Here is a 118,108-nt window from a genome sequence, read left to right as displayed (position 1 = left end):
TTTTCACAGCCGCACAGAAGGTCATGTTGGCAGTCATATCGGCCGCCTCAGCGTCGTTGCGAGAACCGGAAGTCTGCCGCCTCTTCGTACCGTGATCATTGTTGGAGCTGTCGCAAACGGGGCTTAGACTCTCACGAGATCGCTTCTTGGTGCGCTCGGGCCCGGTGCCAGCCCCTTCCAGGATCGGCGGCAACGGCTGTGGAGGATAGCCTTGGCCAACATGGTGCTGCTTTTGCTGCTGCTCTTGCTCTTGTGGTGAAGAAGCTTCCATTATCGTGATGATGATACTGGAAGATGATGGAGATATTAACGAAGTTCTGAGGTTTCGAGTGATTAAATGGGCGTCTTCGAACAAAGAGAAGACGCAAGAATGATGTCTGAAGAAGAAGGGAATGGCAATCGATGGCAGAGGTCGGCTTAAATGGACGAGTCTGATGTAAGTCGTGCCCGTGAGCAAGCAAAAAGAAAGGAGAAACAGAGTCTCAGACGCGGCTCACGAAATAAAGCAGGAGCCCTGCCTGTCCTGCTCCAAAATATGTATCGTCTGTCGTTTTCTCTTGCTCTTGCCTTCCTCTCCATGTCTCTCCTTCTCGAGCCTCGCTCCCTTAACGAAGACGCCCAATTGTAATCGGGCTCCGCTCCCCGCCCCCATGGTGCCTTCCGACTTTCGCTGCCAAGTTTTTGTGTCACCTTACCTCGGCCATAAGATACCTTAGCCAAGCTGTACGAGTACTTACCTCACGCTCTGCGACACCTCACCACTGTGTTGGTTAGCCTCGGAATACCAAGTACCTGGTACCAGGTAACAGAGACAAGCAGCGAAAGGACAGCAGCCAGGCATGTGCGGCTGGCCAGCAAGAATGCTCCAAGGCAAGGAGGAGAGTGCTTTGGGGGCAGGAGCGACAGTAGTCCGGCACTCATTGGTCTTGGGTGGGGCCGGAACCTTGGGCCTCTGCCGCGCCGGGAGATCCACTCCGTCGCCCTTTCCCTCCGATTCTTGGTACATACCAGGTACGGAGTACGCCAGGCACGTTCAGGTACTGTAAAACATCAGCTTCCGGTTCCAAACTGAACTTGTGAAGATGAGTGGAGAGCACGGCTTGAATTGCGGCACCATCACGCCAGGCTGTGCCAGCACGCAGGTTTTGCTTGTACGCCTCCTGAAAAGCCACTAAAATCAAAAGCGACGAGATCTGTTGCTTCTGTTTTCGCTCATTGTCCCTTGCGTACAACACGCAGCTGCGGCAAGCAAGTGTGGCCCGCGACTTCTGAACAAGGGGGGGGCGTGTTATTGCGGCAAGACCTGTCAAGAGGCAACAACCACGATCCACCTCTGGTACCCTCCCCTTGCCTTGACCCCAACAAGACTCCAAAGCTCTTGCCTCTTTCACACCGATCACACGGGCAGGCACGAGGTGCGGCGACCTGCATTAGCTCGCCCCATCCTTCCTCGCAGCGCCAAAGCGGAGTACTTGTTCCTGTACTGGTAGCACCTCCAAGGCGCGGAGATGCCTTGGTTCGAATACCCTCAACTCACACACGGCACGCCAGTACCAGTCAATCACGGATAGCGGCTCTGGATGTATTTTCTGTTGTCTCCTTGCTCAGATGGAGCAGTCAGTACCTTCGGTTAAGGATGGCTTACGTTGACCTCTCTTGTGTCTCGATTTCCTTAGACCGGCGGGTTGTGTAAGTCCATCAAGACTGTCTACCAACATTTTGACTTATGCAAAGCTCGCACATTTTTCATAAACAAAGGATTGGGCGCGTCTATCTGAGTAATAAACAACCTATCTGGGACAAGAGCTATTCCAAACTTATTGCCAGGCGTAGTCCTACCTAGTAGTCCTATTGTACCCAGGAAGCATACCAGCTTCCGCCAAGTCCTTTTCTAATGGGGTCCGTATCATGTAGTATCTGTTCGCCTAGCCGCTACTTCTCTAAAAGACTTTACGCTCTGGTTATGAAAACAAAAGGAAAAGAATGAAGTCCTTCCGTAGGAGCGTCTGCCTAGGCCGCCTGGCCAACATCAGACATATGCTCAATGTCTCCTTCTGGACGGGGAAAGTCAAGTTAGCTTTGATGACGAGATACCGTAAATTCCTGGAGTGGTCAAGTCACTTACCAGAGTTCACGACCCACGCCTTGATCCTATCCATTGACAGCTCCGATAAACGCACCGACCCCTTTGGCTTGTGCTTCTTTTCCGAACCCATAGCGAGGTGTGCATCCATCTCGACCCATGCATGAGAGTAGATGTGTTTGCCCGAGGGATCCATCTCTGTGGCAGCCCATCGGAACATGTCGCCAACGGCTCTCTTGGATGCTCTGTAATCCATCTTGTGATCAGGCTCTCCCACGCCGCGAGGTGGTGTGTAAATGTGCGAATCGGCCTCGAACTGCTTCCAAGAGGTCGTCAACACACGAGGCTCATGGGTCAGCTCGATTCGGCTACGCGTCGTCCATGTGAATCCTGAGTACACCCACTCATGTCTCTGGCACTGAAGATGGCCTCGCAACATTAGCTCGACTTCCTCGACATCAACAGCGCCAAATGGGCGGAAGGGAGTGCTTGGTAGATTGCGGAAGTGTATACCGCCCTTCCAAGCGTTCCAGTACTCATGGCGAAGCCGCCACAAGTCTGCTCGCGAGACCTGGTTTCCCTGCACATACGGGCCAGATCCAGGGAGATCCATGAAGGACTGAGGGGAGTCGGTCCAAACAGCAACTTCCGGCATAAACTTCGTCGGCACATGAGTATACAGTTTCTCAAGGAAGGGGATAATAGCCAAGACGGTGTCTGTGGTACCACAGGCAAGCAGGCCATACCACAGGGGGGCAACGCTGGGTCTTCGCAGAGCAAGCACATGGCTGAGCGTCTCAAGGTCCCCAGTCTCAATCAGAGGTTGAATCTCTTCAATGATGGGGGTACACCAAGAGCTGGCTAGGTTGCAATCAATTGCGGGCTCCCAAAAAACAGACCAAAGAGCGGAGCCAATGAAGGTAGGGTTGGAGCTGAGAACCATGTAGTATGATAAGAGGCGGAACTCTTTGTCGATGAGCGAAGAGGGTGGAGGAGCGTCTTCCAGCTTGACAAGATGCGGCTTCGGCAGTTGAATCGTCGACATCATTCTGTCATGAAGTGGAATGGTCAACGCCATTGCGAGTGCCAGCCTTGCCTGGCCCTCCAGATTGTACAGGGCGGCAAATCGAGCAAGGAAGGCAGCTGCCTGCCTGCTGGAAGGGGGCTTGATATCAGGCGATAGTGGCTCGGTGCGTGGGCTCTTGATGGAAAATTTGACGTTGCCCGTGTACTTGATAGCCCACACCGGCTGCTTGGCGCGGGAAGCCTTCCAACCTTGACCCGGGGAAAGGAGGGCTGACCACCAGCGATATTCTTCATCGCTGGCCTCGCCGAGGTCAACCGTGAACTCGTTGTCTGCGGATGACGCAGTGGAAGGAGGAGCAGTTGCTTTTTTGTAGACGAAGGAAGTCCTCTGCTGTTCAAGCAAGAAGACACTCAGAATATAGGACCAAGCGAAAAACATGATAGCAAGGCCATTGGACTGGCTGTCCGAGAATGTAAAGCTGCTGCGATCCGACACCTCACATTCTGTGAGATCATGCTTCATAAGATCCCATCGTCGTTTCATGCCAAGGCGGAGGGGATGAAGCACATTGCTAGGAGCCGTCTTTGGGGCCTCTGCGAGATGCCATCTGGCATATCCCGCGAGCTCAGAGGTGCCCTCCATGTCATCGGGCATCTTGGGGCCGTGCTTGGCTAGGCTGGCCAGATCAAGTGTATCACGGCTGAGTGACATGGAGTGAGCGGTTGCGACGAGCCCCTGCCAATGACTTTTACTGAAGCCAAAGGCAGAGGCACTCTTCTCTGCAGTGGGGACCACCTTGTCGAAGTGAGCGTTGGCCGAGTCGACGCTGGTGATGGGGGTCAGTGGGACGCTGCCAGATGAAGACATCTTGGCAGCAGGTGGTTCTCTGTAGTTCTTGATGATTCTGAGTTTTGACGACGGAGGTCGTAAAGCAGGACTTGATCGTGGTGTAAGTGACACGTAAAAGTACCCAGCGTCTTGTGAAGCGTGAAGCGTTGCGATGGTGTAAGGACGTAAACTTGCAAAACCCAGAGTTTGAGGCTGGATATCAACCCTCAGGCCCGAATCCCAGCTTCTTAAATACCTAAACTCACGTACCGGTTCATAAGGTTGTGCCATTCTACCGCCGTACCAAGTACATAGATCAAGTACTCCGTACTCCGTACGCATGTGCCGGCCTCTGTCTCGCCCATGCATTTAATTAATGTACGCCACGAGTCCCATTGTCACAGGCCGATTGACGTGGCACAAGTCACAGGGCCGCTGCCTTGGCAATCCAGCTGAAACGATCAGCATGCAGAGAGTGGTCTAGGTCCTGTCCTCGACTTCCTTGCTGTGAACCTGTCTCTGTCTAGAGCTCGCTTCTGCAGTCCTGGTCGAGGCGCTTCCCCGATGTTCATACCGTCTTTATCTTTGGTCGTCTTCTTACTAAGATAAATTGGAATCGGGGGGCGTGTGCGTGTCCGATATCCCGTTGGGTGACAGAGGTGGGGAGTGACTGGTGGTGATGCTCATGGTTGTAAAGAAAGCAAAAGTCCTGGTACCAGCACTTGATACCCTGGTCCACCAGCCTGTTCCATCCTCGGGATGCAAAGGTCTCGAGCTGAATGCCTCTCCCTTCTTCTTTTCCCTCCCATTTTGCTGACACGCGCACCGAACCGTGCCGTATTTGCAATCGCGGTAGTGCTTCGTAGCAGGGGGGCCTAGAACTTGGATTCCTGCGTGAGGTGCAGCTTACATGGATTGGGAGAACACCACAACGACGGCCAGGGAAAGCATACCCTGCATGGGTGTGTACTTGTGGGTAATGGCACACTTGAGATGCGTCTGTAAGTGCTCCGTACCAGCAAACTCGTACACGAGGTGTGCTCCGCGCCCCGTGTCCGCACTCGTACGGCATGACATCTTGTAATACCACTTCGAAGCCTGTGTCGTTCTTTCACCAAGCTAGACACCGAGCCGCACTAATTTGGTTCGTACACAAAGACCGAGATTAGCGATCGCAAAGCTCCTCAGCCGCAAAGAACATCGGACATATCATTGGACATACCTTGTCGTATTTCTCCGGACCCCATACTCCGTACAGAGTACGCTGGACCAAGAGAGATGCCATCTCTTAGGAAATTTATGCAGCCTTGGCGGAGCACTCACGTTTGCTGGTCCATGTACCCCCCTTGCTTCGTAGATGCACGCCACTCTCCCCAGAATCATCCACACATCCTAGTGCCACCCACCAAGCAGTGCAGCAGATGATAGCATGGCATAGTCGATGCCATGCACTTCGGTTGCATGCAATTCCTGCCTTCCATCATGGCAAGCACCCGTCAGCTTGCTTGGGCTCGTTCCTTAGCCGGTGGAGGTCAGAGGGAGACAGATTCCTCCCCGTTTCTAGTGCCGCGGGAGCTGCCGTACACAGCATCTCCTGACGTGAATATTAGCTTCGTGCTGAATTGTTAGATCCCCCTAGCCAGAGCACATCGTGGTGTATCCACTGATCTGCCCAGGAGACGATCGGCTTTAAAAAGCCTAAGAGGAGATTACAGGCATTGAAGCGCCTCCACCACAAGGCTCACCCAGAAGAGCACACCTAGTACCAAATGGGAACAACAGGCATGAGACCACCTATTCAAAGGCCTTTCCCAGGCGGCTAACGGAAAGCACAAGGTGTGCTTCTCTCGTACATAGGTCGGAGGGCAAACCGACTAATGCCGGGGACGTCGGATTGGAGCGATTAAGGAGCATGTGGACGCGGGGGGGAGGGTCGCCGGTGAGGCAACCGCATTTCTCTCCGGTCTCAATCCTGGTCGGTCCTTTGGTCGGTCGATTGGCAGCAGTAGCTGCGTCCTCTCTGTTTGCTTTTTCTGTCTCGCCCGCTCAGAATGGTACGATGTGTGGCTGGGAAGAGTTGGAGCTGCATAAGGCACTTGTTGAGGGGTATTGGCATATCAGCACGCGGGTACAGAGCGGCTCTGACTGGTTCCGGGCCAATTCGTGATGTCTCCGGACACGTGTAATGCTGCCCGTCGTTCTGGAGCAGGCAAGATGCATCCCACGAGCAGCTCGGTTGCGTTCAGAAGGCAGAAGCCAGCATCGAGCAGAGTCTTGGGAAGAGGTGCCCCTGGGATCCTAGACTCACCGCCATGCCGTGCGGCTGTGAAGTTTCCATCCGTGGCTGTTTGCCCGAGCTCATCTCCACCGTGATCATGCAGTTTCATGCAGAGCGTTTGTGATAAGAGTTCGAATAGGCCAGGTAAGCGGCTCGGTCAAGACGGACACTATATCCACTGCTGCAGGGAGAGCGGAATCCTCCAGAGGCCGGTCGCATACGGCGAGGGCTGGGGGAAAGAGCTCGTGTACTTTTGCACTGCCCTTGCTCGAATCGCCGATGATATGGCGTAGATGAATAGCAGCACGCCTGCTTTTCCTGTCTTGACGACAGGACTGTCGCTGATCCTAGGTAGACCCTCATAACCCCTGTCGTCTGCCGCCTTGTTTGCTTTTTTGCGGAGAGCTAGTGCCTTTGGCCACCACTCCAACCAGGCCTTCTCCCCTAGCCTGTCTCAGTTGAGTATTTCCCACCAGGCGTCCTCTGCTCTGGAGGGACTTACTTCCTCTCTGCTGCCAATATCATGTGGAGTGGACTCCTCGTGTGTGTTAGAGCCGTTGCAGACCGTGCGTGAGAGCCATCTGGACCACTGTGGTGAAATCAAACTGACTTTTCCCGGAGCATGATTGGAACGTCTGCGTCGCCGAAATCGCCCATATTCCTTCGGTTGCGACCACGCCTCTGCCTGTATATGTGTGAGTTGGGACGAGCTGACATGAGTCTTGGTGGTAGACGGAGCTGGTCCGAGGAGTTGTACTTCGTACTTCGTCCGAGTATGCGCCTTGTAATGGCAGTATGATAGATCATCTGCTCGGCTCGAAGCACCGGCAATGACAGCCCGTCACCACGCATCGAAGTGGGATTGGATACTTGGTGGCAGTTGTGTACCAACACGCTCTGACTCGCATAAGCCTCCTGGGCGAGTGTCCAATCGATGTCTGGTCTTCAAGGTCGAATGCTTCATCTCATGTATGTTATCCGTCTGTCCCCCTCTTTTCCTGATGAACCGATTTCACCATGACTCCGTCAATCAACGGCATCGTTCCCACGGTCACTCTGCACTTGCAGCCCAACTAATAATAGCCTTTGAGCGTTGGTAATCCCGCATCTTTGCCGTTGTTTGAGCTTGTAGAGTAGGATAGTTCACACTTGTGTAAGATGAGAAGAGAGCCGAATATCATTCCTTGGTGAAGTCAAGATCAATATCGGAGGCAAGTAATCATGATAGCGGTAGAACTGGGCAAGAACTTCCTTCCAGTTGTTGGGCACTTGCAGCTGCCTCTACCTTACCTTTCTTGAGGCTCGAACTCGGATATCGGGTACGTACCCCGGTACCTTGATAGCTCGAGCAGCGACGAATAGCCGAAGTTCCCACGAGGTTTTCGCGGCGCCCGGCAATACGTCACCGCACAGCCACAGCCTCGTGCCTCTCATCAAGGACATCTGCTTGCTATTACCTGTACTTCTTGGATAGCTGTTTTCAGAAGCATTGCGCAAGCTTCCACCTCACCGACCCGGACCTGGTGATCCATCTCCCTTGACACGCGAATAAACTGACGTCTCCTACTATTCTCGAACCTACTATTCTCGAACCTTTTTCGCTCCACCTCAGTTTCCAGCTAGAGCTGTCACCTAGAGCGCGTGTGCGACGATCCCTCTTCCGCGAGACTCGAAATCCACGCATCTGCGACAACCTCCGTCTTCACCAATACCGATCCCAAGGTCGCTTTATGATTTTACCCACTCAATTCGAAGCTATGGAACTCTCCGATATCTTGTATGCTGCTGGCTCATGGGCGTCATTTGCGCGAATCAGATGAGCTATCTTTGCTAACAGTTGCGCCTCGGTGCGCTGTAGCCGCATTGTTAACCTGGCCGTGGCCGGTATCACAGTTTTGGGAGGCGTTTTCCACATCTTCCCCGTTGGTTTGTAGGTTTCCCTCTCTCTCGGAAGAGATGTGTGATCTCGCAGCTGGCTCGCTGGGTGCGACTAAAGGCGATGCTGAAGCTTGTCTTGCGGGGTTACCTTAGATCACGACCGATGGAGCTGACTGCTATTTCGCTATAGCCAGAACCTTATCCTCGGCATCTACATGATTGTCTTTGGTCTTGCTATTGCCCTGCTAGGTATGAGCCTTCTTTGGCTAGGTCCTCGTTGAATCTATGTTTTACTAACAATTCGCAGAGTTCCAAATCCCCCCTCAGGTTTCGAGATACGCCAACTTCCTCTTCTCCTTCATCGGCCGTGGTATCTGTACGTTTCGAACTCCCTCTTATCGGCTTGATCTGAACGGACATCCTGACAACATTGCACAGTCTATATCCTTATTGGAGGCCTTCTCCTCGGCGGCCGTCTTATTAGCAACATTGCCGGTGGCGCTGTTGGCATCATCGGTCTCAGCTACGTCGCCCTTGAGTTCATCCCCTCGATCGAACCTCCGAGCAACATGCGAGAGGCTGAAGTCGGCTGGGGCGCTGAGCAGGTCTAAGCAGACATTTACCGGCTTAAACGGGGTCACAGACGGCATACAGTTTTACTGGGATAGCGTTCATCTTTCCTCGTGGTGTAAAGACCCGGGGTCGAGCTGAGATTGAAAGGGTGGCATTATGGGAGGAATTTTCGCAATGGTGGCATGGAAAGGCACAGGAGACTTGTGTGTGTTACGGTGCGATGTAGTCGGGGATATTTTTCCTGTCAGCTGGTAACAAGTGATTGTGTGCGATAGGTTTTACAGGTTTTACAGGCTTTGATGCCAACATCACAAGCAGAGACAATACATGATATGACAATGAAATAGTTTGATCAAATTCGTGACAAGACTCATTATAATAATACAGTTGGGCTTGCAAGCCTTTGTCTCCCCCTTTCCTTACTGCTTCTTCCACTGCCCGGCATCCTCCACCCCCTTAGAGACACTGTTCAGTCCGCCCTCGAGCCCCGTCCCAATCGAGCCCACGGCATCTCCCACAGGCCGGCCAGCATCGCCGGTGACGCTCGACACTGTGTCTCCGACGCCCCGGGTTGCCGCGCCGGCGACTCCTCCAACAGTGCGGCCCAGGCCGCCGACTGTGTTGCCCAGGACGCTTGTGGCGAATTGCGCGGTGCCGGTCACCTGGTCGGTGACATTGCCAGAGTTGGCCTTTTGGGTGTTGTCGTTTGAAGACATGTTGTGTTGTTGAGTTGTTGTGTAGGTAGTTGTTGTTGATGTGTGATTGATAGTGTGACTGAAGATTTGTGAGATGATGCTTTTATCTTCTTTGAGTTGAAATGTAACAGTTCGAAAGCAAAAGCTTCGAGAATGAAAGGGGTCGCCAGATATAAATACATCTTCATCCCCTTGAGCTTACACAATGCTGGTGATCGGCATCGTGGCGGATGACGTCAAGGCAACGTGCAAGAAACGATCCTTCTTGCCTTCCATGGGCTTTTACGTACGATCTGCTTCTTTCATGACGTTTTAGTGTGCCTGCCATCAAGATTTAGGGGTCATGTCGATGGTTGCTTATTGGATGCGTGAGATTGGGGGTCCGTTTGTTGGGGTGCCTGGAAATCGTGCCTAGGTTAAGAACGAAGGCTGTATTAATGGAACGGTTGTTTATTTGGCGATGCCTAAGTTGATAGAATTCGTAGAATATCAGGGGTCTTTTGAGATATATGCTGTGCTTGCAGTTGTTTGCAGCTCAGGTGGACTTGTACAAGAAGCTGTAATTGTTCTCCCTTTTCTTCAAGCCATATTTGTTATTTGCTTCTCAAGAAAGAGACGATCTGATAACAACAGCCATTAAGAAGAGTCAATTCAATTGCTCTGAATGGCATGTGAAGGATGATTCGCATCTGCATGTGAATGTGGCGACGTTTCTGCATACAGTATCGTCAACTGAGCTACCACACTATCAGATACCTAGTTAAACGTCGCCCCAACGATCTATCCCAGCTAAGATCATATCATCTGACATTCTTACACTTCATGGTTTGTTTATTTGGCATGTGATGGATCCTGATTTACAATCACAATCGGACTGAATCCACATTGTCCTGCATGTGTGTTTCGCAGATTCCCATCTACGGCACGATCATCAGGGCAGTCACTTGAGAAGGACTTCATTGGCAAGCCGCATAGGGCCCAATTCAACCTAAGCTATCGAGTGGCAATATCACAAGCATCGCTTTCTTCATCTGCGCATTCACATGTCCATTCACATCGTAGACTGGGGTCTCGTGGTCGTTGGTCCAAACGCTCAGTTCGTCTTTTCATTCATGTATCCTCATCAACCACCAGTAAACAGATCGTCTAAGTCTCGATTTAGCTTCTAAGGCTTGCAACGGTGCATGTAACGGGGATACAGGCAGCAATCTCTAACGGTGTGCTGCTTGCAAAGCCAGGCAAGGAATCGCTCCAGGCCCAGGCCGTAGCCTCCGTGAGGAGAGCTTCCATACCTAAAGGGGGGGAATACGTTAGCCAATCAACTTTGCAAAACTCTGAACGGAACTGCAGCGTGTAGTAACTTACTTTCGCTGGTCAGTGTACCAGTAGTAGGCCTCAGGGTCAATGCCCTCGCGCTTGTACGCGGCCATCAACTCGTCGTAGTCGTCCATTCTCATCGATCCACCGACAATTTCGCCGACACCAGGCATCAGGCAGTCAACACTCTCGGTAACGCGAGGATCAGTCTTGTCTTTCGACATGTAGAATGACTTGATCTCAGCCGGGAAATGGGTCAAGAAGATGGGCTTGTTGATAATGTCCGTCATACGACGCTCCGCAGCCTCGGCGATGTCGTCTCCGAAGGCATGGGGCTTGCCCTCCTCGTTGGGAATGTCATGCTCGACAAGCCAGTCAATGGCCTCCGAGTACTTCATTCGCATAAACGGCCGCTCCGGGAGCTTGAACTCAGGGTTCATGGCCTTGATCTTCTCGGCAATGACAGGGTCCGCCATGACCAGTTCGAGCACGCGGCACATGATGTGCTCAATGTGGGACAACAGGTCGTCAAAGGTGATGAAGTCAAGCTCAGCCTCGACATGGGTGAACTCGGACAAGTGTCGTCGGGTCAGGGACTTTTCGGCTCGGAAAGACTTCTCGATACAGTAAACGTGGCCCATTGAGGGCAAGCACGTCTCCAGGTACAGTTGAGAAGACTGTGTGAGGTAGGCATCCTCGCCATAGTAGTCGAACTTGAACAGAGTCGCACCGCCTTCGACCTGAGTCTGGACGAGGGCAGGAGGGCTGACTTTGCGGAATCTCAGCTCCTTGTAGGCCTGGTTGAAGGCGTACTCGACGGCGTCGCGGACAATCATGACGCCTGAGGCGACTTCGCCACGAAGTGTAAGGTGTCGCTGGTCGAGAAGCATGGCCTGCTCGGCATCCGCCTGGACTCGGTTGGTAATAGCATCGTCGCCGCCGGGTGCCTTCCAGTGCTTGGGGATCTTGAAGAAGTCGGCGTGCAACTCGCGGTTGAGGGGAGCTCGGGCACCGGCGGGGACTTCGCGCATCTCTCCCAGGATCTCCATCGACGTCTCACGGGTGAGAGTCACGGCATCGTAGGTCTTTGCCAGCTGGCCGGAAATGACCACCTGCATGAAGCCATAGCCGTCTCTCAGGGTGACGAACATGACATCCTTCTGCTTGCGCTCACGGTGCACGCGACCAAAGACGCGCACGCGAGTGCCCTTGCTCTCAGGGTCGTCCACCTTGCGCAGCTTGATGTGATCGCCAACCTCGTCCAGTCCAATTCGGACAGCAGCAGGCAGGCTGGGGTCCTCAGTGATGACAATCGCCTTGGCAGCCTCGAGAGCCTTGGCCCGCTCCTCTTCCTCCTTCTTGCGCCTGACCACCAGCTCCTGCTCCTTGGCCGCCTTCTTCTTCTGCACCTCGAAGAAGTTGACCGCCTTCTTCAGGGCAGCCTTGGCAACGGGCTTCCACTCCTTGGCGGCCTCATCCTCGGTGTTCTGCGACTTGCGGGTCAGGTACTGGCCCTCGGCGGGACGCTGGAGATAGGCGAATTGCAGCGTCTTGTAGGGCGACTCTTCGGTGCCGGTCTGGGTGACCTCGTCCTTGCCAATGTCCTCGTCGATGTAGATTGTCGCCATCTTGGGCAGACCACTCGCGATCGTCCGTGATCCTAACGCCTTTGGAGGTTTTGCTTGCAAGAATCAGGTTCCAAAAGATGCGGGGCGGCCGATGCGATATTGCGGTTGAGTCACAAAGAAATTGGCAGCAAACTCCAGTTGGACCCTTATCTTTTCTTATCACCCCGCCGGAAGTCGCTCGGGCGGCTGTTGGGTTACCGCCCGACGTTGACCCGGAGACCCTTATCTGAAAGAAGCAGGTTGGTCGAGCACGATGTTTCAATCTCGAGTCTTTATCAAGGAGGTGAGATGACTCTTGATATGAGAATCCCCTTTGTCAATAACTATACCAATTGTTTACGAGATCCATATCTGGATCAAACGCAAGGACGCTGTCTGAGGGCATGTTCATCTCCCATAGTGTCTCGTACCCATCCTACAGGTACCTTATACTAGCCCGTCTGCTCATGCCTTGTACAAAGTCTCTTGTGTAGTGAGTCAAACTTCCCCTGATGTTGGATCGCGAACACGGACATTATGTGGTAGTATTGACGATTCGTACCGAGGCTACTCTATTTGAAGCAACAAGATCCAGAATATCGCTACCCAATGTTGAACTCGCTAGCACCACTCATGAGCATCCTACTCTTACGCATGAGCATGGCCCTCGCCGGCTTCGTGGGCTCCTGCCTATCACTGTCCTCGTCACTATCTTCATCCTTCTTGGCGCCCTTGGCCCCCTTGGCCGTCCTCTTCCCTGAATCTTTGTTCCCCTTCTGCGCCTTGCGATCTATACCAGCTCCAATACCTCCGGGCGGGTCACGTAATCCATAGGCTTTCGCAACGTGTCCCAGATGCAACTCAGTGATGTCGAAGTGAACGCGCTCTTCTCGAGTATGTGTCGCATATGCTCTGATGTGAGACTTGAATCCGTTCCTCGCCATTTCAAGTCGCTTAGGATCGATAAGAAGTCGTTGTTCCAAGTGAAGCTGTAGAGTTTCTGCCTTTTCGTGATAGTTCTTCCCATCTTCGGGCTTAGCCGTTGTTTCTACGGGAAACTCCAATTTCGTCATAAAGCCCTTCTGCAGTACAGACTCGTATGACAGTGGCGTCGGTGATCCAGAGGCCTTGAGGAGCTCAATGTAGCCCTCCTCTGTGCCTGGAAGGAGGAAGATGACTGCATCACCAGACCTTCCAGCTCGCGCTGTTCGTCCAATTCGATGGATGTGATCGGCAAAGCTGAAGGCAGGGTCATATTCAATGACCAGATCAACCGAAGGAATGTCCAGACCACGAGACGAGACATCTGTGGTGATCAGGAGAGAGGGGGACTTGCAAGCCGAGAATGATCGCAAGGTCGCCGTGCGAACTGGCTGCGAAAGAGAACCATGCATCCTGTGCAGCACCACCTCGGGGCTTGCAGGAGACGTGATATATGCCGCCTTTGCAACGGTCTTGGACGTGTTCTCTGCGTCCTTGGAAGCTGGCGGAGGTACATCCCCGCTGTCGGGGATCTTTAGAAGTTCGTAATGGAAGTCGACGGTGTCGGCACAGGACATGAAGATGATGGCCTTCATTGTGTGACCACGGCGAGAAAACACAGACTTGAGGTAGGCTATGAGCGTGACCAGCCTCAGCTTCGCAGGCACAATGATATGCGACTGGTGCAACTGCGCTGGAGCTTTGTGAACAGCTTGGTCATCCTTCTTTTCAGAGACGGTCTCATCGCCCTTTTCGGCAGCCAAAAATGTAGCGTCAGCAAGACTCATCTCGCCAAGCTTCTGTACGTTCATCTTCATAGTAGCAGAGCACAGGACGGTGACTCTTCGATCCGGGAGGGGCTCGAGAGACACTCCAGAAGAAAGCGTTTTTGACAGTTGCACTTGTTTGAGAGCATTGATGGCTTTCTTCAGATCCTCTTCGAATCCCAGATCCATCAGTCGGTCTCCTTCGTCAAGAATAAGCCATCTTACAGTGCCCAGGTTGAGAGCCTTGGTATTATCGATGTGATCGGCCAATCGTCCGGGGGTTGCGACCAAGAAGTTGACGCCCTTCCGCAGACGGGCTTTCTCTGCCTTCTTGGACTCTCCACCAGTGATGGCGGTGGAAACCAACCATGGGAACGGCCTGATTAGCTGCTCTAGCACTGTATGTGTCTGCTTGGCAAGTTCACGTGTCGGCGCAACTATGATAGCGAAGATACCCGAGTCTCGGTGAATCTGCTTCTCGCCGCTTCCGCTGAGGAGGAGAACTCGGTGCAATATGGGAAGAAGGTAGGCAAATGTTTTTCCAGAGCCCGTCTCGGCCTGGACAAAGGCATCTGAGCTGCTCGACAGCATGTGTGGGATGACTTTCTGTTGAATTGCGGTCGGGCGTTCAAGGTTCATCTTGGCGAGCGCCTCGACGAGTCGGGAGGATATTGTCAATGATCCAAAATTAGCGACTGTCAGCAGTGGCGCGTTTGTCGGCTCTGGTTCCTTCCACTCGGTCTCGTCTTCAAACGTCGTCTTCTGCTCCGGGTTGAAGGAGAATAGGCGAGAAACGACTTGGCGACCCGGTCCGGGGCCCTTCTTCTGCCCGGGGGCGTGGCCATGGTCTGCCGTTTTCTTTCGTGGGTAATCTCCGCCGTGTTCTGAATCGTCTTCGGTGCGTCTTCCAGGTCCATGGCCATCCAATTTCTGTCTCTTTGCGGATCGCTGGTCGTCACCATGACTTCCTTTCTCGGCTGTTGGACGTGAGCCGAGTTTTGCGCTCTTCTGCGCCCGCTTCCGATCTCTCCAGTTTCCACCTGTGAACTTGACTTGCGGCTTGAGCGGTCCACCTCCCAGCTCAAAGTTCATAAGCATTCCATCGTCAGCCATGTTGGGAGCGGCCTTGTCGCGTTGACGATTAATTACCTTGGGACGGGAAGTCGAGCTTTGAATGGCCCGTTTCCCATCGAAGTGCAATTGGTTTTTTCGCTTCCTAGAGAAAAAGCTTATCGATAGAGAAAATCGATAGAGCGGTTAGATATCGGTGATAAGCTGCGGGTCGATGCGGGAAAAGCTCCACTAATTTTAGTTGCTGTCTAAGCAGCCTGTGTGCTTCTCTCATTGGCTGAAATGGCTCGTTACGTCTCTGACGTTTCCTGGAGCCACGTGACCAAAGCAAGCGCAAAAACAGTTCATTAATATCTAGCGCTTGCTGACTTTCCCCTTCTCACCTTCTCCTCTTCCATCCCCATTTCGCGCTACCCACTCATATCCGTTTGGCGTTTCAACGCCACACTTCCCTCCCATCACCAAGTTGCGCCATGCACTAACGCGTGTGCTTCGATCTCCTTTTTTGGTTCTATTGTTGCTTCAATCTTTCAGCCCATGTTCCCCCGCTGGGTTTATTTGACGACACGATGACACGCCTTCCATACACCGATCCCGACGATGAACCAACTCAGCCTTTTTCTTCGCCCGGGTCAGTCTCTATAGACTGGCTGTCGTCAAGCAAGGCGACACTCTCTATGGGATGGCGGCCATGTGTTTGAGCGGATGAATACCTTCGCTTCTCAACCCAGATCGCCCCTTCGCCATTGCCTCACACAGGACAACAGTTCTTGTCATACCCAGCCGGGTATGCGGTACCGCTCGACTCAGTGGAGTTCCATAGACTGATTGTCTCTGTCAAGCAAGACCGGAAAAATCTCCTTCACATACTCAACACGCTTGTGTATCCTAGCCTGGGTACATAAAGTCTGTTGAAATGGAAGGGGTCTTGTATGGGTTGGAGCCGAGCGCTAGCAATAACGCTCCTCAACTTCAGTTTGACAGTGGCGCTGATGTCTATGGGATGGCGGCCATGTTGTTGAGCGGATGGAACTGTTTACTGTTTCCCCTCCCAGTGCAGCAATTCTTGTCATACCCAACCGGGTATGCGGTACCACTTTACTCCATGGAGTCCTATAGACTGGCTGTCTTTGTCAAGCAAGGCCTGAAAATTCTCCCTCACATAGTCAACAGGCTTATGTGCTGTGGGAGTGGTCTTGTGGGAGTAGATCCTATCTATCTCCGTTGACACTGGCGGTTAGTCTATGGGATGGCGGCCATGTGGTGAAGTGGATGGAATTGTTCACTGGTATCATTTCCCCTACAACTGCCATGCTCCCACTTCACCTCGTCCACTGCTTTGTATGAGAACTAACCTTTGACAGCCCGAGCAACGATCATCACCGTTCGTCTCATGACGCTCAACCTTCCCATGACTCATTCAATGCCGTCGATGTTGGCGATGACAATGCCATAATCTCCGCCAGTCCAGGAAGACAGATGGAAGCTTCCGAGGTCGATATCTCCTGCTTGAAAAATATAGTGACGTGGAGGGATGTGAACGACCGAGCGCAACACAGCGACAACGTCAATCTTGATGTCTACGCGGATGTTTCGACCAACACGGCGATTTTCAAGCTGTACTGCGACGTCCGTTTCAAGGGCAAGAAAGGCAACAAAGGCAACAACATTCAAACTATCTACTTGTTTATATATCCTGAGAAAATTCGGACTGTGACGTTGAACTCAAACGTTGACTCGCTTGCCCCTTTCTCCTCTCTTCGATTTTCTTTGACACAGCCACCCTCTCTGATCGTACCAGGAGAGCATATTATGCAGTGTAAGCCGCAGACCAAAGGCCTGTTTGGTTTAATGCACTCTTTGGCCGAAGTCACCGATTTCACCATTCAGTTGAATAACTCCATCGTGACTACACCGTTAATATCCTCTTTGGAGCGGATTGTCCATCTTTTCTCTGTTGCTACGGATCGACCGCGCACGAATGCGAGATGTGCCAACATTGCCTCCTTATACAGTGGCAGGGGAGGCAAGATCGTCAATGTCGATGCGGCTGTCGCCAAGGCAGGAGAGCCAGAAGAAGCAAGCGAAGAATTTCTGCCTGAATATACTGCATCGACAAGTGGTCAAGCGTCTCGTAAGTAGAATTACAGTTTGGTTCAATGTCTCCAGACGTTTGTGCATTTTTCAACGCCTAACCAAGGGGACTCTAGATAAGCGCCAGCGCAAAGATTCCAGTCCTAGCGAGCCGCGCTCTCCTGCACCTCATGAACGCATGCTTTTGCTTCTCGAGTCCATGTGCACCAGCATCGGCCGAATGGAAACTCGGTTAGACAGCATGGAAGGCCGCTTAAACAGCATGGAAGGCCGATTAGACGGCATGGAAGGTCGCTTTGGTCAATTAAACAGCCGATTAGACGGTATGGAAAACCGCTTTGAGCAACTGGAAAGCAACGTGTTGGATGCGATACAGTGCAACTACAGCCCTTGTCGCTTCGGCACAGAAGAGAGAACGGAGATGCTGGATGAGATACACGAGCAGATTGAAGATCGCACACTGGACATGAAAATTGAGTGCGAAGAAATGCTGAAAGAAGTTGAGAAAGATGCCGAAAAAGCAATAGAAGAATTGCAAGAGGAGGTAAAGGAGACGTTGGAGCAACTGGAAGAGAGTGTAGAGGAAAACACCGAGCGGCTGGTCAAGCAGGGTCTGCGAACCAAACTTGAGAACGCCAGTTTACGATTCGATGGCACCGTATTTCTCGACACTTAGAAAGAAGAGAGAGCGGGCCTGGTGCTGATGAATTATGGCACGAAACTACGAAGCACATATACTCGCATCAAACGTTTGTGACAATCTTGACATCTCGTCGACAAAGGTGAAACTTCAATATGACTGACTTATCTTGAAAACTGTCCTCTGTGCTCTTAGAGCTCACGGATATAACACAGCTTATCGACGGAGCGGTTAGCCGGGACGCAGATAATATGCCGAGCAGCTCGGAGATCCACGTTCTTTGTCCGTGGCATCCGAGCCGTGTGCAATTCAGCCGCGAATCTGTACTGTACGGGTGCTGACCGGGACATTTTCGTCGAGGCCCCGGCCATGTGACGGAGCTCAATTTTTGGCGCACAGAAGGATCGCAAAGGACCTTGAACGGGACCCAAGCTTTGGGACGGGATTCAGTTTAGGGTTTGTGGCCGTGAGGGAAACTAAAAGTTGCCATGGCGAAAAGCCTCCTTCTAGAAACGTGTTGGACTGTGGGGATGGGGATCTGAGCCGGTGGCTGTATGACAGAATAGAAATGAAATGAGGCGTTGCCTATAAGTATCGCCACTGATGGAAGAAGGGGGTCGGAGTGGCACAAATCGGGGGCGAAGACGCAGCTTGTTACTTGATTGTGTGAGAATCATGTTGCGCATCGCGTCTAACAGACATACGAAGCAGTTCCTACCTTACCGTAGATAATTTCCTTGTAGCGGTAATACTATGATGATAGATGATGCCCCGACTCTCGTAACGGGGGAATGAACCGCCATCGTGCTAACACAGCACACCCACAAACCGCTGGTGTCGGGCCCTTGGAGTTGTCCGACACTGCGTCTCTGCATTCTCGGGACAGCTATCCGTGCCTCGACATCCGGAGACTAATACTGATTGATATAGGGAGCGTCGCAGCCCGTGTGCGCAACTGTCGCGGGTTGCCTATCACGGCTACTACATGCCTTGCGTGTCTTATTGCGACGCGCATGAAGAGGACTATCTTGCACATTCTGGAGGTCGCAACCCACGTAATACCGCTGCGTTTCCGTTAGGATTGCGGCTGAGGGATTAAAGCATCCGTGTTGCTTGAATCTTGGGTGTCAGAAGCCTGCATATCGAGGCCAGTGATGATATCAGAGACCTTCTGTTCTGTATTATGTGCAGACAGGGCGAACGCTGAGCTAATCCTTTGCAGATATCCGTGCTGGCAATGCGACTCCATGATGAAAGCCTGAGCCACAAGCTGCCTCGGACGGAGACACAGGTAAGCCGTCCGGGCTGAAGGGGCTTCAGCCTCTCGGCCTACTGGAGCAATTCGAGGGCCCATCTCGCGCCTTCAGCAACGGACCCTAGAGGCCTAGGAGCATCTCCAGGGACCGCCGATGGTTCCGGCTTCTCCCTTGGATCCCCACGGCTCGGACAGGGAGTTCCAGCGAATGGGAGCCGGTTTGTTCTCGCCGCGGCCAATCAAGGCGCAGCGTCAGCTTTCATCTTCACTTTTTCTCACCCTCGACTTGTCTGCTGGTGGGACGCGCATGCCTTTGCCGCCTTGCACAGGAACAAGAAATTGCAGGTTCTCGGTTCTTTTTTCTTCAAAGTGGGCGGGATGAGGCAGCTTTGGGTAAGGCTCGGCTCGGCTTTCGAGGTGTCGTGTGTGAGGTTGCGAACCCCAGACTTTTTTGGATGCGAGAAGAATGCGTGCACTGTATGTAAAGTACATGTATGTTAGTAGGCGGTTTTTGCCTATGACGCACGCGATGGCGACGATGACACGAAGGAATACGGCTAGGAAATGAAGGCTTCCGCTGCGTTCTAGCTGGTGCTATTTGCCGTCGTCGTCTCCAATTTAGTTATACTTTATGACTGAAGTAGATGAGTTAAGATGAAAGGAGATTGGGGGTTACAGGCAAGACGAGAGGGAATACGTGTCTAATAATATCAACTGTGAATTTCTTCATCTGCCAAGGTGGGTAGGCAGGAGAACTCGTAAAGAAGTTGCAGCAGTAGCGGCATCTGCAGGCCAAGTACAAGCACAGAAAGTACTGCAATGCGCCATCACCTCGCATTCGCTTCAAGAGAGACTGCATTACCAAGCATGCAGCAAAAGATGGAAGAAAAACCACTCACAGTTCAAACAAAACAAAGTAAAAAAACCTGCTGCTATCCGGACCGCTTGTCATTCAGCCTGAGTCATCCTCGTGCCTCTCTGCAGCCTCTCCGATTCCACCCATGGGTTGGATCCCGAAGTCGTCAACAGAGTGTCCAGTTCGAGCGCGCTAGTCCGCCTTAGCCCAGCACAGCGCCTGCAGCAGCACCTTCCAGGCGGCTTTCAACGCCTCCACCCGCTGTTTAGTTGTACGTACCTAGCTGTCGCCGTACCCTCTTAGCGGCCTCCTCCTGCTCCAGGCCACCGGACGGCACTTTCAGCGTCTGGGCCGAGACAATAAGGCCGGCACGGGCCCCCGCCAATTTTTCTTCCGGCTCTATTTCTTCTCTCTCTTTTTTTCCTCTATCTCCAGCCAGCGCACACAAACGACACGAAGAAAATAAAGAAGATAGTCGAGGCCGGTCCCTTTCTTTTCGTTCCGGTTCTCGATTCTTTAGGGTCTTTTTCTTTTCTCTTCTTCCCATTCTTCCTTTTCTTTTTTCACCCTTTTCTATTCCAACAGCGCGTTTGTTTGACGGCTTCCTCGGCTGTCAAATGAACCTGCAATCGCCCACTATATTTTTCCTCCCCGTAAGTCCGGCCCCGATTTCGCCCTCCGTCCAGGCTTGCCTTCTCGTGCGCGCAACGGCGATATATCCAAAGCTGCATGGCTTGCTGCTCTGTACGGGAGCTTGTCGTCGGGACATGTCATCTTGCAGTGCCAGAGACAGTTCGACAACATGAATCATCGTCGTCTTGGGCAATTCGTTATGCGACTCGACCACTAACACGTCCATCTCATATAGTCACACCCTCCCGCCTTCTAAATGCCCATCTACTCCTCGCTGTACTCGAATTTTATCCGTCAAGGATCTACATTCGCCAAATCGGTTACCGCACACGGCTACGCGCAGTCCGTCGTAGCTGCTACTCATCCTCACGTTCTCAACTCGCAGAACCGCCCCGTCTTTCGCCGACTTTCGAACCGGTCCGCACGAGCCTCGGCTTTCCCTCTCTATTCCGCCTTCAAGGACGAAAAGGCATCATCGTCCGGGCTCCCGGTCGACCACCGCCATGTCTCGAACCATGGAGGTTTAGATGCCTACTTCGAGGCTCTGCAGAAGCAGCAGGCCGCTGGGGGAGAAGAGGAGAAGGAGTGGACACAGTTCGACTTTCCCAAGCGCATTGAGTGGAAGCCCAATGCTTCGTCAGTTCTCGCTGGCGAAAATGGAGTCGAGGCCAGCGCAGAGGCCGCCGAGCAGAGCGCTGCTGCGATCGAGACCATTCATGAGGTTGAGGAATCTCAACATCTGATGACTCCGGAGGAGGAGGCAGCGCTTGCACACATCGACGCGGCACTCGAAAAAGAGATCCAGGCGCGGAGCCTCCAAGCGGCTGTTGAAGAAGCTGCCGCTAGAGGGCTGTCTGTCTCTGCCCCCCAGTCTCGTGCGCGCACACCTGTACCTGCGATCGAAACATCGCAAGCCACAGCTGAAGACGGACGCACCGGTTCGCCGTCTATCGAGGCCCAGTCTCAGTCGTATGCCGACCAATTGGTGAAGCTATCCGATGCTTCTCGGTATGCGGAGATTCCGGCCGTGTTTGAGGCCATGCTGGCCACGGGCGTCCAGCCCATTGCCAGTGCTTACAATGCTCTGCTGCTGGCCGCAATTCATCTTCCTACCCAGAGGACCGAGGTCGTTTCCAAGGCTCTGGATGTCTACGCCGACATGATGCGCCGCAGAGTGTCACCCGATGGTCAGACTTACAACATCCTCGTTAACCTGCTCTCCACGCGCTCTCTGGAAGTCTCAGAAATGAAGTCGCTTCTAGAGGACAAGCGCCTGCGGTTTGGCGGAATGGATGAGCCCGGCAAATTCATGTTTGCCTCGCACGAGCTGGAGCACGCCATTCTGTGCGAGGATGAGCGTCTCGATTTGGCGGTCAAGCTGTTTGACATGTCCTATGACGCAGGCATGATCTCCTATTCAGCCGAGACGTATCGACAGCTGATTTCGGCCTGTGCTCAGGTAGGCCGAGTCTCGGACATGCTACGATTTTATGAGCATATGGAGCTCAGTGAGATTGTACCATCTGCCGAGGTCTTCCCTACCATGATCACTGCGTATGCCAAGTCTGGAAACCTCATCAGCGCTGTGGAATGCTACAACGAGTACCGCAGCCTTGCCATCTCTCACGATGCGGGAAGCTCGACTCTTGAGGATCGACTCGACGCCCAGGTGTATGCTTCGGTCATCAATGCCTATGTCATCTCCGACAAGATCGAAGGCGCAATGAAGTTCTTCAAGAAGATCGTGGACGAATATGGCGTCTCTGTCACCGACATGAAGGATGCCCTGGTTAACCTTGGATTCGTCAAGGGATTTATCGCGCGAGGCGTCTTCCAGGAGGCGCTTCAGTGGGCTCAATCCCTCAACACCAACACCCGAGATGAGGCCATGATAAAAATTGCCACGGTGGCTGCCGATAACAACGACGCTGCCACGGCGCTCGAGGCCTATGCCAACATTCAGGCGGCGGAGCTCCAGGACCTTGCTAACCCTTCGATTGCTCTTCTGGCCATGAGCGTGAGGCTCGGTGACGTTGCTTCGGCTTCCAAGTACTGGCACGTACTCTCAAGCCCCGAGATACGCGCCACGGCTGCCTTCATCGAGCCCACTGCCATGTATGCTGTTTCCCTTATTGGTTCCGGTCAGGTTGTCGAGGGCTTGGCTCAGTCGGAGATGATGTTCCAGAGGATCAGAGCCTCCGAGTCTAAAGCGCGCTCCCAGCTCGCTGAGGAGATTGACGAAGGTTCCGATTTCATTGCTCGCTATATGGAGTCCCGTGGCATCGTCGATCCGCGCGAAATGGCCTCGCAGATGTCAACGATCCCCTCACAGGCTCGTAGCATCTCTCCCTATGTGTCTACCCCCACGGTTTCCAGCTATGAAGACAACTACGACCCGTACGCCCACAACACCGACTTCAAGGGTTCCTCTTTGATCGCCGATGACCTGGAGGGCAGCCACGGTCGCAAGGGTCCTCGCCTCAATGAAGCTCTCAACCGATTTCGAAACATGCGGCGTGCTGGCCGACACCCCCGATACATTACGTATGCGAAGCTGATTTCCGCCGCTGCTCGCGAGAGCAAGATGGACCTCTGCCAAGATATTCTCGCTATGGCTCGCACTGATGTTCCTCCGATTGCTCACAATGCGGTTGTGCGTTATGGCTGGTCTTCAATCCTGGACGCAATGGTCGGTGCTTGCCTGACGCTGGGTAACCGTGGACGAGCCGAGCAGTACCATCAAGAGCTGCTGGAAATGGGCGCCGCACCTTCTGCCAACACCTTTGGACTGTACATCACCACGTTGAAGGATTCGACCAAGACGTTTGACGAAGCCTCGGAAGCCGTTCGCATTTTCCTCCGCGCCAAGGCTGAGGGTGTCGAGCCCAGCTCTTTCTTGTACAATGCGCTGATTGGTAAGCTGGGCAAGGCTCGCCGCATCGACGACTGTCTCTTCTACTTTGCCGAGATGAGAGCGCTGGGCATCAAGCCGACTTCAGTGACATACGGCACCATTGTCAACGCGCTGTGCCGTGTCAGTGACGAGAAGTTTGCGGAAGAGCTCTTTGACGAGATGGAGTCCATGCCCAACTACAAGGCCAGGCCGGCGCCGTACAACAGCATGATGCAGTTCTTCCTGACGACAAAGCGAGACAAGTCCAAGGTTCTTGCCTATTACGACCGCATGATGTCCAAGGGCATCGCCCCGACCTCTCACACTTACAAGCTCCTGATCGACACTCACGCTACTTTGGAGGTGGTCGATCTTGAAGCTGCCGAGAAGGTCCTGGAGGAGATGCGCGCGGCTGGTCAGCGACCCGAGTCGGTTCACTACGCTTCGCTCATCCACGCTCGAGGCTGCGTTCTGCACGATATGGAGGGCGCGCGAAAGGTCTTTGACTCCGTTGTGGAAGAGTCTCTGGTTCCTGTCAACGCTAGCATCTACCAGGCCCTGTTTGAGGCCATGGTGGCCAACCACCGAGTTGCCGAGACACAGCCAATCCTGGCGGAAATGCGAAGCAGGCATGTGGAACTTACGCCTTACATTGCCAACACGCTGATCCATGGCTGGGCTGCGGAGAAGAAGATTGAGAACGCTCGGGCGATTTACGATGCCGTGGCTCGTGAGAAGCGCGAGCCCAGCACGTACGAGGCCATGACACGGGCGTTCCTCGCCGTTGAGATGAGGGGCGAAGCAAAGGCAGTGGTGGGAGAGATGCTCACTCGCGGCTATCCCAGTGCCGTGGTTAACAAGGTTCTCGAGCTTCTCGGCGGAGGTCAAGAGGCCAGCCTGGAGTGATTGGTTGGTTCCAACCTCTACGCCCGCCCTGCTTTTTTCTTTTCTTTCCCGGCATCTTGCGAAGCGATATCTTCTCGATTTGTTCTTGCTCTATTCTCATTTGTTCATTTTTCTTTTCTTGTCCATATTCGTTGTGTTTTTCAAGCCTCGACGTGTTTTGATACCCCTTTGGCATGCAGGTTGGACGGTGTTTCTATCGGGGTGTCGTCCTAATATTCGAGGCTCTGCGTGGTGTTTCTTCGTCTCTTTACAATCTGTTATATCCTGTTCGGCACACGGCTTTTGTCTGCGGCTACAGGATGGCATGGCGTTCACGGGGGCGGCAATGGATCTATGAATGCATTTCGCACATACAAAAGAAGAAGTCATTTTGGTTACTGGATTAGGGGGAGGTGGAAGAAAGGACGGATGGGTTGCGGACTCTTGAGAGCCGCTGATAGACAAATCTCCACTCGGCATAGGCCAACAGCCACGGCCAAAACGGTAGCAGCAGAATTTTGGGTGTTCATTTGGGATTGTTTTGACGGTCAGGTACATAGAGGATAGGAGGGAATTGTGCCTTCATCACATCTGGACTGGTCTGGATTTTCTGCTACCGTGTATTATATCAGGAAGCTGGGACGGGCATAAAGGAGGAAGCATTAAGGCAGCAAATCTATGAAAGTATATGCCTACTGAAGACAGAGCGATTGTGCCATGGTGATCTTGATGATGTTGTAGCAATGAAGCATATCACGACTACTGCTCCGATATAAAGACAGTGTGTGCACTGTACATTCGTAGCACGCTATACTGTGAAGCCTTCCCGCATACCGAGCTCCCCCCGCTCCACTTTCCGACGTCCAAGATGCAAGTTGGTCACTCAACTGGCCTCAACACTCGACTTTTGCGAAGACGAACAAGAGACGAGGCTGGACAGTGGCTCTCAAGCTACCTTCTTCCACTGTTATTTCATATCTGAACTCTTACGTCCACTTGGTTATAAAATTCTTACCCTCTGGTGCTGTTCAATTGAGCGCTCTCCTTTTGCCTGTTGTCAGCTTGTCAGCCTTGCTTCAACCTCTCTCTTCAGTCGTTGGAGCCTCCTCATCTTATATCTTATACCAACATACCATACCATAAGGTACATCAATTCTTCGCCAATTGCACTCCCACTATCACATACGCATCTCTATTTTACTCTCAAGTCAACATCGGTATCCTTCACACAGAAAAATGCCCACCGCAAACGCCTCCGTCGCCGTCTCCGCCCCCGGCAAGGTCCTCCTGGCCGGCGGCTACCTCGTCCTGGACCGCGCCTACACGGGCCTCGTGCTGGGCCTGAGCGCGCGCATCAACGTGGTCGCGGGCGAGATCCAGTCCGCCGCCGAGGGCGTCGAGCTCAGGGAGATTGTCGTCGACAGCCCGCAGTTCCTGGACGCGCAGTGGCGGTACGGGTACCATCTTGCGCCGGAGAAGGGGGGGATCAAGGTCACTCAGCTGCAGGTGTAAGTTGAAGCTTTCTTCGTTGTACTTTTTGTCTTCCAAAGAGTTGTCGGCGTTTGTTATTGTTGATTTTGTTGTTTTGGAACTTTTTTTTGCTATTTATATCGCTGGTCTGGCTTCACCGCGTTTGAGAGGGTGGGAGACGGGGCGCAGATGGAAGCACCGAAGACCCTGTTTGTTTCTGCTCTGAAAGAATGAAACCCTTTGTCCCTGCAAGCCGAATACTACTTGTCTAGGGAGGACAAGAGACAAGCTGAGAGGGAAAAAAGAGAGAGACCCTTGAAATTCCACTGCGTTGATTTTCCCTTCCCCCGCAATGAGACAAGGTCTCTCAATTCAATCTACGCGAGTTTTCTTGCCTCTTCCCTCAAGGCACGCATTCTTCGAAATGCTTTCCTTGTTTCCCTCCTCTTTGAGACAAAACAGCGTGCTTTTGCTGACACTTGCCGTGTCTTGGTTCCTCATCTCAGCGGTCCCACCATCTCGGCCAACCCTTTCGTCGAGACCACGCTGAGCTACGCCCTGACCTACATCGACGCCCTCGTGTCCTCCACGCGCTCCCACAGCGTCATCAAGTCTTCACGCCTCATCATCCTTGCCGACAATGACTACTATTCCCACTCTCACGCGTCCTCGTCTGGCCGCTTCGCCAAGTTCCCCGTCACCCTTCAGGGCGCCAACAAGACGGGCCTCGGCTCCTCGGCCGCTCTCGTCACCTCCCTAACCGCCTCCTTGCTCACCCACTACCTGCCCTCCACCGTCTTTGACCTCTCCTCTAAGCAGGGCAAGAAGACGCTTCACAACCTCGCCCAGGCGGCGCACTGCGCCGCCCAGGGCAAGGTCGGCTCGGGCTTCGATGTCGCGGCCGCCGTGTACGGGTCCTGCACCTACCGCAGGTTTTCCCCCAGCATCCTGAACGTGCTGCCCGAGCCCGGCGCCCCCGGCTTCAGCGACAAGCTCCTCGCAGTCGTCGACGGCGAGCAGTGGGATGTGGAAGTGCAAGACGACGGCGTCAGCCTTCCCCCGGGCGTCGTCCTGCGCATGTGCGACGTCGACTGCGGCAGCCAGACCGTCGGCATGGTGAAGGTCCTCTCCTGGCGCGCCCAGGACGAGCAGCACTCGACAGCCCTCTGGAACGACCTCCAGGCGCGCAACGAGGCCCTGGCCGCCGCCCTCAAGGCCGGCGCCGCCGACCAGCTCCCCGACAAGCTCCGCCAGGTCCGCGAGCGCCAGATGGGCCGCGAGAGCGACGTGCCCATCGAGCCCGACTCGCAGATGGAGCTCCTCGACGCCATCAGCGCCCTCGACGGCGTCTACGGCGGCGTGGTGCCCGGCGCCGGCGGCTACGACGCGCTGGCCCTGCTCATGCGCGACGACGACGAGACGCTGGCCCGCGTGCAGGACTTCCTCGCCGCCTGGAGCCGCGAGAAGGACGCAAAGGTGAAGCTCTTGGGGGTCAGGGGGGAGATGGAAGGGGTTCGCCAGGAAAGCTTGGACGTGTACGATGGGTGGCTGTAGCTTCTTCTCTTGCCTTCTATTTTCCTCTTCCGCGGCCTTCTGTTCATTTCATCCGCGGGTTATTCCCCTTGGCGAGGACTGCACGCCGATTCGTCCGTGACCAAGTTATTGAAGAAAGAGAAGAAAATTATTCTTACACAAAATAATACAGCAATTAATATATAGAAACACTGGTATATCATATCGAATCATACAATTTCAGTTGGATTTAAGTCACTACCCAGTATTTCACATTAAGCGACTGAATTCGGCTTGCGTCACATTGAACACAAGCGAAGCATCTCATTACGCCAAACTACAGACAAAAGCAAAGAAAGTCGTCATGCCACTACAAGACACCAAAAACCACAGCGAAATGAAACGCTCGCACAAACGGGAGCTAAGTAGTGACATTCTCGGTTACACAACGTATTACAAAAACCACAAAGTAAACAATAATGCATAAAAACAACACTCAAATTGACTCAAAAACTGGACATCCCATTATTTTAGTAGGTAGAGAATGCTTCGAAGTGCGATTCTTCTCCTGTATCAATTTGCATTAGATCTAGCTACCTAGTGGTGCTGTGTGGTAAAAGCAAATGCCGCCTTGACTCCCGCTGTATCCCCCCTTCGCGCCGCCCGAACCCCCCCTTTGCGTGCGTCATTACCGAATTAAGTCTGTTTGTTTCCCTTTTGTTTTTCCTCGTCGCGAGTATTCGGGATCGCCATTGTAATAGTAAATGTCTATGTTGCCCCGTTAATTGCTCGCCGGCCGGTCCTGTCCAATCTATCCTGTGATAATCCATATTAAGCGTTCCGATCCGAGTCCCAAACCTGTCCATACCATCTAGCCAGTCTGTTTTGTCCCCCTATTCACCGCGCCGAAAAAGCAAGCCGAGAAAACGAAAGAGAATAGTAAAAGTGATAAGCAATGAAAGGAAAGGCGTCAGTATTCAACGCAGTAAAGATAAAAGATAACGATAGTAGTATCCGTTCAGTCCTCAGTCATGGATATGGTGATATTGTGGTTTCGTTCATGAGGTATGCATTCGGTCATTCGATCAGTTGGCCTGCTGCTCTTTGGCAGAGGCAATAGAGAAAGGCGAGGGGCTTCGGTAAGGGGAGCGAGAACGGATTGACCGAGGCAGGCTGGAGGTTGGGTCGGGGTACATGGAGTCCTCGGCGACACCGATTTGACTAGCGGCGGCCTTCTCTCGCAGTATGCTCAGTCTGGTTGGATAGTAGGTTAGCACGCAGTGCAAAACTAGTGAGAGATCTCCCGGGTTGCCTCACTCTTCTTGAGAGATGCCAGGAAGAAGAACAGGTTCTTTCTTGAGACCAAACGGAGAAGACTAAGAGACGACTGTTAGTCAGAAGCTCATTCGCAGAAATACACGCAGAGCATAGGTATGTGACGTACAATTTCCAATCCGCGCCTCTGCTTCCGCCTGCCATGACGCAAAGCCTGCTGCATGCGCTCATAAAGATTCCTGACGTTGTTCTTGAGACGCATCTCGGAGGTTGCGTATGTCGTGTTGGAACAGCCACCAATGCTATCGGTTTCCAAGTTGACCAGCGAAATACTTCTCGGCAACTGCGCCATTGGTTGAGGGTAGAGCAAAGTTGTTGATTGACTGAAATCGAGATGACGGAGAGGAGAAAAAATGAAACCCAAAGAAGAACGCTAGAATGATTGAAGAGTGCTTTTCGTAAACGACGATGAAGGACAAGAGAAAGAATTGCAGAGAATAAAAAGACAATAGACGTCCACGAGAGTGGCTGTTTGTGTGATTGAACCGGCACAAGTTTGCTTCACAACTAGTCGCCGTAATTACAATGATAAAAATAGTAAAAGGAAAGAGAGGGAAAAGATAGCGTCTGCGGTGGCTCTTAATTCCTCTCACTTGCTCTACCGGATGTTGTTGGCCGAGAGCTGTTGTTGGTGCAAGATGGAACCAATTCGATGAAGATCCGAGCGATTGGGTTGAGACGATGTGGGCTTTTTCAATTAAACCAGAAAAGAGAGAGAAGCCAGAAAGAAAGAATGAGAATACGAGCAAGACACACAAAAACGGACAAACGATTAAATGCGGCTGCTGCTGCACACTGCCGAAGGAAAGACAAGGGGAGGGAAAAGAAGAGAGAAAGGAATGACAGGGGTGGGAAAGAGTGTGTGGGCTGGTGCTGATGAGGCTCCGAGCTTCCTGGGTGCAGAATGAATGGAGGTGACGGGCTTGAGATTCACAACACAAACCCAGCACGTTGCCGACGGATGCGGCGCTGGCCAAATATATATCCATCACCTCGCATCGGCATCTATGCGTGTCTGAGCACCATGATTCGACAGCCCTTCGGTCGGTGCCGCTCCTGGGCCTCTGTCGAAACGGGGTCTCATTAGACACACTCACACACACTCACACGCGGCCGCGAAGAGTGCAACAACACTAGGGGAGCAGGAGAGCAACAGATGCCTGCCTGCAGATTTGCTGTCTCACATGCCGTCTGGAGGCAAGCCCTGTGCATTCGCTCACGGCTTCAGGTGGAATGCGTGAGGCCTGAATTGGCATTCCAGATGCCGGCACCCTGCCGCAGTATCCCGTATGCCGTAGCATTCTCCAGGATATTGAGCTGTCGGTAGGCGAGCGCGGCGACAACGACATGAGGCCGTCCTGTCACGGGCGGAGCAACGGGCGGAGCTGCGAGTGGACGTGCACGGCCTTTGTTTGCTTCCTTTTCCTGCACAGAACGAATGGGGTCAACCGGCGGCTTGGCCGATTCGCTATCATCACAGCCTCCTTGCTTGGCGACGATTTTCGTTTCATGTCAACACGGCTTCCCGTTCGTCTCTGGTCAGGATTTAGGCTTCGCGTTTTGCAGGCCGCGGTGGGGAAAACGCCCGCTTCTGCATGCAGACAACGTGAGATGCTGCCGTGTTCCCTCGCCAGGAATCGAAGTCGAACCTTGAAACCATGAAACATGGGAAACCCTTGTCAGATACAGTAGAGTTTAATATCCTCGCGTTATTCGTCGCGCGGGCGAGCCAATCACAGGGTTGACGCTTCGACGCTCAATGCAGCCCAAAGGGAGATCTCTCGCTAATCTTTGGGGCTGGTGCGGAGGCACGGCTGGCACTAGATTCAATTCGGGTGATGGCAACGGTCTTTGCTTTCAAGGTTCTTTCTTTATGTACCTGAGTGAAATTAAAATCAGAGCCACAGGGCGCTCGTCCGCCGCTTATTTGGGATGGTCCTTGATGTGAAAGCTCTTAGACTTGACGAAAGCGTCGAAGCCAAATCTGCCAAGAGTCTGACCTCTGCCCGAGTTCTTCCATCCCGTCCAGGCGAGGTCCTATTTGTTGGTAATACAGTCAGCAACGGGTCGTTCACGATCAATTCATTGACTATTGATTTGCCTGACGGGGTGATTGCCTGCTAGAGTTGCTGCCCGGGCGGGTGCAAATATGACCACGGGCCAACTAAGGGAGGGGACGAGGGGAGGGATGCAATGCGATTATGAGGGCGCGTCGGAGACTTACCGGACTGGGGTAATCGCAGCGGTTGACAAAGACAGTGCCGGCGTCAACCTGCTCACAGAGCTCGTAGCCTCGATCAGTATCCTTGGTCCAGATGCTAGCCGTGAGTCCAAACTCGCTATCGTTCATCAGCTTCACGGCCTCGTCGTCGCCCTTGACCTTCATCACCGGAATCACAGGCCCAAATGTCTCTTCCGTCATGACCGTCATTGTGTGATCCACACCAGTCAATAGGGTGGGTTTCACAAAGTTGCCCTTGGGCGGAGGGTTTTGGAAGCTTTCGTTTTCCGGCGTAACATCCTTGGCTCCCTTCTTCAAGGCGTCCTGGATGTGCGACTCTATTGTTTCCTTGGAGCGCTTGGAGACGACTGGTCCAATATGGGTCGATTTGTCAAAGGGGTCTCCGAGCTTGTATCCCTTGAGCACCTTCTGAACGGCCGCCACAAAGTCATCGTGCACCTTTTCATGCACATAGACCCGTTCAATGGAGCAGCAGCTTTGGCCAGAGTTGAAGATGGCGCCATCGACAATCTCTTCGGCGGCCCAATCGATGTCTACATCGTCTCTGATGTATGCAGGATCCTTGCCGCCCAGCTCGAGGGTCACATTGACGATTCTGTCCGCGGCAGCTTGTTGCACGGCAAGGCCGCCAGCAACGGATCCCGTGAAACAGATCAGCGAAATCCTTGGGTCTCGAACAATAGGTTCCATGAGACTAGGAGATCCGCAGTGGAAATATTGCAGAACGCCGTTGGGTAGGCCGGCCTCTGAGAAGAGCTTCGCCACTTGTTCTACAATAGTCGGCGTCTGCGGCGACGGCTTCAAAATCACGCTGTTTCCGGCCAAGATTGCTGGAATCAGTGCATTGACGAGGATCAAATAAGGATACTTTGAGACAATGATGAGTTAATAAGAGAATTGAGAGAGTGAGAAACAGCGCGTGTAGCAGTGGCTGGCACAGGAGATTGATTCTGCTTACATTCCAGGCAAAGATGATGAGAACAGGGCCGACGGGTGCTCTCCGGATGAAACGCTTGAACCCTTTCTCGGGCTCACCCTCGACGTCCTGTAAGACCTCGTTGCTGAGCTTAAGGAGGTACTCCGCCCTTTTGATAGCCGTTGTGACTTCTTTCGCCGTATAAGCGATGGGCCGGCCCATCTGAGTGGTCAGTTCCAGGGCAAGGTCGTCCTTGTTCTTGTCCAATGCGTCGAGAAACTTGCGGACAATGTCTTGCCTGTCCTTGAGCGTCGTTTTACGGAATTCCAGAAAGGCTTCGGTGGCGACCTTGGGTAGCAGCTCCAGATCGGCAGCCGAGGCGCCATTGCGAGTGATGACCACCTCGTTGGTGTTTGGGGAGATGGTCTTGATCACCTCGACAGACATGTTTGCGTGTGATTCCTGATGTGACCGGGGATTTGACGGAACAGTATCTCGAGGGTTCGAATAACGAAGAGTGAATAATGGACGATGTGAAACCTGAAAGGAGAGGAGAGGGAGAGGGGAAGTGTGATACCGGTCTCAAGGCCGCTCTTGCCCGTTCATCATTTGCCCCACGTCACCGATATCGTTGCCCCGCCATATCCATCTCAGTCCACCTGAGAAGTATTACTGGATAACCGCCTACGAACAAGCCGTCCCTGAAACTACCCGGTAATTGTACGTAAGAGAGTCCGCGTTACTAGAGAATCGACTCGGTATGTCAGATGAGGCAAATGTTGAGTAAAGCCCGATTATACATGAATTCATTCGATTATATGTATGCGCGTCCTTTGGAAGAGACTCAGCTCTATTAGCGCTTCCTTCCCACCGGGACGGTTCAGCCATATCCTCGTGGCATGGCTTGTGGTTCATGCCCAACTTGGTTGACTGGATCCACCACAGGCTTGAATAGTCCGCTTAAAGCGATGCGCCCCGATAAATGCAATACGTCGATGCTCTATCGATAAGGAACTTTTTTCTTCCTCGCTGCAGCCATTTGCTGAGCTCTGAGCCGAGTTGCGCCTACGGCACCAAGTTTGGAGCAATTCCCTACACAAACCACACACCATGGCTGCCACAAAGGCCACCGATTTCTTGGACGTGTCCGACAGTGAAGATGAGCGCGTGAACGCTTACGACTCGGATGACGAAGTGAAAAAGGGCGGACGCGGCCCCAAGCGACGGAAGATTAGCAGCGACGACGAGGATGACGACGATGCTGAATTGAGCGACAAGGAACAAGACGGCAGTGATGGAGAAAAGAAGAGTTCAGAAGAGACGAAAGAAGATGGAGAGGCCGAAAAAGGCGACAAGGACAGCGGCAAGAAGAAAGCAAAGAAGCTGAGGGCCAAAGACTTGCCTGGCGTTGCCCGGCCGTTGACGAAGAAGAACCTTGTCGCGACAGACGAAGCAATCAGAAAATCCGGCGTCGTATACATCTCGCGCGTGCCGCCATTCATGAAGCCGAACAAGCTACGGTCTCTCCTCTCTCCATATGGAACCATCAACAGAATATTCCTCGCCCCCGAAGACCCAATCGCACGAGCGCGGCGTATCAAAGGAGGCGGCAACAAGAAGAAGACGTTTACCGAGGGCTGGGTGGAGTTTGTCAAGAAGAAGGACGCAAAGGCTGTGTGTGAGCTTCTGAATGCGCGACCAATCGGTGGCAAGAAGGGGAGCTACTACCACGACGATATATGGAATCTGCTCTATCTCAAGGGCTTCAAATGGCACAACCTGACGGAGCAGATTGCCGCCGAGGATGCCGAGAGATCAAGTCGCATGAGGGCTGAAATCAGCAAGTCAACACGCGAGAACAAGCTGTTCGTCCGCAACGTCGAGAAAGCCAAGATGCTGGACGGCATAGAGGCAAAGGCAAAGGCGAAGAAGAGGAAGGCGAGCGATGCGGCGGAGGCCGAGGAGCCAAAGGGAGCCGTGCGGACCTTCAAACAGATTCCCAAGATCAGCAAGGACAAAGATACCACCGAGGAACCGGAGCGGGTGAGCAGAGTGCTGAGCAAGATCTTTTAGCTGTTGGAGCTGTTCGTGTTCACCATTTCTGCTGTTGCTCGTTGCATCTGTTGTATGTATATATAGAAAGGTTTTGTTTGTATCAGGCCGAGCGTAATAATTCTCAATACCAGCCGAATTAAACCATTTGCCATACAAAAGCAATGCTGATGTCCGCTTCTTGCCATTGCTCCTCCATCAAACCGTAGAAATGCCTACCTATGGAACCCGACATGACTCACTGCTGCGAACGCACTATGACAGATCCGGCAACAAGCGTTACAGGCAGAATTGCCCGCGATAAGCCCATGCCAGGTCGCTTATCAAGCAGCGGGGCAAAATAATTTTTGAACTTTCTTCGTCCATATGGTATCAGAGGCGACTCCGTCTGATAATTCCCATCTCCATACCAGACCACCCACCACATCAACCATCGGCCTCATCAAACAAGATGTCTATGGACCTGGATGATGCCATTTCTATTGCGCCCGTGGGGCAGCAGGTGCACACGGCAGCAACGTAAGTAAATCTTAACGCTTTCCCACGGCTTGTCTGCGGACGAACATCTTCGCTTCGTCGTCTTTTGCGACAGCCCCTCCATGATATCCGGTGAAGATAAATGCTGAGACTCGTCATCCACAGTATTCTCTGCCACAACTGCGGTGCTCCCATCGACGGAACAACAGCCACGGGCGCCGCCTGCTACGACTGCATCAAGTTGACCAACGACATCTCCCAGGGCATCCAGCGAGAGGCCACCATCCAGCAATGCAGAGACTGCGAAAGATGGCTGTTGCCACCCTCAAGTTGGATCTCCGCCATGCCCGAATCCCGCGAACTGCTAGCGCTCTGCCTCAAGAAGTTGAGGGGCCTGAACAAAGTGCGAATCGTCGATGCGAGCTTCATCTGGACTGAGCCTCACTCGCGGAGAGTAAAGGTCAAGTTGACCGTCCAAGACGCCGTCCAGCAGGGTGTCCTGCTGCAGCAGACCTTTGAGGTCGTATATGTCGTGGCGCATCAGCAGTGCCCCGAGTGCGCCAAGAGTTTCACCCCTAACCACTGGAGGGCCTGCGTCCAAGTCCGACAGAAGGTCTTGCACAAGAGGACGTTCCACTTCCTGGAGCAGCTCGTCCTGAAACATGGCGCGCACAGGGAGACGCTCAACATTAAGGAAGCCAAGGACGGCATCGACTTCTTCTTCTCCGTGCGAAATCAGGCCGAGAAGTTTGTCGACTTCCTCAACTCAGTCGTTCCCGTCAAAGTCAAGTCCTCACAAGAACTGATCTCTATGGATACCCACACCTCGAAGAAATCATACAAATTCACCTTCTCCGCCGAGCTCGTCCCCGTATGCAGAGATGACCTGGTTGCGCTGCCGATAAAGCTTGCGAAACAGAGCGGCAACATCTCGCCCCTCGTCCTCTGCCACAAGATTGGCACAGCAGTCTACCTCATGGACCCGCAGACTCTCCAAACGGCGGAAGTCAGCTCGTCCATCTACTGGCGTGCCCCCTTCACAGCCCTCGCCGACGCGATGGAGTTGGTCGAGTTCATCGTCATGGACATTGAGCCCACTCCTGTTCGAAAGGGCAAGTGGGTGCTCGCCGAGGCGACCGTTGCTCGTGCTTCTGATCTTGGTGTCAACGACAAGACATACTTTACCAGAACACATCTAGGAAACCTGCTGCAGCCGGGTGACTCAGCCATGGGTTACATGCTGAGCGGCACCAACTTCAACAACCCCGAATTTGATGCCATAGAGGAATCCAACACATATTCATCAACTGTTCCGGATGTGGTGCTGGTGAAGAAACACTACCCCAACCGCAGGAGGAACCGTCGCCGCAACTGGAAGCTCAAGCGTATGAACAAGGACGAGGGCGACCTTCTGCCAAAGAAGGCAGACCAAGAGCGTTTGGATAAGGAGTACGAGATGTTCTTGCGTGACGTCGAGGAGGATGAGGAACTTCGTGCGGCTTTGGCGCTGTACAAGAACCCCAAGAAGGCAAATGATGAGGAGATGAGCATAGCCGAGACCGAGGAGGATGGAGACGAGGGCATTCCTGGAGTGAATATGGATGAGCTGCTAGATGACTTTGATGAGCTCACTATGGAGGATTAGTAGTACAGGGATTCATAATACTCACATCAATGTGAATAACGACGTCATGTTTGGCTTCCACCAGAGCTCTATATTTGCCTTGAAGCATCAAAATAATTATCGTGATAAGCCATGGTTCCTTTATCTTCCTGTGAGGGGTCGTACTCCGGACAGATGTCTATAAGAATGAAGGGATAGAGGTAAGGTCGATTGTGTTCGAGTCATCTTTAATGGCACTCTTGGCGCCCGACCGTTTAAATTGCTCTCGGGATTTCTTCCTGCTCATCATACGCTCGTGCAAGCCGAAGAGATCATCGTCGTCGTCGTCCAAAACGTGGACGTTAGGTCGTTGCTCGGGGGCCTTACGCTCTTCTCGAGGCGTTTCCTTCAGATTCCTTGTGGCGGGTGAAGACGTGGCTTGGACATCTGAGTGTGAACCGCGAGAAGGCTGTGACGTGCTTCCGCTTGGCGCAGAAGTTGTTCGTGAATTGGCGAGTGGTTCGTGTTTGATCCTCTTTACTGATGACGGTAATGGTGGCAGTGAGGGCGACGGCTCTCGGCTTCGAGAATCCTGCTGTGGCAACGACTTGCTTGAATATCCCGCCGCCGCTCTCGTCCTAGACGAAGCAGACGAAGCGCTCACAGCAGGCATGATGGTCCTACCCTCACGCCTCGGCGCCTCCATCAAGCCTCGTAAACCCGTTGCCGCCAACGGCGACTTTGCCCCATCGCCTTTGGCTTTGCGGTCCTCGTCGCCACGGCCATCCGCGGCCAGCGCCTTACGCTGCTTCAGAACCCGCTGGCGCGACGCCCTTCTCTGTCGCGTACTGGCAGTCGGCAGCAGATCTGGCACGATTGGACGCTCAATCTCGCGGATGGTGTCTGCGTTTTGCGCCTTGGCGAGGGCTTTGAGGCGATCGTATTCTGCGCGGTGGAGATGCGCTGTGAAGCGCTGGGCGACGTGCAGAAACTCGTCTTCGACCATTCTGTATTTGTCATCGTTCAGCACCCCTGGGATCATGAACCTAAGAAACAAGACAGTTAGTTGTGAGCTGGTGAGAGGCAGCTGCATGTTGAATTGAGCATTGTCATCAACGTCAGGATATCAGATGGTGCGTATGTACTCTTCCTGAGGCCTCTCCGGTGGAGGCGAAGTAGACGGACTTCTGATAGGATCTATCAGATTTTGTCAGTCATTTGTGACAAAGTTTCAATTCTCATTGCTTTGCGGTGTCCTGAAAGGCAGATTCGCGGTCATTCATACCGGAGTCCAGAACGCGCTGAACGTGTCTGCGCGATACAGGCGTTCGCACGACATGCCGACGCTCGTGTTGCGCCGCTGGTCTCGAAGCAGATGATGCAGGACTTTGAGCTGCTGCGTTTCTTATGCTGCTGCTTGGCGAGGGCTCCGAGTCCCCGGTCTGTCTTTTCCAGGGCAATTTTCTTGCCATGGCTGCTTGAGCTCTGGATTGTGGACGGTTGTAATTCTGAGGTTGAGTTTGGCCTTAGAGACTCAACCGTAACGTCAGAATCTGGAAGTGTTTAGTGCAATGTGCACAGTATACGTACCTTCTACCACCCTACAAGCGCCAGGTCCACAGTCAACATCCCCCATGAGTCCTTGGGTCTATATGATGCCTGGAGTAGTATCTTTTCTCGCTAATTGGTAATTGGATTGCATAGGTTGACGCTTTGGCCTTTTCAGAGGTAGGGACATTTCTCTCCGAAGGAGGCATGCTTGCCTGATAGTTACCCTGATATTTTCGATTTGACCACTGATCTCATATAAGGTTAAGAGATGACCATCAGCTCAATCTCTTTCAGACTACAATGAGCAATTGTGTAAAATCTGCGATATAGACTGGCATATCATAGCCTATGGAGTTTTTTTACGACATCCTCATTCAAATTTAACTTTATAATTCCATTGCAGCCGCAAGGTTGAGCGGGATAATCCTCCTTAACCTACAGCTGCCCACCTGTCAAGGAGGGACTCATTTTTAGCTGGTCATTCCATCGAATACATACTTATATATGGACACCTTTAGTCTTTTTTCTTTTTTCTCTACGACTGATGAAGCTGTTACCATTCACTGTAAGGCAGTCAATTGTCAAGTGTCCTTTCACATGCCGAAGCTCCGTTGTAGCATAATATTGGATATAGACATATTCCGGGATAAGTTCATGCCTGTAGAGCTGCAGGCCCCGCTAAGATGGAAAGAACTGTTCGATACCTCAGGTATCACTGATAGCATTCCAAGCCGAGCCTCAAGCTTTCCCAAACTCAAAATTACTGTTCAAAACATCTTGCATTTTGCTCCAATCCCTTCACGATTGAGAGTCAAGGGCACGGTCTTGATGATTTCGTGGTGCAGCCGCCATTAGTGCCATCTCTCGCAGGGCGTCGTCTCCAGATCGAGTCGCCATGATTGCTGTGGCTCTTCTTCGCCGAGCCTCAGCGAGGAGACAATGCAGCTTCCTCAGACGGTCGGTCAACAGGGCCGTGACAGATCTGTTCCCCCCCAAGAGGCCTCTGTACGGCAATGCAAATGGTACGAGATATGTGAGCTCATTGCTTGAGAACACTCGCAACATCGGTATCATTGCTCACGTCGACGCTGTAAGGTTTGCACCTACATGTACCTCAGCCATCCTGACCTTGATGCTTACCCGTTGTGTAGGGCAAAACAACAACAACTGAACGCATGCTCTACTACAGTGGCGTGACGCAACGAGTAGGAGGTTTGCAGTAACAACACTCGCGTCCGAGACCCAGCTGACAGTCATAGATGTGGATTCTGGCAACACCGTTACCGACTTCTTGGAGCTTGAGCGGGAGCGTGGAATCACCATTCAGTCGGCGGCCATCACATTCCACTGGCCACTGCAACAGGACTGCCCGCCTGGAACATCGCCAAAGACCATCAATCTCATAGATACTCCCGGGCACCAGGACTTCAGGTTTGAGGTCGATAGATGCCTACCAATCCTCGATGGAGCTGTCTGCATCATCGACTCTGTCAAGGGCGTGGAAGCGCACACAGAACGAGTCTGGGCCTCTGCCCAGGACTTCAAGATCCCGCGGATTGTCTACTGCAACAAGCTGGACCGTGAGGGCGCATCTTTCAGGAAATCCGTCTTGGAGATTGGCTCTCGACTCAAGGGATGGCCGTTAGTCTGTCAGATCCCATGGTGGGAGAAAGAGGACTTTGTTGGTGTAATCGACGTTGTTGATGGAGTAGGGTACCGATGGAAGAGCGAAAGGCAAAAGGCTCGGTACGAGCCGGCTGAGCTCAAAGAATTACTGTCAACCTCAAACCAGTCGTTACTGACGGAGATGCAAGTGGCGCGGCAACGCTTGGTTGAGGGCCTGGCGGATTTTGACGAGGCCGTGATGGACGAATACTTGGCTGAAAACGAAAATATTCCTGCCTCTCTACTCAAACAGGCCATCAGGAGAAGCATACAAAGTGGCGATGGCCGCGTCATACCTGTATTCGCGGGCTCAAGCTTTCGTCACATTGGGGTTGAGCCGCTCATGGATGCCATCGCCGACTATCTTCCCAATCCGGCCGAGCGGCCTGACCCGGAGGTCAGGGTCGGGAGCACCAAGACCGAGCTTCGTGAGGCTCTCAAAGGAAAAGGCAAAAAGGCTGTTGACCCCAACGTCACTTCGGTGGCATCTGTCTTCAAAGTATTTGACCATCCAAAAGAGGGCGTCATCAGCTTTGTGAGAGTCTACCATGGCACCTTGACCCGCAATGCGCCGAGCTTCAACACCCATATGCTCATCCAGGAACGACCGATGGGCATTTTGCAGATATCAGCATCCAAGACTGAAGACATTCAGGAGCTTTCGGTTGGCCAAATTGGAGCTTTGAGAGGACTCAAGAAAGCACGCACCGGAGATACCCTGATCACCATGGCGAGCGGCAAAGCGGTCCCCGAGCATTTACGGCATATACAGATCAGACCTCCGGAAATCCCACCACCGGTTGCCTTCCTGCAGGTTGATCCGTATGGCAACGTAGCAGCCCAGCAGTTAGCGGCCGCTTTAGAGAGCGCCTCGCGAGAAGATCCAAGTCTTCGATGGAGTAGAAACCCAAAGACCGACCAGTTCACAATCCAGGGCATGGGAAAGCTTCACCTGGATGTATCGCTTTACAACATGAGGCAGAAGCACAAGATAGATGCCGAATTCGGTCCCATCGAAGTTGACTACAAGGAGTGTGTTACTGCTGAGACTTCTCCTCAACATACGGTTTTTGACCGCCCAGTGGCTGGCAAATCTGGCAAAGTTACCTGCACAGTCAACCTCAAGCCGATAGAGGAAGGGGAACATGGCAGCTTGATAGAGACCGGCCTCGAGAAGGATGGCAACATTGTTCAGATCGACATTCCCATGCACGGCGAAGCCAGCGCCGTGCTGGTCGATGCGGATGAGGCGCGTCAACAGCTCTTCAATGGAGCTATAGCTGGGTTAGCGAGAGGGCCTCGTCGTGCGTCGCCAGTTCACGGTTGCCATGTCCACATTACACTTGATACATCTCGCGATGCGCTAGAAACACCAACGGGAGGCCATTTCAGTGGTGCGGCCAAGACCGCCGTCCAAGCGGCTCTTCGGGAGGCATTCGACAAGAGCCAGATTGGTATTCTAGAGCCCATCATGTTGACACACATCGTCTGCCCCGAGGCAGCCGCCGGAACAGTTCAGCACGACATAACAGCCGGTGCAGGCGGCCACGTGCTCGAGGTCAACGACCGTTCTGCAGAGTCTGCAAGCGAGGAGCTGATTGATGTCTCCAAGATTTATGCCCCACCTGATCCTTATGACTCCATCACCTCCCTGAGAGGTAAAAGGTCCACTGCTCGGATGGTTGAGATCATTGCAAAGGTTCCTTATAAAGAGATGCTGAACTATGATGAGCATCTACGAAGCAAAACTGCAGGCCGCCATTCCATGACAATGTCATTCGACTCGTTCGCAAGAGTGGTCGGCCATCGGGAAAAGGATATCTGAATGCACTTGAAGCAAGCAAGCCATTGCGGCAAGCGTGAAGGCAGCTCCCGCCTTATGATATGCAATCTAATACTACACCATATTGGTTGTACTAATCGTTGATCGAAGACTCCGGACTCGCGCATGCAGTATGTCGTGGAAGATCACTGAGGCACGGCTCACAGAGAAGATGTTGCCCGTCAGTGGCATAAAAAGCCAGGCAAAATGCTCCAGGATGCAAGACGGATCGAGATCTTTCCTTGAATTGACGGATCACCTCATTCGCCAAGACGGCAAGCAAGTTGATTAGCCACGGGGCAAGATCAGATGAAGTATCGCATGATGCCACCTTATCAGTCGAGATGAGGATACGCAATTATGGAAGACAAAAGAAGAAATCACATCTCCATCACTGTTCCCTGTCTGAACATGGCCTTCAGCGGCAGCGCTGGCGGAGCTCGTGATATCGCGATGATGGGCGAGATTTGAAGATTTAACGGAGCACAGGGCATTGAGATGGAAAAGGTGGAGGTAAGACGGCATTCTCTTCCAGAATTCGCAAGGTTCTTGCTGGGAGCATTACAAGCAAATACCACCTTGCTCAACAAACACTCCTTGTTGTGTGTAAAAGCACAGACGTCTTCTCCAGGGTCGGCGCCAGGCAACACACTGCTGTTCAAGGTTGGATTGGGCTTAGCCTTCTCATGCCTGGCCTTCTCCGTACGCAATGCAGGAACAGAGACCTTTTTCAGCCGGTGAATGGCAAGCTCGTGGGCGTTCATGCTCGTGTTGAGTGGAGCATGTCGGTTACACAAAATTTCTCTCCCTGCACCCCCGTGCGGACAAAAAGGGGTCCCCCATGTCTAATCCCGACTAGCCTCGTTTCCAGGGAGAACAGCTCGACCGCCACATCTTCTATGGCAACGACAAAACGGAGAGATGCTTAGGAGCAAGACCTGTCTCATCAGATTCGCTTCGAGAGTCGCAAGATGGCGGGCCGGCGAGAATGACTAACACTGCTCAAGGAACAGGCGACGGCCGGCATATTGGATGGTGTTCGTGGCAAGGCGAACGTTGAACCCCTCACTGCTAATTCCAGTTCTATTAATGTTCGCGGGGTGACAGCTCAGCCTCAGCTGTGCTAAACGGTGAAGCTGATTGGGGGGATCAGCAAGACGCAGCGATTCGGAGCGTTCCGCCAAATCTCGTCTTTTGGCGTCGTCGATCAATTTCTTCTTTTCCTCGCTCTCAACGTTGTCATTCGGAGGCGGTGATGTGCTTGTAGGAGCACTATGTCCGTGGACTTTCCATCTCACACAAGATGTTAGGATTATTGCAACGGCCCCCTTGTGGTGCGGCAGGCGGCAAACATGTTGATATCAGGGGGGCACCGATGGCCTTCTCTCGTGGCTCTTGGAACACGCCGCGCTGCCAACAAAGAAGTAGTTGAGATTGACGCTACTGCCACCACGACCGCTTCGAGGACTTGCTCCGTACTTGTACTGTTGGCAGTTACCACCACAATACGACCAGTTGGTTCCTCGGCTGGCCATGATCTGCCTTGTCTACAACAAAGCACAGCACCGACAGTGCCTCGACATCGAGCCCCCGTCTGGCCGTCGAGGTGGATCTGGGACTTGTTCTCTTTGCAGTTAATGCGGTCTTCGATGCGTCGCTCACACTAGGAGGGCCTTAATTTCCTTTGGCCCTGCTTGAGTGGCTGGATTGGACAACGGTTTCCCAGGGGGGAACAAGGCCGACACTTGATTGGTTCACGTCTTATTAATTTCGACGCGCTCATCCCACGAGCTCCACAAAGCGAGGCAAGCATCACAGCCCATCTTCAGCAGAGCGGTCGAGGCATTATTACTACCTGGTCATGAGCGTGCGGTGCAGTGTTGTAGCAAGCATTTGCGCTTCGTCCCTTGCGAGTAGCATTTTGGACTAACTTCAGTCAATCCCTTCCTTTACTAGCCTATTGTCGCCCTGCTCGCCGCGGGTCCATCTCACTCTTTTCATAGAACCTCGACCGTCACCGCCGTCTCTCTCTTTTCCCTTTCTTCTCTGTTTTGCGCTGTGTCGTTTCGTGTCGTGTCCGTGTTGTGTAGACGAGCTTTTCGTCGCTCCTGTCGCTCTTTGGTTGCTTGTTCGCCGTGACACGACCCTCACTTTGTCCTTTTTTGTTTGAATCTCGAAACACGAGTGTCGTACTCGTCCTCATCGAGCGACCTCTCACTCACTCACTCGCTCGCTCTATCGCAAGTACCACTAATACGCCTCACACTCTCGTTTTCACGCGACGCCATGAAGGTTACAGACGTCCAGGCCGCCCTCGCGTCGGCGGTTGTGCTTCTCTCTCTGCCCGCCGGCTCAGTCGCCTCGTCGCACAAGAGGTTTCACCAGCTTCCCAACAAGAAGCACACTCACCTGCGCTCACACACTGTCGAGAGCTCCAACTCCATTGTCAAGCGAGGAACATGCGCGTTCCCGACGGACGATCCCAACCTGGTTGCTGTCACGCCCGATGCTGAGAATGCGGGTTGGGCTATGAGCCCTGATCAGCCTTGCAAGCCGGGCCACTACTGCCCGATTGCCTGCAAGCCCGGTATGGTGATGGCGCAATGGAGTCCCGACTCTTCATACTCTTACCCGTCTTCCATGGTAAGTAACATGGTGTAGTTATGGAGAAGGCAGATGCAGCCTCTCTCCAAGTTTCAGCTGCTAACGAGGTTAGGACGGAGGATTGTACTGCGATGAGGACGGCGAGGTCCACAAGCCATTTCCTAACAAGCCCTACTGTGTTGAAGGCACCGGCGCTGTCGTAGCTGTCAACAACTGTGGTGACCCAATGTCGTGGTGCCAGACAGTGCTGCCTGGTAACGAGGCAATGCTCATCCCGACTCTTGTCACAGACCAGGCCACGATTGCTGTACCGGACACCAGCTACTGGTGTGAAACAGCAGCTCAGTAGGAAACCCCAAGCGACTGACCCGTCACTTACACTGCTAACCTGGTTTGTGTAGCTACTACATCAACCCTCCTGGAAGCTCCGTCGCCGATTGTGTTTGGGGTGTCTCAACTAAGCCCGTCGGCAACTGGGCCCCCTATGTTGCCGGCGCCAACACCGATGGCAACGGCAACACATTCGTCAAGCTGGGCTGGAACCCCATCTGGGAGGATTCCGCTCTGAAGAGCACCCTTCCCACATTTGGTGTCAAAATCGAGTGCCCCGACGGTGGCTGCAACGGCTTGCCCTGCGAGATCTCGCCCAACTCTAGCGGGAGCGTCGATAGCAACGAGTCGTCGGTTGGCGCTGGCAATGCTGCCTTCTGCGTTGTCACGGTTCCCAAGGGCGGTGTTGCCAACATTGTCGCGTACAACGTGGATGGCAGCTCTGGCTCTGGCAGCTCTGACTCCGACTCCGACTCCGGATCTTCCTCGTCAGCCCTGCCCAGCTCCACTGCCCACGGACTCAAGGCCGGTGGCTTTGCTGCCCAGGTCGAGAAGGCTACTTCGACCACGACCACGGCCGCGCCATCATCTACCGTGGTGTCCACTACTGCCGCTGCTTCTACGACGGAAGTCACGTCGACCACTGTTGCTGCTTCAACCACTACCTCCGCTGAGTCAACAACCGCCGAGACAACCGAGGCTTCGACAGCGGCCACTACCAAGACTGCCCACTCCACCACCAGCGGCAAGGCTTCATCAACGGCTCTGAACCGCGCTCACCCGTCCGTGAACCCCGGCATGTTCCATGAGAACGGCACGACGCCTCACCAGACCACCGCAGCCCCCTCGGGGCCCACTGCCACCCAGGCCGATTCTGCCCCCGTCACCACGACTACGAAGAAGGGTGAGGCTGGTCGCCAACAAGGCAGCACCGCCTTTGCCGGCCTTATTGTTGCCTTTGTTGCTGCAGCTTGTTTCCTTTGAAGAAGATGAGGACGATGGCGAGCAGCCCCGTTGATTGTATCTTTGACAGACCTTGTATACTCACGTCTACTTCAGTGTCTATGTCACCCTTTGTCAGCTGCAGTTTACATATTCTTGTTTATATGCTGCTCTAGACTCTATATCACTTGACGCGGTTCACTATCCCTCTCGCTCTCGCTCTTTTCGCTTCGCACCCGGGCTGTCTAAACCCACCGCCTCCCTCGCCTCGCCTCGCCGCACACTCTTTTCTTCGACCTGATATTTTATGCTGCCGTATCTGTATATGGCTCTATTTTTATTTACATAACGCTTATCATATGCTTTACATATCAGCCAATATGCCCTGTCGGCGATAGTGTTTATTGTCTTTCGAGGTTTCTGGAGTTGGTGTGTGTGTGTGGCTTGGATACGGGACGCCCTTCCGGCTTCAACATCCCCTCTTCCCCTTTATTCTTCTGCTTTTTCTTCTTGGACTATCATAATGCCGGAATACGGGTGGCATTTCTTTTCATCATCTATTACGACTTTATTATTTGTTGTCTTATACCTTATTTGTCCTATTTTTTGCCTTTCTTTGTCGTCGATACCCCCCTACAGCGGTAAAGAGAAAGCCTTTTACGGAAAAGAGCGAGTCGGGACTCAAAACAAAACAAAGGGGAGGGAGCGGAAGGGAAAAAGAGCGAGAGAGTTTCTTCTTGGGTCTACAACCCTTACTTAACAAACCTTTTTAACGATGTATGTCCAGCAAAGGGGGTGGGAATGGAATGGATTTTTGCAGTGGGCTGCTTGTGTCGAATTCTGATCTTTTTGCTTTGTCTGATTTTCAAGTTCGTCTACTACTGAAGCCGATGTGTGTTATACTTACCATTACCGCGCCCATCAACAAAAGTAATAGCAAAAAATAGCGGAGAGAGAGAGTGAGAGAGAGATGGAGGAATTGGATAAAGCCACATTAGCGCGACTTATGAATTCTACGTTCTTGAATGTAATCCTGGAAAACAAATGTAGAGTCTGTCTATATATACACCAAATCTCAAACATGCGTGTTACCGCGGTTAGCGATATTTGGTGTCTCAGGGGGCCCATCATTTCGTTTCCCAGAGAGTAATTGCATAGCTTTCCTGATTTGAACGATTTAGACGAACGCCAGGCCATGGAGTTGATTAGCGCCGGTAGTTCAAACCACCTAGTATTGCCTCCAGGATGTCTTTGCCCTCAATCTTCTTATCCAACGTTGCATTTGCCCTTGTAATTAACCAATATCATGCGTTTCTGTATGTACCAACAAACCCCAGTCTTCCCCCCTCTTGCTATCTCTCTGTTCCTTTGTCTTTCTCATAAAGTCACCCAGCCAGGAACGGCGTCTATATCAAAGTCATCTTCGTGCCTCCTCTCCCTGATTGTCTGCCAGACGTTCGGCCAGCCTGCTAGTACGGGGCTGCCCTTCGCCTTTGCTCCGATAATGGCGAACCGGCCCTGGCTGTGGGCGATGAATCCATGCATGAAGCCCTGCTGGATGAGAGTGGCAACGGTCATCTCGATGTCTTCGTAGCTGACCAGGGCGTTACCCCATATGAGCCCCTCGTTGGGGCGGAGCTTCCGGGGGCCACCTGGGGGAGGGGCCAGAGTCGTTTCGGCAGAGGGCTGGACGTTGTTGCGGAGGGCCTGCATGAGGAGGGGGTTGGCCTGCGACGGCCGGTGGTGGGGGGCGGTCGGGTTGCCGGGCAGCCAGCCTTCGAGGCGGCGCTGGATGTAGGTTGCCACGGTGAGGAGGTGGGAGAGGTCGAGCGTTGCTGCTTTGCGGGAGGAGGCGTCTTGCGGCGGCACGTATGTGAGGAGGAACGTCTTGCGGGTGAGGCTCCTCCAGAGGAGCGGCCGGAGGCGGTTGGAGAGTGATAGGAGGAGGCCCTTTTCGAAGAGCCAGGTTTCGTGTGCGGCGAGGTGGGCCTGAAACTGCATGAAGTTGCCAGAGCGGATGGCCATGCACATGGGAAGGAAGATGGGTTTGAGCGATTGAGCCTCGGGCCGCGACAGGAGTGTGGTTGAGGGGAATTTGCCGAGGAGAAGGTTTGCGGGGATGAGGTAGGTGAGGATGTTGCTGCGATGAGAGACGAGTTGAGGAGGGGTCTGCAGGTATGCCTCTTGGAGACAGAGGGCGGCGCGGTTATAGTGATGGTTTGAGAAGTTGAAGCGGCCGAGGTAGTAGAGAAAGGTGACGCGCTGGGCGGCGGGATAGAGTGAAAGCGGAGGCGATATAGACTCGATGTTGACGAATATCATCTTTGCAAGCTGAGTTCTTCGGCACTACGGAGAGAGTGAAAAAGTTGTGGTTAGAGGCGTGGCCATGGTATAAGTTGTGACATGATCGACAAGCTCTTGCTTCCAAGGAATGAGAAAGCAGACACCAAGTTGAAGCAAGGTGAGAGAGAGACATACTGCAAAGAGGAGTTTCAGCACGAGGTTGGCAAACATATATACGCCAACCCGCTTTCCCTCCGGCTTGCTCGTCCGGGTGCCTGTCCGGTCGGTCAGGCACGTCGTGAAGATCTTTTGGATGATCTCGGCCGAAGACTCGGCAACAGACTTGCGGTTGTCGTCGTCGACGACGCGCAGCCGCCGGGTCAGGTCGGGCCGGCGGTTGAGATTCATGGTGAGGCGGGCGAGAGTCTCGGATAGAGACATGCTGACTTGGAGGAGCATGGAGCCGTAGGTGGGATGGGCGAATGCAGTAGAACAAGAGCTATAGACGCGATGGTTTAACATGGGAATCGTGAAGAATCGTTGGACCCAGATTGTAGACTGTTGTTGACTACATCTCTCTTTACTGTGTCTCAACATCCATCAGACAAAACTCACTTGACAAGCCCACTGAGAAGCTGGTGTGCCCCCAGCAAGTCGGTAAAATCGACATCTCGCCAATACGTCAAGTAATCCTTCAAAAAGGCCAACAGGCCTGGCCAAGCAGTTGCCTGGCCCTCTGGCAGATCGTCCAGCTGTGGAAGTGCATCTTCCACGACTTTGTCAATGGCGTCCTGGCGGCTGTATCTGGCGCGCAGCTCGGCGGCCAGGTCGTGATACTGCTTTGGTGATTCCGGCTCTACTTGGAGCCATGACCGGAGGAGATCGCCTTGCTGATTGCGGACTTGCTGCTGTATCTGGGAGAGGAATTGGGCGACGAGAGACATGTTTTATAATGAGTGAGAAAAGGAAAAGAAGGCCAAGAAAAGATTCACCGTTTGGCGGCGAATTGAGCCTTTGAGGCAGAGCTGAGAAGTGAGACAGGAGAAAATGAGAAGTGAATGAGAAGTCGCGTTTGGATGAGTGAGGCTGGTGTTGAAGACGGGTGTGGCGTAAGCTTGGATGTGGCGGTGCATTGTGTGGCGCGTGCCTGCTATCAGACTGGCGACTCGATCCTCTTACTGTCGACTCTGCCTACCTCATTTATGTAAACCAAGATTGGATTCATTCTTTCATAGAAAGACTGTTCGTTGATCGTATCACCAGAAAGAAAACTAGGCATCATAGCATGTGAGTATATTCCAGACATTTCAATTTTCGTTACTCTAAAATACATGGCAAAGCTACTCTAAAGCAGCTACATATTGCTCCAATCGCTATATATACAGGTCTGGCTTGACGGGCCTTTCTTTCATTCCACCTTCACGTCCTTTTGAATTATACGGATTCGATGCGCTGCACAACCATGGCTGTGGCAGCACCGCCGCCGTTGCAGATGGCCGCAACACCATACTCACCAGGCTTCAGCTGGTGCAGCAGCGTGGTCAGGATTCGAGATCCGGAGCTGCCCAGGGCGTGACCGAGAGAAATACCGCCTCCCAGAGGGTTGACGCGGGCGTTCTCAATGCCGAGAATCTTCTTGTTAGCCAGGACAACGCCCGCAAAAGCCTCGTTGATTTCCCAAATGGCGACCTGATCCTTGGTGATGCCGGCGCGCTCCAGGGCAATGGGGATGGCCTTGGCGGGAGCAACGGGGAAGTCGACGGGGTCCACAGCAGCGTCGGCGTGAGAGACGATCCGAGCTAGGACTCGAGAGCTGGATCCGTACTGCTGTGCGATGGCCTTGTTGCCCAAGACCAGAGCGCTAGCACCGTCGTTCAGCGTGGAGGAGTTGGCAGCGGTCACAGTTCCCGTTCCGTCGCGGACAAACGCAGGCTTCAAGGTAGGCACCTTCTCGACCTTGATGTCGAGGTACCCCTCGTCCGTTTCGATGACAACCTCGCCCTTCTTGGTCTTGACGGTCACGGGGGTGATCTCGTCGGCAAATGCCTTCTCAGCCCAGGCCTTTTGCGCGTTCTTATATGACTGGATGGCGAACTCATCCTGCTGCTCTCGCGTGATGTTGTGGACCTTGGCTGTGTTCTCGGCGCAGTTGCCCATGTGGAATTTGTTGTAAACATCGGTCAAACCATCCTTTATCAAGCCGTCCTCGAAGGTCACGTTGCCGAAAGCAGGCAGACCGCTCGCACGGGGAAGATAGTAAGGTACTCGGGTCATGCTCTCCATGCCACCGGCAATCTGAGCCTCGGCCAGACCCAGCTGGATGTTTTGCGCCGCAAAAGCGACGGCCTTGAGACCAGAAGCGCACACCTTGTTAATGGTGATGGCCTCGACGGATGTGGGAAGACCGGCAAAGATGGCAGCCTGGCGGGCCGGAGCCTGACCGATGGATCCTCCGAGAACATTGCCCATGTACACATCGGAGATCTTCTCTACCGGGACTTTTGATCTTTCGAGGGCAGCTTTGATGGCGGTAGCGCCGAGCTGAGGAGCGGGAACGGTGGTGAAGGAGCCGTTGAACTGGACAGAAAAGCGGTGTTAGCAACGAATTCAAAAGAGTGACGAGTTCCAGTCGGTTCAGAATAACATACCTTTGCTGTAGGTGTTCGGGCGGCACTGAGAATGTAAGCGTCCTGAATCTCCTTCCTCATCGCGGCGCTGGTCGAGAAGTGGCGAGCCGTTCTCACATGGCTGGCCAACTGGCCGAGCCGCCTGGCGGTTCTGAGCTGAGCCTCGGGCATTGTGACGAGAAGGAGGCGGACGGAAGAAAGAAAGGAAAGAAGAATATCTGCAGTCAGGGGTATCACTGGAACAAAGCAGGAGATGCTCAGAGTAGAAGCAACATATGGACTGTAATTGTATTTTATAAAGACTGCCGGCAGGAGAGGCGCAATGGAGAGGAGCGTCTGGGCCGTTTCGGTACGCTTCGGCTTGATGCGGGAGGAGAATCAGCCGAGCCGTTTAAGCCGATATTGCGGCCTGTGATGCTTTTTGCGGGGATGTTGAAGGAGCCGGGGAAGGCTGTGTGACAAAGTATTTACCCAAGAGTAATACTAGAGCACTACATATGGCATATTGGAGTAAATGTTTTGATTCTGGTATCTGTCGTCTTGACCAGATCTTCCTCACATAGACTATCCAAGGCACATCTCAGTTCTCTCTCTGTGCTTCCTAATCACGACTCACGTCATCATGCCGAGGCTACGGCACAGACTGAGACGGGATTCTGTTAGGCAAATCATATCACCCCAAACGCGTCCAGCGTGTGGCGTCGCTCCACCTGATGGCCGCCACATGTCTTATCCGCCACGCCTTCGCGCGATGCCGGTGCGGTATCACATGACCATGACTAATTGTCCAATTCTCGCCCCATTATTGGCCTGTGCCCCGGCGCCGATTCGCCTGTACCGGCTGGCTATCAGACGCTGCTGTTTGGCTGCTAGTGCGGCCATCACTCTTCTTGGCTCGTGAGCAGATTCCGACTTGATCTCTCGACTTCTTTCACAGCACCTTTGACAAAGATCACCAGAAAAGACCTGTTTTGCTCCTATTTTGCCAGCTTGGAACCTCTTCCTACGTTCAAACTACATTCGGCCAACCGATCACTCCGGATCAACAAATACCAGACCTCCGAGACCCGTACAACTTGCTGCCGCGTCCAAGTCGGTCCTCGTACGATTCCCACCAAGGCCGTTGCTCGACCATCACCATGTCAACAGCTGCCCGACGTCGTTTGATGCGCGACTTCAAGGTTTGTCTACATCTTCGCCCTTCTCTCTATCTTGCAGTGCCTAACCCATATTCCAGCGCATGCAGACCGATCCTCCAGCCGGAGTCTCAGCCTCTCCCATCCCCGACAATGTTATGACCTGGTTGGTTTTGCCCCTCACCCGTACGCCTCCACTCGAGCGACCTCGCATGCTGACCATGTCTCGTCATCCTCGCTTCACAGGAATGCCGTCATCATAGGACCAGCCGACACGCCGTTTGAAGATGGAACATTTCGACTCGTCATGCAATTCGAAGAGCAATATCCCAACAAGCCGCCGCAGGTCAAGTTCATCAGCCAGATGTTCCACCCCAACGTCTACGCCACCGGCGAGCTGTGCTTGGACATTCTTCAGAACCGATGGAGCCCTACGTACGATGTCGCTGCTGTGTTAACTAGCATTCAGAGGTATGGAGCCCTTGCGGTTGGATGACAATGCTTTACCGACATGGTGCATTCGCTGACGACGTCTACTCTACTGCAGTCTACTTAACGACCCCAACACCGGCTCGCCGGCCAACGTGGAAGCCTCGAACCTCTACAAGGACAACCGCAAGGAGTATACGAAGCGCGTGCGAGAGACCGTTGAGAGGAGCTGGGAAGACTAAAAACAGACAAGAACCCACGTTAACTGCAGATCTGGAGAAGGCAGGTGTTTAGGCGACATTTAGGAGCCGCTTCTTCCCTTCAGGATACTGAGGCGGAATCAGGACATTGCCAGCAACATCTTGGTGCCCTGTCCACGAAAAAGGGATCCGGCAGACCGTCGGAATGGAATCATTGCAGGCGTTTTGGTGCACGAGATTGAACTGGCTATACCAGGGACAGGAGTCTATATATTGTTTTCTTCTTTTTCTTCTTCGTCTTGTTCCTCTTTTTTTCTTCTCCCTACAGTAGGATTACCAGCGGCGGTTCTTTGGTTTCACCACCACACTGAACGAAGACGGCTCCGACTGACGAACAGATAGGTAGCATTTTAGTAGCTGCGAATCGATTTGATGTTTTGGCTTATCTACTTTGGGCTTTGCTATATGCTTGATTTGATGATGATGCAGTTCACGGTCCCGCCTTCGGTGGCAACTAATACACCGCCGTTGCCATCGGGTCAGCAGCATCGCAATTCGCCCACTTCCAACGACTTGTAACAACTGATGCCGCCTGTACATGATTCAGTCACTGTAGGAGTGCTCTATGAGTGAGGGCACTGAATAACTCTCTGTGAGTGTCTATCCCTCACAGGCCTAGAGGGGTGAGTTTGTTGAGCCAACATCCAGTCCACTGCCGGCGTCAGCATCCCATCTACCGATGCCGGGGGATTTGCAATTCTTGCGCCACAACCAGCATAGCAAGGAGACGCTACAATACCACCTCATGGCATTGAATCCTACCTTGTTGTCATGGCACGCTAAGACGAAAAAAGAGAGCCAACTCTAGAAAGCAAGTTGGAGTCCTCCATAGGCATATGCACATAGGTAGAATATGGAATAGTACGGGGTACTCTATATGCAGTAATCCAGTCCTACCCCTGGCGTGGCGAGACTCGGCGATATTTTTGCTTCCACTGAGACTGGAAGCCATTTGACAAGCAGAAGAGCGGAACAGACTCGACAAGTGAAACCAAACACAACAGAAGAGCACAGACCAAAATAAACTCATGCAGCACGCTGTACTAGAATCACTACCTTTATCCCAGTTGTGCAACAACTGCCTGCCTGCTTTCGTGGCTGACCTAGCAGAAGAGCTCTAATACTTAGTAGTAGCCCGAGCTCCAGTTCAACCCTCTAGTCAGGACTCGGAGTTGTTTGGGGGTGCCACCTGCGCACGTCCAGCGTGTCCAGTGCGCTGTAACCCCCCTCCTTCAGCGGGTAGAGGCGCCTGATCTCCAGCCCCCCTCCCCCTCAAGGTGGCCTCTAGCCTCTAGCCTCCAGGGCCCTTCCCACCACCCACGCGGCGGCTGCTTTTAGCGCGCTTGTCACCTCCAAAACATTGGATTCAACTTTTTGGGGTCCCTCCCCCGCCAGCCCTTGCCAGACCGCCGTTCCTTTTGCATCCCTAGAACCTCACTCGGCTTCGTTCTTGGATCTTCTTTTCCTTCTCTTCTGTTTCCTTTCCTTCCGTTTCCCCCCTTTCTCCTTGCAACCGTTCCTGCGGTGGGGTTTCGTCTTCTTTCTTCATCTCTCGCAGCTTCGGTTAGGATCGACCGTCTGTTTGGCTTTGTTTCTCCTCTTCCGCCCCTCTCTCTTGTTTTGCCCTCCTCTCGGTAGGGCGAGATATCGGAGCCCGCCTTTTGGGTGAAGAGAGAGGAACCTCCCTTCGAGATATCGTGTCTCAACAGAGACTCAACCAAACGTCTGCTTCTCTTCGGATTTTCAACACCGTCTGCCCGCCATGTCCAACAACAGCATCAAGGTCGTCGCCCGGTTCCGGCCTCAGAACCGGGTCGAAATCGAGTCGGGCGGCAAGCCCATCGTCCGCTTCGACTCAGAAGACACTTGTACTCTTGATGTATAGACCTCTTCCTCCGCCCTCCCCCGTGCTTGCTGAGCTCATGGAGAATGCGAGAATCTGTTACTGACCGTTGCCGTGTTTTTCTTATAGTCCAAAGAGGCGCAGGGCACCTTCACGTTTGACCGAATCTTTGACATGTCATGTAAACAACAAGACATCTTCGACTACTCCATCCGCCCAACCGTCGACGATATCCTCAATGGCTACAACGGCACGGTCTTTGCCTATGGCCAGACTGGTGCTGGTAAATCATACACCATGATGGGAAGCAACATTGACGATCCCGAGCAGAGGGGTGTTATCCCCCGCATCGTCGAGCAGATCTTTGCTAGCATCATGTCAAGCCCCAGCACCATCGAGTACACCGTCCGCGTCAGTTACATGGAAATTTACATGGAGAAGATTCGTGATCTGTTGGCTCCGCAGAATGACAATCTCCCCATCCACGAGGAGAAGAACCGCGGAATCTACGTCAAGGGTCTCTTGGAAATCTACGTCTCCAGCGTCCAGGAGGTGTACGAGGTCATGAGGAGGGGAGGAAGTGCCCGAATGGTCTCTGCCACCAACATGAACGCAGAGTCGTCGCGGTCCCACTCCATCTTCGTCGTCACCATCACCCAGAAGAACATCGAGTCCGGTTCGGCCAAGAGCGGTCAGCTGTTCTTGGTCGATTTGGCCGGTAGTGAAAAGGTTGGCAAGACTGGCGCCAGCGGCCAGACGCTTGAGGAAGCCAAGAAGATCAACAAAAGTTTGAGCGCCTTGGGCATGGTCATCAACGCCCTGACCGACGGCAAATCACACTACGTTCCTTACCGAGACTCCAAGTTGACCCGTATCCTTCAAGAATCGCTCGGTGGTAACAGTCGAACCACTCTCATCATCAACTGCTCGCCAAGTAGCTACAACGACGCTGAGACACTGGGAACTCTGAGGTTCGGCACCAGAGCGAAGTCCATCAAGAACAAGGCGAAGGTCAACGCCGAGCTCAGCCCTGCAGAGCTCAAGGCACTGCTCAAGAAGGTCCAGGGCCAGGTCACCAACTTCGAAAGTTACATCTCGAACCTCGAGGGCGAGGTGCAGCTGTGGCGATCTGGAGAGTCTGTGCCCAAGGAGAAGTGGGTTCAGCCCGTCGGGGATGGGGTTGCCGCCGCCAAGGCCGAAGCAAGAGCGCCGCGGCCGTCGACCCCTTCACGGCTCACAGAGTCTCGCTCAGAGACACCCATTGCTTCTGACCGTGCCGGAACTCCCAGCATAACGCTGGAGAAGGACGAGCGGGAAGAGTTCCTCCGCCGCGAAAATGAGCTCCAGGATCAGATTGCGGAAAAGGAGTCTCAGGCTTCGGCGGCCGAGAAGCTGTTGCGCGAGACCAAGGAGGAGCTTTCGTACTTGAAAGAGCACGACGCCAAGATGGGCAAAGAAAATGAGAGACTTACGACTGAAGTTAACGAATTCAAGATGCAGCTAGAGAGGCTAAACTTTGAGGGCAAGGAGGCCCAAATCACCATGGATGCCCTCAAGGAGGCCAACGCAGAGCTCACTGCCGAGCTGGACGACATGAAGCAGCAGCTGCTTGACGCCAAGATGAGCGCTAAGGAGACGGGCGCAGCTCTCGATGAGAAGGAGAGGAAGAAGGCAGAGAAGATGGCCAAGATGATGGCCGGCTTCGAGCTTGGAACCGATGTGTTCAGCGATAACGAGAGGTCTATTGCCGAGACCATCAAGCACATTGATGCCCTGCTCGAGCAGAGCACAATTGGCGACCACATTGCACCCGACGAGTTCAAGGCGCTCCGCGCAAAGATGGTCGAGACCCAGGGCATCGTGAGGCAGGCAGAGCTGTCCATGTACAGCGGGCCATCCAACGACTTGGATGCCCGGCGGAGACAGGAGCTCGAAGCCAGGCTGGAGGCGCTGCAGCAAGAGTACGAAGAGGTGCTGACCCGCAACCTGAGCGAAGCCGACGTCGAGGAAGTCAAGGCACGACTGGAGGCCGTCTACGCCAAGCGCGAGAAGTCCGAGGTGCAACTCGTCGAAGAGCTCAAGGCCGATCTGGCCCAGAAGGCCTCGGAGAACGCGAGGATGAAGACTCTGATCGAGGAGCTTCAGCAGCGCGTCAAGGCCGGCGGCGCCGGTGCCATGGCCAACGGCAAGACTGTTCAGCAGCAGATTGCCGAGTTCGACGTGATGAAGAAGAGCCTCATGCGAGACCTGCAGAACCGCTGCGAGCGCGTCGTCGAGCTGGAGATTTCGCTCGACGAGACCCGCGAGCAGTATAACAACGTGCTGCGGTCGTCCAACAACCGCGCTCAGCAGAAGAAGATGGCCTTCTTGGAGCGCAACCTGGAGCAGCTCACCCAGGTCCAGCGCCAGCTGGTGGAGCAGAACTCCTCCCTGAAGAAGGAGGTTGCCATTGCAGAGCGCAAGCTGATTGCGAGAAACGAGCGCATCCAGAGCCTCGAAAGTCTGCTGCAAGACAGCCAGGAGAAGATGGCTACCGCCAATCACAAGTATGTATCCCCCCAATCCTCACCCCTTTCACTGCCCATGGATGTACATCAACGACGTGGCTTCAGCCGTCGTCGGCGCGATACTACACATAACACAAACGTGAAAGCAAATAAGCTTGGTGCTGACCTAGACTCCTTCTCCCTAGGTTCGAGGTCCAGCTTGCTTCCGTCAAGGAGCGCCTGGAGGCTGCCAAAGCTGGCAGCACCCGCGGCCTGGGCGGAGCCGGCGGCGGCTTCAGTTTCACCAATGCTGGCAGCCGAATTGCCAAGCCTCTCCGTGGCGGCGGCGGCGACGCTCCTGCGACTCCCACGATCCAAGGCGGTGACGGGACTCCGACCAGCAGCAAGCGCGGTAGTTGGTTCTTCAATAAGTCGTAGATTTGCTGCGCGCTTTTGCTTTCTCTGGGCGGCGTTTTGAGTACACTAGACGCGGTTTTACAACACTTTTTGGAACCACCATACCCTCCCCGCTCCCTCCTCGTCTCTCTCTCTCTCTCGCTTTTCTACAGAATACCTCCCTTTTCCTCTTCTTCTTTTTTTCATGTTTCTCTTCTTGCCCATGCATATGCCCTGCTGACTTGCTGGTTAAGGCTCTATCCGTTCTTGGTTTCCTCCTTTGCCTTGTATCTTTTCATATGTTTTGCTCTTACGGCATCATCCTCTCCCCTGTCTGCATTCTGAAAGGAAAGAAACAAAAAGAGAAAAGGAAACAAGAAAAATAGGAAAAAAGAAAGAGGAGGAGGGGGGGAGGAGAGAAAGATGAGGGGGATGAGGAGACGGAGGAGAAGTATGTGCGTCTCGCGCGCCACATGAATTGTGGCGAGCTCAAGAGCGATGAATGATGATCGTTGGATGCTGATTTTTTAACGACTTTGATGGCTTGTGTAGTCGAATGGAAAAAGGGGGGAAGGGGACAGGGAAAGCCTAAACACAGAAATGCGATGAAAGAGCAAACAAAAGACAGAGGTGGAATGAACAAGAGCGAGCAAAGAGATTGGGCCGTGTGCAGGTGGAGGGATTATTCTAGTCGGAGTTACGCGGTCGGGGAGGGATATATATGATATAAAGACGTCACGCATGAAAGAGTAAAGACTTAAGACTTTTAAGATATATGAGATACAATAAAACAAAATCTTGTTTATGACGAGGATCGATACTCTGTGAGCTATTCATACAATCTCCCAGTCTGGCGGGCGACGAGGCTTCAGCTGTAGGATCAACAGCAGTAGTCGTCAGTGGGGCATTATTCGTTATGCTCAAAGATGGGTTTGCCGATGAGCGAGCAATCAGTTGCTCTTGGTGCCAGCCTTAATAATGGCAAAGCAAGTGGGAAGCAGAATGGCCCATGACAGGATAGACACGGCCACAAAGATGGCCAGGACCTTGGCGTAGAGGATGACCACTCGTCGCCAAGCGGCCTTTGAGAAGGTGGACCAAGCGTCGCTGATGGTTGCGTAGCCAAGTCCGCCGACAATTGCGGGCTCAACCTTACCAGTGAAAGATCGGTCAAAGGGAATGATGGGGTCCTCGTCCTCAGGGAGGAGCGAAGCCTGAATGCGGATGACGACAACGCGGGCGGGAACGATGACGACGACCCACAGCAGTGTGCTGAGGAGAACGTAGACCGTAGCCTTGATCAGATAAGAGATGTCGCCCTCGCGAATGGAGTCCGAGGCGCCGCCCGACGCCAAGTTGGCCATGGTCGGGGCATCAAAGCCGATAAGGCCAGCAAGCAGGAGGGGAACCCACTGGTGCACTTGGGTCGCAGCCCAGTAGAGCACGATGGCCTTCCAGGTGGCATCAAAGGCGCGCTTGAAAGGAGGCAGGCGGCGCCAAAACCTCCGAGGAGAGGGCTGCGAAATGACAATGTGAACCCAGGCAGCTCCAAATTGAACCATGACCAGCGAGGCCAGCAGCTCGGCAAAGGGGCGGACGGGTCCCCAGGAGAAGATGGAGGCGACGATGCTGATGAGCACAGACTGGGTGAGAGCGCACATGAATCCACGGAAGTTGGCTCGGAATCCACCGTAGGAGGTGAGAAGACGGTTGATGGAGCGAAGGGACGATGTCACTGTCCGAGGGGCACCATCAGTAGGCTTGGTGGTAGAACCAGCGGTCGCCTCCTCATCATGGGCGGGATTGGCGAGGGGCTCGTAGGCAGGAGGGTTCTCATCCTCGATGATGGCGAAGACAGGGTAAATGTGGAACAGGGTGTAGTTGACCTATAAATTGGCATTAGCGAGATTGTAACCGACCTCATTAGCAGAAGCGAAGCCTTACAAGAAGAGAAACGGGGAGCAGGATGATGGCGTTGAGAAGCACGAGAGGCCAGCCCCATGCGGGCATATGGAACTCGGCAGGTTCGCCATCTTGGAAGACGGTCCAAGTCATGGTGACGGATGACCCGACGGATCGCTCGGGCTACGTGCGAAGCTGAAGTTTCCAAGCAGGTGGCGGTTGCGATGAAAGAAGCGTGTCCCGAGGGCCAGCTTTTGATTGCTTTGCAGAGTGCCAAAGGCAGAAAGATGTGATAAGAGTGTATACAAGTTGAGCGAGGCTAAAGAAACATCAAGCCGCGCGGATGAAATGGTGGGAGGGCGAGACGCTTATAAGGCAAACACGCGCAGGATTCTCGGTGGGTTGTCGAAGGCGAAGGGGCCACCCCAGCTCAAACGGCCTAGGCAGCACTGCCCTCCTCCGGGCGGAAACCCGTCTAGTTTGCACTTTGTCAGCCCGAACGATTAGTAGAGGCGGCAAAAAGCTCTCGCTGCTCTTCTCGGCCATTTCTGCTTTGGGATAGCAAGCTGGAACTCGTTTGAAGAGCCCTTTCCCGAAGTAGCGCGGCTGGGTTGATTCTCTTCAACGCACGCGAATCACATTACTTGCCCACGACGATGCTTGCGTGTAGCTTGCATAAGGAGTGCATTTGCAACAAGTGTGGTGTGGATGTGGCACAGTGCTGTTCCATTGCTGTTCTCGTGGACATTTCTTGGAACCATTGTTTGCCCAGCATCTGCTGCATCGCCCCAGCAGTACAGCATCGATCCACGATTCGTATCTATGTGAAGTTTCTGTCTCGACGATTGAAGCTTTCGCGAGTCAGCGTCTATCGTGTTTCGGGATTCGGGCAAGCGCTGCCTGTGTAAGTGGATATCCCGTCAAGATCCGAGAAGGACAAAAAAACCATCAACGATACCAGTAGACAGACTGTCATATAGAGTCAGTAACTGGTCGAAAGCGAGGATCGATAGAAGATGAGGAAAGAAAAGAGAGAGAGAGAGGAAGAGAAGATGAGAGACTGAGAAAAAGCAAAAGAGGGCGTTGTCGACATGTCGTTGCGTGACTCCTTCCTTCCTTTGGTACCTGAATGCTAAGCACGCGGCAGGCGCTGGCCAGATGCCCCGCGGCTTCAAGTTCTTGACATAGCGGAAGGTGGGGCGTCGTTCGCCAGCCCTCAGGTCTTTCGGACGGCTTGTACCTTGCACGGAATTCAGCATGATGAGATACTTGTGCCCTTGACATGCCCAATTCCATTTATCGTCGCTTTATATCCAGATCTCTGTTTCCCTTTGTTGATATTGCATCATCATCATCACAGAACTCCAACCTTCAAAGGCACACTCTGATCCGCCTCCAGATGCGGTAAAGCACCGATCCAAGCAATGTCAGCACCGTCCATCCCCAATCTCCTCTCTCTCCGGGGCAGAGGCGGTCGGGGCCGAGGCCGAGGCCGGGGACGCGGAGGCTCTGAACCCGGCTCCAAAGCCGCTGCTTCTCACGATTCCATCATCCAGGGAACAGATACCGATGCCGCCGTGTCCAGGCTGAGCGCCGTCGATTTGGGCTATCTGAGCGACCCATATGCGCGGTATTTTGTCTCTGCTCTCGATGGCCCGCCAGCAAGACGATTTCCCATCATTAACCGAGGTTCGTGTCTTACTGAACAGAGGGTATCTGATGTCTACTCCCGCCTGTTACTCCTGAAAGCCTCTTGAAAGTATAGGTGGCTTAGGATACTTGTGCTCTCTCTTCTCTACTCAACCGCTGTCCTCAGAGATGATATGACGGCTCACATCTACTATAGGAACATACACACGTACAACAGCCATAGATACTCTGGTGCACTCGTTTCTTGCGGGATCTCAAGGTGAAGAGCAAACGAAGCAGATCGTGTCCTTAGGTGCCGGCACCGACACTCGGCCTTTTCGGCTCTTTAGCCAACAGGGCTATCCACAGCTCATCTACCATGAGATTGACTTCCCGGTAACAAGCGCCAAGAAGCTCAAGACGGTCGAAGCAGTGCCACCCTTGGCCGGCATCTTGACCAACCGCTCAACAGGAGATAGCGGTATTGATTGGTCGAGCCAGCCTTCCAACGGTCAGTACTTCTGCCACGGACTGGATATTCGCCGCTTGTCGCCCACGGCTACCGAAAATTTGCCTAGTCTCCGTACCGACGTTCCCACTCTCGTCTTATCAGAGTGCTGCCTCTGCTACCTCTCCCAAGAAGAGTCGGATGGCGTGCTGCAGTATTTCTCTTCCCGGATACCCAATGTAGCTGTTGTCATCTACGAGCCGATCCATCTGGGAGATCCCTTCAGTGAGACAATGATATCGAACCTGGCGGCAAGGAACATCCATATGCCTAGCCTCGACCGACGCAGAGACGAAGGAGAGGAAGCAGCTCGGTTGAAGCGGTTAGGGTATGAGAACACCCGTCAGTTGACCATTGACCGCTTATGGAGCAAATGGGTCCACGAGGATGAGAAAGAAAGGGTTGATAGGCTTGAAGGACTCGATGAGGTTGAGGAGTGGCAGCTGCTTGCTGGACACTACGCGGTTGTCTGGAGTTTCAGGGGGAACGGATTCGAGGGATGGAGGGGCCTTGGATAAACCAACTGCATACAACACAAGTAAAATGTCTGAGAAAATTTGTGCATATGTCAGGGAGCTTCTTTGCCTTCACTCATGACTGGATGCCCGGAGTCTGACCCATGTTTGCTTTTTAGTACGGCCTGCAGCCACACTTGTTTGCATGCATACAATCAGAGCCTCCGTTTCCACAACACCACGCTTAGTGAAGCAGATCTGCATCGACATAGAGTGCATGATGGCTTACATGGTAAAAAGACACGATCCGAAGCAACATTGATGTCTTCAACAGTGACACACTGTAACTTACTGTCCTGTCTCTGAAGCTGTATAGAACGACTCACGTGATTCCGGATAAGCAGGCGTGCATCTAGCGACCCGACAGCGCTCCCTCAGGGGGTGCGCTTAGCATACTTTACTGTCCGGCTAACGACATCTGACTTTCTGTGTCGCGTTCAAGCCTCACCAACTTTTGTTTCCTCCTCCTCCTCCATCAAAATCGCTTCTCATCATTTCTTCATTCTTCTCCCGGCTCGCTCAAATTCTCTATAATACTGTTTTCTTGGAATCATTTTTTGCTCGAACTTATCACTGCAGTGATTATCGCTTCTTCTCCGCTTCGCTTGTATACGTTTCGTGCTGGGAGAGTTCAAAGGAGTCAAAGGAAACCCCCCTTGTAAGCGGACGCTTTCGGTGTCCTTTTTGTATCGCCATACGCCCGCGAGACTGCACCATATACTACGTTCGAACATCCGTATTTTGCACACTCAATCGCTTGCGTTACTCGATATAACGGCCATCCTTGGGGAGCAGCTTGAAGGGGGTTTTCGCGGGGGGCTACGGCTTTGTCGCAAGTCAAAGGGAGACCGGGAAGCGGCTTGGACGCGCGCGCCGCTGTGGCATCCAGGGCTCTGAAAGCCCGGTTATTGAAGAAAGAGGAGGATATCTGTTTCTTGGGTCGTGTGGGACATAAGACGCCGCAAAGATGGCCGACTCAAGTACCGTCAAGACGTATAAATATCGGCAGGAGATTAGCCAGGTAAGATACTGCCGGTTTCATTTTCTACCTTGGCCGATTCGTCCATCCCGAGAAAGCGATGGATTTCTCAGAAGCCCGAGGGTACTTCCTGATCTACTGTTCACGAGGACTTTACAATACATCGTCTTACACTTCCTCCTCTCATGAGTCTGCAGCTCAGTGAGCCTGATGACTGATCTCGAGGTTCGAACATCCCCATTGTTCTCCTCTTATACACAGCGCTCAATTGATATCTCGGCTCTTTCACGTCTTCTACCAGCCCCAGATCCTACACTTACATCACGATCCTCATGGAGAGTTCCCCACCCCCCAACACCTGGCATCGCCAGCCCCCAGCTTCATCGCACTGCTGCCAAGTGGCAAGGCATTCAGGCAATCTGGGATTTGTCTATGAGCTTCACAACTCAATTGAGATTTTGCCCTTCATGTATTCTACACACCTCATAATCCTTCACCTGATCCTTCACCTATTTTCGCTTCCAACGTCCTACCCAGGGCGCCTTGGCCTTGCCCTTCCCCAGTCATGAACTCGGATCAACACGTCTTCCTGTGTGGCCAAAGATATCGAATGAAAGCCGGATACATGTCTCGCCTCTCCCGACGCGCCATAACCATTGACTCTTTCCGACAGATGATGTACGTCTCTGGCGAAACCGCTGAGCCATCCGTCGAAACCACCGGTATTATAGAGGACATCGTCCGCCAGCAGGTCATCGAACTGGTAAGTTTCGCCTTCTCACTACCATCATTGCGCCTTTCAATGGTCAACCCTTAGAATAGAATTTCTGACACTTCTGTCTCCCTCCAACAGCTGCGCAACTGCACTGAACTTGCCGCCCGGCGCGGCTCAAAATCTATCAGCACAAACGACCTCATCTTCCAGATCCGCCATGATCACGCCAAAGTCTCTCGCCTTCGCACATTCCTCTCCTGGAAGGACGTACGAAAGAACGTCAAGGACTCAGACGACAAGGGCGCAGACGCAGACATCGCTGCTGGCGATGACGCCGTCGGCGGCGTCGTCCCAGGAGGCCCCGTAGATGAAGCCGCCAAGAAGAACAAAAAGGCCAAGGTCGGCCTCCCCTGGGACCCCTCGTCCTTCTACTCCGTCGAGGTCCCCGAGCGCGACGACGAGGAGGACGAAGAAGAGGAGGAGATGAACTACATCACGCTCCAGCGTCTGCGCAAGGCCGACGAGCGCACAAAGGCCATGACCAGAGAGGAGTACGTGACGTGGTCCGAATACCGCCAGGCGTCCTTCACCTGGCGCAAGGGCAAGCGCTTCCGCGAGTGGGCCGGCTTCGGCGTCGTGACGGACAGCAAGCCGTCGGACGATATTGTCGACATCCTCGGCTTTCTCACCTTCGAGATGGTCCAGACACTGACCGAGGTCGCCCTCAAGGTCAAGGAGCAGGAGGACATCTGGCGCGCCCAGACGGGTGCCTCCACGGGCGACAATGGAACGAGCAAGAAGCGCAAGCACCAGCAGGGCCTCTTCGACCCGCCCAGCGAAGGCCGTTCGCCAATCGAGCCGAGACACGTCCAGGAGGCCTTTCGACGGTTTCAGCAGAGGCCCAAGAAGACGCGCGCTATGCTCAACGGCACGAGGCTGGCGCAACACACGAGTCTCAACATCATCTGAACTTGTCTTGTCTTACCAGCTTCCTTTGTCACCATTTTTTCTCAAATTTTATGTTTCATGCTTTGGTTCGTTTTTCTATAGGGTCTCTATTTTATAGCTCGCATGGTGCTGCTCCCATCCACCTTATTGGACCAGCAGACGCTTGATTAATTGTAGTATCACGTTTTCAGACTTGTGTCAAAATCGGAGTCCCAAAATTCGAGGTGTTTGTAACTGTCAAATCACATCATATCTGATCTTTTATGTACAGATGCCCAGCATTCTTATAAGCAAGAAATCATCGCATGCCGGGAATCGACTGCGAACCCCTTCGGGCAGCCTCATTGCCTTGCCAAAGTCGAGAGTTGACTCTCCGCAAGCTGATGGGCACTTCCTCGGCATCGCCTTCATATATACTCGGTTTTCTACGACTGGGTCGAGTGTCCGTATATCTCCGCGATCTCTGGTACGAAAGCTCTGGGGGAACAGCAGTCGAATCGAATCGGCCCAGCGCAGACTCTTGCATCTCTTCCGGCTCTTCCTGTATGGCAACACTGCTTTGGTGCGCCGTCGATGAGCTGCCAGATGCATGTGAGTAAGCCGTGGTCAAGGATTCTGGTCGAGGGTCTTTCATCTGCACATAGCGCGTATAGTTGGGCTTCTCCAGCATGCCTGAACGGAATGCATTGACTCCCACGAGCATTTTGACCAGCTCAACCAGCTCTTCGAGGTATTCAATGATCTCCATGTGGCCAGCAGCGCTGGCATTCCAAGAGAGAAAATTGTGCTTAGTGATTAAGCGGGCAATCTTCTCGTTCGCCTGATCATCCCACTCGCTCGTGCTGCTGTAATGACTGGCATGGCTCACAGTTGGCGTTACCGGAGCCGAGGTCGAGGCTTGCGACGTGATAATCTCCCGGACCCGATGAATAAGCCGAAGATGCGCTACACGAGCTGAGGGAATGAATTGTGGGAGTGGGAGCCGGGTTGTCAAGGCCTCATTGACGGAGAACAACATCAGGGTGCAGCTGGCCGCCATGCTCCGCCGATACATGTAAGCTTGTGGGTTGAGAGTCTCCAGTACAGAGGAGCCATAAGCCCTTCGGAGTTGCACGACGTTGTCCATCCGATCGATGATCTGATGGAGTACGTACACGATCTCGGTATATATAGGCTCGAGCTTCTGAAAGCTGCCTTTCAGCCGCGGTTCAGATGCGCAAAAGGGCAAAAAGGTCTCGGCTGCTGCAAGTGAGGCTTGCGCTTTGTCCCGCCATCGATCGAAACTGCGGTGCAGCTTTGGAGAGCGGACATCGAGAACTTTGGGTCCATCAACGCCCACGGCCATGGCGCCCTGCATGCTCTGGATGTGCTGCACACAGGCAGACAAGGATTCCACCAATCGATCTCTTGCACGCACGGGGTAAATCGCGATTTCGACGAACGCCGCTGTAACGCCTCCAACCAAGAACGCTATGAGGCGCTGATAGTAAACCTGCTGTGGCTGTTCCGTGTTGACATTCTCAGAAGCTGTTCACATCTGGTCAGATATCTCTGGTTGTGGGATAGAATAGGGAACTGAAGGGAAGGGGAAGTGTACCTATGGCAACGACATTCATCGAGATAATGGCTGCCGCACCAGCCTTGACGTATTTCGTTGCAACATGGAAATATGCAGCAGGCAACAGTGTAAAGGCAAGGACCACGACGGTAATGGCCCTACTGCCCCCTGCAATGACGAACGAGACATATCCAGCTGTGCAACCGAGGACTAACCCGACAAGCCGTATAATAAAGGCCACCACGGACGTGCCAATAGCTACTTCAAATATGAATATCAACTGGAGTGGCGCCCAGCTACCGTGAACACTCGCATACCAAGCGTTCCACGACGGTACAAATGCTGGCCAGCTTACAAGGAATACGGCAAAAGACAGCTTCAGAGCGTAGAAGAGATCGTCAGAGTCTTGAGCCCATTCGAAAACATCTGCCACTTTTCCTCGAAGCTTCAGGATCCAATTGTTAGGGTACTCTCTTCCTCCGTCAGTTCGCCTGGACTGTAGGCGCTTCTCTTTTTCCTGCTTTTGCCTTCGGCGGCTTGTATTTCTCTTTCTCAAACCCCCCGGGGCCCGAGAGACAGCTGCAGAGCCTGCTTCTTCATCAGATGCTCTCCCCCTCGGCTGCTCTTCACTATCAAGAACGCCGACAGGATCTTTCGATTCAGGCTTCGGCGGGTTGTCCCCAGCCAAATCTCCACGGCGAGCAGCTTTTCTCGCGCCTTCAGGGAGAACCATTGAATCAAGCTCGCCAGTGGTGCGAAGCCACCAGCGAAGACTCGAGTATTGAGGCATCCAAATGCGTGTCTTATCATGGCGACGCTGTCTCTGTTCTACCAACTGGCGAGCATGACGAAGCATTTTGAGGATGTGTGTCGAAGACTGGCGGAAGGCCAGAAGGAACGACGAGATGAGAAAGGATTCCATACGCGGCATGAAGTCGAGTGACTTGCCCGTCTCTTGCATGGCGATCAGCTTCAGTTGTTCGGTGCATTGATCATCAAACGATGCTAAGGCATCGGTAAAGATGTCAATCCGCAGGTCAATCTCCTCCAATCGGATGCCTCGAGGTGTAGGGGCGCCAGAGGGGAGAGTGGGAACATCGTAGCAATACGCCAAACAAGCTATGAGCACAAGCACTGCTTCGTTTGTAGAGACCTGGAATTGTTGGACAGGGGCTCGTATTCGCGTGACAATTGACTCTAGGAGCTTGGCGCTGCTCAGCCGAATCTGCCTATTCAGCTTGATATAATCGACCCTGCTGGAGTGGCCAACAGGAGTCTCGGCTCGGGATCTGGACGTCGTACCAGAACTGAGGTTGAGGTTGATGTTCGCTTCTGGGACACTGGAGGATGGGTTGGCAATATCCAGAGCAGTCAAACACTTGGGCGTTAGCCAGCCATCGTCATCTTCTGTTGATAAGCCGCTGTCTTCCATGTCCTCTTCATCGAGGACGATGAACTTGTTCTCACAAGCGCCAATGAGTGTTATGACGCTCTGAGACAGACGGCTCATGAGATCAACACTGATAGGCTTCATGTCAGCTGGGGCAAGGGGTGAGATGGAAATCTCGAAATTGACCTCATTCTGAGCCTTTTTGCATGCGGCCAGCTTCGTCCGAATAGGGGGCTTCCTCTCCGTCAGAAACGCCAGTGTAGTCGCATGCAGCGGCGGCTTGGCTGCTCCGGCCCTAGACTTGGCTGAGGGAAAGGGATTTGGGAGAACAGCACGTAGTTTGTGCCAGTAGGGAACAATGAGCTGCTGAATGTACTTCCTCTGGGGCTGCTGTCGTTTGATGCCCTGATCTTGAGTCACGGGAATGCCCAGGAGGCTTCCAATGTCTTTGGATTCGACACGATCGCCTCCGGGGGTGACAAACCAGTGGGTGGCTCGTTCAAGCGTGTCGGCCACTTCTGATAGAGCACTGATGGTAGAAGTGCCCAGGTAGCTGCCCGAAAACTCTGGGAATATGGTGACGTTGACGAAGAGAATGACGCCGGCGCCAATGAGGATCGGCACATAGATTGTCGTGTACAGGGTGGGCGTGGCCACGGTGGGCACATTGAGCACGGTGACGGCGGGCAGAATCAGGGCCAAGACAAACAGGAACAAGCGAGGGCTGGAAGACCTCAGATAACCATGAAGTAGAGTACATGCCAGATAGAAAAAGGCCCGAATCGTAAAAGCACCGGCCTTGTTGGTGTCATAGACCAAGCTCGCCAGATATAAACCCAGTATATTCCACGATAGGCCTATGCCCGAGCCGAGAATGATCAGTATGATGTTCTCAATGACAACGCCCATTCGTTGTCCTGGGTGTGAGAAGGCAATGACCATTGGTGCCAGGTAGGATGACCAGCTCCGGATCTGGGGGAGGATAGCAATAGTGGTTGCAATGACACAGGCTATGAAGTCTTTGAGAATGCGCTGCCAAAGGTCCTTGGGGCCGCAATCGCCCCAAATCGAGGTGACGAGCCTGCGTAGGAGCTTTGCCATTGCCGTGAGGTGTAGAGAGGCTTCAGTAACCACATTATCCTTGAGTGAAGGCCTCTGGACCGATTTTGAGCTATTGCTAGGTGCCTCTCGATGAGACCCAACCCGTGGCAGACCGAAAAGAGGACCGGAAGTCTCTCGGGAAAACGAAGAGGTGTGAGAGTGCCTGTTGATCTGACAAGGCCGTTACAGGTCGTCAGGGCGGAGTCTTGATCAGATTGTCTTCTCCAGCATCGTCTGTCTGGGGCTTTCAATTGGATCCCGAGCTCTAGCAAGAGTAGGAGAGATAAGAAAAAGGCGGAGAGAAAATATGGTGCCGAATAGCGAATCTCACGAGAAGCTTGAAGAAGAATTGATGGAGATCCGAGGGACGGGGATGTTGAAGTCGAGACAGGTCCACAGATGGAGATCAGGTCATGCTTCTTTCCCACGCAGGGAGGGAGTTGACGTCTCGCCAGGCAAGAAGGGAAAGAGGTCGAAGGCCGGATCGGAGGCCGGATCGAATGAGGCTTCAAGTTGAATACAGTGGAGTCGGAGCGCTACAATGGGCGCTGTGGCGCTAGAGTAGCGCAACGGCTCGAGGTCGTCTGACGGACTTGGCCTGAGGGCCATGGTTTTGATGTCAACCATCCATCATGCATGTTGCCTTATATACGGCATTGAGGCTGAGGGAATCCGTTGTTGCCCATATACCTAGTATTTGCAACCCTTGGTTCTCACGAGGCAATTGGAGTCTGTAGATGCCCTTCTGTACAATCCATCTAGACCCCAGCAATCCGAGGCACTGATTGTCATCAATAAGCACAAGAGCTGGCTGTACAAACAGCATGGGGCTCACTTTCTGTCAAGGGGTTAATCCTTTCAATGTCATGAGAAAGTCGCAGCTTCAATTCTTTTCTCAGTAGAACGCTAGATATCTGCATTTCAATCCAATAAAGACCGTCATTCCTATCCTCTGCCATTCTTTCAAGTCCCGCCTTTCGGCCCCGTCCGTCCATCACCATCCGTGCCCTCCGGCCCCGCGATTCAGCTAATTAACGGACGCGCTGTAACGCTCTACCTAAGCTGCCCTGAAAGCACTCCTCCAACCAACAACACCAACCTAAGCCCAATTATTCATCACCAGCTTGACCCTTTTATTCCACAACCAGCTCTCCTCCCCAAAGCAGCCCACACCAACGAATCGCACGCGCTTCTGCCCAAATCGCAACCATGCTCTCCTTTATCCTCATCCAAAACAGACAGTGAGTTCCCAATCCCACCCCCAAGCGCAAAAGCGCAAGCGCGCCAAATCCCAAATCGCGACCAGCAATCAAGTAACCAAAGCTGACCACTTCTCCTACCCGCTCTCCAGGGGCAAAACCCGCCTCGCGAAATGGTACGCCCCCTACAGCGACGACGAAAAGATCAAGCTCAAGGGCGAGGTCCACCGCCTCGTCGCCCCCCGCGACCAAAAGTACCAGTCCAACTTCGTCGAGTTCCGCAACAACAAGATCGTCTACCGCCGCTACGCCGGCCTCTTCTTCTGCGCCTGCGTCGACACAAACGACAACGAGCTCGCGTTTCTCGAGGCCATCCACTTCTTCGTCGAGGTCCTCGACGCCTTCTTCGGCAACGTCTGCGAGCTCGACCTCGTCTTCAACTTTTACAAGGTCTACGCCATCCTCGACGAGGTCTTTCTCGCCGGCGAGATTGAGGAGACGAGCAAGCAGGTCGTCTTGACGCGGTTGGAGCATCTGGATAAGCTGGAGTAATCGTCCGGAACGAGGCGAAGCGGGGGACCCGTCATTTCCCCCTGCTCTTTTGGCTCCTCGGCGTCGCATTTGTCGCGCCTTTTGGTATTCTCACGGAGAACCAGCCCAGGGGGAACGCAGCAGTTGCCGATTGTACATCACTTGTATATCTCGCCTTTCTGGGCCGGAGTTTGTGAAGGGAACATTTGCTTGGAATTGTTCTTCTGTTTTCTTATTGTCATATTGCCATCCTACAGCGCACGCATTCATTTGCGTTTACCAGCTTTTGTTGAAAGGATGCATATAGCACTGGCGTTTTGGGCGTCTCGGAAATTGCGCATTGAAGCGCTGGAAAGACAGTTATTACCATCGTTGCAATACTACTAATTTACTACCTCAATACGTTGCTTGTACGCGACTTTCATCAACGTCCTCAGTGCGAACTGATCAATGCATACATCATCATGAAAAGCGTCACAGCGTTAAGTAGACTGTATCTTATTCAGCTTCGCTGATCTGTATCCAGGTCTACTTTCCTTTTCCCCGATCCGAGAGAGTACCTTTTTATAGATCAAGCAATTCCTGCAAAATCAATATTCTCCATTCCATCAATAATGAAAGCGAACCACGGACCCAATTCATCAACTCAAGGAGAACATCATCATTTTCATCGCCATCATGTATAGCAGTCCTTATCGCCCACGACGCTTGCAAGAAAGACTCGCTGCGCGTAGTCATGTCGAAGGCTGGTCGCCATCCTTCGAGTCCGAGTTTTCAGTGACATCCCACATCTCAAGAGCAGTGGAGCGCTTCACTTGCTGGACCCAGACGTTGTCCCGGGCATAAAACAAGTCATGGACGACAGGGCCGTACGGGGGATCCCTGCGCATCGGCTTGATGCAACCAATCTGAATATCCGCCGTGAGCCCTGATGGAAGGCTTTGTATGTTGCCCTTCTGTGGAGAGCCGTCGAGCAGAGAGACTTCCATGTCGGGCTCCTCGCCCAGTCTCTCTTCATTGTGAGACCCGCCTTCGACTTCCGGTGCTGTAGCCGGACTCTGATCTCCTCCCGCAGGAGAAACTTCAACATCTGCCAAGAAATGATCAACTTCGCCCACTCCAATGCCATCCTTATCAAAACAGATCAGATCGCACGAAAATGCACTCTCCGCACCCTTACTTTCTTTTCCTCCATTGCCGTCATGTTCCTATTGCAAATATCCACAGTTGTTAGCAAGTCTCTCTTGGGGGGAGTAGAAAGAGGTGGCACGAGGTCTTACATCTTCCTAAGCTGATAGACGACACTCGACGTGACTTGCCACTTCCAACGCAGGGTCAACATCAAGTATGCCGGCATTATCGTTGGGATAAGCAGCTTCAATCTCATGAGCACTAGAGCTGCCAGAGAATATGATTAGATCAGAGTTGCCATCGTTATCCTCCTTTTCCACTGGATGTGACACTTGCGGTAGCTTGGGTCCGAATACGAGCGGCTCCGGATCCTGTGTTCTCTCGTCCTCAGAGTCGGTTTCGGAGAAGAAAGGATCGCGGTGACGCTTGGTGAGCCGGTCAATCTTGGCCAGCAAGGCCGCTCGCTTCGCGGTCATGGCCAGGTTTTCATTCTCGTTGACTGGGTGACCTAGGGTACCGGTATTTAAGTCTTGGTCTTCAGCTCCCCCTTTGGGTATACGAGAAAGCCAACCTTTGACGTGGCAAGATTTGCACACGCAGTCTTGGAGTCGAGTGACGCATCTTTCGGACTGGTCGGGCTGAGAGCCCCAAGAGCTGGCGCGTCCGATATCATAGGGGGGGCAGTGTCCAATCGGTGCCCTGTTTCCATGAAAGACACTGCCATTGCGATGGCTGGGGGGCGGTTCCTGGTCCTTGTGAAGCTGTTCAAGGCCTGCCTGAAGACGAAGATTATACTCATCCGCGGACATCCGGACAAGCTCGTGGTTGTAGGCGGGATAGGGCAGCTTTCCGTCCTTGGCCTTTTGCTGAACCTCCTTCGGGGCAGGAAAATGGCCCGAGGTTTCAATGGCAGGAACCTTCTTTTCTGGAGTTTGCTTTGGGCCTGCAGCTTCCAGAAGCCACTGCTGCCAATGATCGTATAGGTGGTCGACGACAGCACGGAAACTGGTCAAGACGATACTGCCGACAGGCAGCGCGATCTTGTCGGCGTGGTTCGGGTCAGCCTTCTGGAAGGCCTCGTAGAAGATCTGGCAGCACATGTCTCGCGAGCAGCCTTTTCCGTCGAGGAAGAGACAGAGCTCCTTGAGTGAGGGCAGCACCATGGTAGGGGCAGAGTAGGCACGGCAGATCTTCTCGCGAAGCCAGACGGCACTGACAGAGACAATGCTGTTCAGGATAATCTTCTTGCCGGCGGCGTTGATTCTCCTCTCTAGAGTGTCCTGGCGCATGAACCCTAGGCTGAAGAGGTCTCGCAGGCCGTTACATCCCAGAGTGACTTGGGCATGGTAGAGGATGCGTTTATCGCTGTCTAGGGCGTATTGCGACGCAGACATGTCGGCAAATGGATTGTCACCCGTGCGAGGAGCGTAGTGGAATCGATGGACGGGGAGGACGCGATCAAAGTCTTTCTCCGAGAAATGACAATAAAGCTGCTCGTCATCTCCAGGCCCGTCGTGATGGTCTGGCGGAGTCTCTAGGGGGAGAAGAAGAAACTTTACGAGTCTCCGTTTGTAGGCCTCGAGATAGTTGGCGAGGTGTGAGACCAAGACGAGGAAGGCGAGGCAGAAGAAGAAGGAGAGGAGAGGAGCAGGAAGGGTCTCCTGCTCCTGCTCTTTGCTATGAGCCGCTCGCACGAGCACGTGAGGCGGCATGGCGACGGCTGGCGGCTGGCAGCTGGCAGGAGCAAACCTGCAGCTGGTGTACTTTCTCTCAGGGGAGGACGGAGGCAGCCAGCTGGCAGACCGAGAAACTGATGAACAGCTGACAGATCGTATTGATGGGCAAGGAGGAGGTACCACTCCAGCAACGTCAGGAGCAAGAAGTACTTGGAACCAAGAGGCAATAAGCTCAGCAGTGAATCAATGCATCACCGATTGAAGGAGAAGCAAAACAAAACACCAGCTCAGCTCAACACCCTGAGAATACCATCAATCTGCTTGTTCAAAGAAAGAAACACATACAGACCGAGACCGATGACACCGAGAGATGACAATACCAACCACAGCAAAAACAAACAGAGAAAGAGAAAGAGGGAAAAGGGAAGAGGGAAAAGGAACCGGACGGGAGCACGCACGACAAAGACCGGGCACTCTAAATACTACTAGGTACAAGGCCCAGCCAAAGAGGGCACATACCTTACTTATGCTGTGTAACAACAGCCAGTCTCCCGTGACTGGTCGGATTCGCGGCCGGAGCAGCAGCATGACAAGGCAGGCCGAGCAGTAGCCCGGCATATTTTATTGATTCTAGGTAGGTAAGGAGGAGGATTTGGCACGCCCCGCGTACACACACGGAGAAAGAATTGAAAAAGATCAATGCAGGAAATTTGGCCGGACGCCCGCTGGCATTCGGGGACCCTTTCTCTGTGCCCGTTTCGAGAGGGACTGCCGGACAAAAGCAGCGTCCAAATAGCCACCAATGAGGCATAGCAGAACAAGGACGGCACGGAATCAGGTGCCATGGTTGAGGTAAGGTGAGGTAGTACAAGATGCGACTTGGGAGCCGTGTCAAAAGGTACGGCAAGCCGGGAGGTAGTAGCAGTAGGAGTCCCGGTTCGTGGCGTTAAAGCATGCAAGCACACGCACACAAGCATAACAATGTGCCCTTGAATGCAATTTCGCTCGGCTTCTGGTTGAGAATAATGATCGCCACAGCTCTCGAAGTACTTCCCTGCTCGAAACCATCGTCACGCCACGTAGTACCGCATGTCGCCTCTTCATCCCTCACCTCTTCTTCAACGCCGCAAATCTCCTCTCCAGATCCCCAATATCCGGTATTGATCCTTCTGGCTCCCTCTTCTTCTTTGCTTCCTCCGCCTCGTTCTTCTTGCTCGTCAGCTCCACAGACCCCATCATCACCTTGGGGTGGACATTGTCCGTCGTCATCCGCGGTGGTGTCACCATCAGCGGGCTCTTGGGCTCCCCCAGCCTCGCGCTCGGCGGCGTGGCCCGGTCCAACTGCTCTTCAGGCAGCGAGAGCTTCCTCTCTGCCGCCGTCAGCGCTCTGCCGGAGGCGTTCTTCTGTGCCTGTCCTCCCGATGGATCGTCGCCGCCGTCCTCGTCTCCAAAGTCCTCGCCATCTATCAAATCCGGGGGTGGCGGCGAAGATACCACCCTCTCCCTCTTGGGCCAATCGACGCCGTACGCCTTGGCAATCTCCTCCAGGTACCCCTGCACCAGCTCCTTCCGCGGCGCCTCCACGCTCAGCTTCTTGACCACTTTCTCGTTCACCTTGCCGTCCGCATTGTCCATGGCCGCCAGCACAAACTCCTTGCCGTACTTTTCCGCCAGCAGCGTCCGCACCGCCATGAGCTCCTTAATCTCCGTCTTGGGCGCTGCGTACAGGATGCTCTTGATGGCCTCCTCCAGCCCCGGGTCGCACACGGGGCCCTCCATCAGCCCGGCCCGCGCGAGCAGCAGCTCGCAGTAGAGCTCCAGCAGCTCGTGCAGCTCGCTCGTGATGTCGGCGCGGATGATGTTCTCGACGCGGATCGTGGCCGAGTCGACCTTGCCGGCCTCGAGCAGCTGCGCCATGGCCCGGCGCTGCGTCTTGCCCAGCTGCTCGTCCCGCTGCTGCACCATGCGCAGGCGCGCGATGGCGAGCTTCAGCTGGACCTTGAGCTTGGTCTGTGGGCCGTAACAAACATCGTTCAGGTCAGCTCTCAACTCAGCTTCTCGCGGTTTGCGTCACCGAAGCTGGCGGGGTTCATCATCATCAGATGAGGGACTGAAATGAACGTCGACTTACCAGCCAGGTAGCTGCGGGGGGCATCGCAAGGATTCAGGTACAGTCGGTATCGGTTTAGAGAGCGAGTTGGAGGGGGAGAGAGGAGTAGGGCGGAGTATCTGGTCGCAAGCCGATGCTTTATGCAGAAGGATTGAATTGGGAAACACGAGGCAGCAGTTTAGGATCGAAGATGCATACAGTAGAGGTACGATGGAAGTTGTAGGCAGACACGAACCCGGAAGCTTCGATTGTGTGAAGCGTTCCCGAGACAAAAACGTCACTGATGGCCCGCTGCCAATTCGAGGTACAGCTACTTCGTCCCTTCCGGGTCCTGCTAAGCCTCGGGGAGCTTTAGTGCCTATCAGGTCCACTTTTGGTTGATGCGGGGCCTCAGCTTCAGCATTGGGATGGCAATCGATAGCATCAGCTGAGGTACCGAGACATTCAGACGACAACCATTGAAGTTCAAGTTGTTCCTGGTGTGAATCGTGTCGTGAGTCTGAGACCACATTCTCACGCCTTACACACTCTACCTGGTAACATTAGATCAAACTTTTCAGGAACGTGCATCAACCATCGTCTGCACCGCAGCTCGTAGCACGCAACCTCTTCCTTTGTACGTGGTGACCCGTGATAGGACTAGCCGGCACGCTGCATCTGGTGCTGCGTCTGGTGGTCTGAGATGCTGCCGGTTGGCTGATGCAATCCATGTCTCTCATCAATCGCGCTGCCTCTATTATGTAGGGAGATGCTCTTTTGGTTTAGACCTATCCTGTACAAAGTAGGTAGTGGCCGGCAAAGCTAACGAACACCTACTTCTACTGGCGATGGTGATATTCCTATGGGTACCAAACAGCTTCTGTACATGTATCATACTGTATAAATCTTTCCGGTTGGCTGCCTTGTGTGCCAACATGGAGGGAGCCCGACGACGTTCTCCCTCCCCCATGTCCCTACCAACGATCCAATAATTAAGTAGCATAGTATTACCTACCTGATGCAGTTGGCCAAATCGCGCCGTCGAGCTGCCGAGACCGGCGCTGCTGCTGTTCTGTCGACTGCCAAAGTGCCGAGAGGCTTCATTCCACCATACCCAACCGTTCCATCCTCCGTCTAGGTTGCCACGGATTCCGCAAATGGCAAATGAAGAGAAAGGGGTGAGAGGAAGAAGAGAGAAATAAAAGGTGGAGAAGTAAAAGATGATGAAAACAGCTCAAGAAAACTCCCCATGTGAAATCCTTCATAGCCGTTAAACGCCCCAGTTGTTCCGTTTGCCCATCCATGTGTGTGAGTGTGTGTAGTTTGTGCAAGTGTGTCCATGTTGTTTTACAATCCGTCGTCAATGCATGCCCCGTACTTCAACAACTTTCATCAACCTGCCAGCAGCCCCGTCAACGAAGTGCGAGCGAGCCTAGTCCATCTCGGAGTTGCCTGCAACCGGCGGGATTCCGTCAGTCGCTTCTCCTTCAAAGACCTGGTTGCCCTCGTACGTGACGCGCCGCCAACCGCAGGGCTCGTTGCTGTCCTTGATCCATTCCATGGTGGGGAAATAATGATCGTTCTTCTTCATTGTGATCACCCAGGGCACTGAGTCAAAGGTGACTGCCTTGAGGCGGAAATCTGTGTAGCAGGTCAGCTCAAAGTTCTCTTGCAGTAAGACGGCAGGCAAAAGGGGGGGAGGGAAGACATACAGGTGTTGTCAGGAATCTTCCGCGTCGCCGCAATGAATGAATCAAGATCCGGCGTCGGCTCGCCGTTGACGTGGGTGATGAAGTTGGTCGGGGCAACACCATACTGGTATGCCGGCGAACCGCGAATCCTACTCGAAACGTAGACCTCGCTATGCAGCTTGCTAATCTGTTGGCGCACGGCCAGGTGTGGGCGGTGGAAGATGGCTCCGCAGAACGAAACAGCGTGGTGCGTCTCCATGTCCTCGGCCGTGACGGTCGGCAGCTGGAGCTGCAGCTCCTCGCAGTTGCGCACAATGACGGCGTCCAGCGTCTCGTTGGAGTACATCACGTCAAAGTCGGAAATGGTGGTGCAGATTTTGCCGTTGAGCGTCAGCACCACGTCGCCCTCAAGCAGCGAGACCGGCTGGTTCACCCGCTCGAATGTCCGCTTGCTCACCATGAACAGCTGGTGGTGAGAACGGTTGGCTTGTGTAACCTTGTTGATCCACTCGTCCGAGACGCCCATTACGCGCGCCTGCGACATGTGGATGGATCGGAACTCTACCGAGAGCATATGCAGCTTCGGTATCTCTCCTTGCTGAATGGCGGAGATGACGGGCAGCAGAGTGGGCGTGCCCAATCCCAAGTGGTACTCCTCGTCCCTCTGAGTGCTGGGATTACGCTCTCCGAGATACTGCAGCCACAGAGCCTGCACGGTCCCGTCCTCGGCGACGAGCACACCACTGCCACACGACGCCCCGAGATTGCTGTCAATCGTAATGGCATCTACGTTGACGGCGCGATAGCGTGGCGCCCCTGAGTTGGCCGGGATGGCCACCGCCGTGATTTCCGTCACGTTGGTAGACCCGTGCACGACTCGTCCGATCCTGTTGTAGCCCAAGAAGTACGTCTTGGCGCCCTGGGTGAGGTGCTGGTCGCTAAGCCGGGCGCTGAGGACTGGCGCGTCCACCAGGCCGGGATCGTACTTGATGATGGTGTAGTTTTGCAGCGGGTGCAGGAAGACGACCTTGCCCTCGACGATGATGGAGTCGGCAATGGTGACGGTGATATCGCACAAGTCGTACGGCACCACGGCTCGAGAGATGAGGACGAGGCCCTTGTCAGCATCGATAATGAGGCCCATCCCCCATCGTCGATTCTTCGGGAAGCCGTCGAGCTTGACGGGCAGGGTGCAGTTGATATGCACGAAGCTGCGGATCAGGGCAGCGATGCCGGGGTGCGGCATGTGGTCCAGCTCAATGAAGGCAGCGGACCGACGGACAGGGGGCACCGGCGGAAGGGGGTCACCGAGGTCAGAAAAGTCCCACAGGCCGGTGACGTCGTTGCGGACGGCCAGCTTCATCTTGGCCGACCAGTGTCTGTCGATGTAGATGACGGTCGTGATCAGCGTGTGCAGGTCGCGCAAGTGCTTGTAAGTGACCACCACCCGTGCCTTGTCAGGAATCTGCTTCATCACTTCAATGAACGTGTCCAGGTCGGGCACCTTCTTCTGGTCTACAGACTGCACAATGAAGCCATTGTCGGTGTTGTCAAACCGGAAAGATCCCGCAGCTTCGCAGATGTAGACTCCCTGGACTGCCACACCGTAGAGCCGGGCCTGCTGGTACGAGATGTTGTGGAAGCTTGCTCCGGCAACAGTCACAAATCGGTCGGGCGTAATCTTGTGAAGATCGCCGACCTCGATGTCGACCTCGATATCCTGGCCTCCGCGCTGCAGGTGGAACTTGATGGTATTGCCCACGTTGGAGTCCAGGATGTCGTCGAGGCGGATGAATTGCGTAATAAGCTCGCCGTTGACCTTGATGAGGACATCGCCCTCCTCGATCTTACCGTCGGAGGGTCCAGAAGGCAGGACGATCTCGGCGACCAGCATGTTGGTCTCCTCGGGGAAAGCTTTCCTCATTGCAGACTCCCACTTGGGGCTGAGCCCCAGCCTGCGGCACTCGTCAAAGGGCTTGAGCAGAAACTGGCACTGGACGTCGCCGCGGACGACGGGCTTGCCCTGCTGGATGCACTGAAGGGCGCGCAGAGGTCGATCTAGAGGTAGGAAGTAGTCGGTCGAGGCGCCGTCAGAGCGACCACCGGCCTGGAGCGCAACGGCGCAGCCATCCTTGTTCACGACAGGACTTCCGGAACTTCCACCGCTAGCGGCGGCGTTGGCCTGATAGTAACACGTGTTGAAGTCGCTGTACCCATCGCCATACTCGGGCGCGTTTCGATCCAGACGACTGATGACACCCGACAGGATACTCAGCTTTTCACCAGCGTCGTTTCCGACGACGCGAATCTCCGTGCCCACTACATCATCAATAGGTCAGCAAACGCATGTCCGTGATCCCTATACCCACTCCACTTTCCGCTATACTCTCAACGCACCTTTTGCTAGGTCGGGACTCAGGGTGAGACCATCCACATGCATGTACTTGATCGCCTTGGGGTCGTATCGAAGAATGCCAAAGTCGTGAACAGGGTCGCGATAGACGGGGTAGCAGTCGACCTCCTCGTGATTGTCGAACACGCAATGTCCCCAAAAGGGACCAGATCCGACAACGTGACGGTTCGTCAAGATGTAACTAGACGCGAGAAGAATGTCAGCGAGGTAGATTTCATACGGGGAACGACTGGCATAATCAGGGGTTGGGTGGGCAAAACCCAAGAACAAACACCTAAGCAGCACGCCATAGCACATACCCTCTCTCTGAGTCGACGACGAAGCCAGTGGCCTCGCTCGTCAAGGCGGGATCCGTGTCGAAGGCGCACGTCTGGCAGAATCGGATCGCGACAACGTTGCGGACGACCTTTTGGATCGTGTCCTGCCACTCACCGAGGCTGCCGGGAGTGCCGATGTAGTGGGCATGGGGATGGATGTCGCTGCCGGCATCGGATTCCTCGTCGTAGCTCACTTCGTCGATGGAGATGTCGGGAACGGTCATATCGAGGTCTACGTCGGGCTTGCTGCTGCCGTTGACTGGTCGCTTGGCTGGGGGCGTCGTCTGGGGCGACTCGTGAGCTTTCCTCTTGCCCCCCGCCGAAGTCGTTGTCCTGTTCATCGTGTTTGTCGTTCTTCTTGGTCGTGTTTGTTGATTCACCCCTGAAGCTCTGACGGAGCTTGCCGTATAATCTGTGAAAAGGCGCTCGTCCCTTGTTTATATGACGTACAAGGCCTTTCTCTGCCTCTGATCGTCGCCCTTTTTTCCGGCTCCGCTGTTCGGGCAAACCGCGTTTCGGCGGTTGGACGCAAGTAAGAAGCTGAAAGAAAGCGACGGGCTGAAGCAAAGGATATTCAAGGTCGGCACGCGCCTCGCTTTATAAACAAAGTGCTTCTCTGATTAAGGCAGCAGACAGCGCCTATCGCGCATCGACGGCTTGCGCTTGTGCTGGTGCTGGCGCTCGACCGCGGGGTGGAAGCGATTCGCGGCGGCTCTCGTTCTCGCAGGGCTCGCGGGCGTGTCGCGTAGGGTCGCAGCGCATCAACGACGCGGCAGAGGTCAATGGAGCGCGTGATGTCCAAGAGGCAGCGCGCAAGCAGAGGCGGCGAGGCGGAGGAAAAGATGGTGGTGGACGCAGCAATTGGCAGCAGAGCAGGGCAGCCCATGTGATGTCGGCTCGTCTTGGGCAAAACTCGTTATGCAGCCTTTTTGGAGTCGTGGAGAAAAAAAAGGTGGATCAGCAGGCAGGCTGCTGCGGGTACGCGGTACCTGATCGTGAGCGACGTCAGTAAGGGTTCGCAAGTATTGCACTAACAACTTCGCCGGGCCAGGGCCTGCGCGAGTCTCTCAAGGTACACACACACCACTCGGTCTCTGGCCAGCCTATTATCGTGTGAAGAATACAAGAACTGGATAGTAGCCGCCTGCTTCGGCCTATCAGGCAGTGGTAAAGGAGCCGCTAGAGAAGCCAGCACGATCCATTCTGACGCACATATGCCATGGACTGTCGAGTACCTAGGCATCTTGTCCCTGGTTCCTCGTCTTGGCCTGCCCCTGTCACTGCACTCCAGATTGTACATACTAGACACGACTAGAGGTGACTGAGAAAGTGATGCCCCGAGTTCAGATAGACGCCCAGCTTTGAAATATCCAAGTCCGGGGTAAGTCGCCCAAAGAGCTCAACTATGACAGACAACACCAAATCAACCCCCTTTTCTCCCCCCTTCTATTGATCCTATCTTTGTGCTCCCATTCCGCAGCCAACCAAGAACAGGTGAAAGCGATCAAGACTCCCAAGGCTCCAACCCTCCATCCATTCACACCACCTTTTCCTACCTCCCATCTGACAAGTCCCCCCTCCCCCCATGTCAATCCCACAAGCCCTCCCCCCCAATCACTACCAACGCCACCCATCTCGAACCAGCAACACTGCCGTCGTCGTCATTGCTTGCCTTTTCCCCTTCTACGCCCCTTGGCCTCCTTTTCATCAGCGGTGATACAAATAATACAGACAGGGTACGTATCTCATACCTACTCGAATCATACCTCTCCATCTTGGAAAGGGACAAAAGAACCCATAGATCATTGCATCGAGCTCCCACATGTCGTCACCCCCATCTCCCCAAAATACCATCCAACACCCTCTTGACCCTCTAGCTCTCATACACACCTCCCACTTACACACACACCGAAACCGCAGCTTCTCCGCCCCGTCCGCCCTTGTAAACGGGTCACAACACCAAGCCTGCATATCTCTCAGGGGAGGAGGAGGGGCAAAACCTCCCGCTACCACTGGTATATCCAATGCCACTAGACCACGGCCCGGTAGTCCTCCTCTAGTAAATTCCTCGTATGCACGTAATCGCCAAGTTTTAGGATAGTCCCATCAAGCAAAAATCCGGCCAGCTGATCTGCGGGAAAAAGTGGGAGATCGCTCACCTACATGCATACGAAGTACACTTTAACTACATACAGTTACAGGGACACACTCGCAGCGTTACATTCACTACGACGAGAGAGCCACCTCCCTTCTTAGTTATCTTCCTCAACGTGATCGTGTGATTTGTGCCTGACTCATCATAAACAGATTCACACTTGTTATCTGGTAAAAGACAATGCCGCCAATATTGCTGTAAGAAACTATAGGGCAAACCATCGAATAGGTATTCCGTAATCCACATCCATCGTATTCATCTCCAGTCATCCATAGCCTACAGTTTTCTGCCATGTGTCTCCTTACACTATCCCTGATCCATCTCTACTGAGAGGTATTCTGCAAGAATCTCAAACTTCCTCATTCTTGAACCGAACGGCGTCTTCAGCCATGATTTCAGTCTTGACCTTGGACCGCTTCTTGCCTGTTCCACGTTTCTCATCATCCGCATCTAAGCGGTGTCAGTGTCATGTTTGTATCCCTCGAACCGGCCATGGCTTATACATACCTTCGGCACCACGCTTCTTCATCATCGGCTTAACATCAAGCTGTTCATCATCAACGCCCTCATCGCCCAAGCCTGCCTCCTTGTTCAAGGCCTTCCTGCCAGCTAGATAATCCAAACACATTAGCCATCTACCCATACCAACAAGTATCCATCTAAAGTTATTTGGAGGAATCAGGGGGAGGAACCGTCACTTACGGCGTCCCCTCTTGCGCGGCTGAGCGGGCGACACCGCGGCCGAGCCTTCAGCACTGTTCTCGCGCGCTTCAAAGTCGCTGATCTGTTTATTTATCTTGGTCCACATATTCTGCAGACTCTTGACGGTGCGGCCGGGGATGTTAATCTTCTCCCACTTGATGCTTGTGCCGCGGCCGTCGCCCTTGAGTTGGGCCACGATACGCAGGAGGAACTGAAACTATAGAGGTGACAGATGTCAGTCAGCATGTAAATTCCACGTTTTGTGTTGTAAGATCGAGACAGCTTCAAGATGCTGCGTACTTTTGCCTCTTCCGTCCAGGCCATGGTGCCTTTGTCTTGGCCGGATGGATCCATTTGTGTGATGCGATGTTGATTTGGGTTGAGACTGTGGAAGACAGCTATGGTCGTCAAGACTCTGTTCACGGTCGGTTGGAGAATGAAACGTGGTGGATGGATGAAGCAAACAAAATATGACTCTTGTAGATGTGAGGAGTTGGCCAAGGGCGAAACGTGCCATCCAAGTAAACATGGACAAGAGGCAGAGTGAATGACATTTCGCTCAGAGAATCCTCACATTTCGACGGATTCACTTTTCGGCAACCTCTCAAGTTAGAGTCGGATCTGGCCACCAATCACATTCTGAAGCGAAAGTGAAGGGCATTTGAAGAATAACATTTTTTAGGATGTCTTCTGAACAGAAGTTCACAAATGCCAGGACGCTCTATCATGACACGAAGTGACTCAAAAATAACATCTTCGCAAAGGAAGCCTAGGAGTAGAATCCTAGCACGCTTTACCGTAGCACAAAGTGACTTCTCCTGCACTGAATTTGCGGACTCCAACATACATTGCGGAACAAACCCTTCCTACTGTACACATATAACCGGCAGACACCCCGGCAGCTGAAATCCATAGCTGCTCCGAAAACCAGAAAGATCGTCAATACCGAGTGAACCGCCCACGTCCCTTCCCCCCATCAAAAACAGACGAAAAAAAGAATCATGAAAACCAGTGTACTGAAGAAAGAAGGAAGCCCTGTGCTTAACAATCCATGAATATGCCTCAGCCAGTGATATGGGTATCGAACTTGCTACCAGAAAAAGCAGACCAGGCAAATATATAGTGAACATGAAAAGATTCGGCCGCTGCGTGGTGCTCATGGGGAATATCGACTAGAGTCCTGATCGAAGCCAGGACGGGAAAAAGACGGTCGCCCCTCCATTCATGTCGTCGACTTCATCTTTTCCCTGAACGCCATAAACTCTCTGAACCGCATCTCGTGCTCTTCGCAAGCTGCCAACCACCTTCGGCGGACTCCGTTGTCCTGCTCTACCCAATTATGATACTCCACAACATCGGCATCACCCCTGGCAGCCAGAAATGAATAGCCCTTTGAGGCTCTCGTGTGCAAAATGTTAGACTTTCGGGTGGCGAAGTGGTCGACCACCTGCGAGTTGAACATGTCCCAGAGGCGGAGGTATCCCTCGAACTCTTCGAGATATTTGGTCCATGATGCAACGTTTGGCTTCACGCCGTCCACTGCAACAGTGGGCGGGAGTCTGGGTGCAGCCGGGGGCTCAGGAAATACCAGTGGATGTGCCTCAGGAATATCGAGGTGAAGTTCGCTTGACGCCTTGCTCTCAAAGGGCAGGCTATCCTTCAAATCAGTAAACGACTTGAGGCCGGCCTTGGGCGGGGCAAAAGGTGCCACATTCTTGAGGTCTTCAAAGGTCGCTCGGAACTCTTCGCTATCTTCAGAACCTTGGAAGTTGACAGGCATCGGCTTCCTTTCTTCGGCCTGCTCATACACGTGGCCCAGTCCCGTCACGTTTCCAGGTCGCCATTCCGGCCGTGATGGTTCGACGGGAATATTTCTAGCAGCCGTGGGATGAGATTGAGACTGGGATTGGGGCTGGGTAGCAGGAGGAGTCGCAGAAAAGGTCGTGGCGGGAGTCGCCGCGGTGGCAGCTGCTCCGGGAGGAGGCGGAGTAGGAGTATGAGCCGCAGCCGGAGAGGCAGTCAATGGTGGATCAATATCCATTGCTTGGGGGCTGTCAACCGGTGCAGACTTTGGATCCTTTTTGCGGCCAGTCCAGACATAGTGTTCTTCTTCTTCGCTATATTCCTCAACAATGGCAGCATTGCCGGCCAAGGGCCTCGTAGTTCTCGTTGTCTTTCGCGTGGTCGACCGACCCTGCCGTGTGGGCGACACTGATGCTTTGGGAGTGGCGGGCGGAGGGGCAAACGTTTGGGGGCCAAACATGGAGTTCCAGCTTTCCGCGTCAAATCCATTCTGAGGCACTTGAGCTCCAGGGTCGGGAACCTTTGGGCTGGGAACCGGTCGGCGTTTGATAGGCGAGCGGCGACCTGCTCTGCTGTCTGACTGAGAACGGTTCAGAGGAGGAGGAGGGTTGTTATCCCCACTCCCAGCACTGAACTGCCAGGTTGCAGAAGACTCGTCCGCGACGAAGTTCGTGTTGATCCCGTCGGCACTAGTACTCTTTCTGAATCGGGATGTCCTTGGAGGGCTGGGGGTAAAGGTCTCTTCGTCCAAGTTAAAGCTGAAGCTATTCGGCAAGACACTGTTAGCGCTCGATTTCTCTACAGCAGGTTTCTCAAGGTTAGGGGTGCTGTGAAGTGATTCATTTCTTGGCGTCAAAACAGGGGCATCTCGGTTCTTGATGAGCAACTTCAAGATTTTGTACTGCTCCTGTTCAAAGGGGGAGAGATTGTGAACTGCATGGCGATTTCCACTTGGGCCGCATGGTCTGTATTCGGGGCCGACTTCGGCCATGTTGTTGTGTTTTGGTGTTGTGGTCGCTTGGGGTGAATTGACATATTGATTTTTGAGGCACGATGAAGGGCCATACGGATTGGACTTCACGGGTGTTGCGTACATTGAGGGCTCTCCTGTCTCCTTGGCTGTGCTCGGACGATTGTTGAAAGCTGAGGTGAAAGGGTCAGCCATGGCTCCTGGAGTAAGCGAGATCCAGCAGATCACTTACGTGTAGTCGGTTCGTTGGTTGTGGGAGGATTGGGTGACTGATTAGTGGTAAACATGTTGCCATTTGGTGCGGCAGTAGTGGACGTCGCCGCCTCTGTCTGGGGTTTGAATGATGCAGCAGGCCGCGAGCTGGGGGGAACAGGTACAGCTCGAGGTCTTGCTTCAACTCCGGGTCCATCTGGCTTTCCCTGGGATTCATTCGCAGTCTCTTTTCGCGTTACATCAGGGCTGGGACGCTTGGGAGCTGTTGATGGTCCCGCTGACTCTGAAGCCTCTCTGGTGCCTTTTGCCCGACTCGACGGCATACTGTCAAAAGGATTGGTCTTCTCGCTCGCAGTATTGATGTTCGGGGAGCTCTTGGCGGAGTTTCTGGCGGCCTCTTCATTGCCGCTCCATTGTCTGAACTGAGCCAAGGGATCGGCCACAGGGTCGGGTTTGGGCGCAGGCGCTGTCCGCGCAGAGCTGGCGCGAGTGGAATAGTTGTTGTTGATGACTGGGGGCTCGTCGCCAGGAGTGTTTGATCGAGGATAGTAGCCGGCCTTCTTAGCCCCGAATGATGCTTCGGCTCTCTTCTTGGCAGCCTCAGTTCGGGGAGGAGGCGTTGGAGGGTTGCGAGGCGGCGGTGGAGGGGGAGGAGCTCGTTCTTGCGGGCGGCTCTTAGCACCGCCTTTCCGCATGCTTTCGAAAGCTCGAGCAGCCGTTGCCGCTGATGCTTGTTGCTTCGCAGTCGGTGGCACACCAGCTGAGAACCTCTCATTCCACCTTTGGGGCCCTGAAGTGGTAGTTCGCGGTGCGTTCCGTCGCGGTGGTACAGGGAACTGCTGGCTAACGTTCGACCACGGATTTCCTCTCACACCCGAGGCGCCCGGATAGCGGCTGGAAGCGGACCGTAGAAGAGTAGCATCGTACTTGGCTTTAGCCTCGGGGTCGCTCAATATCTCGTGGGCAGCCTGGATAATCTGAAACTGCGAGTTGACTTCTTGTTCTCGGCCAGGATTTCGATCGGGATGGTATTTCAGAGCTGTACTCGATGGTTAGAATAATCAATTTCGGGGACGGGCATCCGAGAAGGACGATTTTGTTACACACCTAGCTTTCGAAACTGCTTCTTGATTTCCACGACATCTGCCGATGGGGTCAGGCCCAAGTCAGCGTAATAGTCCCGCTGGGGCGCCATCGCAGCACTAGATATGCGGCTCTTGGCTGGCTCCCAGCTCTGGAATGGGCTATGATTCTAGATCAAGGCTTGATATCACAATCACCATATCAGAGCGGTCTCGAGCTTCGTCAAGGAAATCTGCTCTTGGTACAGGGCTCGCCAATACTGCCCAGGGTGGGGCCGATTGAGCCAAAGGTGTGCAGAGAGGAAAACGTTGGATGCAGCGTCGACTACTTCGGCGGTGATTGTGGTCAGGTAAAGGTGTGTCGAGTCGACAACGGGGCGGTCGCAAACTGCGCAATGTTTGAATGTTCGAATTCGCCGGGCGTTGGGTGAATGGAGGCTGCAATGTTCGGAAGTTGATGCTAAACGCACTCGATTGTTAGCAGTGCTGGAGAAGGAAACGAAACAAATGGACTACCTGGTAGACTGTTGCGGTAGCAGAAGAACAAAGAAGAAAGTGAAGAGAAGAGGACAGAAGAACAGAAAACAGAGGTGCATAGCAGACCACCTGGGCAAGATTCATTGGATCTTAACAAGGGCTGCAGGGCTGCCAATCAGCACCAGCTGTCAGCCAGCCTGATGATACCGATGCGCCTGACAACAAAGCAGCAGCTCGCCAAACTGTAAGCCCGTCACGCGGCGGGGCAAGGCAGGCCAACGAAGAAAGGAAGAAGACGGGCAGAAATAGGGACATTTGACTGGTGCTCGTTTTCGCCCAGAGCTGATCCCCGAGGCGAGGTGATGACGAACGTGTGCAGCCCAAGGGAGATCGGATCGTACACCGTTAGGTACCTATGCGAACTCACCTGGAGATGACGCCAGTGCTGTGATGGCCTCTGCAAAAAGAACGACTGTCGCGCAAGGGAGAGAAGAATGCCGAGATCCAATAGCTCAAGCGCTTCTTAAACCTGTAAGATAGAAGGAGAAAATATAGAACAGAAGAAGGCAGCCCAGGTATGCGATGCGATGTCTCGGACTGGCAATTCACGCGCTTGCTCGCAAAGAAAGGTGGGATGTTTCACACGTCGCGCGGCGTGAGGAATCGAAGAATGAATGAGGTAAGATGTCGATACAGGCAGGTCAGGCACCGTAATAAACAGCTGGAGGCCAAAGAGAATGAGAAATGACAAGAGGTCGATAAGACAGAAGCGTGAAGAAGAGCTGAGACACACCAGCTGTGGTTCTTGGTTGTTCCTTTTTGCTCTCCTAGCACCTTATTTTGTTTCCTTGTACCTGATATGTGCCTGGTCCCCGCGGTGACGCAGCAGCCTGGCCTTGGATAAGGCAGCAGATACCTAGCCGCTGTGGCTGAGCATCCGCATCATGGCCTGTGGCCGAGGCCTGGTGGCTGATCGGATCTCGTGCCCCGCCAAAAGGCGCTGTCGTTTGCCGCTGATTGTCACGAGCTGGGGGTTTCTGGGGAGCTTACGAAGTACATGTCTTACATTACGGCGCATCAGATGCTGTACAAATAAGATTCACTGCAAGAGATTGAGTGAAATGCACAGGTATTGTCAGTGAACACGTCCATGCGGTCAATGATGCTGGGAGAAACAAGGGAGAGCAGGCGCTTTGACGTCAAGCCTCTGTCTGGCCCTTGTAAGCGCGGGGCTCCATCGACATGTGCTACATTCCGTCAAGATTCTATCGACGAGGCCTCCATGTGCTTATTCCGTTAACATTGTAGATAAGTACAGCAGCGATCACTTTTGGTCATCAGGATATATGAGTAGATATCCTATTCATACCCCTCGCAACGCAGCAGCCATCATACCCAGAGCATCTTCAAGCAATTGATTATCCTACACTGCCTTTTCTTCTACAGCCATTAGAAACGCCATTGCTTGCAAACCTCACTATAACAATGCAGCCGTGTAAAACAAGAAAGAGGAGCTTGCTCTCAAATTAACCCTGCTCAATGTCCTTCCCTTCTCTTGCCAATCAAGGCGACCCCTGAGCAGCCTTCTCCGCCGCAATCTTGGCCTCCATCTTCCGCCTCGCCGCCAGAATCATCTCGTCCCTTCGTCGCTGCAGAGCAGCCTGTCGCTCCTCACGATTGGAGCTCCAGCCCTTGCCCTTCTTGTCTTGCTCGCCTTGCGCTGCCGCCTCTTCCGTGGCCGCTGCCTCGCTAACCTTGCTCTTGAGGTTGTATCGCGTAATCAGATCGGGCTGCGCAGGCTTCTCGGGCTGCTTCGCCGCAGGACCAGAGCTGCCACTCGGCGGGGACTGGTTTCGAAGCGGAGGTGGTTGGAAAGTAATAGGAGGCTAATCAAGAAACATTTGTTAGCTCCGTCCACCAAGCAAGCGAATGCACACAAGGGAAAGGTGCCATGCGGTTCTGTGAAACAAAGGAGGGACACAAACGAAAAAGGTGTCATACCGTCTCCAGACGTCCTGCCAGAATCCGCTCTGTGGTGCTCTGGATGTTGCCGCCGTTGCGCTGAAGGTCCCACAGGATGCTCCGTCGCTCGACCTGCGGAAACATCTGCTGTATCCTCTGCACCGCCACCTCTCTTGACCTGATGAGCTGCTCGGCCGTCCTCACGGGTGGCCGTTCGGGGCGCGGGCCCGAGAAGAAGAGGTACCGCACTATCAGCCCCGAGACAAGCAGGACAATGGCGAAGAACGGCAGCGAGATCTGTTCGTCCGACATGGTGTCTGATTTGGAGCCCGCAATTGCGGCGTCGCTCATCTGGCGTAAATCCCCAGGGTTAATCGCAAAGATTGACCAGTGTCGGAGTTTTCTTTTGCAAGTCGTGGTCTTTTGGCTTGTGAAGCAACGGCGAGCAGTCGGTGTAGCGTTGGGGCAGAGCTAAGACCGAAGCTTCAGAATGACGCAAAGATGAGGCTCAACAGCGGGCAGACATGGACAATCCGGATGTGCGTCGCCAGATGGCTCGTACCCTCAAATCTTGCGAGCAGCCGACCTTTAGCTCACTGTCGGGTAGGTGTTGGAGGTCTTTCCTGGGGGAGTTTGTGATAAGGCAGACATGCACAGCACCCGTCAAGTCACTCCGAGCAGTGAGTGTCTCCAGCAAATGAGCGATACGCCACGCATGTCCGTCATGGTGGAACCTCGGCTAATTCGCCCGCGGCCCGTCATGCTGGTACTTCTAGTATGTGTTACTAAGCAAGTTGCCGTGAAGAGCAACTCAAGACCTCACGCGACAGTGAGAAGAGAGTAGAGCTGGTTTAATGAAGGAAAGAATATCCGAATGCATCAATAATAAGGCAAGCAGATGAGAATTGGAGAATGAGTGATAAGTAATTAAACAAAGAAAACCAAAGGAAGTAGAGGAGACGAGTTAAAGCAGGGCAGAAAGAGAAAATGGGGGGAAACATGCACTCAGATAGGTAGACACGCAAGTGCAAGGTATGACCAGGTAAAATATCCGCCAGCACTGAGCAGTGCTCTTCGTCTGGCCAGTCTTCCTTCATTTGATTCATGAATCGCAAGCTAAGAATATCGGCCTGCCGTTGAAAACCGACTCTGCAAACCAGGACCGTCATGATACCGAACCCATTCCTTTAAAAAGCAAGATGAAAAATCCTCAGTCCTTGTCCTAGTGGCTGAACGCCAAAACGATGAAGCAGCTCGACCAAGCTCTTGTGTCTCTGGTCAGCAGGCAACCCCTCTCCAGGCTCAAAGGAGCACCCCTAGTCCGTTCTCAAAAACCCCTTATGACAGAACTGGCGGCGGCTGTCCGAGGGACGTGTCCAGATCTCCATAGTGCAGCGTGAACTCTCTCTATATCGAGCAAGGAGGGAAAATCGTCAGCTTCTTCTTCGTGAAGTCAAAACAGTCAAGCATTGTCCGTAAAGCTTACTCGGTCCTTTCGCCATGTGGCCGTATCCCACACAATGTAGTATCCTCGCTCGTGGTTTGGACTCAGAATTTGAGGCGTCATGTGCTCGTCCTTTGTCAACCAGACCTGCAGTTTCTTATGCCATCGCCAGTTCCGAGAGTGTCTTGTGCGTGTTAGCAGTGAGCCCAAAAAAGAACAAACAGTCGGCCAAACTCACAGCTCTACTGCGGCCATCTGCTGCTTCGCATCCAAAGGACAGCTATAGAAGATCCAGAACAGAGTCTCTTCGTTGAAACTCTGAATCTTGGTATCTATCGGCTGCACATTCGTCACGCTGTAGCACTCGGGCAGTCGAAACTTGTTAAGGTTCACTGTCGGCTTCGGAGGAGCGTCGTCGAATAATGAGTAGACTTGGGTTGAAATCAGTCTAGCATCGTTAAGTTAGCAAAAGCTTCGCATTCATCACGGCATCGCACCGTCTATGCGCCGCCTCCCAATCGTCACTTACTCGGGGGAGCTCAGATCGAGACCAATGGTGTTAGGATCCATCCCTATAATCATGGCGTGGTAGTCGGGGTAGGTGTTCATTAGTGTCCGCAACCCCTTGATACCCCATTTGTCCACCGCAGGCATACCGGCTAACGGATCTACGACCTCAGCAGCCTGGCTGTCTTTGCGCTCGGCCGATCGTCCGTTTGGACCCTCGCTGCCAATAACACCGAGAGACCCTCGCCCCTCAGCGGCCGGCGAGGCTACTTCTGACGCCTTGGCTGAATCGTCTTCCCGAAACATTGCCGCCTTCTGTTTACTATCCTGCTGCTGCTGCTGCTGCTGCTGCGGTGGCTGCGGCTGCTGCTGAGGCTGCGGCGTCTGTTGTTGCTGTTGTCTACCAGGACCTGCGCCATGTCAACGGGCGGCTCAGACAGGGAGGGGAAGAAGGGGGGATGATGAGAGTAAAACCTTTCTTACCGTTTGCCGCGCCGACGGCAGGTGGCGATCGTGCTTCGTTTGCCCGGTTATTCGCCGTGAGAGCGTTCAGCAGGCCGTTTCCCCCGTTGTTCTGCATAGGCCCTGAGGAGCCAGGGTTCTGCGGGTTGAAGCCCAGAGAAGACATCAAGTTGGCTCCACGCTCTGAGCCTATCTCTCCGTTGGATGTCCGATTCAGCGGAGGGAAGTCGTCGACGCTATTAGGCTGGACCTGCGTTGGCTGAGGCCCGAATCGAAAGGGGCCCTGGTTTGACTGCTGCATCCGTGCGGACGGGGGGCCAAAGAGGTCATCCTGGCCGCCCTGCTGGGATGTGCCTGGCGCCGGCTGATTCCGCTGGATGGGCCCGCTGATGGTTCTGGAAGAACCCGCCGTAGACCACATCGACCCTTGCGTAGTACTGGGCATTTGGGAGTTGTTCGATAGAGATGGAAATTCCCTATGAGCGTTTGTTAGTGCCTGCATCAGCAGAGTGCGGCCTCGACTATCTCCGTCAACATGCCCGAGAAATGAGGCAGAATCCGTCGCCAGATTCGCAGGGCCCGGGGCTGGGGGGCGCTTGAGAACGTCCGAGTAGGCCAGGCCAGAGAGGGACTGCGAGTCTGGCTCCACACTCGAGGACTCCCGAGGCTTGTTGACCTGCTTATGCTTGTTCTTCTTGTACGTGTAGCGTATCATGACGAAAGCACGCTGGTTTGGGGAGTCGTTTCGATGAGGTGAGGAGATGAAGTGTGGTGGAGAAGATTGGGAGGAATTTCAGTGCTGGGGTGAATGGGAAGAAACGTACGAAAGGTCGAGCGGTGTTGCAGGTTGTGACCCGCTCAAGCTCTGCGCAAAGCTGACATTGCCGCCCAGCTGGCGAGCCTGGTTCTGAAAGGCAGCGTTGCCCATAGGAACAGCTGCGTTGAACGCCCAGCCTGAGGTATTGTTCGCTATATCGATCGCATCGAGCCAGCTGTTAGCACCTGGCAACCCACATTCGCCAAACGAAACATCCCAGCCAAAACCCTCTCCGTCCGTGAATACAGCATGCTGCGGGTCAAAAGTAAAGTACCTAGTTTACCATTTGGTAATCGAGTCGACACCGATCGGCCTTGCTGTGGTTGCTGTTGGCCTCCAAAAGCGCCAGGCATTCCGCGCAGCGACTGCGGCACCGCTCCTGTGATGATTGAACCCATTAGCATCTGAGCGTCAACAGGCATCCGTCCGTTATATTTGAGTTTTGAAGAGTCCAGCGTCGATGTTCAAGGCTCCCATGCTCGCTCGAACCAGTGGCCACCCTCGGATCAGGACCGCCTTTTGCATCCATATCGTCGTTCGTAGGCGGGGCATTGACGTTGACCGAGTCCAGATTCGACTCTCCTTCGAGGAGCAGCCGGCTGCAAATCGTCGTAATTCCGTCTCTTCCAGCATCAAATCCATGCCTCGCCACATCCTCCATCACTTGTCGACCTTGTCGGATATCGTGGGCGGCCCGTCACGAGCAGAGCTTGGGAAAAGAGGCCGTCGAGCCGAAGTCGTCGAGGGGGGAGAGTCGTTTGGAGGTTGTTCCTACCTGGTCGATTCATGATTGCTCGAGACTGCGCAAAGGCACCAATACGAGGCTGCGAATAGTGTGTCGCGAATGTGTCCGGACCGTAGTTCGAGGCTCAATTCCGTCGTTGCTGGTCGTCTCGACTGATATTCGTCGATCTTGAATTCTTTTTATCTGGCGTCGTCCTGGAAGGCTGGGCTCTGGCGCGGAGCATGCTGGCCGGATTCAAGTGGGTCCGTGCCGACTCTGCCTTCCCGGCCAATCAGGCTGCGCCAAACGAGTACGAGGCTGGCCGATGACAAGTTCAAGGCTTGCACCGGTTCCGGACAAAGAGGTTCTCGTCAGTGAGAGAGAGAGAGAGAGACTGAAAAATAGGCGTAGTTATGGCAAGAATTAATGCACGTTGAAGGAAGAAACTCCTCCCAACAGAGAGGTAGCCGGGGTATCGATAGCCAAGTACATGGGCAGGCCACCAGTCACGGCAATGAGACCTGCACTCTATCAAACAACTTGATTGAAGCCCCAATCTCGCAATCAATTGCCCCTTATCTCAATTTACCAATCGTCTAAAATTCGCCTCAAAGTCTATTTCCTTCACTCCCCTGCCAATCAAGATGATTTTCCCCTCTGTCGATGAAACTTCCGCGCCCTCTGGGGCATCAATGAGCTCGAATATCTCCCTAACGCCCTGCAACAGCTTCACGTCACCATTGTCAAATACGAGACGCCCCTTTGACCGGTGAATCTCGAATTCCGCGGGGGTCTCAGCATCTGGTAGCTTGTGGTCCCAAAGAACCGTCCGGAGCCATCGATCGACATCTTGCAGCTGCTCCGGGCGAAGCGCTGGTACAGGAATGGCAACAGTGGATATTGTCTGCAGGTTTGGCTCGTCAGTTGTTTCGTCATCTCTCAAAGGCAAAATTTCTGGTCTCCTTTGAACCATGGTACTCACAGGATCTAGATGACTATGTCCTTTGCTTTTGGCATCGGCCACATTGAATTGATCGTATGCATGGAGATCCAGGAGGAACCCCTCAAGCTGGGGAACGACACTCCGTTCCGTCACATGTATTCTTGCAGCCCCATTGATAGACTCGATCCGCTCCCTGACCATCTTCAGATGATCCTCGCTGACCAGATCGGCCTTGTTGAGGACAATGACATCTGCGTGCGATATTTGAACGTGGGCCGTCGTCATCAAAGGGCCGTGATGATCATGCTCGTTATGATCTTCAATCTTGCCCTTTGGGTCGTCGAGGCTGTGCAGGATATTCTTCGCGTCCACCAGAGTAACCACTCCATCGAGATAGATTGTGCTGCCAAGGCCATCGTCGACCCAGAACAAAGGCGCAATGTTGCCAGGGTCTGCTAGCCCGGTTGTTTCAAGCAGAATGTAGTCAAACGCTCCTTTTTTCTCCATGAGACTTTCGATGGCATTCACGCCTGTATCTCTAATCTCCGTCAGCATCTGCAAAAACCAATAACAAGAGATAAGGGAGCTCGGTGGCGGAGGATTTACTTGACAGAGCAGCATAGGCAGCCATTCCCAACTTCAAGCCACTCTTCTACCCTGTTGTCGCCTTGGCTGACCGTGAGAGACTTTTCAATATCCACAGCTGTACAGATGAGGAGGTTAGAACCCTGCTGTAAATGGGAGTAATCTCTGGAGAGGAAGCTTCATACAATCTCCGAACTCTATATTTCGTCAAGGAAAGTCAGTATAAAGAGTATATATAGAGGCAGATGAGAAGAGCAAGGCATCACTCACCGTTCATGATGACGGCAATCTTCTTTCCATGCTGCGCGGTAAGGATATAATTCAATAGCGTCGTCTTTCCAGCGCCGAGATAGCCTGGTTCGGCTCGTTAGATTCAAGCATATTCAAGCGCCTTTACCGGAACCATCTATAGCCTCACCTGTGACAATGGTGATGGGCACTTTAACACTGGGGGCCTCATCTGCATCCTTCATCCCACCACTAACTTCCACCAACTCCGGAGGGGCATCGTCGTCGAGATCCATGACGTCCGGCTTGGATGATGAGGTTAGTATCAAGTGTGTAAAATGAGAGATACTTAGAAAGAAGAATTAGAGAATGATACGTTAAGTATTGGAAAGACGTGACAGAACTGAGAGCCGGATATGTCTAGAATCAAGATCGAACGCCCTTGACGACCAGACGGGCTCGGTTACATAAGGCTCTACCAAGAACTGTATGCACGATGATGTACTCTTGCCTGCTGAGGAAGCCACCGCCCCGCTAGATGCCGCTATACCTCTTTAAGCCAAGCCCAGGGGTTGCTTGTATGGGGTATATGCGTCTACGAAGCTCTGTCGAAACAGTATGCACCTAAACCGTATGGCATAGCTCCAAACTTGAACCACACACCCCAATTGGTCGACAGCCAGGCTGTCAACAGCATCGCGACTGTGCATATCGAGCCTGTTTCTGGGCTTCCTCTTGCCCCCTCACTGTTTGTTCTTCTGTATTCGACACCAAGCTGCCGCGCCACGCCCGCGATCTTCACCATGTCGATGGCGCCGAGCTCCCCTCGTCTGCCCAGTCCCCCGCCGCCAGCAGAGATCCAGATAGCGCCAAACTCGCCCTCGGGAGGCCCTGCAGCGATTCTGGCGAATACGGAGATGGAGCAGTCGCATTTGGAAGCCAGCTCTTCGCGGCGAATTCACCCGGGGACAAAGGCTGCAGACATGGCCGCCGGCCCTCCATTGGTGCCACTGAGCGAGGTATGTCCCCTCTCCTGTCCTCACGCGCCGCGAACAAGATTCCAGGGGGGCTAACATGAGAGACGGGGAAACCAGCTAGATTCGCCATTTCAGCTCCAGGAGCATCTCGCCGCCCTGCACTATCACAGCACCGCCTCCGGCACGCAGCCGCTGACCCGCGAATCGGCCCTCCAGCTCGCCCAACCTCCCCCCGGCATCGACCGCACGCTCTGGCTCTACGAGCTATGCCGCTTCCTCATCTCGCAGTGCAACTCCCTCATCGTCGGCTTCCTCTTCGACACGCCGCCATGCAGCGCCACCACGTGCCCCGAGATGCGCGCGTCCGAGTGGCAGTTCCTCTGCGCCGTGCACGAGGCGCCCAAGAGCTGCTGCGCCATCGACTACTGCTGCCACACCCTCGACTGGGCCGCCAACGTCGTCTCGGACCAGAAGATCTTCCCCAGCCGCTTCGTCGTCGTCAGCGACATCCATAGCAAGAACGTTGGGGTCAAGAGCTTGGTCAACGTCTTCCGCCGGCTGCACCGCATCTTCGCGCACGCCTGGTTCCAGCACCGCAGCGTCTTCTGGGCCGTCGAGGGGCAGACGGGCCTCTACGTCTTCTTCAAGACGGTGTGCGACCTGTACGACCTGCTGCCGGCCGAGAACTACAAGCTCCCTCCCGAGGCGGAAGGCCTCGAGGCTCCGCCAGAATTCGACGCCGGGGCCAACAGAGCGCCTCCGCCTCAGATCCTGAGGCCCTCAGCCGCTGGCGCCAACTCCCAACCAGGGGGAGGCGAGCTCGAGGACGACGGCGCTCACGGCTCGGTCAATCGCACAAATACTCGCAGACACATCAGGAGCAGCCCGTCCACCGGAAGCTCCGTAACAACCGTTATGGAGGCGGAAGAGGAAGATGCCGACGGCGTCTCGCGGAGGTTGAGAGGCATGCACCTGGCCGCACCCGACCTCCTGGAGGAAGAGCCTGAAGTCGCCGAAGTACCCGTCATCGTCGAGCAATCAGTAATCGGCGGTCCACCGCCTCCCCTCTTTTCACCGTCCTCAACATCAGAACCCCGGCTGAGCGAGGCTGGCACTGCATCTGACGTGTCAGATACTGGCCCAGCAGGGGTCTCGGCAAGCGTTGTGGAGATCACAGACGACGACGACATTACTAGCGTTGTTAACACTTCGGATGATTCTGCCATTGAGAAGCCAGGCGAGACGACGGCCCCAGCAGCAGATAACAACAAGGACGACGACGACACGCACGATAGTCACGAAGGCACAGAGACCGCCGCACCTGAGGAATTATCTGCACCCGAGCATGCCCCGGAACCCTCTGGTGAAGAGGCAGCAGAATCGCATCAACCAGAGTCCACCGAGGCAGACACGACGCCGGCTGCAGATGCGGCAGAAAAAGAAGGGGCCCCAGAGGAGCAAAAGTAGACGTCTCGAATGTCGTTCTCTGCTCCTGTAATGGGTTGAAGAGAGAGAGAGAGAGAAAACGAAGAAAATAAAAGAGATACGAGCTCAAGGACTACATAGTTTTTAATGTCCGGGCCTGGATAGCCCGTTTTGACTCTGTCCACGGTGGACTTCATTGTGCATAAGTTAGATATAGGTATAGGTAGTTTGGGCGAGAGACAAGCAGGCGAATGAAGCAATTGTATAGCGTTGATATCAAGAAAAGGAACACGAACTGCAGATGAGGACAACCAAAGACATTATCCGTTTAGTCCGCCAGCCAAGCATCAATGGATCAACAACAACAAAAGGAGCTCTGCAGATTGCGATCAAGCGTTTATTATGGTAGACCAGAGTTGGGTGTGGAAGTAGGTATTATTCAAGCAGGATAAAACCCATAATGCCCAAGATGCCTAACCGCTCTTCACTCTTCGCTTGCCCCATCAATTATCTCATTGCGGAGCGGTTATGCTTCTGGAAAACGCTAGACGCTCTCTTTCGTGATGCCTCTGTGGGATCTACTACCATGTTCCGTGGTCCTTGGTGAGGCTCGCCATCTCTTCCCATGCCTTGGCAGGACCAAACGAGGCAGCTCGAGTCGAAAAAATTCAAATTCTCATCTCCGTCCGCCATGAAGCCCCAGCAGCCCGTCGCTTGCGGCACTGATTCATGGTTTCGAAATCAAATATTAAAATTATGATTACCTCCTCACGCTATCCTTTCGTCCGCATCGTTCTCCGGGTATCTTTCGACAGGGTGGCCCAAAGAGCTGTAATCGGGTTCTTGCCAGAATGTTGAACATTTGAGAAACGGAAATTGCCTTCCCATTTCTGTTCATTCTCTGACGCTCGGTTCGTCTACTCGGCCGTTAAAGGGAGAGTTTATCAAAAAGGTGTTTCACCTCGCGTATTGACTCTTGCTGCATGTTCAACGCCTTGGCATTTCGATCGTCCGCAAAGGCCCTGATACTTTGAAGAATTGGCGTGAAGAATTCGTCGTTAGGGAGCCACCACCGGACGCACGAAGGGTCGTTGAAGACCTGGGCCATCTTCTCACGGCGAGATACAGGGTTGATATGTCTGCGTTTCTCAAGTCAGAAGGGCGTCAAAACAGTCCAATGAATTCCCCTCGCATATGAGAGGGGCTGGTGATTCTCAAAGGGGATCGGAGGCAGAAGAACGCTGATTGGTGCGAATTCCGCTGGTCGTATGGGCCACAGTTCCAAAATGGTAGGCAGCGGTGGATGGTAGATCTTAGACTTACCCCTGAGTTTCTAAAAGGGCAAACTTCCGCCTCAGCCACATATTATTGTTCGGTTCATGTGGCAAGAAAAGCGCTGCAATCGCCAAACAGGGCTGCACCGCTATCAATGTTCCGGGTGGTAGATCTGGCCAGAATTCCAAACACTCAAAGATCTCGCACACGGTAAACGAGTGAGTTGCCAGGTCCGCAGCCAGATTGGAGATGTCGGGAGACTGAGTTTTGTGCATAATGACAATGCTATGCCACTCCATTGTGATGATCGTGTTGTTGAAAAGGGGATGGTCGTAGAGCAAGCCGGGACGGTATGGATCAACTATGTCATCCGAGTTCAGCGGTAGTCGCCAGTTGAAGTCGGTAACGAGAAACTGCTGGTCGCAAAGTAAAGGATCCCAGTTTGCCTTCCATTCCTCAAGCTGCGCGCTCAACATGTTGTGCTCGTTGGCGTAATCATCCTTCGAGATTGTTTGTGCGCTCCCACGCGCATACAAGCTGGACATGTCCCAAGAGATGAGGCGCAGGCGAGCAGAGCGGTCTTCGATCCTCCAACGCAATTCCTTGGGGTGGGACGCCATCTGAGTCTGATAATACGAAATCATGTTTGTGAACCATACGCGGGGTATCTCGGTGGGAATTCGACCCATCAGAGCAACGATGTTATCGAATCGAGCGTACCAGCTAAGGCACATTCGGCCTATCGAGGTCGCCATCACCGTCTGTGGGGTGTAGAGCTGAATTAGAACTTCATATGCGGCCTTCTGGTGCCCCATAAGATTCACCCAGTCTCCAAGGTACTCCTGTGACGAGGTGAGTTAGCTGGCGCCGTTCATGACCATCGTCTCGTGTTCCAATTTCAAAGAACCTACCTCGATAGTGGCGAGTTGCAATATTGTCAACAGCACGTGGACATTGCACGTCCCGTTCTTTAAAAGCCTCAGCAACTGGGTCACGCCCTTGTTATAGTACTGGAGAAAGTCTTTGAGCTCTCCGTTTGGATTTCGTAGAGTGATGTGATACGCGGCAAACCCAACAAGAGCATTGAGCAGTGGCTCGCATTGCAGTGCGACAGTTGGGAGCTCACTATTGAAAAAGTCGTCTTCGTCAACCGCCAGACCGTAGTGGTAGTTTGTCATATTTTCCCTGAAGTACAGGAGATAACTTCGAAGATCTTGCGGCAGTCCTGGCGCGGACGAAGATCCGCTCCCCAGCATAGTCGTTTCCGTTCCTTGGTAGCCAGCGGGCGTCCAGCTTCCTGTCGTTGCGGTTGAGGTCGAGGGTGATGCGCTCTTGTGGCCTTCCTGTGAAGGCGATTCGGAGGTCTGGAAGATGCTCGTGAAGGCCATGCTGGGTGATGTTGCACTTGCTCTTCGGAGTTGCGGTAGGACAGACATCGACGTTCGCCTGGGCGGCACATCGGGTTCGTCGTCATCGGGAATAGTCCCCAGCCTTGCTTCTTGCTCCGTATCTTCTTCTTCAACATCGTTAGAAGATGCGGGGCTTATATGCTGGGTGGATGACCCTTCTCTTGGCCTTGTAGCCGTTGAATGGCCTGAGGCCCCTTTGGATCCTGACGGCTCGGGGTAAACGCAATCTCGATTTCCTTTCCTGCATCCTGCAAGTCATTAGTTTGATGAGAGATACAAGTCGTGTTGCATTTTCACATTGCGGTTTTCGAAGGCTTACGGTCACAGATCGGTCGAGTTTCGTCGCACTACAAAGTGTCAGCCACAGACTTCGTGTCGGTTGTCCAGACTTTTGCTTTTTTGACTTGCCTTGACTCGGCGGCTCCGGCACATATAGCAGCCGGATCGTGTCCTGCGATGCTTCACCTGGTCTGCGTTCCCCCCTTGGCTTGCAGCTGAGCGCCGCCGGCTCTTGCTTGGCTTGGACACATTGATAACAGAGCCTTGGGTGTATCCCGCGAAATATCCATTTCCATGCGAGGGATGTGGAGATTGCATTGGAGGGGTTGAAAATGGTAGGGGAAGTCCGGGCATGAAGTATGGACCCATCTCGTCGGGGCTCGTGGGCAGATAGACCGCCGATGACATTGTGTGAAGAAACTGACTGTACTGCTCGTTCATGATGGCAACTATGTAGGAAAACCAAGGTGGCTAAGAGTGTTTTGAGGATACGCCGCTAGAAGTTTGTTGTTGATGATGATTGATAGCTTTCCGACTTTTCGCATGCTCAGCGGATACTTCAAGGAGTATGACAGTCGGGGTCGTCGCATCGAACACCAAGCAAACGGTAGTGTTACGAAAGGATTTGTTGCCGAAACCAGGAGGGCCGTCCTGCTGTGCTGTAGAGGGTCATGAAGGGAAGGGGGGACGGGCAGGTGAGGAAGGAGAAGCGATCGAGTTGTCAAGCCGTCAATAGAGACTTGCGTATTGCTAATCGAACCTCGTCGTGATTTGGCTGTCTTTGCCGAGCTCAACCAATGGTTTTCGTTCCAAGTTGCATCCGGAGATAGTATTGATAGGACCCAAGTAGATGTAGAGGAACCAAAGATGTCGAGGTCCGATTGGTGGTCAGTTCAGGAAGAGGGACCGGGAAGTCGCGTCGTGAACGGTCGAAGAGTTGGCAGGGAACACGGGGGAGGAGGCACACCAGACCACTGCACGGCTCTGGCCTGCGGACGAGCCCGGGATTCTTGCGCCGATGAGATCGTAGGTGGACGGCAAGGGCGGCAGCAGTGGTGATTTGTTACGGGCTCGGTTCTCCAGGTCCGCTGATGGCAGTTGCTTCTTTGTTGTGCCCGCTCAGGAGGGGATGAGACGAACGCGAACCGGTCAATAGTCGCAATGAGGAGGCTGTGGGTATCAACGACCATGGACCGCTCTGCACAGCTTCTCGACCTTGAGAATGCTGCTTGTCACTGCGTCTCGCCAGATCGGTCTCTGGCTGCGGCGGTTAGGTAGCGTACAGGTATGCAGCGACAGCCGGAAGGCAGCAAGAGCAGCAGCCGGTGCAATATGTATGGCCCAACGCTGCGGGGAGCTGGTGCCAGTCCAATCTGGACACGCAACTGTTGCTTGGGGAGTACCTAGTAGATGAAGGGTGGCTGTAACGTGAAGATGTATCATGTGCTTCGCTACGTAGACGGCAATGACTGCGAGTTGTAGCCGCAGCCCAGACAGACTTCGAGCAAGGGAAGACCGGTCGGCGTTGAGGAGGAGAAAAACGTGTTTGGCGTAGGAGGCGCAAAGAAGGTTATCGTACTGAAGTCTCTCGCTTGGCCATGGAAGTGGCTTCGGTACCATGAGCAGGCGAATAGGTAGAGATGCCTGCTTGCGAAGAAGTCGGGATGGGGATTGCCTCTTGTGAACCACCCCCTTTTTTTTCCACTCGTCTCTTCTCTCTCCCGCTCACAAGCCAAGACGATCCCAACAATGACGAGAACACGCAAGGACGAAGTCACGCCGGAGAATTTGGATTTGACAAGATTAGATCTTTGAGGGAGGATCAACCAGACGAATCACCTGCATCAATGCTCGGTCGATACCATTTGAGCTTGTGAATTCCGAAAGGGAATCAATGCCTGGTCCACAGCGGAGACGACTGGTGGGAACTGGCCCAGCACATTCCCACTGGCCACACTTCGTCGTCGATGGAGGATCCCGCAAGGGGAGAGAAAAATTGGGAACTGGGCCAGGAGAAGATGAAGCTCTGGCAACGGAGCAGAGGCGCGGGGCAGAAGAAAGACGGTTAGACGGCTCCCCCTGGGCGGCAATACACATGGGTCTTGCCGGGTGTTTGGCTCCAACTGGGACGCAAATCTATCGATGAGCATCCGTCATCAACAGGGTGACTCGACAGTGAGCAAAAACAGGCAGAGAGAAAATTGTCAAATTTCGTAGCTGGGGCAGGCGTGTACTCAGCGCAGCGGTGATCGAGGGGTGGTGGTGGGAGTGGGAGTGTTGGCGGGCTGGATCTGAAAGTGATAACTTATGGGGTGACATTGAAGCCGCAGCCGCCGCCGCTGCTTCTTAGATCCAGGCCAGGTGTATCTTTTCCTTTGGCCATCGACTTAAGCATATACGCGCCCTCAATGGGAAGTACACTCGGGTCCATCCAGGAGGCTCTTGCAAGGTACCCAAGTAACAAGAGGCTGTTCATTCTTCAAATGACAAGGCGTGCCAGGGCGATATTTGATAGGAGGGCAGGCATTGTGCTCCCGCCCTGCCGTTCCTTGGTACCGTTTCCAAAGGCAGTAAGGTGACCAGAGCAACGTCGACGAACAAGTATTCACAGTGATCCTAGTTGTACTGGGTGTGTCACTTCTGTTGATGCATTGCGGACGACGAATAACGTTTCGAAGGGGGGGGTGGCGGCAGGCACCAAGGCCCAGCGAACAAAGCCAAGGCTGCATATGCCTCCCCTACCCCTCGTAAACTGTAGAATCAGAATCCAGTCTCCAAAGGAGGGCCTCCACAAGGCCTGAGCAGCCAGGTGGCGGCGGCCAGCCCAGCAAAATGACGGGGAGCAGAAGCCAGGGTTGCTGCAACGGGTTTGGAGCACCCCACGCCAACCTCCGGTCTCCTCCTCCTCCTACTAGCAGCGGCACTAGCAGCTCGGCCAGGAGATGGCTCCTCTGATCCTCTAAGAGAAGGTACCTTGCCTTACTCACAACGTTGAAGGTGAGGAAAGTCCGTACCTGGGTATGGAGTACGGATACTCGCGTCAGTATGGCGGTACCGTGTGCTTCGCGGCCTGAACGACAACCTTCACCGGATCGAGAGATGCTCAACCAGAGCAGGCCTGACACATACAAGGTCATTCGCGTGAGAAGAGCAAAAGAAGCGCGCATGTCATTGGCAGCTTTGGGACTCCTAAAAGCAGCACCTTGTCCCAAATGAGCGGACAAGCAGTATGTCCCGTCCATGCTGGTCGGTACGTCGCGGCCTGTAAGTACCCTGTACTCGTACTTTTGAGGTGGTGGAGAGGCTCAATGGGCCTAGGTAGGACCTGGGAGCGGCATGGCTTGGGAGGAGAAAAAATACAACACGGTGGTTTGATCAACCCCAAGCCATCCACGCAGCCTCTACTCGTATGCCGCCCATGGCCGGAGCCAGAGATGCTCTCGCTCCGTCCCTCTCCTCATCTCTCACGTTCACCTCGTCATTCGTCTTGTCTTTCGCCTTCTCCTCTCATCTGCTGCCCGGGCTGCAGTCCGATGAGACAAGCGAGGCCGGCCGACCGGACACTCTCCGTTGTTCCCGTCCTCGTCCCCTTGCAAAATAAGTCGGCGATAACAACGGCACAGAATGACGGTCCCAGTACCTGTACTCGTTGCCGCACATGCCAGTGCTAAAGGCAGGGCCAGCAACAGCGGTAAAGGAGAGGCCATTGGGCGATCGCGATCCATCCGGACAGGTACTGTACTCGTACACGCAATCGAACCAGCAGACATCAGGTCATTCGTACCGTCGAGCCCTTCGCCGTCCAGAGCTGCACAGTTTTCTCGGAGGAGCTGCCGGGCCTTGGACCGGACTGGTAGCGTGGGGTTCAACGATGTTTAGTCTCCGGCCGTCCAGGCGTTGCTCCGTACGGTGCGAAAGTCTCTTTCAAGCCTCATTCGGGCCTCGAGAGCGATTCTAGGCTGCGCTCCAGTTCTGCGATTTGTCTGATGCCGTGATGGCGTTCAAATGGCGAGCTGGCGGTGGGAGGTAAAAGTTAGCACGAAGTCAGCAAGCGCAGGTACAGGCACGGGTCGGTACCGGTACGTGCGAAGGAGCGCTGGGTGTTACTAGGAATAGAGTCACTCCTACATGGCCGTACTAGCACACGGAATTGGGGCTGCTAGCTCGAAGCTTGACGATTCCGCGTTTCGCGGCCAGAGAAGGAGCATGGGGCGCTCGATACTAACTTCTGCACGAGCAGGAGCTACTGCTGCAACTCGCTGGCCCTGGCCTGCCCTACAACTACAATTCAATTCATTGGGATTGCGACTGCGACTGGGCAGTCGCCAGGCACCTACCTACCTACTCAGCCTTCCAATGGAAGGTTGTTGAGCGCACACGGAGTAGGCACGAAGTACCTACTCTGGGCAGTACCAGATACGCACATGGCAGTAGACAGGCGCAAGCATCGTCTCTGCAGCACCGGAGATACGAAAGTATCGGGTACTACTTCCCCCCTGCACCCTGCGGTCTCTCCCTCCTTCCTCTGGAGAAGAACAGTGAGCCTGGCCTGCAGAAAGTCATTGGGATTGCTCCTTCCCCAAGCTCCTTTATGCGGCAAGATGCTGCTTATGTAATACGAGCTGACGCTCGAATTATGCCGGTCCGGGAATTTCCTCTTCAATCAGCTTCGTTGTCCTCCACCATCACCACCACCATCACCACTACCATCCTATGCCTTTCAACGCAGAACTACGGCCGTCACCTTGCCATTCATCCCTCAGTCACAGCCCTGGCCCAGCCAAGCCCAACAACCAGATTGACATTTGCTTTGCTTTCACGGTGAGAGCCAAAAGAGCGTGTGGACCCTTGCTGGCAACAGGATCCGGCGCCGCTCAATTTGCAGCACACCACCAGCCGGCCGTGCACAGACCACGAATATCCCAGAAGAAGCCTCGCACAGATGGGCTTGCAGCGAGAGGCATGAATCGCCAGGCCCGTGATGCAGCTAGACGTGCATTTTCAACTTATCGAGCTAGATGCGCGTGTGGGCTGGAGACTGCGCGCTTGGTTGGCCTTTTCCCCGGCCTCTTGCATGGGGTCAGCAGCGTCAACCGGATCCGCAATTCTCCAAATCGTTTTCGCCGATAACCTCGATGCCATGCGTTCACCTTTCAGTCACGTACCAGTACAGACTCGGGATCGCAACAGGCACGGGTGGTTGTGCAAGCACAGCTGCGGCCATCGGGCACTGCAACGCATGGAGACCGCTCCTTTCCCTCCAGCTTGCTACATGCGCAGCGACGTTGCACGTACGAGGTGTCTGATACTTCTATCCTCACAGTGCTCTCCTATCGAACCGCGATAGTATCTAGTACTTGTATATTGGCAGCGCGGGAGCGGCTCGGCAGAGTCATGGGCATGGGTCTGACCGTTTGACTCTTCCAAGTAGGCGCGAGCCAAGATCCAGGCCCCGGGCATTATTCTCCATCTGGCATTCACATTCACTCTTATTTGAACAATGCTCCGTAATATTGCACAGCTACTAACCTACTTGTGTACATCTGGTTCCACATCCATTCTCAACCTCTCGAAAACCGCAGATCGAGCCATTGACGGAGTACTGCCGCCTGGACTGTCCAACTCCATTGACAGTAATGCTTTCGTTCGGAGTCCGGAGTCCCTCGGATTGCCTGCCAGGTCAAGGAAGCGGCTGTCGGTCCTTAAGGCACGGTAACAAACGCTGCTGCATTGTGAACTGGAATGCAGTCTCTCTGCCAATGCAGGACCACCGCCCTCTTCAGCCAATCAAAGCCTCGTTTTCCGAGCAGTTCGCACGCCGGTACGAAGTACCGTGTTATGGCCTCTTCGGAGGACTAACGCACTTCTAGGGAACTCCTCCGCCTAGGACTCATCAAAGTATACGGTACTTGCAACTTGTTGCAAACCAGCGACAACCAGTCCATGTCTTAATATCACTGCCTGGAAATTTGCATGTGTTGCTCAATAATGCCTCACAGGCAAATCGACCGCCAAAAGGCCCAAACCCCATGCCATGCGACGGATGTGTGCACCAAATCTTCATTTCGAAATAGTCCGCTGTTACCGAGCACATGGCGGCGCCAACCTCATGATCTCGGGGTTTTTGACAAGGTCGATGTAGGTGGTGATACGGCGTGCTGCGAGAATGCAGATTGTACATGCCTTGCTATGACAACATAACCGGCAATTTGTATGTGCTTCGTACCTGGGAGCAGCCTCAGGTTCACGACTGACGGAGCTAGGCACGTAGGTTGTTATCAGCAGCGTCAGTCATAGGGCAAAGCCGCCCGCGAGCAACAATCTGAGCAGGCCCGGCTTTGGCTTTTCATGTGGATGAAGATCGGGTCTAAGGCTAACCCACCGCGAAGCGTTGAGGGGTCCAGACTCCGTGCTAGCACGGAGTGATGGCAGGTATTTCAGACTTTAAGCCCTCATCAAGGCTTGGTGGCCGGGGTTCTAGAAGGGAGACGCGCAAGACGACGACGTCCACGACCACGAACTGTGACGAGTCTTGAGGTGGTCCTCCACAACGACAAACTACATGCTAGCTCGACGCCATCTCTGTCCAATGGCACTAGAGCTGCAGGCTCTGATTTCCGGGAAAGGATCCTCCCAACACACCACTCGAGAGCTGGGAGCCCACTTACGCAGTTTGGATCAACCTGCATCAATACCAGGGGCAGGGGTGCTGCAGCTCGCTGATCGAATCCGGTCCAACAGGCACCTTCAATGCTCTCCCCGGCGCACCGTCCCAAGCTCCTGAACCGCCAGCGAGGTAACAGCAGCCTGGCATGTCCATGTTGCCATGATCCCGAGACAACTTGAGGAGCGAAATTCGGCTTGGTCAAGGTATCCATGAATAACGGCGCTGACGGTGGCGTCTCGGTTCAAATCGTCCTGGGATAATAACTCTAAATGCTCGTACCGTCCAGTGTTCATCGCGGCAGCTAGGAGAGGCACCCGACCGTTTTGCGCTGCACGGACATCCAGCATGTCGTACATGTTACCGTACTACTACACTATTTCACTCGGACCACGCAGATAAGCGCGCACATGGGGGCATATATACCGGAGAGGCCCAGTTGATACTACATGTACTTGCTCGTACGGGCATTATTTATATGCTCGTACTTCTGAAGCACGATTCATGCGAAACCCGAAGAGCGGCATGCCCTGGAGAATACGCCTGCGAGGCCACACATCCAATTCCAACTGCCGGAAGTTTAGGTTTCCAGAGCACACATCCCTTACAAGTGAGGTAGCTAATATCAATCGCAACCATACGGTGCGCAAATACTGGGAACGTCTGAACGGAAACATAGCTACACGCCTCGATGCTGAGAAGAGCTGGCCTTGCTGGTTGCAATTTCCGTCCTGCATGAGCAATATCATGCACCGAGCGAAGAACGGGAAAACGTCCGGCTACGTGAAATCTTCCAATTACTATCGTTGAGGCTGGCGGCAGCACTTGTACCAAAACTCTGTGCCTATTGTACTGCATCAACAAGACAGAGGATAAACTGGCCGTATTTTGGCCCAACGCTACGCTGGCGAGCCGGTCCGTCCAGGTCCAAGACCCTTGCGAAAAGCTGAAAGTTCTCTGAGCTCATCAGAGGGAGAGCCCGGCGATGGACTACTACCACATGGTATTCGCTGGTTACATTCATGGTCAATTGGAGCCTCAAACGGTTAATAAAGGAGGCTGCCAGCTAATCCACTGCATGTGTAATCAATCCAAGGTACGATTTCCGCGGCTTCAATTTGCCCCCCTGCCAGCAGAAGCATTGATATTGCTCATTTCAACTCATTCCAACAACTGTCAGCTAATGTCCTTTTCAACAAAATCCAAGCTTGCGCATGTCTTCTGAGCAATCGTTACGCCGAGTGTCTTCGGCTTAGCTCTGGCCCGTGCCTTGAGTTGAAGATTCACTCTCAAGGTTGGATCTTACAGCTCGCAATTTCCCCCGCTACTACGGAGTATACCTATGATAGATTGCGACTTTGATGCATACAAGAAGGCACCGAAGCTCGTCCACTTTTCATCTACACTAATCCGCTGACCTAGGTATGGTGACAGTTGTCTGTCATGAAGAGTAAGTTCGGGCCGGTGTAAAGTGGGAGACAGGAGGCCAGGTTGGCGGAGGACCAAGACAACCCCAGCAGCAATATGGGGATGACGAACCAACAAGATCTCCGGATCATATGTCACAATGCCGGGGAGGGGACAGGAGGGAAAACCCGCACCACAGCATCGGGCAGTCCAGAAGTACGCTCAATCAACCTGTGGTGGTGAGCAGTCGTCCATTCGTTGCGTCGGCGGCGCAGCCAGCAGTCAGTTTTACTCAAATTGGCCCATGGGAGCAGTTTGCCGGAAGCCAGTGCTTGCTTTTCCAAACTCGTCTCCCCGGTTCTCCAGATGGCGCTACACTCACCCTATTTTCCGAAGTCTCAGAGGAGCTAAACGGGTTTCCCTATCAGCACCGAGCACTGGGCTGGTCGCGCCTCTCCATCAGGGGGTTGGTTACTCTTATTTTCCGTGTTTCCTTCCCTCGCCCATGCTCTCGATCCAGGCGCGAAGCCTGAGGTGGCGGCGGCTCATCTCAACAAGGCTGCATATGCAGTAATATGAAGTACCACGGAGTAAACACTGCATGGTCTCTTTTTTCTTAACCTTGGCCAGGTTAAGTCCGATCTGTGGCTCTCACCAGGAGAGGGGAATCGAGGGTGGATCGCAAGTCGATGTCCATAACATCTTTTGCTCGGGACTCTTTCTTCAAATCCCCATCGCGCACAATATTGGCTGAGGATAAGCCAGAAGCGCAGCTACGCACTGCCATTGTGAACAACGGCGGAGAGCACAGCTGCTGAGCCCCCCTCAAAATGCCCGGTCCACCTAATAGTCGTACGAGCTGTCTTCTAACGAAGAAGATGACCCCCTTCAAACCCCTTTCACCCCCACCTTGGTGCCTCAGCTTCCGGGGCCACTGCAACCATGCGACGTACGGCTAGAAGCGTTCATCAGAGACCATCTCATCAGTGGTGTCTCCCAGCACGAGTAATGCGCGCCAAGTGTTGGAAGTCTCTCCTGGCAGGGATTTCGTTCCGTCAGAGGCAAGGCTGGGACTTGAAACTCCAAGCCAGTTCTGCCTCTGCAGCCAACCAGGTCGAATAAGTTTACGTATGTATCTCGGACACTGCTCAGTTGCGAACTGCGCCAGATTGACCGCACGATTTTGTGTTTACTCTTGTGTACCTCGTACACGTCTCATCACACAGCAGCAATACTAGTACCAATATTCGGCTGGTGCGGCTGATGCGGCCTACCTACCCTGGAGGACATGCGAGGTCAGCCGCTCTTCTGAAACGCTCGAAGACATGGACACTCTGATACAACAGAAATTCTCCTGCTCCGCAGGCTGTGACACGAGACTCCCGGCAGGAGGGAATCCATAGGCCAGCGATATGCGACACAGCCTTGTCCGGCTGCTTCGCGTTCGAAGTTTGTAGCATCAAACGAAGAGCACTAGAGATGGGGCTATCGTTCTATCAGATGGCCTCTGACTTTGATATCGGCGCTGCTCACGTAATACTATACGATCCTGCTTCTTCCTCCGTGGCAGCGTCAACCCTGAGCAGCCCGTAGATTCATGATCGAGCCAATCGTCAGCCGGACCTGTCAGACGCCTCCTAGAGATGGAGGACTAGAGAACACATCTCTCACCCTGCTGTTGTGTACTGCTAAGATCATTCGCGGCGGCAGCAGGTGCAAGTCGGCCATCACGGTACCATTCGCGTTCATCAGTCGCGAGCAGCACAGCACGGATTTCTCACTCAAGGCTGGCCCTTGACGCTGAATTGCTGCAATGCCGTCCGTTGCCCAAGTCATCGAGCTGTTTGACCCCGTCGCAGTCATTCTCCTGCTCACAACCGTGGTCGTCTTCGCAATCCCCGTCTTCATCCTCTTCCCGCCGATACCAGTGGAACGCAGTGATGCGCTGCAACAGACTCACTCCAAGGTCGGCATCTCGCCATCCCACAGCAACCTCCGGACTCAGACATCGCCGGATCACAACCACCAGCCGGGAAAGCCCGCCAGGATACAAAGCTTATTCATCTATCCGGTCAAGTCGTGCCGGGGCATCGAGGTTGAACAGAGCAGAGTGTTGCCCAAGGGCCTCGAGTTTGACCGGTTGTTTGCTTTCGCACGGCAGAAGCCGGAGGCAAAAGATGCTGTCGTGCCGTCTGGAGAAGGTGAAACCCAACGGGCGCGATGGGAAGTTCTCACGCTGAGGCAAGTGCCGCTGCTCGCCAATGTCCAGGTGGACTTGTGGCTTCCGGATGCGAGCAGGACGAGCCGCCTGTTGGGCAGAGTTGGTGGCCGTTTCGTCGTCATCAGGTTCCCCTGGAGGGACCCTGGCCTGAAAGGAGTGATTCAATGGATATCTGCCAAGCTGAGCCGCGGCCTCGGCGGGATTCCGGAGAAGGAATTTATGCTGTCAATTGACTTCCCTTCCCCGGAGGAGATCAAAGCCGCGGGCTACTGCTACGAGGATACACGGTTCTTCAGCAAGACCATCCAGGCACTGAACCTCAGGAACGAGGTGCCGCCGGAGCTGGGTCTCTACCTGGGAGTAACTGCGCCAGTGAGCATATTCATGATAGACCCGGCCCGACGGAGGGAAGTCTTCAGGAACGCGCCGCGTAAGGAAGATGCTGGTTACCAGCCTGTCATTGACTTTCAGGATGCAGTAAGTTCAAGCCCTACGCCTCTCCCCTTGCATCGGCTCTTTGCATCTAATAAGATCTGCAGTATCCACTACACCTTCTAAGCCTTACGAGCGTCCGTGCCTTGGAGTCGAAGGTGCAAAAGGACGAACATCTAGAGTTCCTGGACGCGCGCCGCTTTCGCCCGAACATCATCGGTACGTCTCGGACATTTCTCTCTCTGGGGCCCTTATGTGAAATGGGTTTGAACCTAGTACCTCACTTAGAGTTTTCCCCTCGACTCCGCGGCAGCCGTAAGATACCCTCCAGCTAACTTGATGTGACTAGTATCTGGCCTCAAGGAGTACGACGAGGACGATTGGCGAAGCATTGAATTCTCCCGGCCCTTCCAGGCAGGCAAAACTGCCAAGGACTCGGAGTCGCCGTCGAGGTTCGACGTTTCTTGTCGCACAGTTCGGTAAGTTTTGTTGTTGTCTTCGGACCGCTCACGCTCTTTCTTCTGTGAAAACCTTATTCGCCCCCCCTCGAATCAGGGCCCTGTTCACATGCCGCAACAAAGAACAAAGACGGCGCAAAAGAACAAAGGCATCAGCCACGCTACTCATGTGGAGGCCCTGTCCGTCATTGAAGGAGACCTTTCACCTACCGTCGGGTATGGCGGTTTGCTATGCCACTACCTTAACCTACCTCTTGAGTCATCCAACTCTCACCACCTACTGCCACCTACCTACTACCTCACTCAACACTCTACTGAAACTACCCTATACCTACCCTTCCGTGAAGTCGCTTGCTAAATGGACACCCCTTTTCCCCTACAGGTGCAAATTGCCCAACGTCGATCCTGCCACGGGAATCAAACACAAGGTGGAGCCCGACCATTCGCTCAGGAAGTTTCGAAACATTGACGAAGGCGCTCCGAAGAGCGGCTGCTTTGGCATGCAGCTGTGTCCCATCTTTCCCAAGACGAAGGCGATGAGCGGTCCGGAAGAAGAGGAGGAGGAGGACTTGGCGCTGTCGCTCGAGGTGGGTATGGAGCTTAAGGTTCTGCAACGGGGGCCACATTTGGCTCTGTAGGCGTCTGGTTTGAGACGTCGAGTAGGTTGAAAAAAGTCTTGTATCTGATAGGTTGCCAAGATTGCTCAACTGTTTTGTTGACGTGGTGGTGGCGAACTAAAGAGGGAGAGAATAATAGAAAGGGGCAAAAAGAAAGAATAAAGGAAAAGCAAGCACAAAACAGATGTCAGCGAGCCGTAACATGGAGATGTCCTCGAGTAAAGACGCTTTCACTGTTCCCAAATATCAAAAACAAAGGCGTCTTCGGGTCAAGATGCTTTCATAAATTTCATCCAAAGTATCGAAAAACAAAGGCGTCCTCTGACGTAAATAGAATCCAAACAAATTGTGCAGGGGCAAAAAGGCAGAACGGCTCGTGATTATTCTTTCTCCTTGCTGTCTTCCCGTCTTTGTTTCATCCCGTTGTCAGATCAGATTCCACCGGCCCGGCAAACCCATTCGTGCGTCTCGTCACATCGTATCACATAGCCCTATGATTACCTAGGTAGACAGAATATACGGAAAATATTGTTATGCTTTTTTTTTTTCTTCCCTTTTTCGTTATTTTCAACCATCTCGATTACTTCAAGTCCGCAGGCGTGAGCGCCTGAACCATACTCGTTCCCTCGCTGAAGCGAGTCCGGAAGATACGGTTGGCGTTCTGGAACATGCCATCCTTCAAGCTGACGACGATGAACTGCGAGCCCTTGAAGCGCGTCTTGATCAGACGTCCAATGTTTTGCGTGTGAGAAAGATCGAGAGCGGCATCGACCTCGTCGAGAATGTACATGGGCGCAGGCTTGAACTGCAACAGAGCCATGATGAGCGAGAGCGCAACCAGTGACCTGAGAAGACCCTTTTGTCAGTAAATGCACGATAGAAACGACTGTAGCATGTCAGGAGTAACATGGACGGGTGAAGACGCATACCTCTGCCCACCACTTAGTTCTGTCAGACTCTGCTTCCACACTTTGCCCAAGCAAACCTTGACCTCGAGACCATCGCTGATTGTCTTGCCCTCGGGAGGATCCAGCTTCGCGAAACTGCCTCCGGGAAGAAGCTCGGAGAAGATCTGGCCAAAGTCTCCATTCACCTTCTCCCAGGTCTCCTGGAGTGCCTTCTTCTTGTACTCGTCCAAGCTGACAATAGTCTCCTCAATCTTGCGCTTGTCGCGGATGACCGTCTTGATCATTTGCTTGAGTGAGACTTCCTTCTTCTCGACGCTGTCAATCATGTTCATGACCTTGGGGTTGATCTTCTTCTTCATGCCCTGGAATCGCTCTGTCAGGTTCCGCAGGGTAGCCTTGCACTCTCCAATGTTCTGCCGCTGGAAATCGTAGGGCGTGCCACTGCGGCCGAACATTTCCTGCTCGTCGTGAATCCACTCGTACTCAGCCTCGAGCCGAGCAACATTCTCCGCCGCGGACTGCTGCTCCTTGTGGAACTTTTCGATTTGGTGGCCAAGCTTCTGCATCTCCAGGCCTTCTTCCGTGATTCGTGCATTCTTTGAGCGCGTGGCATCCTCCAAGGCGCGAAGCTCGTCGTCAAACTGGTGTAACTTGGCTCTCTCCTCATCAAGCTGGGCCTGCACGGCAGCGTGGGTTTCTGTCACCTTGGCCTGCTGCTTTTCCAACTCTTCGATATCCCGCTGCTGAGCCTTGATACCGACCTCCACCTCCTGAAGCTGTTCCCGTGCCGCTGACAAGTCGCCCCCAACTTGCTCTAGATCGAGCTGAGCACTCTGCAGCTGTTTTTGCAGCGTCTTAACAGCTATTGAATTTTTGTCGAAGCTCGCTCTCAGCTTATCGAGAGACTTCTGAAGTTCCACCAGCTTGGCATCCTTGTTGTTGTCAAAGTCTTTCATATCCTTCTCGATGCGCTTGATGTCAGCGGTGGCCTCAGTCTGACGAGCTTTGGCGTCGGATATGCTCGCCTGCAGCTCAGCAATGGTCGCCTTCATATTTTCAACCTCTTGGATGATGGAAGATGATGAGTTGCCGCCGATTTGGTCTTCAGCAAGCTTGATCTCGTGTCTCTTCAGGTCCAACTCTTGCTGTACCTGACGGGCTTGATCCAGCTTGGATTTCTCCCTGGCAATCATGAACTGTAGTTCCTTCAACGTCCTTTCAGTCTCATTGAGTTGATGTGTGAGGTTGTTGAGCTTTTGCAATGTAATCAGCACGCCGCTGGAGTTTGGAGCGCTGCCACCTGAGAGCGTTCCAGAAGGATCGTACGAGTCTCCTTCCAACGTAATGCTTCTCATTCGGACACTGGGATCGAATGTAACCTTCTTCGCCGTTTCAGCGTCCGCGCAAATTAGAGTGTTGCCAAAGACGTATTCCATTGCAGAGGCCACTTCGTGGTCATAGCCAACCAAGGATAGAGCGAGATCGACTTTGCCAGGCGCAATTCTCTGTGCCGTCGCGATGGTCTGTGCTGATGCTTTGAATGCGGCGATCTTGTTCAGTGGGATAATCGTCACTCGCTTCCTAAGCTTGCCCCTTTGGAGGAGCTGTGTGCCCGTAACTTCTGAGTCGACCACGACATTGTACAGTCGTCCACCAGCGCAAATCTCCAGCGCCGTTCCAGCCTGCGCCTTTCCTTCGTCGATTGTGAACAGCTGCGCGACTAGGCCTTTGACCTTTGACCTGTCAAAGTTGGCCACGGGATCGGAGTAGGTGAAATCGATGTTGGCAACCTTTCGTTTCAGGAAATCGCATTCTTGCCGTAGATTTCGGACCGTCTGCTGCAAGCTGGACTCTTGTTTGTACATTGCTTCTTCCTGGCCAGGCTCGAGGCCAAACCTGCTCAATTCCTTTTCCAGCCTCTGCTCCTGTGACTTCAGACCGTCCAACTCGCGCAGCAAGTGGGCATTCTGTTCCTTGGCTTTCCGAGCTCGAGGCTCCTCTTCCTTGACTCGGCTTTGCAAATGTGCAATCTTGATTTTTGCCTGCTCCTGTATGGTTGCGGCAGCCGTGGCGCGGTTCTTTGCCTCTTGAAGTTGCCCTTGGTATCCGTTTTCTTGTCCTTCTCTCGAAGCAACTCCAGTCTGCAGCGTTTGCAGGAGCTCTTCTTTCGACTCGGCCTCTTTGCTTTGCTTTTCCAGGTCATCTTTCGCTTTCTCGTACTTCGCTTTGACGTCTTCGAATGTCGCTGTTTTTTCCATGAGAGCAGTTTCCAACTCCGACACCGCTCTCTCGGCAGCGGCCTTCTTCTCCTGTTCCTCCTTCAAGCTCGAATTCTTCAGGTCCATGACCGTCGTGAGCCGCACCAGCTCGTTGGCGTGCTTTTTTACCTTATCTTCGAGGTCTTGAGCCTTGCCCCCTTTTCTGAGCTCCTTATCGCGCTGTGCCCGCACCTTGTTGGCGTCTTCTTCAAGATTTGATATCTCATTGCGAAGACGTGCGACTGAGCTTTCAAGGCTCTGTTGCCGCTGCTTCTTGGCTTCGAGATCAGCTGCGGACTGCCTGAGCTTCTCCTGACACTTGGTGTAGTCGTATGCCACCACAACGCGGGAGAGCCGCTCCAAATCATTCTGCGTTTGCTGAAAGTCCAAGAACGCTCTCTTCTCCTGTCGAAGTTTCTCCAGCTTGGGCTCTATTTCATCTCTCAGAAGCTCACTGAGCTCCTGAAGCTTCGTCTCCTTCTTCGCCATCGTCTTCAGAGCCTTATCTCTCCTGTCTTCGAACATCCTTGTTCCCGCGGCCTCCTCGATCATGGCCAGAATCTCGACGGGTTTCATGTTGAGGACCTTGGTGATCCGTCCCTGCATGATGAGGAAATTGGGATTGTTGATGTTCAGCTGGACGGACTGGAAGAGGTTCTGAACCGTCTGCTGCTGTGCACGGTGGCCGTTGATCAGGTACTTGGACGTGCCGCCCAGGACGATCTGGCGAGTGACGCTGATGGTGGCATATTCTTCGAATCCGATCGGCGACTTCTTCTTGTCCCTATTATCAAAGACAATCGTGACGCTGGCCTTCGTGACACCCGCTTGGCCTCGTTTGTAGATCAGATCCTGCATCCCATGTTACTAATCGATCGCGTGCTGACCCAGGCAGTGTTGAGCCGGCATACCTGAAGGTTCTGCGCCCGAACAGTGGACATGTTTGTGATTCCGAGAACAAAGCATATTGCATCGAGGATATTCGACTTCCCGCTGCCGTTGAGGCCGGTGATTGAGTTGAAGCTCTCGTCCCTGGGCTGGTCAGCAAGCCTGGACGTTACACATTCTTCGTCGGGCAGTCGGAGCTTACCATCCCGAAATAACAGTCCGCACGGCATAGGACTTGAAGCCCTGTGAAAGGGGTTAGCAGAGCAAGATCAAACGCGAGGAGCGGCTGGAAGCACTTACGTCAATGATCACTTCAATCACCCTCATCGTGGCAGCGCCAATGAAGCCGCGAAGCAGATGCTGATGCGGATCGTACAAACTTGGTCCCTCTAATGCACAATCAACTCCACCATGAACCAGGGACGCGACGACCCCCAGAAGTGTAAAGTAAACAACCCCCTCCGTGTTTGCTTTCTGATAAGCCGTATCTCCACGTGATGGTTGACGTAATCAAGTGCAGCTCGATTCCCCCCTGTGAAGACGCGAGGGGAGGCAGGAAGGTTAGAGCTAGCACAGGATGGCGCTAACCCGATCTGGAGCGCATCAAAACATTGCAACCTTGGAATGGTGAACGGGGCCCAGCCTATTATTTACTTTGTACATTCACCACTACCTCATATCAGCCATCATCAACATCGCCCTACAGACTCCGCCGACAGCAGAGTTCACGCCGAATCATACCGTCGCAGTCGCCGATGCCGTGACAAGAGACAGAGACGATCCTTATCCAGCCAGCACCGGAAGACACGACATCGCGCTCCCAGCGGCTCACGCGCGACACCATGACGGCAATGCGAGGCCCGCGTCTCCAGGTCGGGTCCGCGGCGTGGGTTGGCGAAGAGCGGGCGTCTGCATTGCAGATTGTGAAATCGGAAGTCGAGGAGTTTTCGTACTCTGCCCACAATGAGGTCGAGTGGCTTAACGAGCACATGGCTGCGATTCTGAACGGGAACGAAGTGTTTGTTTCCCTATCCACCACTCACCACCCGCGGCTGCGAGTGACGATGGGTGGTCCATGCTGACTCCCTTTTCCAGAAATATCACAGAAGCATTTAAAACCCCAGGCAAACTTAGGGGCAAAACACCCTATGCAGCTCGAAAGGGCAACGCAGCAGAGTCGCGAATGGTGAGTTTTACCTGAAGGTGCCGTCTCGGATGTCACTCTAATATGCAACAACCAGCCTTTGTCCGATGTATTCGCAACGTCACCTACCGACTCGAGAAACCAACCCTCGGACCAAGCCAACCATTCTCAGTCCCATCAACTACATCAGGTCGCCCTGAAGGCGGTACCGTTAGTCACCAAGCCCGTTTCTCCCCAGCGAAATTTGTTCTCGCCATCGCGACCGCGCCACCCTCGAGGCATGCAAGATTCTGGCTATTATGGGAGCCAGGACCATATTGCGACTGACGCAAGCGAGCTCGCGGAGCCTGAGGGTTTTGCAAATCCCTACAGCGATATAGTGCTGCCGCCCGGCGGGTCATCCGTCAGAAGAAGCCCAGTCCGAAAAATCGTTCCTGTGTCTCCAAGCAAGACTTTCCAACCACCGAAAGAAGACTCGACGACACGTAATCTACGAGATGTACCATTCAACAAGGCGCTAGATGAACCAGAAACGTCAGCCAAGGAGGACTTCGATTCGGACGAGGCATACTCCGACGCGCCAGTGATATCCCCAGTTCGATCACCAGTTCGATCCCCCAAGAATGCACCCGTCTCTGGAGAGCAATCGAACGAGTCTTCAGATGACGAGCAATCAGCGTCCGAAGGGTCAAGCCCCATCAGACCCATTGTTCGAAAAAGCAGCTTGAACTTCGCCTCCCTGCCGGCCAGGGAACCACTCAACTCGGGCAAGAGCCTCGGTGCAAGACAATCTCGGAACAGCCATTTCGATACCGGCAATAGCAGCAGAACCAGCTACTACCAAAGGCAAACGGGCGGCAAAAGCCTCGGAAACCTCGCTAAGCGCGACTCTTTACACGAGGAGAAGGAAGATGGATTGGAACCGAAGGCAGAGGATGCTTCCCCTGTCCAGGAATCCTCCGAGGGTGACCGGCCGGGCGTGAATCACACGAAGACATATACACAGAGATTGCAAGATCAAATCAGCATGTTGAGCAAACCGCAGGGCGGCTTTGGGCAAACCAAAGCGATCGCCAATGCGGCGGCGCTTCAGCAAGAGCCCGCCCAAGCGCAGTCTATTACGAGCCCAAAGCTCGCTTCTCTGGAGAAAGGGCCGGCTTCTACGACACCACGCGCTTCTCCTGAAGATGAAGATGCCGACTGGATCGAATCGCCGAATACAGCCAAAAAGGCCAGAGAATCGAGACCTCTTTTCACCAAAAGCCATACGACCGACATCATGGAAGGAATTCAGGATCAAGACGACAGCTATCCACATCAAGCCATTGAACGCGCTTCTCACAGTGTTTCCAACCATTTCAAACCATCATCCATATCAACCATGCCTCTGGATCCATCAGCACTGGCAAAAGACACTACCGCTCCATCAGAGGCGATTCCCATTTCCTTCGCCAGCCTGGCGGCTTCGCAAGATGACTTGGCTGACAACCCCTTCAAATCGCCTTCTCGGCGGGAAAGCCCTTTGAAGCACGTCAGGAGCAAGTTATCGTCCATTCTAAAGAGCTCTCGCGGTCTACTCGCCAGCAATGCTGACGGTAAGGCCCTGATGTCACCCTCCACCACTCGTCTGGCCTTGCATGCTGGAGCGTCTACAGATTCCCTCGCTTTGAGGGCTCAAGATGTTGAGCCTCAAATTATGGATCCTACGAGCCCATCGAAGCCGGTAGCCCGCCGCACCAGGGCGTCTACAGAGCGAGAGAAGGAGCAAAAGCGCCTAGAAAATGAAGTCAAGCGCATGGAGGAGCAGATGGACAAGCTTGACAAGGCGCGAGAGAAGGAGCGCGAAAAAGCTCGGGCTTTCACCCAAGAGCAAGAAAAGGTGGCCACTATGGAAAAGGAGGTGGTTACCAAGAAACAAGACGAGAGGCTGGCATCCAAGGCAACCCCCAACCCCCCCAAGGCTGGCCCTCCTAGTCCCCGCAAGATGAGAGCCGGTGAAGAACCTCAGTCCAGACAGTTTGACCGCGATATCGACATG

At 53.6% G+C, this 118,108-nt stretch overlaps 37 protein-coding genes across 37 annotated transcripts in view; 16 read left to right on the top strand and 21 right to left on the bottom strand.

Annotated features, from left to right (window-relative positions):
- Positions 1 to 2,117: 2,117 nt before the first annotated feature.
- BBK36DRAFT_1107189 (hypothetical protein) lies at positions 2,118 to 3,653 on the bottom strand (the record flags this gene model as incomplete). Its single annotated transcript, XM_024889231.1, has 1 exon — positions 2,118 to 3,653. One exon carries the CDS (start codon positions 3,651 to 3,653, stop codon positions 2,118 to 2,120), a length of 1,536 nt encoding a protein of 511 aa, XP_024753981.1.
- Positions 3,654 to 7,973: 4,320 nt separating this feature from the next.
- On the top strand, positions 7,974 to 8,705 carry BBK36DRAFT_526 (COPI associated; the record flags this gene model as incomplete). The annotated part of the gene is made up of 5 exons (XM_024898206.1): positions 7,974 to 7,993; positions 8,075 to 8,146; positions 8,285 to 8,343; positions 8,402 to 8,470; positions 8,533 to 8,705. 5 exons carry the CDS (start codon positions 7,974 to 7,976, stop codon positions 8,703 to 8,705), a joined length of 393 nt encoding a protein of 130 aa, XP_024753980.1.
- A 381-nt stretch (positions 8,706 to 9,086) lies between these two features.
- On the bottom strand, positions 9,087 to 9,383 carry BBK36DRAFT_1107313 (hypothetical protein; the record flags this gene model as incomplete). The annotated part of the gene is made up of 1 exon (XM_024889240.1): positions 9,087 to 9,383. One exon carries the CDS (start codon positions 9,381 to 9,383, stop codon positions 9,087 to 9,089), a length of 297 nt encoding a protein of 98 aa, XP_024753979.1.
- An 867-nt stretch (positions 9,384 to 10,250) lies between these two features.
- BBK36DRAFT_1134013 (asparaginyl-tRNA synthetase) lies at positions 10,251 to 12,410 on the bottom strand. The gene is made up of 4 exons (XM_024892167.1): positions 10,728 to 12,410; positions 10,467 to 10,654; positions 10,362 to 10,408; positions 10,251 to 10,312 (listed from the first exon to the last, which is right to left on the bottom strand). The coding sequence occupies exons 1-2, from the start codon at positions 12,305 to 12,307 to the stop codon at positions 10,528 to 10,530; spliced, it is 1,707 nt and encodes a 568-aa protein (XP_024753978.1). The 5' UTR covers positions 12,308 to 12,410; the 3' UTR covers positions 10,251 to 10,312; positions 10,362 to 10,408; positions 10,467 to 10,527.
- A 478-nt stretch (positions 12,411 to 12,888) lies between these two features.
- On the bottom strand, positions 12,889 to 15,147 carry BBK36DRAFT_1155451 (DEAD-domain-containing protein; the record flags this gene model as incomplete). The annotated part of the gene is made up of 1 exon (XM_024893830.1): positions 12,889 to 15,147. The coding sequence occupies one exon, from the start codon at positions 15,145 to 15,147 to the stop codon at positions 12,889 to 12,891; it is 2,259 nt and encodes a 752-aa protein (XP_024753977.1).
- Positions 15,148 to 15,674: 527 nt separating this feature from the next.
- Positions 15,675 to 17,875, top strand: BBK36DRAFT_1175072 (hypothetical protein; the record flags this gene model as incomplete). The annotated part of the gene is made up of 4 exons (XM_024895950.1): positions 15,675 to 15,740; positions 16,129 to 16,195; positions 16,454 to 17,239; positions 17,316 to 17,875. The coding sequence occupies 4 exons, from the start codon at positions 15,675 to 15,677 to the stop codon at positions 17,873 to 17,875; spliced, it is 1,479 nt and encodes a 492-aa protein (XP_024753976.1).
- A 2,959-nt stretch (positions 17,876 to 20,834) lies between these two features.
- Positions 20,835 to 24,382, top strand: BBK36DRAFT_1175067 (hypothetical protein; the record flags this gene model as incomplete). The annotated part of the gene is made up of 1 exon (XM_024895949.1): positions 20,835 to 24,382. Exon 1 carries the CDS (start codon positions 20,840 to 20,842, stop codon positions 24,380 to 24,382), a length of 3,543 nt encoding a protein of 1,180 aa, XP_024753975.1. The 5' UTR covers positions 20,835 to 20,839.
- Positions 24,383 to 25,381: 999 nt separating this feature from the next.
- BBK36DRAFT_1134011 (Phosphomevalonate kinase) lies at positions 25,382 to 27,387 on the top strand (the record flags this gene model as incomplete). The annotated part of the gene is made up of 3 exons (XM_024892166.1): positions 25,382 to 25,503; positions 25,595 to 25,869; positions 26,338 to 27,387. The coding sequence occupies exons 2-3, from the start codon at positions 25,598 to 25,600 to the stop codon at positions 27,383 to 27,385; spliced, it is 1,320 nt and encodes a 439-aa protein (XP_024753974.1). The 5' UTR covers positions 25,382 to 25,503; positions 25,595 to 25,597.
- A 1,041-nt stretch (positions 27,388 to 28,428) lies between these two features.
- BBK36DRAFT_1155448 (hypothetical protein) lies at positions 28,429 to 28,970 on the bottom strand (the record flags this gene model as incomplete). Its single annotated transcript, XM_024893829.1, has 3 exons — positions 28,429 to 28,597; positions 28,661 to 28,719; positions 28,788 to 28,970. The coding sequence occupies 3 exons, from the start codon at positions 28,968 to 28,970 to the stop codon at positions 28,429 to 28,431; spliced, it is 411 nt and encodes a 136-aa protein (XP_024753973.1).
- A 1,631-nt stretch (positions 28,971 to 30,601) lies between these two features.
- On the bottom strand, positions 30,602 to 32,283 carry BBK36DRAFT_1175060 (aldehyde dehydrogenase; the record flags this gene model as incomplete). Its single annotated transcript, XM_024895948.1, has 3 exons — positions 30,602 to 30,715; positions 30,903 to 31,787; positions 31,879 to 32,283. The coding sequence occupies 3 exons, from the start codon at positions 32,281 to 32,283 to the stop codon at positions 30,602 to 30,604; spliced, it is 1,404 nt and encodes a 467-aa protein (XP_024753972.1).
- An 804-nt stretch (positions 32,284 to 33,087) lies between these two features.
- On the top strand, positions 33,088 to 34,061 carry BBK36DRAFT_1134010 (hypothetical protein; the record flags this gene model as incomplete). Its single annotated transcript, XM_024892165.1, has 3 exons — positions 33,088 to 33,917; positions 33,952 to 33,977; positions 34,041 to 34,061. A coding segment is annotated over one exon (822 nt), but the record flags the coding sequence as incomplete, so codon positions are not given.
- A 257-nt stretch (positions 34,062 to 34,318) lies between these two features.
- Positions 34,319 to 36,117, top strand: BBK36DRAFT_1134008 (NMD3-domain-containing protein). The gene is made up of 2 exons (XM_024892164.1): positions 34,319 to 34,407; positions 34,531 to 36,117. Exons 1-2 carry the CDS (start codon positions 34,340 to 34,342, stop codon positions 36,008 to 36,010), a joined length of 1,548 nt encoding a protein of 515 aa, XP_024753970.1. The 5' UTR covers positions 34,319 to 34,339; the 3' UTR covers positions 36,011 to 36,117.
- Positions 36,118 to 36,167: 50 nt separating this feature from the next.
- On the bottom strand, positions 36,168 to 37,987 carry BBK36DRAFT_1165161 (hypothetical protein; the record flags this gene model as incomplete). The annotated part of the gene is made up of 5 exons (XM_024894750.1): positions 36,168 to 37,041; positions 37,086 to 37,165; positions 37,254 to 37,372; positions 37,559 to 37,561; positions 37,969 to 37,987. The coding sequence occupies 5 exons, from the start codon at positions 37,985 to 37,987 to the stop codon at positions 36,168 to 36,170; spliced, it is 1,095 nt and encodes a 364-aa protein (XP_024753969.1).
- Positions 37,988 to 38,694: 707 nt separating this feature from the next.
- On the top strand, positions 38,695 to 41,010 carry BBK36DRAFT_1175041 (P-loop containing nucleoside triphosphate hydrolase protein; the record flags this gene model as incomplete). Its single annotated transcript, XM_024895947.1, has 2 exons — positions 38,695 to 38,731; positions 38,779 to 41,010. The coding sequence occupies 2 exons, from the start codon at positions 38,695 to 38,697 to the stop codon at positions 41,007 to 41,009; spliced, it is 2,268 nt and encodes a 755-aa protein (XP_024753968.1).
- A 2,282-nt stretch (positions 41,011 to 43,292) lies between these two features.
- On the top strand, positions 43,293 to 44,924 carry BBK36DRAFT_1108852 (glycoside hydrolase family 132 protein; the record flags this gene model as incomplete). The annotated part of the gene is made up of 3 exons (XM_024889411.1): positions 43,293 to 43,649; positions 43,723 to 43,955; positions 44,012 to 44,924. The coding sequence occupies 3 exons, from the start codon at positions 43,293 to 43,295 to the stop codon at positions 44,922 to 44,924; spliced, it is 1,503 nt and encodes a 500-aa protein (XP_024753967.1).
- A 1,327-nt stretch (positions 44,925 to 46,251) lies between these two features.
- On the bottom strand, positions 46,252 to 47,691 carry BBK36DRAFT_1134007 (hypothetical protein). The gene is made up of 2 exons (XM_024892163.1): positions 47,361 to 47,691; positions 46,252 to 47,228 (listed from the first exon to the last, which is right to left on the bottom strand). Exons 1-2 carry the CDS (start codon positions 47,604 to 47,606, stop codon positions 46,260 to 46,262), a joined length of 1,215 nt encoding a protein of 404 aa, XP_024753966.1. The 5' UTR covers positions 47,607 to 47,691; the 3' UTR covers positions 46,252 to 46,259.
- A 908-nt stretch (positions 47,692 to 48,599) lies between these two features.
- Positions 48,600 to 49,963, bottom strand: BBK36DRAFT_1165157 (thiolase; the record flags this gene model as incomplete). The annotated part of the gene is made up of 2 exons (XM_024894749.1): positions 48,600 to 49,742; positions 49,814 to 49,963. 2 exons carry the CDS (start codon positions 49,961 to 49,963, stop codon positions 48,600 to 48,602), a joined length of 1,293 nt encoding a protein of 430 aa, XP_024753965.1.
- Positions 49,964 to 50,931: 968 nt separating this feature from the next.
- On the top strand, positions 50,932 to 51,599 carry BBK36DRAFT_1165156 (ubiquitin-conjugating enzyme; the record flags this gene model as incomplete). The annotated part of the gene is made up of 4 exons (XM_024894748.1): positions 50,932 to 50,973; positions 51,030 to 51,094; positions 51,175 to 51,399; positions 51,476 to 51,599. 4 exons carry the CDS (start codon positions 50,932 to 50,934, stop codon positions 51,597 to 51,599), a joined length of 456 nt encoding a protein of 151 aa, XP_024753964.1.
- A 1,780-nt stretch (positions 51,600 to 53,379) lies between these two features.
- Positions 53,380 to 56,407, top strand: BBK36DRAFT_1175023 (kinesin; the record flags this gene model as incomplete). The annotated part of the gene is made up of 3 exons (XM_024895946.1): positions 53,380 to 53,496; positions 53,590 to 56,006; positions 56,138 to 56,407. The coding sequence occupies 3 exons, from the start codon at positions 53,380 to 53,382 to the stop codon at positions 56,382 to 56,384; spliced, it is 2,781 nt and encodes a 926-aa protein (XP_024753963.1). The 3' UTR covers positions 56,385 to 56,407.
- Positions 56,408 to 57,292: 885 nt separating this feature from the next.
- On the bottom strand, positions 57,293 to 58,397 carry BBK36DRAFT_1108690 (hypothetical protein; the record flags this gene model as incomplete). The annotated part of the gene is made up of 2 exons (XM_024889389.1): positions 57,293 to 58,228; positions 58,287 to 58,397. The coding sequence occupies 2 exons, from the start codon at positions 58,395 to 58,397 to the stop codon at positions 57,293 to 57,295; spliced, it is 1,047 nt and encodes a 348-aa protein (XP_024753962.1).
- Positions 58,398 to 59,668: 1,271 nt separating this feature from the next.
- BBK36DRAFT_1109201 (S-adenosyl-L-methionine-dependent methyltransferase) lies at positions 59,669 to 60,899 on the top strand (the record flags this gene model as incomplete). Its single annotated transcript, XM_024889443.1, has 2 exons — positions 59,669 to 59,933; positions 60,091 to 60,899. The coding sequence occupies 2 exons, from the start codon at positions 59,669 to 59,671 to the stop codon at positions 60,897 to 60,899; spliced, it is 1,074 nt and encodes a 357-aa protein (XP_024753961.1).
- A 1,649-nt stretch (positions 60,900 to 62,548) lies between these two features.
- Positions 62,549 to 63,559, top strand: BBK36DRAFT_1107651 (RNA pol II transcription initiation factor IID, 18 kDa subunit; the record flags this gene model as incomplete). The annotated part of the gene is made up of 2 exons (XM_024889277.1): positions 62,549 to 62,638; positions 62,729 to 63,559. 2 exons carry the CDS (start codon positions 62,549 to 62,551, stop codon positions 63,557 to 63,559), a joined length of 921 nt encoding a protein of 306 aa, XP_024753960.1.
- A 277-nt stretch (positions 63,560 to 63,836) lies between these two features.
- Positions 63,837 to 67,597, bottom strand: BBK36DRAFT_1174993 (hypothetical protein; the record flags this gene model as incomplete). The annotated part of the gene is made up of 4 exons (XM_024895944.1): positions 66,438 to 67,597; positions 65,136 to 66,377; positions 64,057 to 65,065; positions 63,837 to 63,954 (listed from the first exon to the last, which is right to left on the bottom strand). Exons 1-4 carry the CDS (start codon positions 67,585 to 67,587, stop codon positions 63,837 to 63,839), a joined length of 3,519 nt encoding a protein of 1,172 aa, XP_024753959.1. The 5' UTR covers positions 67,588 to 67,597.
- Positions 67,598 to 68,796: 1,199 nt separating this feature from the next.
- On the top strand, positions 68,797 to 69,338 carry BBK36DRAFT_1108694 (adaptor protein complex AP-2 small subunit; the record flags this gene model as incomplete). Its single annotated transcript, XM_024889391.1, has 2 exons — positions 68,797 to 68,828; positions 68,939 to 69,338. 2 exons carry the CDS (start codon positions 68,797 to 68,799, stop codon positions 69,336 to 69,338), a joined length of 432 nt encoding a protein of 143 aa, XP_024753958.1.
- A 713-nt stretch (positions 69,339 to 70,051) lies between these two features.
- BBK36DRAFT_1174988 (hypothetical protein) lies at positions 70,052 to 72,160 on the bottom strand (the record flags this gene model as incomplete). Its single annotated transcript, XM_024895943.1, has 2 exons — positions 70,052 to 70,525; positions 70,769 to 72,160. The coding sequence occupies 2 exons, from the start codon at positions 72,158 to 72,160 to the stop codon at positions 70,052 to 70,054; spliced, it is 1,866 nt and encodes a 621-aa protein (XP_024753957.1).
- Positions 72,161 to 73,206: 1,046 nt separating this feature from the next.
- BBK36DRAFT_1134004 (DUF292-domain-containing protein) lies at positions 73,207 to 74,279 on the bottom strand (the record flags this gene model as incomplete). The annotated part of the gene is made up of 2 exons (XM_024892162.1): positions 73,207 to 74,134; positions 74,256 to 74,279. The coding sequence occupies 2 exons, from the start codon at positions 74,277 to 74,279 to the stop codon at positions 73,232 to 73,234; spliced, it is 927 nt and encodes a 308-aa protein (XP_024753956.1). The 3' UTR covers positions 73,207 to 73,231.
- Positions 74,280 to 75,645: 1,366 nt separating this feature from the next.
- BBK36DRAFT_1155430 (trypsin-like serine protease) lies at positions 75,646 to 78,975 on the bottom strand (the record flags this gene model as incomplete). The annotated part of the gene is made up of 4 exons (XM_024893828.1): positions 75,646 to 75,854; positions 75,926 to 78,223; positions 78,302 to 78,498; positions 78,617 to 78,975. 4 exons carry the CDS (start codon positions 78,973 to 78,975, stop codon positions 75,646 to 75,648), a joined length of 3,063 nt encoding a protein of 1,020 aa, XP_024753955.1.
- Positions 78,976 to 81,138: 2,163 nt separating this feature from the next.
- Positions 81,139 to 81,845, bottom strand: BBK36DRAFT_1108929 (hypothetical protein; the record flags this gene model as incomplete). The annotated part of the gene is made up of 4 exons (XM_024889419.1): positions 81,139 to 81,239; positions 81,297 to 81,398; positions 81,492 to 81,708; positions 81,792 to 81,845. The coding sequence occupies 4 exons, from the start codon at positions 81,843 to 81,845 to the stop codon at positions 81,139 to 81,141; spliced, it is 474 nt and encodes a 157-aa protein (XP_024753954.1).
- Positions 81,846 to 82,713: 868 nt separating this feature from the next.
- On the bottom strand, positions 82,714 to 85,672 carry BBK36DRAFT_1107501 (hypothetical protein; the record flags this gene model as incomplete). The annotated part of the gene is made up of 5 exons (XM_024889262.1): positions 82,714 to 84,275; positions 84,389 to 84,413; positions 84,497 to 84,673; positions 84,717 to 85,516; positions 85,585 to 85,672. The coding sequence occupies 5 exons, from the start codon at positions 85,670 to 85,672 to the stop codon at positions 82,714 to 82,716; spliced, it is 2,652 nt and encodes an 883-aa protein (XP_024753953.1).
- A 1,926-nt stretch (positions 85,673 to 87,598) lies between these two features.
- Positions 87,599 to 88,310, bottom strand: BBK36DRAFT_1109239 (ubiquitin system component cue domain-containing protein; the record flags this gene model as incomplete). The annotated part of the gene is made up of 2 exons (XM_024889449.1): positions 87,599 to 87,922; positions 88,038 to 88,310. The coding sequence occupies 2 exons, from the start codon at positions 88,308 to 88,310 to the stop codon at positions 87,599 to 87,601; spliced, it is 597 nt and encodes a 198-aa protein (XP_024753952.1).
- Positions 88,311 to 89,187: 877 nt separating this feature from the next.
- BBK36DRAFT_1134002 (hypothetical protein) lies at positions 89,188 to 92,161 on the bottom strand. The gene is given in 9 exon segments (XM_024892161.1): positions 89,188 to 89,405; positions 89,485 to 89,626; positions 89,681 to 89,890; positions 89,972 to 90,309; positions 90,322 to 90,359; positions 90,433 to 90,887; positions 91,236 to 91,380; positions 91,503 to 91,607; positions 92,004 to 92,161. 9 exon segments carry the CDS (start codon positions 92,014 to 92,016, stop codon positions 89,337 to 89,339), a joined length of 1,515 nt encoding a protein of 504 aa, XP_024753951.1. The 5' UTR covers positions 92,017 to 92,161; the 3' UTR covers positions 89,188 to 89,336.
- A 371-nt stretch (positions 92,162 to 92,532) lies between these two features.
- On the bottom strand, positions 92,533 to 94,004 carry BBK36DRAFT_1108507 (cobW-domain-containing protein; the record flags this gene model as incomplete). The annotated part of the gene is made up of 6 exons (XM_024889373.1): positions 92,533 to 92,856; positions 92,935 to 93,438; positions 93,507 to 93,598; positions 93,666 to 93,677; positions 93,751 to 93,834; positions 93,899 to 94,004. The coding sequence occupies 6 exons, from the start codon at positions 94,002 to 94,004 to the stop codon at positions 92,533 to 92,535; spliced, it is 1,122 nt and encodes a 373-aa protein (XP_024753950.1).
- A 507-nt stretch (positions 94,005 to 94,511) lies between these two features.
- Positions 94,512 to 96,152, top strand: BBK36DRAFT_1165143 (Mob1/phocein; the record flags this gene model as incomplete). Its single annotated transcript, XM_024894747.1, has 2 exons — positions 94,512 to 94,727; positions 94,803 to 96,152. 2 exons carry the CDS (start codon positions 94,512 to 94,514, stop codon positions 96,150 to 96,152), a joined length of 1,566 nt encoding a protein of 521 aa, XP_024753949.1.
- Positions 96,153 to 97,038: 886 nt separating this feature from the next.
- Positions 97,039 to 99,514, bottom strand: BBK36DRAFT_1174954 (hypothetical protein; the record flags this gene model as incomplete). Its single annotated transcript, XM_024895942.1, has 5 exons — positions 97,039 to 97,249; positions 97,434 to 98,227; positions 98,297 to 98,728; positions 98,816 to 98,988; positions 99,184 to 99,514. The coding sequence occupies 5 exons, from the start codon at positions 99,512 to 99,514 to the stop codon at positions 97,039 to 97,041; spliced, it is 1,941 nt and encodes a 646-aa protein (XP_024753948.1).
- A 9,443-nt stretch (positions 99,515 to 108,957) lies between these two features.
- Positions 108,958 to 110,893, top strand: BBK36DRAFT_1108124 (hypothetical protein; the record flags this gene model as incomplete). Its single annotated transcript, XM_024889333.1, has 4 exons — positions 108,958 to 109,842; positions 109,905 to 110,016; positions 110,147 to 110,276; positions 110,638 to 110,893. The coding sequence occupies 4 exons, from the start codon at positions 108,958 to 108,960 to the stop codon at positions 110,891 to 110,893; spliced, it is 1,383 nt and encodes a 460-aa protein (XP_024753947.1).
- Positions 110,894 to 111,452: 559 nt separating this feature from the next.
- BBK36DRAFT_1165140 (RecF/RecN/SMC protein) lies at positions 111,453 to 115,253 on the bottom strand (the record flags this gene model as incomplete). The annotated part of the gene is made up of 5 exons (XM_024894746.1): positions 111,453 to 111,717; positions 111,802 to 114,890; positions 114,950 to 115,070; positions 115,129 to 115,169; positions 115,227 to 115,253. 5 exons carry the CDS (start codon positions 115,251 to 115,253, stop codon positions 111,453 to 111,455), a joined length of 3,543 nt encoding a protein of 1,180 aa, XP_024753946.1.
- A 515-nt stretch (positions 115,254 to 115,768) lies between these two features.
- BBK36DRAFT_1108797 (hypothetical protein) overlaps positions 115,769 to 118,108 on the top strand; it is a gene marked incomplete at both ends in the record, with an annotated part of 3,957 nt that continues 1,617 nt past the window's right edge. The window contains 5 exons of the mRNA XM_024889404.1: positions 115,769 to 115,944; positions 116,022 to 116,112; positions 116,168 to 116,701; positions 116,843 to 117,183; positions 117,415 to 118,108. The exon at positions 117,415 to 118,108 is cut by the window's right edge and continues 927 nt beyond it. Coding sequence (XP_024753945.1) covers positions 115,769 to 115,944; positions 116,022 to 116,112; positions 116,168 to 116,701; positions 116,843 to 117,183; positions 117,415 to 118,108 — 1,836 coding nt within the window. The remainder of the gene's footprint in view (positions 115,945 to 116,021; positions 116,113 to 116,167; positions 116,702 to 116,842; positions 117,184 to 117,414) is intronic.

This window comes from Trichoderma citrinoviride, assembly GCF_003025115.1.
Source record: "Trichoderma citrinoviride strain TUCIM 6016 unplaced genomic scaffold BBK36scaffold_1, whole genome shotgun sequence".
NCBI lineage: Eukaryota > Fungi > Ascomycota > Sordariomycetes > Hypocreales > Hypocreaceae > Trichoderma > Trichoderma citrinoviride.
Note: the sequence above shows the minus strand (reverse complement) of the source record. Positions and strands in the feature narration are given on the sequence as shown.

Excerpts from the sequence above, each read along its gene's own strand:
- BBK36DRAFT_1134013 (XM_024892167.1), bottom strand. The coding sequence starts at position 12,307 with ATGGCGACAATCTACATCGACGAGGACATTGGCAAGGACGAGGTCACC. Across the intron at positions 10,655-10,727 it reads TGGTACACTGACCAGCGAAA|GTATGGAAGCTCTCCTCACG; the intron begins GTAAGTTACTAC and ends CCCCCCCTTTAG.
- BBK36DRAFT_1134008 (XM_024892164.1), top strand. The coding sequence starts at position 34,340 with ATGTCTATGGACCTGGATGATGCCATTTCTATTGCGCCCGTGGGGCAG. Across the intron at positions 34,408-34,530 it reads CAGGTGCACACGGCAGCAAC|TATTCTCTGCCACAACTGCG; the intron begins GTAAGTAAATCT and ends CGTCATCCACAG.
- BBK36DRAFT_1134007 (XM_024892163.1), bottom strand. The coding sequence starts at position 47,606 with ATGTCTCTATCCGAGACTCTCGCCCGCCTCACCATGAATCTCAACCGC. Across the intron at positions 47,229-47,360 it reads TGCTGAAACTCCTCTTTGCA|TGCCGAAGAACTCAGCTTGC; the intron begins GTATGTCTCTCT and ends CTCTCTCCGTAG.
- BBK36DRAFT_1134002 (XM_024892161.1), bottom strand. Across the intron at positions 89,891-89,971 it reads CTCGATCTGAGCTCCCCCGA|ACTGATTTCAACCCAAGTCT; the intron begins GTAAGTGACGAT and ends TAACGATGCTAG. Across the intron at positions 89,406-89,484 it reads CCACATGGCGAAAGGACCGA|AGAGAGTTCACGCTGCACTA; the intron begins GTAAGCTTTACG and ends TGCTCGATATAG.